The 144,179-nt window shown below is 37.4% G+C and overlaps 6 protein-coding genes and 1 long non-coding RNA gene across 8 annotated transcripts in view; 6 read left to right on the forward strand and 1 right to left on the reverse strand.

The window, feature by feature from the left end:
- Nucleotides 1–15,018: 15,018 nt before the first annotated feature.
- Nucleotides 15,019–23,335, reverse strand: slc46a3 (solute carrier family 46 member 3). 2 transcript variants are annotated; one of them, XM_051686158.1, is made up of 6 exons: nt 23,217–23,335; nt 22,504–22,709; nt 20,682–21,546; nt 18,853–18,936; nt 18,441–18,597; nt 15,019–17,825 (listed from the first exon to the last, which is right to left on the reverse strand). In XM_051686158.1, exons 2-6 carry the CDS (start codon nt 22,690–22,692, stop codon nt 17,729–17,731), a joined length of 1,392 nt encoding a protein of 463 aa, XP_051542118.1. In that variant the 5' UTR covers nt 22,693–22,709; nt 23,217–23,335; the 3' UTR covers nt 15,019–17,728. The 2 variants fall into 2 exon arrangements, with proteins under 2 accessions (XP_051542118.1, XP_051542119.1); XM_051686159.1 differs by having other exon boundaries at nt 22,504–22,614; nt 23,217–23,309.
- A 1,184-nt stretch (nt 23,336–24,519) lies between these two features.
- On the forward strand, nt 24,520–65,077 carry LOC127433723 (synaptojanin-1-like). The gene is given in 34 exon segments (XM_051685879.1): nt 24,520–24,641; nt 25,832–25,979; nt 26,287–26,373; nt 27,687–27,954; nt 29,648–29,873; nt 30,173–30,256; nt 34,871–34,932; nt 38,104–38,200; nt 38,368–38,543; nt 38,896–38,977; nt 39,078–39,230; nt 41,323–41,479; nt 41,986–42,009; nt 43,247–43,438; nt 48,345–48,429; nt 48,615–48,755; nt 48,962–49,154; nt 49,225–49,383; nt 49,479–49,635; nt 49,846–49,963; nt 51,685–51,897; nt 52,011–52,089; nt 52,243–52,405; nt 53,399–53,584; nt 54,875–54,913; nt 55,065–55,196; nt 55,430–55,468; nt 55,813–55,860; nt 56,336–56,371; nt 57,727–57,773; nt 57,908–58,094; nt 58,291–58,472; nt 58,475–58,609; nt 61,488–65,077. Coding segments are annotated over 33 exon segments (4,851 nt in total). The 5' UTR covers nt 24,520–24,641; nt 25,832–25,855; the 3' UTR covers nt 62,268–65,077.
- Nucleotides 65,078–70,080: 5,003 nt separating this feature from the next.
- On the forward strand, nt 70,081–82,305 carry slc9a6b (solute carrier family 9 member 6b). Its single transcript, XM_051685894.1, has 16 exons — nt 70,081–70,622; nt 71,066–71,265; nt 72,425–72,502; nt 72,664–72,740; nt 72,840–72,952; nt 73,058–73,163; nt 73,495–73,636; nt 74,049–74,154; nt 74,361–74,449; nt 75,056–75,169; nt 75,311–75,422; nt 76,888–77,041; nt 77,144–77,174; nt 77,338–77,423; nt 77,783–77,888; nt 81,635–82,305. Exons 1-16 carry the CDS (start codon nt 70,352–70,354, stop codon nt 81,923–81,925), a joined length of 2,076 nt encoding a protein of 691 aa, XP_051541854.1. The 5' UTR covers nt 70,081–70,351; the 3' UTR covers nt 81,926–82,305.
- Nucleotides 82,306–84,967: 2,662 nt separating this feature from the next.
- On the forward strand, nt 84,968–104,770 carry LOC127433738 (four and a half LIM domains protein 1-like). The gene is made up of 6 exons (XM_051685906.1): nt 84,968–85,074; nt 96,319–96,499; nt 97,324–97,498; nt 98,092–98,261; nt 103,742–103,928; nt 104,043–104,770. The coding sequence occupies exons 2-6, from the start codon at nt 96,344–96,346 to the stop codon at nt 104,195–104,197; spliced, it is 843 nt and encodes a 280-aa protein (XP_051541866.1). The 5' UTR covers nt 84,968–85,074; nt 96,319–96,343; the 3' UTR covers nt 104,198–104,770.
- A 10,092-nt stretch (nt 104,771–114,862) lies between these two features.
- LOC127433750 (uncharacterized) lies at nt 114,863–115,178 on the forward strand. The gene is made up of 3 exons (XR_007895919.1): nt 114,863–114,905; nt 115,015–115,045; nt 115,136–115,178. It is a non-coding gene; the product is annotated as an uncharacterized LOC127433750 (long non-coding RNA).
- Nucleotides 115,179–116,283: 1,105 nt separating this feature from the next.
- Nucleotides 116,284–132,242, forward strand: LOC127433726 (adhesion G-protein coupled receptor G4). The gene is made up of 25 exons (XM_051685887.1): nt 116,284–116,364; nt 116,569–116,739; nt 118,852–118,950; nt 119,065–119,169; nt 119,278–119,418; nt 120,139–120,215; nt 120,316–120,398; nt 120,511–120,547; nt 120,652–120,674; nt 120,821–120,969; nt 121,150–121,279; nt 122,570–122,679; nt 125,032–125,236; nt 125,421–125,589; nt 125,896–126,042; nt 126,129–126,248; nt 126,327–126,372; nt 129,010–129,113; nt 129,388–129,509; nt 129,749–130,017; nt 130,113–130,215; nt 130,351–130,631; nt 130,723–130,824; nt 131,470–131,634; nt 131,736–132,242. The coding sequence occupies exons 1-25, from the start codon at nt 116,295–116,297 to the stop codon at nt 131,816–131,818; spliced, it is 3,111 nt and encodes a 1,036-aa protein (XP_051541847.1). The 5' UTR covers nt 116,284–116,294; the 3' UTR covers nt 131,819–132,242.
- A 1,590-nt stretch (nt 132,243–133,832) lies between these two features.
- The window catches only part of htatsf1 (HIV-1 Tat specific factor 1), an 11,014-nt gene continuing 667 nt past the window's right edge, over nt 133,833–144,179 (forward strand). The window contains exons 1-9 of the mRNA XM_051685902.1: nt 133,833–133,920; nt 136,211–136,375; nt 136,453–136,687; nt 136,795–136,842; nt 137,035–137,189; nt 139,673–139,836; nt 139,988–140,084; nt 141,303–141,392; nt 142,238–142,375. Coding sequence (XP_051541862.1) covers nt 136,211–136,375; nt 136,453–136,687; nt 136,795–136,842; nt 137,035–137,189; nt 139,673–139,836; nt 139,988–140,084; nt 141,303–141,392; nt 142,238–142,375 — 1,092 coding nt within the window. The 5' untranslated portion in view covers nt 133,833–133,920. The remainder of the gene's footprint in view (nt 133,921–136,210; nt 136,376–136,452; nt 136,688–136,794; nt 136,843–137,034; nt 137,190–139,672; nt 139,837–139,987; nt 140,085–141,302; nt 141,393–142,237; nt 142,376–144,179) is intronic.

Raw genomic sequence — 144,179 nt, forward strand, 5'->3', positions numbered from 1 at the left:
GTTTATGGTTCTGACTCAATGCAATGCAATGGCTTGAGGCTGTCTACACGAACTTTCTTAACCGTTTATTTGTGTTGTTGGCAGCAGTAGCACCAGAGCATGCAGCCCAAAATGGAACGGGACACCCGTTTACTGTTGGCGCAACGCAACGTGCCACAGCGGACACTTCAATGGTAGATATCATCTTTGATTATAATGGGTTCTATTGCTTTTGACAGGGTGCAGGTGTTAACAATTGTGCTTGAGATGAACAGTTTCATATATTCGGATGCAATGTGTTGGATGTGTGTTATGTGTAACCCCTGAAATTCAGTTTTATAATGTTGAGGAGCTTGTTCATTGTCTTCAGATTGAGTTTCAGATATGGATAAATTTGAGGGGAATTTGCACGATGTTATCCAATCAGAACAGTGGGCATTTACATTGAAGTTTTAAGAAGAAGCTTATGCCAAAACCGAGACTTTCAGACAGAGGGCCAGAGACAGGGTGGAAAATGATCATATATTACTAAATTACTGTTTTAATGCAAAAAAAAAAAAAAAAAAAAAACGTTACTAATATTTTCAGTGGACCTCAGGGAAGATGATAAAACTATAAAATAAAAAAAAGAGCATTTCATGACCCCTTTAACGCATTAATTAAGTGTGATTAATTGTATAACGCAATTTGTCATGCCCTATGTAAATTCTGTAATAAAACTATGTATTTTCCTACCATCAGAGTAATTCAAGCTTGAAGTATATGTAACTTTGTATTTTTATGAACCACGTCAGCTGAGGGCAGTCAGCACGCCTCAACAAACCTCATAAGCAGTGCAGCCACAGACTGAGAGCTGGTCAGACGACATATGGACAAAGTACAACAGAATTCAGGGATCGCGAGACGCGATTGTCAGCGTTTTTAACTACATTTAACTTGACACTGCATCCTAAAAACCTGCCGTTTATGATGCTGAAGACCAGTGAGATGTTCCAAAAGCATCCATCTGATGCATATGTACATAGACTGACAATTCAAAATAATGCAGACTGAATGCAAGAACGCATCCTGTGAGAGCAGGACAGATTGATGAACTCAATTGCAAAATGGATTGCTGTTGACTGTAGGATTATGTTTAGTTTTTGTGATTAACATTTTTATAGATTTTTTCAGAGCGAACAAAACAAACAAATCATATATACAATAAATCAACATTAACTCCCACTACTACCCCTCCCCAATCAAGAACCCCACCCGACCCCAAACAAACATCCCAGTGGTCTTGCCTACGTACACACTTATACAGAGAATAAAATAATAATAATAATAATGAATAAATAAAAAAATATATATATATATATATATATATATATATATATATATATATATATATATATATATATATATATATATATATACACATACATATATATATACATACACATATGTATATACACATGCACACATATACATACACATTTTCATACACATATAATAAACATACAACTCTAAACTATATTCCTCTCTTCACAGACCTACTCCGAGAGCCCCCCAAAAACATCAAATATTTACCCCATTTCCCATTAAAAGAATCCCATATCCCCAGCCTTCTACATATGACCTCTTCGAAGGCTGCCACCCTTCCCTTCTCCTCGCACTACTCCCGAATTGAGGGTGCTCCCACCGACTTCCAACCCCTTAAACAAATCTGCCTGCCTATCATCACACTGGTGAGGACCCAATCTTTTATGTATTTATTGCTTACGTTGATGACTGCCTGTAGAGCCGAGGAGGGCGGGCCGGGCTGGAATGACACACGCCCGGTCCCCAGTCAGCCTGATGGGGCGTGCGAGGGATAAAGGGGCCGGGGACGACAGTTCGAGAGAGAGAGAATTACAGGCAGCTGTACTGTGTGTTTATGGTTGTGTGTTTTTGTTTAAATTGTTTATTAATTGATTATTTAAGTTGTCAAGTCGGTTCTCGCCTCCTCCTTTCCACTGAACCCCCTTACACTGCCCCACCATCCAAGACACAGAGTCTGGGGCAACATGAAATCCGAATGCCCAACACGTCACATACAAAACTCTCTACCTTCAACCAAAATTCCTGAACCTCAGCGCGCCACCAAAAAACATGGGCCATGTCTCCATCCTCCAACTGGCAACACCAGCAGGTGGGTGTGTCTTTAAGACCAAGCCTATACAATCTAGAGGTGGTCCAATAGAACCAATGTAAAATCTTGAATTGTATAAGTTGCACCCTTGCATCTCTAGATGCAGTCTTGACGTTTTTTAGAATCCCAGCCCACACTCCATCCTCCAGTACCAAATTAAACTTTTTCTCCCATAATCTCTTGATAGAGATTAAAGCTCTGTCCCCCAGACTCTGAACTAGCAGGGAATAATACACTGATGCCTCATGACCTTTTCCAAAAGCAGTAATCACCTCTCCCAAAGTATTTGCCACTTTAGGGGGGTGTATGCTACTCCCAAAAATAGAACAGAGTCAACAGTGCAGGTGGTACAACTGTAAATACCTAAAAAACTGAGATCTGGGAATCCCAAAATGTTGAGCCAAATTATCAAAGGATCTCAACACTCCACTCTCATATAGGTCACCGAGTGTATTAACCCCCCTCGCAATCCACTCTGACCAGCAGAAGGGGGACTTATCAGTACATCATTTGGGTTTAGCCATATGATCGAGGCAGCATTCAGATAAATGTCTGAATTAAACTCTCTCTCTTCTAGAAAAACTCTCTCTGTTTTATATATCTAGCCAAAAGCTTCCCTGCTTTGTCCCCTGACTCAAAGTATGACTGTCTTGCCCTGAATAGCCAAAACTCCACTTTCTGCGATAAAATAGTATTATATCTGTATTTCAATCGGGTCAGTTCTCTGAGGCCATCAGACGACATTCTGCACTTCAGTTCTGCCTCTGCACTTTTCTGGAGTTCTCGTGCTTTGGATTTTTTGGTGAATGAGGCATACTGTATGATCTGACCGCCTTAAGTGCCTCCCAAGCCACGCCCACAGAGGATACTGAGGACCAGTTGGTCTCCATATAGACATTGATTTCAGTCTTTAACATTTGTTGGAAATCAGGATTTTGCAAAAGGGATACATTAAAGCGCCAACTATATTATTTATTTTTCTCTATATGTGGCAACACCTCTAAACTCACCAGGGCGTGATACAGTGCCCCAACCCATTCACATTCCATGTGGAGAGAGATAACCTACTCATAATAACATTTGACATTTTGATATAATAGAAACAATAAACTGTTTCAAAAATAAGATTATACAGACCACATTCCTTATTAATCAAACCCCGAACAACACACACAGAAAAAAGAAAAACGTGTGCATTAACCCCGCGCACGACAGCGCCAACCGGCGTCAATCCCTCTAAACTCAAAAGGTCCATGTACGCCTACGAGAGTCCCCGCGACAACATTGCCATCAGATTTCTCAAGTCCGGTGCTTCTGCACAAATTTTGTGAGGCAAAATTACATAACAGAAAATATTTTGTAAAACAGACCCCAGCCAACAGGCAGTGTAAACTCAAAGAAAGTGTAGATTCATTCACAGAACTGTCTCAAAGGTGTGTTCCTTCACAAAACAAACTCCAGCTGATATAAAGCCATTCAGTTTCCTCAGACGGACAGACAATTGTTCAGTGAGCCGGCCGTCATGAGTGCAGCAGATGACGAAATCATTCCAATGTCTCGCGAAAATACTCCACAAAAACAAACTCCAGCCAACAGGACGCATAAGCACAAAGACCGAACAGATTCATCCACAACTGTCCCGAAGGAGTGTTATTCCACAAAACAAACTCCAGCCACTAGGCGGAACCAATACAAAAAGAAACAAAATAGGCATCCCGGTTCCTCAGATGATCAAGAATCAAATTCACTCGGAGGCCGCGTAGAAAAAAACCCACCATGACTTACTCAGTCCATCAACTTTATAAAAACGTCCTTTATGTGAGCATGTAGATATTTTGCGGTCATCCATAGAGACCATTCTCAATCTGGCCGGAAACTTCAGAGTAAAAGCGATCTTCCGTCAATGCAAAAGTTTCTTGAAGGAGTCATGCCACAAAACAAACTCCAGCCGCTAGTCGGAGCCAATGCAAAAAGAAACAAAAATGGTGCCCAGCTTCCTTAGACAGTCGAGTTATATACAGCGAGTCAGTCCACTCACATAAATAACATGCAATGGTTTACTCGCCCATAGTTTCTATGTAGGCCAGTGCCTTTTTGGGGCAAAAAATACTTTGCTGGCGTCCTTGGTGTCTATTCTCAGTTTTGCCGGAAACATCAGTGCAAAAGCAATCTTCCGTTGATGTAAGAGTTTCTTACATTCCTTGAACCGATTGCGTTTCTCTCGTGTTGAATTCGCAAAGTCCGAGAACATGAAAATATTGTGATTCTTCCAAGAAAGCTTTCCTTTGCTCCTCGCCTGGTGCAACACGAGATTTTTATCGGATGATCTGAGAAATCTGGCCAGAATTGATCGGGGCCTGTCTCCCTCAGCAGATTCACCAGCAGGGACTCTGTGAGCTCGCTCGATTTCCATCTTATGTCCTGTTATGTCGAGCAGACTCGGGAAGAGCTCGTCTAGGAATTTCACCATATCTCTGTCTTCTTCATGCTCTAGAATTCCAACAATCCTTATGTTATTCCTTCGGCTCATATTTTTGAGATATTCCAGTTTTTCCAAAATGTGTTGCAGGTCTATTTTGGACGCGGGCGGATTAGCGGATGATTCCCTTTCAGATGATTCCAAATAATCAATCCGTTTTTCAACTTCTGCCACTCTTGTGACCAACTCAGAAAATTTTGTTTCCATCGCCGTAATCGATCGATGAATTACAGCGAGATCCTCCAAGTCAGCAAGAACCTTCATCAGCATCACCGAGATGTTGGACAGTTGATGCTGAATTTCTTCTCCAGCTGAGCTTTCCAAATCGAGTCCCCGGTCTGCAGGCCCGTCAGAGGTTTCAGCTAGAGCACGTAAGTGTCTTTTAATGTCTCCAGAGTCTGTGGAATTTTGACTTCTTTGCCATGTTTACCTCAAAGAGCAAATATGTAACTGGGTGTATCGAATCTCACCAGATTATAACATGAAAATAATAAAACTATTTGCAAAGTGCGCAGAGCTTGTCGCTCACACGTCTGCCTCTTGCATGGTGTCACATGACCTCCTAGGATTATGTTTAGTGATATGGGAATAAAATAAACAATATATTGACTTCTAAAGCCACTTTTGTATTGTCTAGTCAATGCTTTACTTGTCTGACACAATATATGAATATCTGAATTGTTGTATTTATTATATAAAGGATTATATATAGGATTGGAAAAAAAATTAATCAATTGACATTCCTAAGTCCTCAGAAGCAATATACACTCACTGAGCACTTTATTAGGAACACTATGGTCCTAATAAAGTGCCCGACGTGGTCTTCTGCTGTTCGACATGTTATGCATCCTGGCTTTTATGATATTTGATGGTGAAAATCCCAGGAGATCAGCAGTTACAGAAATACTCAAACCAGCCCGTCTGGCACCAACAATCATGTCATGGTCGAAATCACTGAGATCACATTTTTTCCCCATTCTGATGGTGGATTTAAACATTAACTGAAGCTCCTGATCCGTATCTGCTTGATTTTATGCACTGCACTGCTGCCACATGATTGGCTGATTAGATAATCCCATGAATAAGTGGGCAATTCAGGTGTTCCTAATAAAGTGCTTAGTGAGTGTAGTAGCTTTGTATGAGGAACAGATTGAAATTTTAATTTTTACTCACTGTTAATTTTCCCCTATGCTGAAGCTCTGAAATGGACTACAAAAGTTATATGGATGACAAAAAGTAGCATCATCGCCATTTAACACCAAACACATTGGTTCTCCCATGTCTCATAAACCAAACATCATTGACGTCATACCTGACCAAGTATGCACTGACTTACATTCCAGACCATTCTTCTCACAATGATATTGTATGTGTTCAAAAGACTTGAAATAAAGCACACAAGACATTTAAACCGCTTTTATGATATTTGATGGTGCATTTTGGAGCTTGACAGTTCAAGCCCCATCATATTCTTCAGCATTTCTCATTTTTTGTTCCACTGAAGATAGAAAGGCATGTGTCTGTGGAACAATATGAGGGTGATTCAGTTCTGGCAGAATTTTTGAGTCATGTAAAAACTAGAAAGTTTTCGTATCCCTGTTTATGGATTATCCTTGATGCCCACTAATAACTTAATCATTATATATGAAATTACAGTATTTTGCAACTAATGTTTGGTAACAAATAACAACCAATGACATATAGCCATAGAGAAAATTGCTAGCTACAATTTAACAGATGGTTACAAGTAGCACACAATTATTAGACAGATGTAGTATCTCTCTCTATCTCTCTCACTCTCTCTCTTTGCACAGTGACAGTGAGTTCAGTGGCATTGCCTGCTGCAAGTGATGCTAACCCTCCCAAAGAGCAAAGCTGCAGGCCATTGAAACACTGTAATTATGGGTGAGGCACAAAGCATTCACCCACTGGCAGAGCATCAGCTAAATACAAACAAGCCTGTAAGAAATTACATGGATAGAGCAATCAGTAAATAGCAACAAAAGAACAGAAAACACAACAAAGTTTTGACCTTTCAAGGAAAATAATAGGAAAATGATAATGATGCAAATACAGAGGTGGCACTAGGGAGGGGCTAGTATGTGCTTCAGCCTCCCCAAGTCCGTAGCACCCCAGCAAATGTTTGTAACAGCCAGCAGATTATCCTCTGTATGAAGATTGTGTGAAGAAACATTTTCCTTGACAAAATTTGAGCAATCATGTTGTGTGTTCCATATTTCTGTCGCCTGTTTAGAATCAGAACTAGTGATTTACGAATGAATTACTCATTTCAGTTGATTCCTTCAAAGAATAAGTCAAGCGTTTTAGCAAAATGGTCCAAATCGTTCAGGCAGCTCACGCACTGTATCGTTTGAAGTGCTTCTCACTCCATAAAACAGAAATGAAATAAATAGAACAGAAAACAATCAAGTGTAATATTTACTGTCATGATTCACAGAGCAGATGAGGAGGTAAACTTAACTGTTGAAACTTTATTAAGCGCACTCCAAATGCAAGTCTCACAACAACTCTCTCTCAGTACTGGTGGAATAGCCTCCTTAACCTAGCAACCCCAGAACCTGCTTTGTAACAACCAGAGCCCTTCTGCCAAGGTGAGCCTGCAAAGTTTGCAAAAAAAGCATAACGCAGCGGTCCCAGTTCACTGGCGAGAAGACAAGAGACAAGAATAATAAATTGCTTTTGTGAGGAAACAGTGCATAACTTAATGAATAGCCATCTGTCCACTAATCTTCAACATGTTTTAAACTCAACAATCCTATTGGAGTGAACAATGTGTGGAGTTTACTATGATACAAATTGCTGTTTTTTAAGAGAAGTCACGGATGATTTTGCAACATGTAGGCGTCAGTTTACGGGCTCTCCCCATTCATACGGTGACTGTGATATTTTGAATCAAAACATGCAAGTGCATCCTTCGTTTGACAGCGATGAATAATATCTTTATTGAATTCAACACCTGCATGTGCAGCTTTTGAACAACTTAAGGTAAAGTCATTTTTCCAACCAAACAGGTATCAAAAAGTATCATTGCCTGTTTTTTTACATGTACATTGGAGCAGGGCTGTAGCAAGGTAATCTGGGCCCCCTGACTGTATATTGCTCTGAGCCCCTTTCCTATAAAAAAAAATACAGTTAAGAATTTGTTGTGGGGCCCCCTGGACCTTTGGGCCCCTAGAATCATTACCACCTTTCACCCCACTAGCTACGGCCCTACATTGGAGTGCTATGTAAATACCATGGTGTACATCAGTACACCACAGGACTGCCATATGATGCCATCACAATAACATGGTCCTGCCACAGCAGGCTATTTTAAAAATTTTTTAAAGGTAGCTGATTTTGAGAAACTTTAACTAGTACTGGATGTGCTGTGTGAATAAGTCTTTTATCAATACTTGGTAGCTTGTAGTTACATTAATTGCTACACAAGATATATACTTGTGAAAAGGCAAAAATACTGCTCCTAAAGTCACCAGAATTAGATGCTTTAGTTCCGCTTTTGCAAAAAGTTTCTCCTGAGGGAGCATGTCCCCAGACCCCCAATAAGGGTACACTGTTTTGCTGGACCTGTGCTTCAGGCAGTACTGCAAAAAGCTGAAAACACCCCTGAAAGTGTGTTGCCTGTATATTGAGTCTGCAGCATAGAGATTTCACTACTGTTGTCACCACATGCAAATTGATATTAATAAAATCGCTTGGCCATGCCGGGTTTTGCACATATTTGGTGACGAAAGCTCAGCTCCCCGTCAATGATTTAGCACCTCTTAAGCACCAGCAATCGAAATTCGCTGGCGCCGCCCCCGTGCAAATGGGACAATTTATGGAAAAACAGTTGCTGCATTGCAAGAATTCAACATCAGTGTAAAGTGTACAGAAGGGTGCCAATCATAACTCATTATCTGGTCACCATCTGCACTAATTTACTGACAATTTTATATTAATGTCATTGCATTAAATATCAAAATATCAAATAAAATGCCATTTATTTTAAAGGAAGATAGCATAAGCACACTAAAAATGAACAAAAGACAAGTATTTGGACAATATTTTCAAACTTAGTGGGACGTTTCCATATTTAATGTGATGAATTACACCTGTGGTAACACCTGCAAGGAAAACTGTGCAAAACTGTTCCATACATCCAGTGAATGACATTCGGACAAGTGTAGGGTAAGATGGGGGAATTTTCCTCTTGTCCACAAATGGCGCCAAAACTTACTTTACCATATTTATAAATTGCATGTTTACTACTTCATGTTGATATTTTATGAAGGTAAAATAGTGCCTAAATATTTTGCATGTGCAGAGTAAAACTTATAAAAGCGTAAATGAAGTTACAAGCGTGACAGAAAAATTGGCATGCACAGAGTAAGATTTGTGAAAGCGTAAATCAAATTGCATGCGCACAGACCATTTTGTAAAGCCGTAAATCAAGTTGCAAGCGTAAAAAAAAATATTAGCAATACTAATATTAATATTTAAGCCAAATTTACTTTGTGTTAATACTCAATTCACAACACATGAATTACACTTATGCAAAGCATTAAAGTATTGCTAATATTTTTTTTCTTATGCTTGCAACTTGATTTACACCTTTACAAAACATTCTGTGCTCATGCAATTTATTTTTAAGATAAAGAGTTAAAGAGTGAGTAAGAGTGAACTGGGAGTGTTAGCTTTAGCTTAGCTACCTCAGGATTAAATATTTAAAATACTTAAAATACTATGAGGAAGAGGATAAAATGAGAGAGTGTGAATTTGAGTGCACACTATATAAAACTGTATGGGGGATAGGGTGTGTGTGTGTGTGTTGAGTGTTGTGTGTGGTGGGGGGCAGGAGGGGGTGACAGAGATTTGACTGCACAAAATGTGTATGAATGTCACATACTGTTTATAATTCCATAGCTTGATATCAATCTATTTTAAACTTCATATGCAATTAAATGAATATACTTTTAAGTAGGGCTTAAGTGTGCATATCATTTTTGGGACCACCGTATACAGAATAATTATTTTCATACATGGCTTTTCTCATTTCAACAGACACATAGTGTCTGGGTGTACCAGAGTCCCTAAATTCAAGCAGCTGGCTATCGCTCAAACCAAAGGGGTTTTCAATGCATTCTTCTCGTATTAGTCTCTGACAGCAGGGGATATTTTCACCATGGATTGCGCTGGCACCTTCTCAATGATCCAAGACAACACTCTCCATACCTGTTCTTTTTCTGATCTAGATGTAGTAGATGAGGCCAACCAATAGCAGCATTTAAACCATCATACTAAAACACTGCAAACATGCTAAAGCAGTTATCTTGTCATTACTCAAAATATGAATTTACACTTAATCCTTTGGCCAGCAGAGCATGTGGACTGTTCAAGACAGATTCGACTGCCAGAATCCAACAGCTTCTCAGATGCACTATTCTAGAATAACGGTCTATGAAATCTGGGTGATATGAGTTTCTGATAGTTTCATGGCTTTTTCTTCAACTGAATTGTGCCATCTCAACCTCAAACAGTTTTAGTTTATTACATTGTGCAATGTTGGTCTTGCAGATCTTGCAAACAAGGTTTAAAGTGGTTATGTCAGTGGTTCTCAACTGGTTTTGCAGTAGAATCCAGTTTTTACATTAAGTGGTGACCTACATAGCACAGTGCCAACAGGGTTTATCATACAAAAGTAGACAAATATAGTAGAAAAGTAGAAATATCCTCAAAATGCTTTCAAAAACATTAAAATAAATGAATTAAATGCTCATGGCAGCCAACAGACTAATTAACCATAAAAAAAAAAAACACATTGGGACCTTTGTTAAGAGAGCTAGCGCTAAGCGCAATGCTATGCCATAAGTCACAAGCACAAAGTCAATGGGCAGGGCCATGAAGTTTTGGTATTTTCATGCAAGCATGCGCTAAGTCTAGGTGCAACTGGGTTTGGCAAAATCGCGTGCGCAGGGTGCTAATGGGCTGAGTCAAGTGCAATTTAAGTGCAAGGTTCTTCACTGTCTGCATCCTATTATATAGTCCATTCCCTCAAGCACCAATGATATAAACAAAGACAGCACATTCATAAGAAAGTTGGTAGTGTAAATGGACTTTATGAAATTAATTAGAACACTAAAAATATAGACTTACATTATTTTGTGCATTAACTTTGTCTTTGTTAAATGGGACACGCTCCTTTTTACACGCATGGAAAATGTGGTTCAGGATTTGGATTTACGCTTTGTTAAAATATAGAGAATGTAAATATTATTAATCATTTCCATCTACTGACCCACAAATCATGGCTAGCATTAACAGTGATTGTATCAGCACGTACTTCACTTCTACTGTTCGATTATGAAAAAACAAAAACAAAACAATTAAACCAAAAATATTTCTAAACACAAATGTTGTAAATATAAACATAATAATCATTTAAAAATAAACCACGAGCTATAGATAGTTTAACACAAGTCTCATAAATATTTGTTTCATAAAACAGCTACAACAGTAATCGTCATGGACTTTGATGTTCTGTATTTTCAGAGTTTGGACATTAACTTTATTACCACTTGCTGTTGGAATCTCCAAACTGCAAATGCAGGAACTGAGCTTGGACTCTGCACTGAAAACAGATGTGGTATTGAAACGACCTATTTGTCAGGAAAATAGCAAATTGCACTTTGCGTCAGTTCATAAAAAAATTAAGTGGTGCAATTGCTCGTTGAATTGCTCTCACAAAAATTGGATAAGATGTAGCGCATGGTCGTAACGTGTAGCACTGCGCTTAGCATGCTTACGAAAATAGAGACCATTGTGTTACCACAAACCGTGTTTATCCTCATTGCATGTCAACTTGTATTTAATGTAGTCTGGTTTGTTCTTTCCTTACCATGGATCATTTTGAACACTGTGAATTCGGCAACAGTATGTCGAAAGTTATGCTGCTAAAATCGGTCTATGCTTACAGAAATTCAAATCACTGCCCCCAGTGCCCGAAGCTGAAAGTGTTGTTGAACTTATGGACTTGTGTGAGTTCCAGTTTCTGGGTGTGTCTCAAGAACACGTCTTGAGGTTTGCTCGAGGAAACAGTTACGCCTGTATTTATGCTTGAATTGATGCAAAATTTCTGATGAAGGATGGTGCTTGTCAATAATTTGGCTGAATGGGGTTGATTTCAGGGTACATGAACTTTTGGAAGCACCATGTCGATTTCCAATGTGATCATCCCATGTGATTTTGAAGTATGAAGGCATGTCATTGCAACCTGTTCATGTTGCCCATCTGCCTAATTTAGCGACTTTCTACTAACTGATAGATTCATTTTGGCCAAAATACAGTTGTTTGACTGGATGCACAGCCTTTGAAGTTAACATCAAAAGATATGGGATGCATTTTCACCTCCCTTTTAAACTTAAACTAAGCCTATTTATTTTGCCATCCTACCTATGCATGATTAAATGGTTAGTCATGGGCTATTTTATTACTCGCATTCAGCATTGTTGTCCACGACCCTATCAGAACATTTTGCATGGGGCTAGGGTGTTGTGACATCTGAGCTTGCAGAGACATCTGTGTCCAACCAGTCCCAGATGTGTCCATTGGGAGAAGGGTCCAACTGTTTGTTTGGAGCGTGGATGCGTTTCATCCCTGAGGGTGGCGTGTGGGTGTGAGTGTTATCTGGCTTAGCCAACCGCAAGCAGTTGTGAATTAGGGTAGCATGCCTGAAGTGTGTGTGTGTATGTGTGTGCCATCTGAATAAAGATTAAATTAAATAGAATGTGTGACTATAAGGGGATGGAAAGAAAAAAGAGAGAAATATGGTGTATAGATTAAAAGAGACAAATGAGAGAGAAGGAGATAAACAGAGGGTGTGGGGGAGACAGCCGTCTGTGGTGAGCTAGATCATGTGGAGTCAGCTCTGTGGAGCCTCAGTGTGGAAACCAGAGAAGCCCACCATCCCTCCACTTCAGATTTATCATACTTTAACTCTGCAGACACTCTGGCTGCACAGTTACCATGTGCTGCAGATCTCTAACTTCTCATCATGTCAAAATCAGGGGGGGCTTGGGAATCAAATCCATAGGGAGGTATGACAGGACAGACGTCAGAGGATTTCTACATTTGAACACAGTGGATTTCACTGTTTTACTTTGGCATGGATGTGTTATTTTTTATCACCACAGATCTACCCCCATATCCCAACTAATGTTTTCTCTAACTTTCCATTGTGTATACACACTCTCTCTCCTATTGAATAATATGTCTATTCCACTGACAATGTTATGCACTGGTGTAACTTACTAGAAAGCTAATTTTGGGCAGTACTGGGGAAGCTACTTTGAAGCAGTTGCTTCTAAGCTATTCGTAATTTGAAGTATTAAACTACAATTAAGCCACCATTTAAAAAAAAATAGCTTGCTACATTACATCCGCTAACAAAACTATCTACATTGAAGCTATTTAAGGAAGCACTGTCTTTTTAAAATACTCAACTATCTGCATTAAATTTTCACTAAATACAACAAATAAAACAGAAAACATAATATAACTAGTTAAAGGGATAGTTCACCCAAAAATTATAATTCTCTCATCATTTACTAACCCTCATGGCATCTAAGATGTGTATGACTTTCTTCTGCAGAACACTAACGGAAGATTTTTAGAAAAATATCTCAGCTCTGTAGGTCCATACAATGCAAGTGAATGGAGATCAGGCCTCTGAAGCTCCAAACAGCAGACTCCAGTGGATTAATCAATGTCTTCTGATCCAATCCAGTTGGTTTCAGGTGAGAACAGACAAAAATATAACTCCTTATTAACTCAGCGATCATGATTTCAAGCTCGATTACGCTTCCAATAGTGCCATCTAGCGCTCTGCATGCGTGAAGCACTAGGAAGTGTAATTGAGCTTGAAATCATGATCGTGCATAGAGACTGAAATGGCAAGATGTACAGTGAGTTACATTTTGGTATTTTCTCACACAAAATCAATTGACTTTCTGACTTACTAAATATTGACATTTTCAATTCAGTTTACAGTTTACAGAGGGTAAACACCATGACATTATTTTTATTCATAAAGGTCAACTTGACTGTTGTTCTTTATTTTATTATTTTATTTTGTTTCACGAATGTAGCAAGAGTTGTAACACCATTAAGGTAACCAGTTAACCCTTAAAGAAATAGTTCACCCAAAAATTAAAATTCTCTCATTATTCACTTTCCCTAATGCCATCCCAGATGTGTATGACTTTCTTTCTTCAGCAGAACACAAATTAAGATTTTTAGAAGAAGATAGAGCTCTGTCAGGTCCTTATAACAGAGTACACGGGTGCCAGCACTTTGGCGGTCCAAAAGTCACATTTAGGCAGCAATAAATGTAATCCACATGACTCCAGTCAATCAATGGATGTTCTGAAGCAAATCGATACGTTTGTGTAAAAAATAAATCGATTATTAAAACATTATTAACTTTGAAAAAGTACTTCCTGCCAGAGCTGACACATCACGTCGACATCGCGTGGCGTAAGCGCATCGCGAGTTCATGTGAGAATTCTGAAGCGGCAAAAGAATTTATAACAAAAGAACGTATGTCACGTGAGAGTTCGGCCATTTCAAACCATATCAGAGCCCTGGATGGAAGCGCCGATTTAAAGTTAAAAAAAAATTCATTATTGACTTGTTTCTTACATAAACCTATCGATTCGCTTCAGGAGACATTCACTGGATGAAGGGTTAGGTTGGGGTCATACACATCTGAGATGGCATCAGGGTAAGTTAATAATGAGAGAATTTTCATTTTTGGGTGAATTATTCCTTTAAATGCATGGGAATTTCACCAAATGCTCTTACATATTCGGGTCTTTAGAGACCCGGCACGTTTATTTATCACAAATGGATCTACAAAATGGCCAGAAAGTGTAGAATTTTCCAAATATTTTCAAGACAGTTTTTATTTTTTAAAAAGTTTTATTTTTCACCATCAAAATAATGCAACAAATCTAGAACAGGATTCAATACTTTCACACTGAAATATCATGATAGACACACAATTTATAATTTCAGTAGTACACCCAAATGACAATAGTGAACTCATATTGTTCAAGTGTTGTACTTGCTATAGTTTACTTCCATGTTGTTTCTTCATCAAATAGCAATATCAAATGTAAATCAAATCAATCACTGAAACAACAGCACCACCTCGAGTATGAAATAGCATGTATAACATGTATGTATATATATGTATATATATATATATATATATATATATATATATATATATATATATATATATATATATATATATATATATATATATATATATATATATATATATATATATATATATATATATATATATATATATATATATATATATATATATGTATATATGTATATATATATATATATATATATATATATATATATATGGGATACTGATAATTCACCATTGTTGCAATTAAAATCAACATGATATAGTATTTATTTGTATGAATATAGTACTCATTTATCTTGTGATAAACAGACATAGATATCCTGTGAGTGTGATGGTAAACTTATATAGATATGAAATAATCATAAAAATAAAATTTATGGAAGTGAAAAGAAAAACAAAACATGACTCTCTTACATACCTAGGGTCTCTAATGACCCTATACACTTTTGGTACTTAAACCTTTAATTACTTTATTTAAAGAAATCATTTTTTTCTTTTTTTTTTTTACACTATAAGACAAAGACTGAGGAATATTAAAAAGGTGTGAGCACAATGAAGTCCCGGGACACTAAAGACCCAAGGTATGCATTTAAAGGTTAAATTGTAAATTAATAACTGCACATTTGAAAAGCCTCTTCTTCCTCTGAACTTTGACCTTGGATGTTCTTTTCCATAACCTTTTGTATTTTCAAAATACACATTTTTAACACTGAAAACACGAATGACATGAAATCAAGTGACAAACATTCTTCTTAAATTATTATGACTTGTTTTGTATAGCTTGTTAGGCCATGCACTAATGCTTGACATGAGAAAACTAAAAGTGTAAAAATTAAACACTTAAATAACTGTAAACGTCATAGAAGTACAACCAGATGAAGGGGACAAGTGTGTTTTTAGGCAATTGATAAATTCAAATATATATTTTCAAAAAAATATGTAAAAACAATATAAAGTCAAACCATTTCATATTATTTAACAAAAGGTTAGGTTATAGAATGATGCCTTTTAAATGGGGTCTCTTGAGTATTTGAAATCTTTTTCACGACTGAAAAGTCAAGGGACATGTTTGTCCCCGTATTTTGATAATGAGCCAATGGCCGTTATAAGAACTGTCAATGTAAAGTTAGTACCGTCGTTACTTTTAGTAGTACAGAAAAAGTGCAGATTGTGAATGGTAGAGTTGTGGCTTTGTTCTACATGAATTAATTAATTCGTTTTTAGTCATAGAACAGCTATGAAATATGTCACATTGTTCACAATTTAAACACAAAAATCAAACTGTACCGAACGTTTTCTCACCATTACATTTAGTTAAGAATCTGAGAACATAAGGTTAAAATTATCTAAAAATAATGACTGATATTTCACCAACCAATGTTAAAACCCTCCCTCCACAATAAAATCAAAACCCTCCTAAGGTAAAAAAGATCTATACTGCAACCTGCTGGCCACTTTGATGAACTGATGAACAGTTTAGAGTGGAAGGACTCTAAAACATTATCAGTGGCTTTTAAACTCTGTAAAAGCTGACAGACCATCTAAAAAGTGCAGCAGCTATTTTTATTATCTATATAACAACTCAATTTGACAAAGATATTGATATCAAATTGTGGTGATGTGGCCGTGGCCGAGTGACGTCTGTGAAGAGCAAAGCCGGGAGAACAGTAAGGATTGACACCTGTGGGAAATTCTCTCAAATAGCTGTTCTGTGTTTCAGTGAGAGCTGGAGGGGGATAAAAAGGGTGTCCAGACTGCTGGAGGGGAGATAGAATCACACTCCGTCAGCATCGTGCGTCGCTCTCTCGCCCCTTCCGCAGTCTGGACACCCTTTTTATCCCCCTCCAGCTCTTACTGAAACACAGAACAGCTGTTAGAAATACTTTTCCACAGGTGTCAATCCTTACCGTTCTTCCTCTCCCAGCCTTGCTCTCCACAGACGTCACTTGACTACGCCCAAATCACCACACAAATATATTAATATTTGATTAAAGGAAGAGATATTAAAAAAGTACTAAACCACCACAGTTAGTATTCAGAAACTAATTTTCTCAAAACAAAATAGGCCATCATAATCATACACAGGTAAACAGAGAGGTTGGTTTGTGGCAGGCACTTACAAAGATTAATTCACTGCACTGACCCTTTCTTGAAAATCAATCATTTATGCTCGGATCCCGGTCTTTTAAACAAAGTTTGTGAAAAAAGCTAAGGACAGATAGGTAACAACAGTCCATTCAAATTTTAGACATAATCTAAAGGTCTAGAAAATTGGAACAGCAGGTCACAGCTTAGTGGCTGAATTGCTCATGACTTGGATTTGTGCAAATATGAGATAATGAAAACTTGCCACACTCTGGGAAGCAAAGATACCTTTTCAACATCGAGTATGAACCTGAGTTAACAAATCAAAAGTCTTTTGTGGTTCTTTTAAAGTGAAATGCATCTTAAATGTTATGCTTAATTATTCAAAAATACAATTATAAAATCTAATTGTAATCTTATACAAAACAACTTATTGCACATCAGCCCAAACTTCAGATCATTTTTCCTAAAATTATTATTAATATTTTAAATGGTCTTCACTCTATTACAAAATTTCCCTTTAGAAATATAATGTTATGCTGTGGTTCATCCTTTCTATACTGAATACATACTGAATATACTTCATTTTAGTAAAAACTCACACACTTCATGACAGTCACTCAAAAAACTCTAAAGCTTTGGCTTGAAGAAAGTAGCCACATGTGCACATTTCTATCCAGTTCTTTGTTTATCTGCTGTGTGAATCATACCTACACAAAGTATTTGAGTAAAGAATCACACAGGGGAATTGAAGTGAATAACTGAGGTATCTGAACTCTCTTTGTTTTTAAGCCACAGGTGCATCATCTGAGTTTTCAGTCTCATCGTCTGATAAGAGTGCTTCAGTCTCATTGGAATCCACTGGATGAAAACATCTAAGGATGCTGGAGAGGGACACAGAGTCAGAGTGAGTCAGCATTCTTGGACACTCATGGACATGTGCATCTTTGCAGAAACACAAACACAAATGTATGCAAAAAGTAAAAAAATTAAATGTAAGCCTGGCATTTTGCAAAGAGGAACTACAGCCTATTTACCTAAATAAACCATGGGCTGTGGTCTTAGTTCAAAGTACCAGTTATGACAGATGAATAAAGAAGCTCAGAAAACCTGTTGTGAATAATCACTAATCATCTACAGTATGATAAACTGGTCAAACAAGGTGCATTCCAGACAAAAGGTCAAGCCATACCAAACAATACTGTGCAGGAACTTCATACTTTTAAATGAACGAGTTAACTGTGTTGTGGTGAGTCATATTATCAAAATTACCAGACTTGATTTTATGAACCAAAATATAACTGACTTAAGGAGATCTGGCATCTGCCTGCACAAAGGTATGCTAATAGACTTATCACAAAAGACCTGTGGTAGAGCATGGCACAAGCAACACCAAGGTCACCCCAGGAACACACATACAGTAATGATAAATGTATACCTTTAAGGTGCCTCTCTAAAACACATTGATGTAATACACTTGTAATGTAATATTCTCTTACCCTAGTAGACTAACAGGAATGAGGCAGAGTCCAGCACCCAATAGGAAAACAAATCCAGGGCACCATGCCACAGTAGCTGCATAAATGCTGCTAAAAACTGCAGAGGCCACGTAACCACTCAGGTTTTCGGTAAAAGCCACACAGGCAAAAAGGGCTCCTAAGAAAACAACAAACGACAATAGAGAAAATACTAATTATACAGTATATACAAATATTTCCTTGTTCGCATACAAGGTATCAGAGGTCAATCTGTAATTTGAAAGTTGGGCTGTAAGGGGATTTAGATTTGACAACACAGAACACTGAAATGAACCTCTTGTTTAAGGAGCATAGTCTCTTTAACTCTTAGGAGTGGCATCTTGCTGAGTGAGGAGTTTTGCATTGGAACAGGGATTTTCAGAGAGCCACTCACCCTGCTCAGACTTTGAGATGACCTTTGACATCATTGAACGCAGAACGGGGAACGGCATGATCGCAAACATTGTAGGAATCCTCACTGTAAGCAAACATATCAGTATTCGTATTAACTGAACAAACAACTCCATTAGAACTGCAGTAAATTTTGACCTAGCTGGTTACATTAAGAAAATGTAGGGCACAAATTAACTTTCCAAACTGGTTGTTCTGGACTAATATATGTGAGAACTAGTTTACAAAAAATGAATAGAGAGTTTTGATCATATTTTAAACAGCACAGTTACCAGTGTAATTGTATAAAGTCATCTAAATGAACAAACCTTGGCTCAGTAATTACATATAATAAGTACATAAAATGTGATAAGCCATGTGTTGTTGCTGTAATCCAGTGGCAGCTGTTGTTTGTTCTTTTAATTAGTGTTATAATGTCTTATCTTAAAAGAACATAACCAAGAGTTATTTAAAGTAAAACTGAGCTAATCTCAGATCTGGAAACCTTTCTCTGCTTATTTAGATGGTGGGATAAACATTGTATTTTTGGGGTAAACTTTGTACACTAAAGAGTGCAGTAATGGTAATGCTGAATTTATATCAAAAGGTAAACATGAAATTTCACAGTGCTGTATTATAATAATTATAATAATAATAATAATAATTAAATTATTTAAAATGTTATTAAAATAATATATAGTTTATATAATAAATTATGAATATTAATAAATATGATTATTATTATTACTTTAATATAATTAATACATTATATATTAATAATAATACATTATGAATATATTAATAATTGTTTATAATAATTAGTAATAATAATAATTATCACATTTGTCTTTTTTTGTTGTATAATGTGACAATTCCTTAAATAATATATACATTTTAATTTATATCAAAAGGTTAACCTGTCATTTCCCAGTGCTGCATTATAATAATATAATGATTATTATAATTAATTATAATAATACAAATAATTATTTATTATTATTAATCATAATAATAACTATACCTTCTTTAAAATATTAATTATACACCATAAATAATAAATCGTTTATATAATAAATTATAAATATTAATAAAAAATGAATATTATGAATTTAATAATATATTAATCACTTTTATTATTACTAAATATTTTATAATAACATATTAATAATTTATTATTATTAATAGATGTTAATAATTTTTATAATAATAAGTAATCATAATAATAATAATAATAATAATGTTTGTGTTTTTGTTGTCAAATGTGAAATTGCCTTAAATAGTATATACATTTAAATTGATATCAATTTATATCAAAAGGTAACCTGTAATTTCACAGTGCTGAATTATAATAATAATTATTATTATTATTAATTATAAAATAATAATTTATCATCATAATAACTATTCCTTATTAAAATATTAATAATATATTATAAATAATATATAGTTTATATAATAAATTATAAATATTAATACTATTTGTAATGATTAATATTATTAATTAAATAATATATTGAATAATTTTATTATTATTCAATATTTCATAATAAATTATCTATTCATAATAATAAATTATGAATATGCAAATAATTGTTCATAATAATTAGTGATCATAATAATAATAATGTTTGTCTATTTTAGTTGTAAAATGTGAAAATGCCTTAAATAATATATTTTTTAATTCTGCTCTTCCTTCGTTGCTGAACATTTGAGCATCCTTTCTTTTACTTATTGCTCTTAAAACTCATCGTTATTTCAGAATGGTCTTAAAGCAAAAACAAACCCAGAGCCACTACAAAAGCCTTTTCAAAACCAGAATTTGGACATGCTCACCAAGGAACATCATGACTGTGGTCTTTGCGAAGGATACCATCACCATGCCTATAAAGACCGACAGCATTCCTATGAAGGCGATGGCTATGTCAGGCAGACAGCGGGAAAACACATACACACCAACAAAACTGGTGATGAAGACGGTGAGCGAAGCCGCGGAGCCGTAGCCAACGAGTATCTCACTCCAACAAAGCGGTTCATTGAGTTCATAGAGTGTCATCACGGACAAACCCCCAGTATTGGCAAAAGAAATAGAAGAAAATATGACAATCATCAGCACAAGAATCCAGCTTCTTTTCCTGTTTCCTCCAACAAACAGGTAATAGATCCCTGATAAAAGTTTCTGCAAAGTCCGGCAACAAGCCACAGTCTCGGACCGGTCAATCACCTTGGTTTCTTCCAGAATGAAGATGGCGTACAGCAAGTTAACCACCTGAAACATGGCTGATGTGAAGAAAGGCCAGTTGAATCCAGACGCTCGCAGAAAGTAGCCAGTGGAGATCGATGCCACGCCCGCCAACAAGCCGATCACCATGTCCACCACAGCCATACGAAGGGTTTTCTGCTTGCCGTCCTCACACAAATCAGCCACGTAGGAGAAGCAGCCACCCAGCATGGTGCCAATACCACCAAAGAGGGCACTTACAAAGGAGGCAGCTATTAGGAGGTAGAGGTTTAGTTCAAAGAAGGAGACGGCCAGGAGGGAAAGCGTGTAGATCAGGGACCCGATGAGGGGCATAATAATGGTGAACTTACGCCCACGCTGATCACTGTATGCCACCAGGAGAAGAGTCACCAAGAGACTGGGGATCATGGAACACAAATCACTGTACATGGAAAACAGGGAAGCTGCTTTCTGCACCTCCTGAAAATAGAGAAAATATGAATAAGACAGATGTGCATACATAACACTGTCACAAAAATGTCCAAACAACAGCTGTGAAATGAGAAAACAAAGACGAAATGAAACAGATGTGCTTAAATATTAGTGATAACCAAAACTATATGAGACTGTTCTCTGTAAGTTACACAATATGTGCAATAAAATCAATATAACACATTCAGACTAGTTCAAGTCTGAATATGATTTTCAAAACAATAGATTTTATAAAACAATACACATACTTAGTGGAATATGTCAATTAGCGATGAAAAGCACACCACCGGTTACTCTTTTAGGGGAACCTGTGTGAACTTGAGAGGTACTGATCTCTTGCATTCACTAAAAATGACCTTGGGACCAGGGTCAGAAATTAAGGGGGGCTAAGGGCAAAAATGCCACCAAAGGTGCCCCTGAAATTCAAAATGTGTGGGCAAAAAATTATGATTTTTTTTTCTGATTTTGATCATACAATGATTTGATGTTAATTTAATTTGTAGGTAGGAGGAAATATATTCTCAGTCTTATTATTTAGATTGAGAACTTATGTAAATGAATTGATTAAACTGAAATATAAAACAATGACAGGTATACTTTTTATAGGTTTAGAAAAAAAACATGCCTTCATAAATGTAAAAAATGCCCTTGAAGACCAAATCCAGGGGGCGATTTTTGCACCTTTATGGAAAAGTTCATTTTTAACTCTACTTGGGACCTATTTGTTACAAGTAAATGCAAAAATGGGTAAGAAAAAGTTAGTTATGGGAACAGTCTTGCAAAAGCCATTTGGTCTACTATTTTGTTATCTAATGTAATGACATATATTTTAAGTAGAGTTTAAGAGACCAAATAACTTTGGGGCCACTGTATATGATGTAAAAAATATTTCGGTGTTATGTATATTCATGTGACATTTGCATGATGCAGTGCTGGAATACTCACATCTTGCTGGCTGGTGTGGTTGCTGCTGGTGCTGGCACATCGGGAAGTGTTGTCGGACACGGGATAAGATGAGTTTGTGATCTCCAGCCACAGTCTGCGATACACATACTGCTGTACCAGAGGGTAAATCATAAAGCTGGCAAACGAGTATATCGCGACGATCGGCTCGACTAAGTACAGTCCCTTCATACTGTCGAGGAAGTGCGCTGTAAAGCCAAGTGGAAATATACACAAGGAGATAAGTCCACGTGATCTGACTAATTGGAGACCTACATAACTAGTTAAAGTAATTTATAGGACTGACCCAGCAAACACAGAACGTTCCCCTAACGTTGGCGAATGGTTTCCGTTTGGTTATTTTAAAAGAACGTTCTAGGAATGTTCTTTTTAGGTTCCCAGAACGTTCCCAGAAAGCTCTGGGAACCAACACCCATAACATCCTGAAACTGACCTCTCAAAGAGTAAAGATATTACAATGTGTACATAGCGATTTGAAACATGCATACAATTCTTTATTGGCTTGGACACATGAACAAACATCAAGGTAATTATATGAGTTAAGTCCGTGCTAAATCATATCCTTTAGTCGACCTAAAACAGTTCCATCAAGGTGATACGTTGCAAATATGACAGATAATTCAGCCCAAAAGTCCTGTCTGAATGCTTGCAGTAGTAGCCTATTTACGAACAATGCCAACAGATTCAAGACTTACTTCTTCATTAAAGTACATGCAGCAGAAGTTCCTCACTCTTCAGGGACTGGGTTCTATACTTTGTTTATGAAACCACGATGACAGATCGCAACCACTTATGAAATGTTGGTTTCTTGAACCTAATAATCTAATTGGACACTTGTATTTAATGACTCCAGGTCATTGGTTGGTGAGACTGCCAATCATCGGAAGTGGGCGGGTTAGAGGAGGGAAAATGAGTGAGGGGCAATGTAATATCAGGGCTTCCAAAATGTGGACCCCGTGTGCTGTTTTTGGTAAATATAATTTCAAGGTCAGTAAAACAATTGAAATGCCCATTTTAGTCACGATACAATAATTGCTGTGCGATTAAAATTGCATATTCATAATTAGAGAAATTATGTTCAATTGTTTAGTTCAATAGCAATGTTTTTGAAAATGAATTCTAATTTACCATTCACGTATTTAACAGTTTAGACTGTTCTTTGTTGCAGGGGCTTGATGTTCTTCCTTGATTACACATGCTTAATTTGACAGAACATTTATTGAAACCTGAGGTGTTTTTTTGGTCCTCGTTCTCGTATTCCTGCCAGTTTATTGGGAGTTTCTCACTCTAAACTTTAACACAAGCGAATATTGGTTTGTATATACTGTAGTTCAGAGAGCGGATCAAAAAGAAAATAAATAAAATAATTATTATTTATTATATAATTAATATTTTTATTATTATTATTATTATAAATATTATTAATAATTTTATTATTTTATATGATTATTAATATTTACTTTTTAAGCACTCTCAATTCTCAAAAGTGATAACTGTTGTTATTAAATGAGTGTTCACTTAATCTATTAAGACATAAAATAATCTTTACTAATTTGTATTCACCTATTGTTGATTATTATTTATTTTCTAAATAAGTGTCTTAAAGACGATACTGACATTTAAAGTGTCGTAATATATATTCGCCACATATCTAAGTGTTACGGTAACATTGAATAGGCGTGTGGGAGGGGCCTGGATGACTGAACTGCACAAAAACTAGACACGATAAAGTAAATACATGCTTTTGCCATACACCAATTCTGCCAGAGGGGGCGCATCACGGCCTAAAATGCACAATTCTTTGTATTTAGGTGGAATTAAAGATACTACATGATTTTCTTTTACTCAGGGGGGATATTTAAGCAGCACAGAACGAGTATAAAGTTACTTTATACGGTGTGGTTTGCTCGTGACTCGCTATCTTAAATCACATGACACAAATTTGACCAATCAGTGGTTAGCATCAGTGCGCGGAAACTGTCAGGGGTGTAACCAGAGTTTATCTCCTGCTGTCATTTCTGGGTTCCATCTGTCGTTGAACTACCTGCCCCGCGAATCATTTTGTTACTGTTAGCCATATACGCTTTTCAACCGGTGGAAGACTGACACAGCTCTGACAGGTACACAAGGCAATACATTTCTATACCAAGCATTAGCATACATAAATAATAAGAGCGGAGGCATTGCATTTGTACCTTTAAACATATAAATGTACATAATCCGCCGCTAAAAATGTCATTTGTTTATATGGTTCAGGAAGGCGATGGTGAGCTAGCCGGCTAACGTTAGCCCCTAGTGTTGAGTTAACCTGCTAAAGGATTTTTCGCGCTGTCAGTCTGTCTTAACTCTTGCTTTTGACAGATCAAGTGCCATCAGTGCCTGATCATCTGTATACTAGTTTTCATAGATGATTACTGTTATGTTACGAACTAACCTTCAGCCACACACTGAGACAGTGGCCCAAGGTTAGACACAGGATGAAGCTGATGATGTGTCTTGTATCTTCATTATCTGTAAGCATCTTTATATGTTTGGGTTGCAGATCTGTCAGTTTGTGGTCTGGGATATAGATCGTGCTTGTGATGAGCCCCTGTCATCCTCAGTTTCGGCACGATTTGATAAGAGTCGGACATTTAAATGTGTTGCAGCTCGTTGCTTCGGCTTTGCTGGGATTTGGGTGCATCCTTCTTCTCTTGATTGGTGTTTGACCTGAGATAAGCGGGATTCTAGCCGTTCGTCATCAGTATAAGGAGTCGTTAACACCGAACTCGTTTTTGCGCCCGTCTGCGCTGTTTTTTAATTGTTTTTCTATGTAACAGACGCCGTTTTTTTGAAACGCCATGTCAGGTTTTTTAAAAAAACGCCAAATTCTTTCAAAACGCGTCTTTAGAGACATCTGCGTTTAGTTATAGTCGCTGCGTCTAGACGCGTTCGGTCTGAACGGCCCCTAATAACCGCTTTTATCGCCAGTATTCTTTCATATATTGTTATGATCATGCGATGTGATCTCTGCTGCAACCTAACGAGTGAATTCAAGGAGAGCTTGTATTTACAACAGCAAGAACAGTGCAAACATCTCATTGTATTCCCGTCCTTTTATGTCTATGGTAGTGTTTAGACTGCATTTCGCCATGCTGCATTTGATGCACCTGTTCATCTGAATCTGCAGGCCGATTGGGGTTTTTAATGTTTTTATCAGCAACTTAAAAACATTTCAACATATTAAACATTGAGGTTTTATCAGACGGACTTTGAAGTATGTTTGTGTGTTTGACATTTGAATTGAATTTGCTATTATTTCTCATTTTAGGATTGAAACGGGTTGTGTCGAGCCATGGCATTCAGCAAAGGTTATCGTATTTATCATAAACTGGATCCACCTCCATACAGTGTGATTGTGGAGACGAGGAACAGAGATGAATGCCTGATGTTCGAGTCTGGAGCTGTTGCCGTACTGTGTAAGATCATCCAAAGACACCTTTGTGCACCTCAAATCGATACCTGTCAATCTTTAATAGTCCTTGTTTTTTTATTTATCCTAAATCTGATCATTTATTGACACATTGCAGACTTTTCCCATTGGAATAGATGAAATCCTGCTTGCAATAGATGAAATTTAATCCCATGTCCTCAACAAAGAGATGCAAAGTGGCTTTTTTTTTTTTTTTGTCATTTATATGTGAAACTATGGAGTTTTCAAGTCTATAAATCATGACAAAAATATGCTATGTGGCTTTCAAGTGAATGTTTCGTTGTCGTCCATAGCGGCAGCAGAGAAGGAGACCATCAAAACAGCATACACCAAGATGCTGGATGCTTATGGTATCCTGGGAGTTCTTCGTCTTAACCTTGGTGCGTTTCTCCTTTCTTATGATTTGGCTCTTTGTGTTTTTGTTGTTCTCAAATCAAGTACAAGTTCCCTTTGACATCTGATTAAAGAAAAATCCCTACAGTAATTATTTTAATGATAAGTTGACATGAAATCTCTCCAGAACACTGGCTAAAAATCATAGCACAATAAAAATTTGTGGGAGGTAAACCGTTATTAAACAGTTATTATGTGCACTTAGTGCATTATTACAGCATTGTAAACAGTGCTGTAACCCTATCTCAAACATTTACATTTATTAATTTAGCAGAAGCTTTTATCCAAAGTGACTTACAAAATGAGGAAGAATACAATATAAGCGATTCATCCTAAGGAGACACGAAAACTAACACGAAAAGTGCTGCAATGCAAAGTTTGTATTAGTGATTGTATTAGAAAATTACTAGCCAAGACAGAGATTAGAGTGCAATTAGAGTATTAATCTAAATATGTTATGAGTGTAGGGTCAAGTGCTAATGAAAAAGTTGTGTCTTTAGACGTTTTTTGAAGACAGAGAGGGACTCTGCTTCACGGATGGAGTTGGGGTTCCACCATCGAGGTACAGTGAAGCCGAAAGTCTGGGAAAGTGATTAGATTCCTCTTTGTGTCGGTACCACAAGGTGCTGCTCATTTACAGACTGCAGCCTTCTGTAAGGAACTTAGCCCTGCAGGAATAATTTTAGGTAAACTGGCACAGAACCAGTGACTATTCTGTATGCCAGCATTAGAGCTTTGAACTTGATACGTGCAGCAACCGCCAGCCAGTGTAGAGAGACGAGGAGGTGCGTAACATACGCTCTCTTGGGTTCATTGAAGACCAGACATGCTGCTGCATTCTGGATCATTTACAGAGGCATAATTGTGCATGCAGGAAGGCCGACTAAAAGAGCATTGCAGTAGTCCAGTCTAGATATGACAATAGATTGAACAAGGAGTTGTGTGGCATCAAACATATGTACAGTAACTACACTGCCATCTATTATTTGAGCTTAAAATATTTGAAGGTAGACCTTTAATCAATCCATAACAATAAATAAAGGCACATTTACAAAAAAACTCTCTTCTCTAACTCTCTATTTTCTGGATTTACACTTCCACTCTAGCTTCAGTACTGCTCTGCTTTACAAATTTGGTATAAATGGCCTGTATTTTTCCTTTGAATAAAAGTGTCTGCTAAATGATTAAATGCAAATGTACATATATGGAATATACTTTTAGTGTAATTTCCTTTTTATAGGAGATTTCCTAAAGATTACAGACTGCAGGGGCTGAATTCTGTGGCACTCTTCTTTCATAGGGGATTCTATGCTACACAGCCTAGTGGTCGCAACAGGATGCAGTTCAGTTGGCAAAGTCCAGGATTCCGAAGTCTTTCGGGTAACTGGTACAGACTTTGTGTCTCTGAACAACGACCCCTCGGATGAGGACCGGATCGCTGATGTGAGGAAAGTCTTAAACTCTGGGAACTTCTATTTTGCCTGGTCCTCCACTGGAGTGAGTCTGGACCTCAGCTTGAATGCACACCGTAGAATTAGAGAAGACATATCGGACAATCGATTTTTCTGGTGGGTATTTTTTCAACTCAGAGGTCCTTTTTTTATTTAACGTTAGGACTTGTATTTATCTTTTGTAGTTACACATTGATCCAAAGCATATTTCAAGACCACTAGGTGGAATCCACATCAAATTCCATGTGGAGTAGCATAATTAACAAATTATGTGCGACCCACGCCCTTCTGCGCGGACATCATGTTTCGGCTTTGCTATAAGCAACGCAAAATTTGTATTCATTTAAACCGACTGATCTCAGTTTAGGAGACTCTGTGTTGTCATTAAAGGGTTTAACTTTCGAGTCATGTGACAAAACAGCATGGCGCCGATCACAGCAGAGTTAGTCTTTAGGAGAAACGCTCAAAAAAAAAAACAACTACATTTGGTAAGAAACCTAATTAAGATTTTATATTAATCCTGTTTGAGTCAAAAGATTGAGTCTCTAGTTTCATCTGATGTGCCATTTTTTTTAAATTTGAGCAATTTATTGCGAAACAGCATGCTGTTAAACACAATTATCACTATAGTGGACAATGGCACTAGTTTTTCATTAGAAACCCTATATTTACTGTGCATTTTCACATTGAGAAAAATATTTGCTTTCAGTGGCTTTATATGAAGTTAGGATGAAAATAAGGTGTATTTCGAACTGTTCTGAGACCAGTGCAGACAGACAGCACACTGGAGGTTAAGTCATTCACTAAATATGCAAGGGAGCATCCTATAGCTTTCTATGCAAGTCCATTCACTCCTAACATTCGGTCAAAAGTTCAGTTTCAGGCTGCAGATGATGTTTGGACCACTAAACATATTTGGCAGACATGGGACAATGGTAATCAGTACATAGATTCAGAATTTATAATGTATATTTTTATTTTAATATGGTTGGCAGTGATTGGATGATGCTAGACATTACTTTGAATCAGAATGATTTATGCTACTTTCTGATTGGTAAAATGCTTCAGCACAGGCTATCACTTGTTTGTTTGTTAGTGCAAGATTGAGATTTTGTTGCCAAAGTAGGAAGAAAACATTGTAACATAAGTCAAATTAAGTCAAATTAAATTTTTTACTTGTATAGTTTTTTCATTTGTGCTTTTCCCAATACACATTGTTCCAAAGCAGCTTTACAGAAAATCAGCTGTAATGTCTGTAACGTCTCAAAAACATGAATAACCAACACTCCTGGAAACAGGATGAACGATTGATAAAAAATAAAATTAAAATAAAAACTCTGTATTCTATTGCTTGGATTATTTAAAATTTCACAGCTTAGCGCCACTGTCCAAATTTACGGACATCCATTTTTAGGAAAGCTATTTGCTCTAGAATTTGTTGTTTTTTTGCATGCTTATTTGGTGCTGCTAGTTACAAATCAAAAAAGGAAATGGAAAATGCACATAGCAGTCATGCTTGGGTCTTACTGTATGGTCGCGACCCCTTCAGTCTTCACTCTATTCACAATATAGCATGGCCTTGAAAGCCTTATTGATTTTATAAAATGGTTACTACATAAAAATTTTATTGGGCATGCACATTTTCAGTAAAACAATATTTTAGTAGGCAATCTCATAAATTCCCTCTGGTAAAAGATAAAATCCCTAAATAACAGAACATTGGTATGAAATAAAATAATATTATGGATATATATATATATATATATATATATATATATATATATAATTACTGTATATAATTGGTTCACAGGAATCAGTCCTTGCATCTTCATCTCAAGCATTACGGGGTGAACTGTGATGATTGGCTGCTGAGATTGATGTGTGGTGGAGTGGAGATCCGCACCATCTACGCTGGACACAAGCAAGCCAAAGCTTGTGTGATCTCGCGGCTCAGCTCGGAGAGGGCAGGCACACGTTTCAATGTCCGGGGCACGAATGATGACGGGCAGGTGGCCAACTTTGTGGAGACTGAGCAGGTATGCCAACAGTATGAGTCACATTTGATCTCACTTCCTTGAAGAGATAGTTCACCCAAACATAAAACATTTACTCACCTCAATATTGTTTAAAAAACATATGACTTGCGTCCTAAAATCTCCTTTTGTATTGCTTATTAAAGTAATACAGGAACAGCATGAGAGTAAGTAAATGACAGAATTTTCATTTTTGTGTGGACTATCCCTTTAATTGCACCTTATGTGGAATACTAATGCGAAGATTTTACAATGCAGTGCAGATTCACTTTATGACGTGTTTTTATTTGTGTTACTTGCAGGTTATTTTTCTTGACGACAAAGTGTCCTCCTTCATTCAGATCCGAGGCTCAATACCTCTATTCTGGGAGCAGCCGGGTATTCAGGTATGGTAAAGCCCTGAATCAATAAAACACCTATATGCATTTAAATCAGATTGTGGAAAAATATTTGCATTTTCCTTTAGCAAACTTTAACTCAGCTTGTCGGTGATCCAAGCCTCTGCTGAGTAATCATTCTGTTGTTTCCACTTCGTCATTCATGGCCAGTGCTGACCCCTTCTATTCATATTATCAGAAACACTTGTTACAGGGGATTTTCTTGCAGCTGAATCAAAGTCGACACTCAGACCCAAAAGGACAGCATGGAAACGAACAGCTTTTATTTCAAAGGCTTAGTTCTATCTGGTGGTTGATCTGTTGTATGCTGCAAAGACTTTATGCAATGTTAGTTGGCGAAAGCTGCATATAAATTGGCTTTGGTCCAGATTCTGATAAGTTTATTGCCTTCTTGCGAAATCAAATTAAGATGCCAGGAAGCAGGTCTTGAAATGCCTCTGTCTTTCCCCTGACATTGCATAGACGTTATCATTGCTGCTTTTATTGGGAAGCTGGTAAGGGGATCTATCTTCGGCTGATTTCTTCAAAGCTGATGAAATTGAAATGCAAAACCTATAGATGCTATGGATTAACAGGTGTTCTTTGTCATTTTAGACCACAATGGAATTGGTTAAGAGATTGTTATATCCTTGGTTTTGTTTAAGTTATTGGTTTGTTCCAGTGCAGTTGTTGTGTGCATCAAAGCAAAGGGCAAAAATAAGGATAGTAAAATTGCCATCCCTTTTCTCTGTTCCCAGAAAGCTCAGGGTAATGTGAGCTTGTCTCTGTTGCCATTAGAATGTATGAAATATTAATTGCAGGGACCTGCAGAGGCAAGAAACAGAATTGGGTGGGACTTTGACGGACAGGCACAGTCAAAATAGAGCCTAAGAATCAAACAGAAAATATCCAGTGGTACTAGTTCCAGACCTGTAACAGAGAATCCAGACCAAGATGTCTTGGGTGAAAATAAATGGGTGATTCTTAGGAAACCAGTCAAGAAAATTTCCTATTTTACTTCAAAAGGAAAATAAACAAATTAGAAATTGTAATTTGCATTTAGAAAATGAAGACCGCAATGTAAAAAAAAAGTATATATTATTTAACAGGGTCATGTCATGAGGAATCGCATTTTTCTTGATATTTTGACATTTAAGAGGTCTTTCTACTATTAAAACATACTGTAAATTTCAGAACTCAAAACTTAATCTCCAAAGCAATAGATATAAGCATTTATTGAAACCAAGATGCAAAATGCATCATTCTCTACTTCCGTGACTTCCCTACATCATTTAGGGGCTCATTAATTCATGACTACCTCTACAGCTCAAAAACATTAACGCCTACTTAAAATCATCGCACCCTTGGCCCTGCCATATGGTGCTTCAGTTCATAAACTGAGAGTGAAGGACAAACAAGGCCTACTGTGACCTAACTATTCCTGAACACCAAAGGGGACCCATCTGGATTATTTTTAATTATTTTTGTATATAAACATTCACAGACAGACTTTTAAAAGACGCTGTGTCAGGTTACAACTCTGAAGAGGAGAATCCATTCCTTGTCATTCAGCTGCTCTGCCTCTTGCTGTTTGAGCACAAATGCATCATGGACATGTTCTTTCGCCTATCTGCGCTATTTTTAATTGTTGGTGTATGAAAACATGCGCTGGATGGACATCTTTCACCATTTAGATGTGTTTCCGGCAATGTGCATTTCAGTGCAGGATGAAACTGGATGTATGTACGTAGTTTACGCTGTGCTTTGGACTATGTATGTGCGTCATGTGGATGTGTCTTCAGCGTATTTCAACATGGATTGCTTGTGAACAGTCATAAAGCGATTCAAGCTTTGCAAAGGAACTGTTATTGAAGGATGGGGCAGTTAAAAACTCCCGATGCAAAACAGTAAGTAAACAGTTCCATTCATGAATATTTCAAATGTTTTGACTGTTTGATAGTTTATGGTGCTGACACTCTCTTTACACCGGGCGCGTCCGTTGACGCGATGCAACGGTTTGAGGCTGTAGGGTTGCACGGTATACCTGTGCTACAGTAGTATCGTGATACTAAAGCTTCAAAATGCCACAGTATATTTTTAAACAGTAGTACCATCTATATGGTAGTACCATAAGTTATGTTGTATGTGCGGAAATAAATATTCTTTTTGCTAAAACCTTCATTTGAAGTAACACCTTCACCTTCATGTCTGCAGTAACATTAAAAATGTAGTCTTTTCGAGTGGCGTCCCCTTCACGCAGTGCCCTTTAAGAGTGCAAAATGCTGTTTAGAATTTGCCCCTTATATGGTATTATTTATTTTTCAATGTGGGGTTTTCCCATGCTTCAAACACACACACGTCTGAATCCCAGCGTCTTAATTTGGAGGTCGTGTCTCCTAATGGATATTATGGATTTAAATAAAACTTTGGAGAGTGAGAAGCTTTTTAAAACACAATTCATGTAACGAGATTTGGAATTATTTTGGATTTTGCCTGATGAGACCGGGAAAACCCATCTGCCGTGAATATCGACAGATATTTAAAGTCAAAGGAGGAAACACCAGAAACCTTATTAAACACCTTCGGACACATCCCACTGCTTCTGCAGTATACACACCAGTTAGAGCCACTTCATTTAACCTTTATGCTTTATCTTAACATTTACAGATTTACCATTTCTCTGAAAAATCTAATGTTGCACTCGTTTAATTTTTTCCAATTACAAATGCATGGTGGCGATAACATCGCACTTATGATAAGATCGATTTGATCACGTCCCTGAGCTGTGTGATCAAACCGGTGTGTGTGTGTAATCTGCATTCGCGTTGCTGTTTAGCAGGAGAGTGGGCCGGAAGCGGTTGTAATAATGAAAAAGCTGAACAGTCTTTTCAGTGTTACAGTATCTTTATTTATGTGTTACCAACATTCAGATAATCACAGAAAAAATGGAACAAAAGTTCCATTGCCATTTGAACTGGCTGTTTTTTTTTTTTTTTTGTGGTTTTTTTTACAACAAACTAAGAATGTATTAGGTAACAAGTTAATCCATCAGTTATTTTCACCACTTCCGGAGCAACAAGTGGAATGGCTAGTTTCTAAGAACCACCTTTGCTATGACAAACTTTAACGCAGTTTAATGAACATTGAATGAACATTGTGTGGTATCGTGATACTACTGGGTATCGTGATACTTTTGCTGGTATAGTATCATAAGATATGATTATGGTATCGTGACATCTCTAGTATACACCTGGTGCGTCAACACAAACTTTCTAACTGTTTATTTGTGTTGTTGGCAGTAGTAGTACCAGCGCATGCAGCGCAAAATGGAACGGGGCATTTGTTTTATGTCGGTGCAACCCTATACGCCACAAAGGACGCTTCCATGGTAGACAGCATCATTGGTTATAATGGGTTATATTGCTTTTGACATGACACAACTCTCACGTCCGGTGTAAACAGGGTTTAATATATTCAGATGGAATGTGTTGGATGTGCGTTATGTGTAACCCCTGAAATTTAGTTGTTGTGGAGCTTGTTCATTATCTTCAGATTGAGTTTAAAAAATGGCTGAATTTGAGGGGCTGCACGATGTTAGCCAATCAGAACAGTGGGCGTTTACGTTGAAGTTTTTAGGAGGCGCTTATGCCAAAACCGAGCATTTCAGACAGAGGGCCAGAGACAGGGTGGAAAATGATCATATGTTATTACATTATGACTGTTTTAATGCAGTAAAAATACTAACATTATCAATGGATTTCAGGGAAGTTAATAAAACTATATAAAAAAGACTCCTTTAAATTGCAAAGTATTTATACATCTTACTCTCCTGGTACTGCCTTTTATTGTCGCTGATATTAATTAAAGAAAAATGACACTGAAAGGTGCAATCTCTGATCTGTAATGTGTTTAGGCTGTGTGTACCTTTTAAAAGGGCCAGGACCTCAAGACTTTGTGGCTCTAGTGAGAAGACATGATGAACCATTGTATTATTGCAGGAAAATGGAACTGATTGTGACAGTTGCAAAGGTGTAACCCTTTCAGTGACTTTGTTGTGAGATGAGGAAGAAATGAGAGTGGCCAGTCATATCCAAAATGTCTTCTATATAGCCTACCTTTTATGGTTCTGGGTGTGAACATAATACAAGAAGGATGTTTGAAAAGACCATTATTTCGGAACAGATCTTGCTTCCATTATTAACAGCTTCAGATAACATGTGCCAGTTTTACCTTGTTATACAGTAATTGTCCAAGGCAGCTTAATTGTGATTGCAATAACTGTTGTCTTGTATGACCAGTATAGCTCTTCTCCAATTTTAGAACCTCAGACTTTAATCTAAAGAACAAATCATGACTGCCTATCTCTTTAAAGATCTTCAAAGTGAGTTATTACCGATGGTTCCGCTGTCTTATCCTGCCCAAATATTTCTCAAATCTTCAAGTGCAACTCAATTCAGCTGGCAAGCCAGGCCTACATTGTCTTTGAGACATGGCTCTCTTTCTCTGTGTGTCTTTCACATCTTATTTCCTTATGTATGGTACTTAATTTCCTCTTGTCTTACTCTCAAATAATAAAGAACTCATACAATACCTTCTTTGTGCTTTTTGTGTCTTTCTTAAAAGGTTGGTTCCCATCGTGTAAAGCTGTCCCGTGGTTTTGAAGCAAATGCACCGGCTTTTGAGAGGTAATTAACATTTTTCTGCATTCTGATGGAGATGGATCTGGCTCAGGTGTTCTGATTCAATAGACATTGTGGAGTGTATGCAGCCCTGCTTCAATCAGTCCTGCCTTTATAACAGTGTCTGGAGGGGCAGTCTGTGTCCTACAAATACAAACACAAGTCAAAATACAGTACATGATCTATAGCAAATCTCAGATTCAAGCTTTGATAAAAAAATAAAGGTGCTCAGCCTTTGTGAGACTGTTTTAAAGCATTTGTAAGTACACTAAACACATCCTACATCAGTACTCTATGAAAAAAATTCAGGGGCGAATTCCCGAAACAGTTGTGCCACTTTCGCACATGGCATTTTAGTGCAAAAATTTGCGTCTTATTTAAGAAAACACCCGGAATTCAGTTTAACCAGGCGCTATCTGCAAGGGTATAGCGCTGCACCATGCATATTTAAAGTACGTCATTGTCATTCTTTTCAATGCAAACATGCCTCATTTCAATGTAAATGAGGCTTAATAATATAAATTGTGCCTTATTCCCAAAAGTCAGTACTATTTCCCTGACTCAGTTAACGTTGCACTTCTACCACCTGCAGATTCTAAAGGGAATTTTGTTGAGATCATTAGCAGAAGTAATTAATAAAATAATGATCAAATAATGGAAAAGAGTGTTGTAGAGCTCAATGTCAGCACTAATTTTATGGCAGTGTTTGCACCGTTACCTGGTTTGCATAATGGCTTTAGTTAATCAGGTGCTAAAACAGCACAATACGTCATGCGCATTATCTTGAGGGAGCCTGCCTTGTCTTGATGGAGCAGCTAAATGACATCCTTGCTTCGGGGAGAGTTGTATTAGCAGGATCGGAGCAATTGTATCATGTTTTATTAAATGCTACCGGGAAACACCACAGAATAAGTGTAATATCTGATATAATGAGGGCTGAAATGGATGCGATGCCCATAAGCTGCCAGCCTCCATATACATGGGAACGCCCATGCTCAAAATTGTTGTGGTGGATTGTGAGGACCCACTTTAAAGACCAGCTTGTGGGTTAAACTTCCGAATGTCAATCGCTATGCATGAAGAATTGTGTGCCGAGGTCAGACCTTTCATTGGGCCAGTCACATCAAATGGTCAAATGGTCAAAAGTAAAACACGTTGCAGTTTTGCGAATAAACTGTTTCCATCACCTTAATGTGCATTTTAACTAATACAAAACTCTAGAAAATCCACCTCTTCAAAGTGCATTACATTTTATGTGAATCTTGAGAGTTTATTCACATATCAAGCATCTCCATTTAGGATTTCTTGTGTGCAAATTTGAAAATACGCATTAAAATTGTTGGATGGAAACACAGCTAGTGGGTGCAATTCATTCTTAGTGAATTTAAGTTGCAAGGTTGCCATTTATAAGTGATCTGAGACCAGTTTTGCATTTCTAACATACACATTAGCATAGCCTTATCTTGTATATAATATGTGAGAGTCACTTAAAGGGATAGTGAAAAAATGAAAATTCTCTCATCATTTACTTACTTTCATGCCATCCCAGATGTGTATGACTTTCTGTCTTCTGTAGAACACAAACGAAGATTTTTAGAAAAATATTTCAGCTCTGTAGGTCCTTACAATGTAAGTAAATGATGACCAGACCTTTCAAGCTCTAAAATCACATAAAGGTAGCATAAAAGTAATCCATACAACTCCAATAGTTAAATACATGTCTTCTAAAGTGATATAACATGTGTGTGTGAGAAACAGATCAATATTTAAGTCCTTTTTTTTTTTTTACCATAAATCTCCTTCACATTCTGAAAGTGAAAGTTAAAGTGGAGATTTATAGTAAAAACGCAATGAAATATTTATCTTTTTCTCACCCAAAGTGATTGCATTGCTTCAGAAGACATATATTAAACCACTGGAGCCATATGGATTACTTTTACTCGCCCTTTATGTGATTTTTAGAACTTGATTTTTAGGTCTGGTCACCATTCACTTGCATTGTATGGACCTACAGAGCTGAAACATTCTTCAAAAAATCTTGGTTTGTGTTCAGCCGAAGAAAGAAAGTCATACACATCTGGGACGGCATAAAAGTGAGTAAATGATGAGAGGATTTTAATTTTTGGGTGAAATATCCCTTTAAATACAGCAGTGATACGATTTGTTATTAGCCAGCCCTGGCTTCTTCCGCTTTGTTCCTCATGCTGGGCATGATGGACATTCTGTATTTATCATGAGTCACTGCTCAGTTCCCTGGAGTGCTGAGTCATGTCGTGATTAAAGGGGAAGTAGATGCAGTCTACAGTCCCCAAGCTTTTATTTCTCCTTCCTTAATGATCTATTGATCCATTCATCTGCGTCTTTGTAGCTTCCTTTGTTTAAAAAAAGCCCCTTACATCTAGACAGGCGAGCTATATACCGATCAGCCACAACATTAAAACCACCTGCCTAATATTGTATAGGTCCCCCTCGTGCCACCAAAACAGCGCCAATTTCTCACCACAATTGTACAGAGCGGTTATCTGAGTTACCGTAGACTTTGTCAGTTCAAACCAGTCTGGCCATTCTCTGTTGACCTCTCTCATCAACAAGGCATTTCCTTGTTGGACCTACACAATATTAGGAAGGTGGTTTTAATGTTGTGGCTGATTGGTGTATACAGTATGTAAGGGATAATGGACAGCCAGTCAGTCATTATTGCAAAATACATGCCAAAGAAGTGATCTGTTGGGTCTGCAATCCGTTACTTTTTCCATGGACTTGTTAGCTAACATATGTAGCTACAATGCAGAATGTTTTGCTCTCTTATCCAGCTCTTAACAGTTTCTTGTTCTTCTGAGAATTTTCTTGCATTAACTCCTGGGGACTCCTGAGCTTTAAACAATCTATAAGTTTTATGCTTACCATATATATTAAAATTAATACTGAAGTCCTCTAAGGCCATTTTTACTACGGTCAGCTAACTTTGTGTCGCAAGACGGCACCTATTAGCTATTCTGACCTGCATTGGTATATAAAGAGAGACTGATACGAGAAATGTGAAAATAGCACATGTATTGTATGTTGCAAAGGAAAATATACATATCTCATTTACTTTGCTTCTGTTCTTTTTGAAAATGCTTAATTAGTTTGTATATGAGTAATAACCTGTTCACCAATGTGACGTTCCCTGTCCAGACACTTTAGTGCTCTGAGGAGGCTGTATGGCAAACAGGTGATCATCAACCTGCTGGGTATGAAGGAGGGTGAGAACATGCTCAGCAAAGCATTCCAGGTGACTGTTATTTTGAACATTGAAAATTGTTCCAGTTGGTCGAAAAACAATGTATTACTTTAGGCATCTATAAATAACCAGTGTATGCCTAAACCTTAGATTAGTTTGTACACTTGATTGTTCTACTTCCTTTACTATGTAAAGACAGTCTTGTTCTTCACCCACAGAGTCACCTGAAAGCTTCGGAACATGCAAACGCTGTGAAAATGTTGAACTTTGACTATCATCAGATGGTTAGAGGTGGGAAGACTGACAAGCTCAGCACTGTTCTAAAACCTCAGATCAGCAAGTTTCTGGAGGAATGTAGTTTCTTCTACTACTCCGGGGAGGCTGGCATTCAGAGGTGCGGTCATATAATGCTCCAACACAACTCTACTGAACTGGTTGTTGAAGAATAGCTAGTGACTTGTGACTTCCAATCCTTTTTTGCATTTATGTATTTGTTATAGCCATTGGAAGTTTTAAAGCACAATAGTGAATTTAACTGACCATAAAAATTATCTTTTGTACATTCTAAAGACTTAATTGTAATCGGCCAAGTGGGATTGGTTATCGACTCATAATCGAAAAACATATCTACACAAGATTCATAAATATTTGACTGGTTATGCTGATCATTTCAAACTGCCAAAAGTCAGCTGATCCAGTATATCGGTCTACCACTAATTAACATTCTGTCCTTTTTTCCACCACAGGTGTCAGTCAGGGACCATTCGTTCCAATTGTCTGGACTGCTTGGACAGGACAAACAGCGTCCAGGCCTTCATTGCACTTGAGGTGGGTTTCTGTTTACAAAGTCTAACTTTAAAATATTTCTTTTTTCTATCGCTCTTGATTTGTCTCTTATTTATTATGTATTATGTCTCTTTTTGTTCAGATGCTTCCAAAACAGTTGGAGGACATGGGTCTGACTGAGAAGCCTCAGCTGGTAGCACGCTTTCAGGAGGTCTTCCGCTCCATGTGGTCCACCAATGGAGACTCAGTCAGCAAGATCTACGCAGGCACTGGTGCTCTGGATGGCAAGGCTAAGGTATGTGCCATAGTCTAGTGGGCAAAGATATGGGCTAGTAACCGAAAGTTTGTAGGTTTGAACCCACCAAGGGGTAATCCATGAACTATCACCATTGTGCCCTTGAGCAAGACCACACAAAGGCCGTTCATTTCGCACTGACAGTAGTTTGCAGCAAAACAATTACCAGAAGTCATTTGTTTCAATAAGAGTTGGTGACATCAGAGAGAGTTGGAGTTGGCGACATGAGACAAACCATTGGAGATGTGACAAAGTTGCACAGAGTTAATTTTTTGGAAATGAGCTGCGATATGGCAACATCAAATGGGAATGCAGACAGTGAAGCTCATATAATCCAAGTCCTTACACAGTTACATCAAGTACGAGCATGTATCAGCATCCAGCAGTTCATTAACTTGCCGACCTCTAGCGATTCAATTGCTGTCAGTGTGAACGCATCTTGAATTGCTTTGGATAAATATTTTGGGTAAATGATACATTTTGTAATGGTTTAGTTCAAGCATAAAGATAACAGTGGGGTGCCAGTTTAGAGATGAAAATGGTTGTGTCTGTGCCATTTTCACCTTATAAGACTGTTTGTTTTGGTCTTTAAACTCATGTATTTGCTATTTTTCCTTGCTTTCCTCTGGATGTTCCTCTTCCCATGTGGTAAGTTACCAGTAGCTAGTTGTGTGGATTTGAGTTGTGATACTGTATTTATCTTGTCTGCTCCCTTTTTGTGTCTGTTCTATTTCATGAGGAGACAGAAAGAGATTACTGCAGCTGGCAGTGCTGTCATCTTTAATTAGGCCTTACAAAAGCTTGTAAACCTCTCTTAGCTTAGCCTTAAACCTCAAGCTTTATGCAGCTAGCTACAAAGATGGGTAGTTGACATATAAGATTGTCAAAGATGTTTTTTTATTGTTCAACATCTGGATTTTAGGTTAAAATGTCTATATATATATATATATATATATATATATATATATATATATATATATATATATATATATATATATATATTAAAAACTGTTTATCCTTTTCTTTGTAGTTTCCACCCCCTTTAATCACTTTTTTAACCTTCACTAGTTCATTTTAAATTGTTCTGTGGTATGTCAAATACATTTTTAAAGTTGTAAATATTTCACTTAGTCTTGCAGTTAATATAAGGTCATAAAAATTCCATGAAGAGGTTGACAGATAGTGGATTTTTCCGATACCGATAACTAAGGTGGTGGGAAAGGCCGATAACAGATTAATCGGCCAATAGATTTTAAAATTGGTTTATAGAAATTTATAAACAAAAAACAAAATTATAATTATTTTCTCTGGATGTTTTTACTATGACAGGCACAGACATAAAGGCTACAAGATTAATAAAATCCCAGATCCAGTTTATTGTTCAACAAAAATCCCAATAATAACCAGAAAAAAGTGATTTGGTGCATAACACAGGATTTTTAAATATAAAGAAGCCTGAAACACACCGGAGGCTCTTATTTTGAAATGAGACTTAGACCATTACAGTGCTCTAGCCTATGTTAAGTATTAACCAAATTAAGCTTTTTATAGCCTTATATTCACCGGATGAAAGGTTTTATACAGTATTCACTGATGAGCCAAAACATTATGACCACCTGTCTAATATGCTGTTGATCCTCCACGTGCTGTCAAAACAGTGACGACTCGTGTGTGTGTGTGTGTGTATATATATATATATATATATATAAAAAAAATCAGATGAGGAATAATGTTTATTATTATTCACAAGACACAATGTATGTGCTGAAAAGCAACTATTGGCACCGATTAATTGGTAAAACCGATATATCAGTCTACCTCTATTGTATAATAATTATAGAAGAATTGGAAAAAGGTTTGTTTAAAATAGTTTTTGTTGAATTATAGCATGTCACACTGCAGGACACTGCTGAAACCACTCAAATTTATGAGCATGAGTGTATGAAATATGAGCATGAATGTGCTATTAAATGGATCTATTATAGGTTTTGCATTTTTGTTTCTTTTTGGTTGACCGGTTTGGTTAATTCAATTCCAACCCTTCTGAACTGAATATTATTTGTTGGGTTCTCTTCATCTATAGGGTGGAAAGCTGAAAGATGGAGCTCGCTCAGTCACCAGAACCATCCAGAACAACTTCTTTGACAGCTCAAAACAGGAAGCCATTGACATCCTGAGGCTGGGCAGCACTCTGAATAGTGACCTAGCAGATAAAGCACGAGCCCTCCTCACCACCAGCAGTCTGTATGGTACGATTTACGACACCACAGTCTCATTTCAACAAAGAAAATCTTAATATGCATTGAAATAATTAAGTGAACTGTAATAGAAAATAAATTAAAAGTGAATAATAAAATAATTGAATTGAATTTTAATAAAATTTTCTAACAGCCATTTTTACAGTGTGTTTTTTGTTCTCCAAGAAAAAATAGATTCTATATTAGACTTTCTATAGTACGACAGAGGTGATTTTAATCTCCTAGCCTCTTTCCCTTTTGGTCTGATTGAGTTTCTGTTCGTGGATTATGGGATAAGTCTGCACTTGTGGACTTATTCTGTTTTGTGCATCTGGATAAAAAAATGACTTTCTTCATGCTATTTTCCTAATCTGCAGCTCCAGGCTGTTTTGGGTGTGAGATCAGAGTGAGGATTAATGCTGTTACCTGTCTAACGGCTGTCTGTCTAACTGTTAACTTCTCTCTCTCTCTTCACCCTCTCCCTTTCTTTTTTCTCTCCTTATTGCTTGCAATGTTAGTCACTGAGCCCATTTTACAGTCAGGTACAGTATACACACACACCAGTCATAAATCCATTACTGTTTATGGCTTTTGTGCTATGATGTCGTTTTGCAATGTTTATTTTGGCACTTCTGACATTGAGTGTTTTTTTTTCCATTTTTATCACCCTCATATCGTAATTTGTTATAAAGTTTTGTATTGAATAAGTCATATCTTTTGTCCAACATTCAGAGACAGAATTAAAGACCCTCATGTCTGTTAAGTTTGAAGCCATTTACATGCTAGTGTATGCTTAAAAGACTTGGATATATACGCATTTAAAAATTGCAGTCTGTTTCTTCCCAGAAAACAGACAAAATTATGGATCACTCATTATGCATTTACGGCATATACACATTTTTGTCCAATAAACTGCTCTCTAAAATGAGAATGTCCCCTACCCCTAAAACCATTTGCCACCAATTAGCCACCATTATTCACACAAAGTAAAGAGTTAGGGTTCATGTCTGTAACAGAACTAAATGCTTTTGGCTATATAAAAAGGGACAAGCCTGACCAAACTTCTTTTTTCAAATGAAAATACATCTCCACATGAAAGCCATTTTATGGTGTCTTTTTTTTGGGGGGGGGGGGGCGGGATTTTTCCCCTTTTTCTCCCAATTTGGAATGCCCAATTCCCAATGTGCTCTAAGTCCTCGTGGTTGCATAGTGATTCGCCTCAGTCTGGGTGGTGGAGGACGAATCCCAGTTGCCTCCGCGTCTGAGACAGTCAGCCCGCGCATCTTATCACGTGGCTTGTTGAGCGCGTTGCCACGGAGACATAGCGCGTGTGGAGGCTTCACGCCATCCACCGCGGCAACCATGCTCAATTCACCATGCGCCCCACCGAGAACAAACCACATTATAGGGACCACGAGGAGGTTACCCCATGTGACTCTACCCTCCCTAGCAACAGGGCCAATTAGGAGACCTGGCCGGAGTCACTCAGCACGCCCTGGGATTCGAACTAGCGAACTAGTGAACTCCAGGGGTGGTAGCCAGCGTATTTTACCACTGAGGTACCCAGGCCCCCATTTTATGGTGTCTTTAAATCCGTCTTGTGTGTCTCAAATTAGTTTGGTCAATGTCACATTCTCAATAGTTTGGTAAATTTGTGTATTTTCTCTGTGGCTATTAGTGTCATGATTAAGATATTGTTTCAGTTTAATTATACACTCATAAAGCCGTTTATTGTTGGTCTTTGATAAGAAGTTGCCAGTTTTGTCTCTTTGTTTTTAGCATCTCCCAGAGTCCTGCTTGGTATGTGTCAGAACCATTACAAGTACACACGTCCCAAGAAGATCAGAGTGTGTGTGGGGACTTGGAACGTGAATGGGGGCAAGCAGTTCCGTAGCATTGCATTTCGTAACCACACACTCAATGACTGGCTACTGGATGCACCTAAGAAGGCCGGGCACCCAGAATTCCAAGGTATGTGCTGATGCAGATTTTATTAAATTAGGAAAGAGTTTTATTGGCAAAGTGTGTCATGCACACAAGGAATTTGGCTTTGTTAACAGAAGCTTCTAGTACTCATAGAAATACAACAGCTAGAAAAATTCAAATATATATATAAACATTACACATATTACTTGTGTTACACTTTAAAACCAAAATGTAACAAAGGATGCGGGGAGACTGGTGTAAGGAGAAATAGGCATATTTTATTGACAACGCTGTATTTAGAAGAACAACGAACTCTGGAGTTTTAAGATCAATATCCACAAACTCCCCACTCCAACTGCAGTGGAGAACCCAGGAGAAGAGTCAACACGCCCGAAAACCCGTGAGCAAGGTAGCACAGCTCAAAACTGCTCATCACTCAGCATCCTTCAACCAGGAAACCTCCATCTTATATAGCCGAAGAACACACTGCACGCTGGTGTGCCCCATTGGCAATTAGCTCATCCGGATGCGCACACCTGAGGGCAACGAGAGAAAGAGGGAGAGAGAGAAACTGAGAAAGGACATACAACACACCACAAAACTACACACCCAAACCATACGGCTCCAGCCGTCACACCCTCCCCCTTAAAACAATCCAACGGGTTACTCAGATCAACTTGGTGAGGCATGGTCATCTTATTAAACAGGTATGCAATCTAGTCTGGCACCATGGGCCCCTGGCAACAAAAGAGAACAGCAGATTAATAAAAACAGAAAGAAATTAACACTTAATTTTCTTTTGGGACTGACACAAATTTTCTTTGGCCAGTCTTCCAGCCTCATAAAGTCGACGTTTAAACCCACACACATACTCATTTAAAGATTCAGGAGGATCGTTTTGAGACCAGTTATCATGCAGGCTAATGGGCCTATTACTGTATGTCCAAAAAACAAGTTTGTTCAGGCTAAAACCAGTACTCTCCTGAACAACTTCTCTAGCGGCTAATAGTAACCAGGGCAACCCCTCTTCCCAGTCACGTGACAACTCCACACAAAACGCTCGCAATAGGGACTTCAGAGTTTGGTGGAATCGTTCCAAAGCCCCCTCACTTTGTGCATGATAAGCGGAAGACGTATTACGTTTAATATGTTGCTGATGCAAGACCTTTGTGAAAAGGCACGGGGTAAAATTAGTGCCCTGGTCAGTTTGAATGATTTTCGGAATACCGAAAAATGAAATAAACTGAGAGAGAGCCTTCATGATCGATTTAGCTGTAATGGACCTAAGCGGATAGACAGTAGGATACCGAGTAGCTTGGCACGTTACAGTCTGGATTTAGACCAAGGCAGAGGACCCACGCAATCCAAAATGAAATACTCAAATGGCTTTGCATCGACTTCAGTGTATTGTGAAATGTCTCTCTTGAGATGTGGCCAAAACAAATACAGTAACACAATCTTAAGTTTTTTTTTTTTTTTTTAACACCCACATGGCCAGCAACATCATCATGAGCGATTCTCATTACAACCAAGCACAGCGGAGCAGGAACCAAAATCTGAGTTACGCAATCATTCAACGAATTCTTTGGGAGCCACTTCCTCAAAAGAACGTAGTCTTGAAAAAGGTAGCCCTGCACTGCACCTTCATCATTGTGAACACGTTCAAACAAAGGCTTTAAAGTCTTCACCAGATCCTCTCGTGAGACATCCAGCGGAAAAGCATTAAGCTTAAGAGATTCCCTCTCACCAGAGCCTTCCTCCTTACTTTTAGCACGTGCTGCAGCATGTGTCACCACACAAGCCGTAAAAACATCGGGAAATATTTTTAGTAACACATGTTTAATACAACCTCTTAACTCAAGGCACAACTGAATTGTCGGTTAAGAGTTAATGATTAATCGTTGCAATAATTGCCTGAATAGTCAATAATGGTGCCTAAACGTGCTATCGGAATTATCGTAAAAACGAGTTTCCCTCTCGGAAGTTGCACATGAACTACCCCTAGAGTTGTAATTACAACTGGGAAACTCGGAGACAATTTTGATACCCGAGTTTCCGAGATGGGAGGAGTCCTAAACCTTCAACATGGCAGAGGAGAGTACAGTTTCTGTAGTGAATGACACATTTTATTAATTTTTCTAAATACAGCTAATTGTTAACACTTGCAGTTTCGGTAATATTCATTTATGTATAGCTGCAACCATTTGATGCATTTTGTACATTTTTACACCATGAAAATACAGGTGCATCTCAATAAATTAGAATGTCGTGGAAAAGTTCATTTATTTCAGTAATTCAACTCAAATTGTGAAACTCGTGTATTAAATAAATTCAGTGCACACAGACTGAAGTAGTTTAAGTCTTTGGTTCTTTTAATTGTGATGCTTTTGGCTCACATTTAACAGAAACCCGCCAATTCACTATCTCAAAAAATTAGAATATGGTGACATGCCAATCAGCTAATCAACTCAAAACACCTGCAAAGGTTTCCTGAGCCTTCAAAATGGTCTCTCAGTTTGGTTCACTAGGCTACACAATCATGGGGAAGACTGCTGATCTGACAGTTGTCCAGAAGACAATCATTGACACCCTTCACAAGGAGGGTAAGCCACAAACATTCATTGCCAAAGAAGCTGGCTGTTCACAGAGTGCTGTATCCAAGCATGTTAATAGAAAGTTGAGTGGAAGGAAAAAGTTTGGAAGAAAAAGATGCACAACCAACCGAGAGAACCGCAGCCTTATGATTGTCAAGCAAAATCGATTCAAGAATTTGGGTGAACTTCACAAGGAATGGACTGAGGCTGGGGTCAAGGCATCAAGAGCCACCACACACAGACATGTCAAGGAATTTGGCTACAGTTGTCGTATTCCTCTTGTTAAGCCACTCCTGAACCACAGACAATGTCAGAGGCGTCTTACCTGGGCTAAGGAGAAGAAGAACTGGACTGTTGCCCAGTGGTCCAAAGTCCTCTTTTCAGATGAGAGCAAGTTTTGTATTTCATTTGGAAACCAAGGTCCTAGAGTCTGGAGGAAGGGTGGAGAAGCTCATAGCCCAAGTTGCTTGAAGTCCAGTGTTAAGTTTCCACAGTCTGTGATGATTTGGGGTGCAATGTCATCTGCTGGTGTTGGTCCATTGTGTTTTTTGAAAACCAAAGTCACTGCACCTGTTTACCAAGAAATTTTGAAGCACTTCATGCTTCCTTCTGCTGACCAGCTTTTTAAAGATGCTGATTTCATTTTCCAGCAGGATTTGGCACTTGCCCACACTGCCAAAAGCACCAAGAGTTGGTTAAATGACCATGGTGTTGGTGTGCTTGACTGGCCAACAAACTCACCAGACCTGAACCCCATAGAGAATCTATGGGGTATTGTCAAGAGGAAAATGAGAAACAAGAGACCAAAAAATGCAGATGAGCTGAAGGCCACTGTCAAAGAAACCTGGGCTTCCATACCACCTCAGCAGTGCCACAAACTGATCACCTCCATGCCACGCTGAATTGAGGCAGTAATTAAAGCAAAAGGAGCACCTACCAAGTATTGAGTACATATACAGTAAATGAACATACTTTCCAGAAGGCCAACAATTCACTAAAAATGTTTTTTTTATTGGTCTTATGATGTATTCTAATTTTTTGAGATAGTGAATTGGTGGGTTTTTGTTAAATGTGAGCCAAAATCATCACAATTAAAAGAACCAAAGACTTAAACTACTTCAGTCTGTGTGCATTGAATTTATTTAATACACGAGTTTCACAATTTGAGTTGAATTACTGAAATAAATGAACTTTTCCACGACATTCTAATTTATTGAGATACACCTGTAGCTTGTATCTGACCAAAATTCCATTATCGTCAGCATGCTGAGTAATATGTATTATGCTGTCAAAGTACACCTTCCTCAAAATATATGTATGTCTGAACCTGCCGTCATCCATGTTTCATGTTCTTTCCGACAATAAAGCACATGAACTTCAAAATTGGGAAGTAGGAATTAGGATAATTCCGAGAGCACATGAAGGCAGCATTAATCGTCCTATTAATTATTAGTTGCAGCCTTACTTGCATCACAAAAGATTTGTCATTTTTGTCTTTTTTTTTCTGAAAGCCATGAAAATTCCCACCATGGTGTCATTTCAATCACATCTCAAATTCTGTTTTGCATCTAATAGAATTCCCTGGTAGAAATGATGGTGTTAAAAATGGGGACTTTTTTTGTTTTTACATCTTGCTCAGGCTAATTTCATAGCTAGCATTTTATTAATCTTAAATACACACAATGAAATATTATTTTAACACTTTTGCCTAATTGGGAAATATTACAGCTTGATTGGAAATTATGCCCAATGAAAATATAAAAATAAGGTATATTTACCTTGATTTTTCTTTGTTTCCTTCAAATGTCACTTTTTTCATATTTCAGCTCAAGCACGCTCTTCACTGACACTTTTGCCAACTTGGATAACAAGTAAACTAATTTTATAAAAAAAACTTTATTAGGGGAAAAATTGGTGTGGTGGAAATGACGGCACAACTATAGGACAGTCATAATTTTCACACAATAAATATTTAAAAGGTTAATGTTTTTTGCATTCTTTGTTTAAATGGTCTTAGTTTTAAACATGGGATAATTTGTATTTTAATAATAGATTTCCATAGTTTAAAATTGAGAGTTTGGGTCTAGGACAAGGCTAAAACTATAGATACATAAAAGGCATTTGAGAAGTACCTATAAAAAAAAGGTTGAAGGGCCTGGTAAAAGTTTCCATTGTGACCCTCATCAAACAAAAAAAGAAAGTTGAACTCAACCCCTGGGACATGAATTTTACCCGAAGTTGAAGAAACACCCATATATCAAAAATATAATTTTTATAAGAATGTTTATTGTTGAAAAAAAACAAAACAAATGACATCATGCTTCATTGTCTCTTTTTGACTGATTTGAATCCTGCAGACAGTAAATCCAATCCTGTGGACATCTTTGCCATTGGCTTTGAGGAAATGGTGGAGCTGAATGCTGGCAATATCGTCAGTGCAAGGTAATAACTGATGTGACGTCAAGAGATTTCACTGGTGGTAATTACACAGTAAGCGGAGGTAAATTCCCCTGTGGTTTTTGGTCTGTGTTTCTTTCCATTAGTATTTAAAGTTAAATATGTATTTGTAACATTTTCTTGCTCTCATTTCTGTAGAGACTATCTAATTTCCTTTTTCTCATTGGCAGCACCACTAATCAGAAGCTGTGGGCTGCAGAGCTGCAGAAGAACATCTCACGAGATCAGAGATATGTGCTATTGGCTTCTGAGCAGCTGGTGGGGGTGTGTCTGTTCGTCTACATACGGCCTCAGCATGCACCTTTCATCAGGTATATTCACACACCTGTGCCATCATTTTACCAATGAACAGTATATGCTTGTTTAAATATGCTCAATGCTTTACAACATTTATTTTTTTTGCAAAACCTATGGAGAAAATGAATGGGAAAAATACTTCCAGAATCAAGCCTGCTAAAAAAGTGGGCAGTCACTGTTACTCTCTATTCTGATATTCTTTGTCATTTTCTTACAATAGGGATGTTGCTGTGGATACTGTAAAGACTGGAATGGGTGGAGCCACTGGCAATAAAGGAGGTGTGGCCATCCGCATGCTCTTCCACACCACCAGTATCTGCTTTGTATGCTCGCACTTTGCCGCAGGCCAATCACAGGTCAAAGAAAGGAATGACGACTACAACGAGATTGCACGCAAACTATCCTTCCCCATGGTAAGCATTGTAATAAATGTCTGTTACTGTTCAGTTTGTTCAGTTTATGACCACCTTATTTCATTATTAGGGTCGTCTGCTGTACTCCCATGATTATGTATTCTGGTGTGGAGATTTTAACTACCGGATAAATCTGCCAAATGAAGAGGTGAAAGAACTGATCAGACAGCAGAACTGGGACGCACTGATTGCTGGAGATCAACTGGTGGAGCAGAAGAATGCTGGACAGGTATATCAGGAAAACCCCAAAATATACACTGTTTTTTTAATTCTCTGCTCTTCTGAACCATTTTGTTTTTCTTTCTTTTTTTATTAATATTTCAGGTTTTCAGGGGCTTTATTGAAGGGAAGCTGGATTTTGCCCCCACCTACAAATATGACCTGTTTTCAGAGGACTACGACACCAGTGAGAAGTGCCGTACACCAGCCTGGACCGATCGTGTGCTCTGGAAGAGACGAAAGTGGAACTTTGATAAAACTGGTGAGGATTATGATGGAATGGCATCTGCATTCATTCAGATGTCAAAACAGATCTTTAAATGCCAACCAACCCTAAAATGTAGTTGTCATGCACTTTTTATATTGGCAATCAAAAAGAAAAAATACATTTATCCTTCAACATGCCTGCACTTTCTTAGACTGTTTAAGTTTAAGAGATGCTTGAGTTTTTTTGCTTGTGTGTGTATTACAGCTGAAGAGTTGGAGTTAAATGTAGTAGGAGCCCAAGTGAATGAGGAAGATCAGTACCCATGGAGCCCTGGAGACCTCAAGTATTATGGCAGAGCAGAACTGAAGACCTCTGATCATAGGTGAGAGATACTGTACTAAATACAGAACACCAACCTTTAAAGTTTACTATACCTGATTTTCTTGGGAAGTGGTTTTCAACCTGATGGGTGTCCTCATAGGTACTGCAGGGGGCCAGAATTAAATTGTTAATTAATTAATTCACAGTAAAAATAAATACATATATACACACACACACATACACACACGTACACTGGCGGCCAAAAGTTTGGAATAATGTACAGATTTTGCTGTTTTGGAAGGAAATTGGTACTTTAATTCACCAAAGTGGCATTCAAAAAAATGTGTCAGTTGATAGAGATTGTGCTCTTTCATGTATTTCATGATATGTAAATTTCTATGTGTGTGGCGTGGGCTACTGGGCTTATCTATCAGTGAGCAGGGTTTCACGTGAGACTGTGAGAATTGAAGAAGCATGGGTTTTTCCGGCAATTAAATGTATTTTTTTTTTTTGCGGCCGCCCAAGCAAATTCAATGACATTTAAAAGCACTAAATATGCTTCTCATCTGATGTGTGTATGTGTGCGTGTGTGTGTGTATATATATATATATATATATATATATATATATATATATATATATATATATATATATATATATATATATACACACACATACATGTATATAGACCATTTCAAAGACTGTTTGTTGGTGATGTCAAGTGACATCATTGTTCCATGAACATTTCCTGCTTGTCAAAACCGAGACTATTTAGCAGAGATAGGCCACTTCTATTAAAATGAATGGGACAAGTTTGAACGCCCAACGGATGTAGAAAGGAAGTCCTGCAGAAATCGCCTGTCAATCAGCGGGAGAATGTGCATGCGCATTAGCTATACAAGACAGCAAATTTTTTTAGCGTAATCTGAGTTAAAGACGCAGTATTTATTATACCAGTTGTGGCAGAACGACACACCCCTCCCGTGGATCATCGCCACCCACAGTGACTTTTTCCCATTTGGCGGCACCTGAACCCAATGAAGAGCCACATCACTGTTGCCTTCAAACACAGAGCGCGCCTCTCCTTGAGAGACCTCGGCGCAAGTTAGATGCGATGCCAAGGATTGGATCACGCGTCGTGGCTGACGGGCCAGGATGCCAGCCCGCTATTCCCCTCAAGTTCTGAAGCACAGGGAAGCTGGCCGCTCGAGTGAAGCCGCCACCCCACGCACCTCGGACCAAGAAAGGGAGCGTGTCACAGCCGCTATGATCCCACCCACTATCACCTGGACCTTTCCCTGTCTTCACTACTCTTCCTTTACGTGGCCCTTACCACCGCGAAGGCCCCAGATTCCCCTTTACTTTGAACATTTTAAATGAATGCCTCTCCGAGGCCTGAAGCCACACCCACTGTGCCCATCTCTTGCTCACCCTGCCACACAGTGTTATCAGAGTTTACTTCTTATTTGAAATAGGTTCTTTTATCGTAATCTTGACTGCACTTTCATGATGCTTGTTTACATAGAAAAATAGCTGCCCAAACTGCCCAAAAGCGTTCCAAAGACAGAAAAAGAGACTTTGTTGAAATGATCCGGAAATACGTTTGGACCATTCTAATTCCTTTGATTTTGTTTACATTCTTGAAATGGTCTATACAGTAGAATTTTTTTTTGTTGCAAGTAATTGTTCTAATATATGAGTATATAGATAATATGTATATTAATTAATATATTTATGGGTGGGAACTTTATGTTCTAGTGCCCTTAACATCCATCTCTTGCAGGCCTGTGGTGGCCATAATTGATGTGGACATACTGGAGGTGGATCCAGAGGCCAGACATCAGGTGTATAAAGATGTGATCGCCATGCAGGGTCCACCTGATGGCACCATCCTCGTCTCTCTCTGCTCGTCTGGTCCCGATGACTTCTTTGATGATGCTTTGATTGACGAACTGCTGGATAAGTTTGCTAACTTTGGCGAGGTTATTCTTATCAGGTATAATTCCATTGTCTGTTGTCATGTCAATACTCTTTCAAGTTTTGTACTTGCATCATTTTTGCATCAAGTACAAATATTTCTCTTTTAAAACTAATTATTTTCCTAAACAGGTTTGTTGAGGAAAAAATGTGGGTGACATTTTTAGAGGGCTACTCAGCTCTGGCTGCTCTCTCCTTGAGTGCCTCCACTGTAAGTTGCAATTAAATTCATGCTTTTAAACAGATTTCTTAGATGCTGATAAGAAAGTTTGTGTTTGAGAACTGGATACTAATTCAAGTTCAGTATCAAGATATTGATGAAAAAAGAGGGCTCATCTATCCTTCCCTTTGTGTCTGAATGCAGGTGAATGGAAAGATCATAGACGTCCGTTTGAGAAGTCCTGGCTGGATAAAGAGTCTAGAAGAGGAAATGAGTGTGGAGAGAATCTGCGGGAGCATCCCAACTTCCACCAGCTCAACTTTGCTGGCAGAGAATTCCGACATGGGAGAAGAGTATGACATGGAAGGTATGTAACCTGTCTTAGTTACTTGGTATCAAAATGTGTTGTCAAATTGTGTAATACTAGTTTATATCATAGCTTAAAGGAATAGTTCACCCAAAAATGAAAATTCTGTCATAATTTACTCTTTCCAAATCTGTATGTCTTTCTTCTGTGGAACACAAAAGGTGGAATTTTAAAGGATGTCTCGTTCTCTGATTTTCATACAATGGCAGTTGATAGTGAATGTTAAAAAACACCCAAAAGTGTCATAAAAATAGTCCATGCGATTTGAGTGCATCCCATTCCAAGTCATCTCAAGACATACAATAGGTTTAGGTGAGAAACAAGCCGAATTTTGACTTATTTTACAGTTAAATCATAAACACTTTACAATAAGGTTCCATTTGTTAATGTGAACTATGGCAATACTTATTAAGCATTTATTAATCTTTGTTAATGTTACTTTCTACATATAGTAATACATTTTTTAAATCAAATGTTGTATTAGTTAACATTAGTTAAGGCACTGTTAACTAACAGAAACTAACAATGAACAATAGTATTTTTATTAACTAAAATAAACAAAGATTAATAAATGATGTAAAAAAAAAATATTGTTAATTGTTCATTACCTAATGCATTAACTAATGTTAACGAATGGAACCTTATTGTAAAGTGTTACCGTTAAATCTTGACTTCTGGCTTGGCTTTCCTTTGCTTGTTCATTAGTGCATGAAACATATGAGATATGATGACTGGAAGTTCATTTGAAGTGAACCATTTCTTTAAATGCTTCTAATTTCAGTTATTAATGTGCTTTATCAGCTCTGCCACTTGAAACCTCATGAATGTCTCTTTTTATTCTTTTACTTATCTCCTAATACTTTACCAATGTGATCTTTACATGAGCCTCTGGGACTTTCACAATATGGAGTTACACTTGTAGAAGAAGATACCAAACAAAAACTAGAAGATTTTGTTGTTAGTACACAGTGTGTTTTATTTCCATGTTGACAGGTGATGTGGACGAGGAGGTTGAGGATATCTTACCCCAGCACCTGCAGCCAGGAGCGGGCATGGATCTTAGTGCATCACCCGCCACTTCCCCTCGCAGCAGCCCCTGCCCCTCTCCTACCCATGGAGAGCCTGCACCCCCCATCCGGCCCAACAGAGCCACTGCACGCACTGCTGGACCACCACAGGGTAGTGCTAGTACTTTACTTGTTATGAGCAAACCCTCATTTAAAAACATGAATATATAAAATTTCTCATCTATAACACAAGGGATTTGTGTTATTTTTTTGCTTTGTTGAAGTCCCCATGAAAACCCCATCAAAATGTATTTTAGTCCTTGTCTGTTTGCTTAAAGGTCATCTATATGCTAGCGTACTCCTAAAAGTGGGTAAAAATACCTTAAAGCAAATATACATTATCCATTTCAAATTAACAGTGACTACGTTTACATGGACACCAGAAAGCCATTTATTGTGAGAAAGCTGCATAAGGCTCAAAATCAGTGAATGCGTTTACGTGGACTTTGTTACCGGCTTTCTCTTTACTCCCGTATTCATGCGGCTCAGTCTTTAAGCAACATTCTACACAGAAATAACAAACATGGCATCCAAGGAAGACTTTGCAATTTTATTCTCCGTTGCTTCGCTTTAATTCCAGGTATTCCAGAGTTGTTGTTTTGTTTGTTTCCTTAACTTTCTATCGCGACCTGCCGCGAAATTGAGCTTCAATAGTGGGGTTTCACTCTTATGTAAAACTCTGGGATTCCCCCAGTGTACGAGCACATATATGCTAACGTGAGGGACAGTTGGTATTTTACATTGCCGTTTATAAATTGGCATAGCATGTAGTGTATGTGCTTTCCTCACTGCACTCCCAGAAATGTTGAATTCTTTCCACTGTGTTGGCTTGTTGTTGGGCTGTCTGTTCACTCACATGCGCACTCCTCGAAAACCTGTAAGAACGCCGCTTATGTGTTTACAGCGTCAAAATGCCACTTATTGCAAAAACCCTGGAATAAAACTGTTTCTCAAGTGCATGTAAACATGGTCATACTTTCTCTTCTAAAAAAAAAAAACTAAACAAAAAAAAAACAGAAAATATAAATGACTCATCTTGCACATGTGGATGTATCAAAAATGTTGTCCAATAAAATGCTCTATAGAGTGGCAATGTCCACTTAATACCTGCATCTGACTAGCAAGTGACATAAACTAAATGTTAGCCGTTGGCTTTAGAACAAACTTCCTGTTTCAGTATGAAATACGTCAACAAAGGGAAGGAAACCGTGCTTGTCAAGCTATTTCATGGGGTCTATAAAAAAAGAAAAGGTTATAACAGCAAAGAAAACAATACTGATTAATTCATTTTCCTTTACGCCTTACTAGGTTTAAAAGGAAGTGTATACAGTTTTTTGTGTTTTTATTTATTTTAGTCAATTTAATTTAATTAATTTTCTTTTTGTTTTCACACTGCAAAAAGGAGGATTAAGTCCAGCGACCAGTAGAAGGGAACTGGCAGGTAAAGAGAGCAGCTTGCAGAGGTGTTGCTGATGTACTTCAGTGGTTACTGAGCCCTTAGAGTGTGTTTGTGTTCTTAAACATCAGTATGGTTTCCAGTGCTGTCCTCTAGTTTGACACATGCGATAATGAGATGTTTTTTTACTCTTCAGGTTCTCCTGTTGATGGTCAGCCAGCCGGAGCTCTCTCATTTCAGGGACTAGAGCCAAAACGCCCCCCTCCACCACGCCCTAATGCACCACCAGCTCGACCTGCACCTCCACAGCGCCCACCACCACCCTCAGGTACAGTTGTAAAGTGTTTGTAAATGCTTACATGAGGGTTACATATTTAACCTAATGGTCTGAACCTAAAAGCCCTCAAGTTTTTCAGGATTAAAATGCACAACCAAATAAGTACTCTTCAAATCTAAATTATTTTTCCATAAGAAACTATACTCCATATTCTGATTTCACTTGTCTTTTTGTTTAATAATAATGCATTTCATTCATTTCATAATTCCCTGCTATTTCTAAAGGAGGGAGAAGTCCTACTCCTGTTAGGAAAGATTCAGCAGGTAATAATGTAAATTCATCAGCAGTGTGTTTTAGCAGCTGAACATTTACTGAACATGAGCTCAGTGGGCTTGATTGCCATCTAATGCACAATGTAGCAGTTTTGTATTGTGTTTGGTACTTTTTATTCATGCTTTATGCTAGCATGTAACGTTGGCCTTTTAAATGAGTAAAAATCAAATTATAGTGTTAAATGTATAGTGCAAGTGCTGCTGTTGTGGCTGTATTTTGCTGTGTGGGTTTCTACAAATTAGAGCGTTCTAGAGCATTTTTTGCATTGTTTTGAGGGTATTGATTTTGATCTTGATGTCATATGTTTTGGAAACTATTCAATTTTCTTTCAAAGGCTTTGCTGAGCCTCTCAATCTAGACTTTGATCTGACTGATTATGAAGGTAATTTCTAAAAAGATTTAGATTTTAGGTTCTTGCAGTGTTTGCTCTTGTGTATAGTGACCTGTCAATTGAGACCTTTTGTGCTTGCTAACAGAATTAAACTAACTTGCTTGTTAAAGCTGAAGTGTGTAGTTTATGGTTGTTAAACTTCTTAATATGCAAAGCCAACAAGAAGTAAGCCATTTGTTGGTTAATTTACTCCCAAAATGTGTCAACTTCAGCACATCAAGTCTCAATTGTTCCACTTATTTGGATTTAGCTTTCCTGTGTGGGTGGGTTGACAGGTGAATTAGCTTTTGTAATTGAATAAGATAGAGATGATCTGTCCTGCAGGTAAGGACTATATAGACAAACCTTCTAATGACTTGTCTTCTGCAAATAGATCAGATGCATTATCTCCCTAGCTGAAGACTGTAATGTGTGCAGCAAAACAGTAAATCATTTTGACTAATTTCTTTCCTCATGCTGACAAAAGGACAAAAAAGCCCAGCATTAGCACGGGCAGATCCTGGTGAGTTCCTACACACTCTGCCTTTCAATCAACCCTCCAAAATAACGTTAAACACCTTTAACAGACATCCGATTTCATTGAGGAACATACAGTATTTAGGCCCCCTCCACTGCCCTACAAAGGCAAAGAAAAATGTAACTACCCCAACACTGAAGCTGATTAAAAAAAAAAGAAGTAGTGAGGATTTTGTAGTTAGTATAATTTTGTAGTCTTGAGATCGATGCCTTTTTCACACATGGATAATCAGAAGATTTTCCTGAAGATCGGCATTTTTTTCATAATAGATATAAATGGGCTGTTCGTTGCACAATAGTTTTTGTATTATTTCTCAACACAACTTTGTTAAAGTGTGAGCGGCAGGGTAAATTAAAGGGGGTCGCACACTGGACGCATCTAGCGGACGACATGGTGCATTCTAAAATTCAAAACAATTATTTTCTACGAAGGTTCAGGATGCCACCGCTCACTGAAATTCTGCAGCACCACAGAGCTCAACTCGCATAATTTTCCATTAAATTCGACCCAAATCATTATCAAAGGACAAATTTTGTTTACTCCAGTCATTACTGGATGGTATATTGTGTATAAGTATCTTTCATAGAGCCTACACAATGTATTTTCAGTTACAAGTATGTCTTTTTGTGGTTTGACAGCTTGAATGAAAGACCTATTTTAGCTACATACAGAGAAATTGCTCAATAAATGTCACCATTTCTAATAATTTAGTTTGCACAGTTACACCAGTTTCATACACTAACTTGCCAACTCATCAAACTCACTTTGTTCATTCTCGAAAAAGTACAAAACCTTCGTAACTTTGGACTGCCATCTGCTACGCCATATCCACACATCCTGCGTGTGATACCTGTGCCTTTTCCTACCCGCGAACGTCTTCAGTAAATGTTATATCACCCTCTTGTGGTCTCCCAACGCTATTGTGTCAGACTGTTAAACAGAGGCCAACTGAGTGAATTGGAAAAAATGCAAATTAGGCTTCTCATTTAAATGTGGGCTAATGTTAATATATCGATGTCTCAAAAATATATTGATAAAATAATGTGCAGATCAAAACTCGATATTTTACTGTATGACATCCCTACAATTTTGCCACTTCGTTTTCTCTGAATCAGAGTATAGGTGAGCTAAACCCGTCTGTAATAGGACAGCTCTTTTTTTTACTAGACCCAATTTCAGAAAATAAGCTTGAAAATAAGCTTATCAGAAAATAAGCTTGATTAACTTGACAAGTATTTCTCCAATCTGAGATTTTAATGGCCTGAAGTTGTCTGAAGTCAGGTGATTTTGAGTTTATATAACTCCCACTGAATGTCTGATTGAAATTGGCTGTTTTTAAGGTCGAGTTCAGGCCAGTGGATCAGCCCCTGGAGGTGCTCCAAGGCCGGTGGGTGGACTAAATAAGATGAATATTATAAAGAAAATTTGTCTATTTGTCTATATTTTATTCTAATGTTGCATGAACGTTCATTTTCATTTTGAAAAACACAGTTTAAAAGGAAGGTGTTTGTTTTGCTTAAGATCCCACCTAGAGCAGGAGTCATCAGCGTCCCTTCTCAAGCCAGACCTCCCCCTCCTGCTCATCTTGGGGCCCCCAGACCCATAGCAGAGGTGCATCCTGGGGCCCCTCGACCCTCACCTGATAATCACCCTGGAGCACCACGACCCATTTCTGAACCCCCAAGCAAACCGTCCGAGCTGCCACTGGGTTCGTTAAATGCCACAAATCTCACAATTCCACATACTAAACACAACAAAAACTCACTGAATCGGTGGCTAAGTTTGACGGAAGTTCCAGAACAGCTAACATGGCTTACAGCATCTTTATACATAATTTATACATATATTTTGCACTTTTAACAATGTGTTTAAACATGTAATTACCCTGTGTGTTTGTCCAACAGGTCCACCTCCCACACTGCCAGGTCCCATGAGACCTCAGATGATATCACCCATGCAGCCCCCAACTGTGTCTACAATACAGCCTCCGGTCCGACTGCAACAGCCCTCACCCATTCAAGCCCAGCTCCCTGCACCAATGCAGCCCACCTTTCCTGCACCTCTGTTGCCTCAGCCGGCCGCCGCGGCCCCCAGGCACCTTTAGCTGGATCTTCTGCCGCCTCTCAGCCCGGACTGGCCTCTCCCAAGCCTCCACCTCGAAGCCGGTCCTCCCATGCACTGCCACCTGAGTCTGCACCTACTACTGCTGCTCCTACATCTCAGGTGAATCCTCTTTTATCCTAATTTCTGGATCACAAGCCCTCAGTTTTTTTCTGACTGTTGAAAAGTGTAAAGTGGAAAAGGTTTATTCAGATCCCAAAGTTCACGATCAATCAATCAGAGTGCTACCAGTCATAAATTTGGACTCCTACTCATTCTTTATTATTACTATTTTCCACATTTTAGAATAACATTAAAGTCATCAAAACTATTAAATAACACAAGTAGTATAGGAATTATGCATTAAAACATTTAAGTACAAGAATTTGATTGTGACTACTGTAGTGTAGTTATGGGCAGGCAGGCACCCATTATGTTCAACTGAAAACCAGTCTCTACCTCCATTTCATTTCCTGGATCAATAAAGTCTATAATAATAATGTTATCTAGCCAATTAATTTCCAGGCTTACTTAGGGGCATCTTCTTTTTCTCTACTCATCATATCTAGTTGATCAGGTGGCTCTCGTAGTCATGTTTCCCACTTTTCTTGATTCATGTGTCTCTCTCTTTCACTAGCAGGAGCAATCCTCAGGTTGACAGGTACTGGATTAAGTAATTTTTAGTCTCCACATTGTCTTCATCGCACCATAGCCTGTAGTCACCATGTATGGGATGCTCATACATTACAGGAACCTCCATGTTATAAATGTTTTTTTTCCCCTCTTGTAATATTTTGTTTGACTGTTTTATTTTCAGTGTCAGAAATATAACTTGAACCCCTTGACATAAATGTGTCACTACTTAGAAAAAAAAAACGTAATTATTTTAGGCGTATGTGGGTAATTAAGTTGAACTGACAGGGGGTTCAAGGAAAATGTCATCTGTATTTGTTTTGGGTATTGTTTGTTTTTGTTTTTAATCAGTGGTATCTGTTATAAGTGTTTTTGATGTTTCATAGAGCTTCTTGGATGAAGAAAAGTAATTATTAGGGCTGGGAAATGTAACGCATTAATTTCTGTGATTAATAGTTGACTGTTTAATGTGTTAAAAATAAATAAATAATGCAATTTAATGCAGTTTTTTGCACTTCCCCACTTCCTGTGGCTAAAATACGCATATATAAATTTCCAGGAGGTATACGCTCAACTCAACTGCACATCCTAGTACAGAAACTGATTGTGTGGAGAAGTGCATGCTTATTCACTACGCATGACGCATGTTCTTTATATACACGGGAGCGGATATACTGTATGGATAATTGAGACTATACACGCAACTGGTGAGCCGGGTGTGGGAGAGATATGGGTCAGCTGCCGCATCTCTTCACATCGCCCGAAAACGCTTACTCACTGTCATCTGAATCAGTGGCAAAAGCGAAACCGTGCAAGAGAGATGCAGCGTGTGTGCGATAGAAACAGAACGGCAACCAGAGAAAATAATGTTTTTCAGGTTATAAACTTCAGCAAATCAAACTTTAGCATTCAATTTTGTTTTACATCTATGTATAGTGTCTTATAATGCATTGGCAATGTACACTTAAGTTAATCTTGCCAATAAAGCTTGATATGAATTGAATCTGCTAATTTGATCCTATAATTAATGTCAAAAAACTGAAAAACGTCAAAAGCTTTTGCAAGTTCTTTGAGACAAAGTATAAAGTAAATATATTTATGATTATATTTTAATAGCGATTAATCACAGAAATCTGTGCGATTTAACCTCTTCAACTCTTCGGGTCCAAAAGGGGGCACTATGTCGCGTAAAACGTTTTCGCTCCGAATAAATAAGTCAGTCATATGTGGTATCGTTTGAAAGCTTAGAATCTGAACTTTTCATAGGTTTTGTATTTGCTATTTAAAATAACAAAAATAAGGCCTGAAAACATTTGCCTCGTAAATCAGCGCCACCTAGAGGACTTGTGGTAGAAATATTAAGATGAATATAACAGTCTTTCAAATAGCACTTATATAGACAAATCATATATCAAATGTAAGCTCTCATTCTCAGGCATTCGACTGTATAGTTTATTTTGTTGCCCTAATACCACAGTTTGAAAGATTTTCAAAAGAAACACAAAGTGTAATATGATATCTGTAAGATATCAAATATGAAGTCCTGAATAGCTAAAAACTTTATAGCTGTTTTCTAAAAAATGAGCCATTTTTTACTTGTCTGTGAGCTTGCTTGTGTGAATAATTCAATGTTATATCTTAGATGTCCAAAACAAAATATGCAGTCCAGCAGGAAAAGCATGCTAAACAAATCATCGGAAACATATTTTATCGACTATAAAATGTTATACATCACCGCAAAGGGGAGGATCTCAGCTTTCTAAGAGCTAGATTGAGCCTTCGAGTCCACTCAGAGGCCGAGATATTCGATGAAACAATGGGGGTGATGTATCAACTGAAAATTACACTGAATGTCTATGGAAGAGCACATCCGTGAGGGCTAAAATGTGTTAGAGCGCCACCTACATTTCAGATCAGCATTTTGTGACAGAAGGCGATTGAAAAAAATTAATTTTCCTTTATTTTCCTCTTGGAGTAAACAGAACCAGAATTGCCTGCTTACAAGTTTTTTTATTTGTTTTTTATTCTATTCATCGTAAGATTATTATAATTATGATATTATTTATGAATAATTGGAGTCTTATGTTGGGGGGTTGTTCTGAAAACAATTGACCAATTTTTGGCAATTAGTCCACAATATGTGTAAATGGTGAGCTTTTAAATTTGAGTGTGAAAAATTGCAGGCAGCACCCCAAAAGAGTTGGTTAATTAGTCAAACAAAAAAATTATAATAATTAATCGATTCACAGCCCTAGTAATTATATCACTGATGAATCATTCAAAATAAAAATAAATAGGGTCAGTTTTGATTTCATGTTGACTTTCAATCTCCATTATATTGTAGCTTATGTGTGTTTTATTTCCCCAGGTCAAGAATGGAGTCCAAAGAGAAGCACAATGGAATCTAGACCCCTTTGACATGCTTAACACCCAGTCCATACTCCAGGACACATCATTCTCCATGTCCCTTCCACACTCCTCCTCTTCCTTCACCCCATCTCCCTACTCTTCCTCTTCTACATTGCCCATCTCCCTCTTCTCCTCCTTGCAAAGCCCTCCTTTAGCTCCAGACACCAGCAGCGCTCCATGTTTTCTGCCTCCACCTGTTCCCTCCCGCAGCAAGTCCCAGGAGACCCTCCGTGCATCCCCCAATCCATTCTTTGCTGAAGCCCAACCCAGACCCAACAGTACCAACCCCTTCACCGGTGGCTTGCTGTCCTCACAGCACCGATCGCTCACACCCGATTTCTGTACCCAAGTGACCAAGCCTGGCCTGAACAGGGCGATGTCTGCTGTGGTTCAGAGTTCTACTCTTCCTCCTTCCTTCTGTAGACAGCAACCCTTAATTCCCGCTGCAGCACCGGCCCCAGCCAATCGGACCCAGAAGTGGGTCACGTTTGACGATGATTCAGACTTTCTCCGGTTAGGAAAGGTTCAATCAGGACCTCCGCTTATACCGGCAGCCTCATCTCTTTCCGTCCCTCAACCCCAGAGCAGCTTCTCCAACTCGGGCTTTGACATAGACAGCAACTGGGCGTCTCTTTCCACCTCCTCATTTCCAACAATCCCCCCTCCGATCTCATCAAGGACTAATACCAGCATTAAAAATGGCCACAATCCTTCCATAAATGAATTCACAGAGAGATGATACAGGGTGGATTAAGGAGCTGAGAGAGTATATTATTGTGTATCTATAATATGTGAATGGTTTGTATAAAAGTGCGAGATATCCGAAGTGTTGACCCGTTTTGACTGAAATGAATTTACCAGGCCCTCTCTTTGCCCAAAGCAGACAGCAAACTAGGGGGATATCAACACAGTTCTTAGTGAATTAGTATATTTTTCATGATATCTGCATATTAACCTGCATATACACACATATGTGTGTACAGTTTTACAGTTTAATGGCCAGATTTAATATATTAAGATTTATTAGTACAAGCTTCATAATTGGGCAATAAAAACTCCACATCTCACTTGCAACAAATCCTAACCCTAATACAAATGAGGAAAACCTAGGCTTTTATATATTTCAGACACACAGATTTAAAGGAATATTCCTGGTTCAATACAAGTTAAGCTCAATCGACAGCATTTGTGGCATAATATTGATAACCACAAAAATATTTTCAAATCGTCCCTCGTTTATTTAAAAAAAAAAAAAAAATAGAATTTACAGTAAGGTGCTAACAATGGAAGTAAATGTGGCCAATCCGTAAATATTCAAAGTACACACTTTTTCAAAAGTATAGCCATCAGATGTAAACATTATGTGTTAACATGATTTTATTGTGATACAATTGCTTCCTAACCTTATCAGTGTAAAGTTATATCCAATTTTACAACTTCGTTGCCATGATGACGCATCGCAAGTAAACCCTATGAGCCATTTTAGCACACTAAAATCATGTTAACACGTATAATGTTTACATCTTGTGGCTATACTTTTGAAACCATGTCTATTTTAATGTTTTTGTGCTGGCCCCATTCACTTACATTGAAAGTGTACAGCAATTTTGTACTTTATTTTTTTTTTTTTTTAAATAAACATGGCGAAAATATTTTCTTTGGTAATCAACATTATGCTACAAATGCTGTTGATTGAGCTTAACTTGTATTGAACCCGGAACATTCCTTTAAAATGCCTGGCTTTCCGACCTGTTCTATGCCATCACGGCAACAGTTAAAGTGGGCTTGACCGTGAGCTGAGGTCAGATATTTTTGTCGTTAATCTTATTATGAATGTATCTTTCACCTGTTTCTATTGCCTATGTTTAGATAGTTGTTCAAACACTCTGTGTGCACAGTACATAGATGTATGTAATGAAAGTTCAATTGTGGGTCTGATTTTTCTGGGTGTTCACAACCCCACCCCAACTGTGCTTGTGCTTGGCTGTCTCAGTTGTAAAAATATATCTTCTATACATATTCATGGTGATTCTATATGTCTTCCTAGTGGGACAAATGTAAACTGGTTATGAATTGTGTCTATATTTGCAGCATATACATGCCATATCTAAAGTGCTCTGAAGAGCTCTGTCTTTTAGGCTTTTAAACAAAGGATGAAGCCAAAGTTTGAGATATTGGGGTTGTGGACAGTGGAGAGCATATCTGTTTCATAAGCATGAGGGCATTAGCTGCCCCTCTTATTTATCAACCCTGATATACATATGTGCTTTCAGTTCATCTGATCCAAAGCTCACAACAGACCTGCTGTATTTAACTAATGTGTTGTGTGTCTTATTTGGTGGGTTCCTCCATTAGGGATCCTGGCTTTCTTTCGTGCAATGGATGTGTACTTATTCGCTCAATTAAATCATACTTTTTAATTTCAATGGACAGGTACTTGATAAATCTATTTATTGTTATGTGGATGAATACTGTGCTGTGTTTTGGAGTGCACTGTCGGTTTACATGTACTAGCTGTCTGTGCGAGTGTGCTTGCGAGTTTGCGTTGTCATGTGGAAGAATTCAAACATGTTTGTTACAAGTCAGCTGACCCCAGAGTCACCATGCTTTTTAAAAGTAACATTCTGTACGGTCCTTTAAAGGTTATAACTTTTAAAGATTTAAAGCGCATTCTGTTGGTGAAAAGTGAGAAGATTCTGAGGCAGTTTATCATGTTCCAGCCTATGTTGATTTTTAGCATACCAGACTGTAATGGTGCATTATGGTTGAACAGCCCTCAGCACTGTTTTTGTGTAACAAGTCATTTTTCTTATGTTCGTCTCGTAGTTTTATGTGCAGGTTGTATCATTGTGCCTCAAGGGCATAATGAAGTCATTTATTCAGGGTAGAAGTGTGGGTGTTTCAGTGGCAAAAGTATTTTACTTGTACTTTTAATCCTTGTTTACATTTAGGTAAAACTTTAACATCAAACGTTGAGTTTTCAAAAGCATTACAGATTTACTGTATCTTTGATTATCACAGCACTAAAAAGACTGAGAACACAGGTCCTCCATTTGGGGTTTTGTTGAGGATGGGGTCAGGAGAATGCCATCCAGTGAGAGAATTAATGCAATGAGTTAACCATTCCAAAATGCATTCCAAAGCACTAACTGTGAACGTCACTTGAATTCAGACAGGTATCTGGCCATGGATGGTATATATTTTTTTCCTTTGATGACTGATCAATGCTATGTAACCACTTCAAATGTAAAGGCATTAAATGTCATTTGTTCAGGTGTTCTGTATAATGAAAGTATCTGATGCCAGTGCTAGTTATTTATGAGAAGCAAGGTTTTATAGGAATTTACTCCTTTTGTTAAGTTAATGTTCCTTTGTAGCTTTAGCCCAGTAGTGAACAGAAGTCTGTGGTATTAACCATATTATATGTATGTATACACAAACCACAAAACTGCAATTCAGTAATTTAAGTGCATACCAAAGGTGCACATTTATGTACGAAGCAATTGATGTTGTATGTATGCAATAATAAATTTAATTCAGTATGGAAAATGTGTCATGTTTTAATGGCTGCTTCAGAACATACTTAAAGCTGATGTAATTTCTGCACCACCAAACGGAATTTTAAAAGTAAACGTTGTTTCAAAACAACTTTCTGATGACCACCCCCCGTCTGTCGTTGGTCAACCAAAGAGATAGTCCCGCCCCCAACTCACACCATTGTTTGAGAAATGTTGTTGAGGCAGGTCTCTCAAAACAAAGAGTCATTTTCATTGCACAACAGAAACAGTGTATACCGTTTCTGAGAAAATGAACATATGAACGGCTCGCTTATAGTTGTCTCTGCATATTAAGCTGGGATAGGAGAAAGTATTTTAACACAGAAAAAGTTACATATTTCAGCTTTAATAAGAGTTTTCAAGTGGTGACAACTTCTCAAAAGCATATGGGTAGTTTGGTTGTGACTGTGAGATGCATACTGTATTTAAAGCTGTTTTTCATCATTCTTCTCATTTTTGTATAATTATTGTAGATGCAGTTGTTATGACCTCATATTACTTGAGCAACAACAGAATATTTGCATTTTTAAAAATGTGTATCACTCTGCAGTTCTATGAAAGTGAATTGCAAAAGCTCTTAAAGGAAATTAACCCTAAATCTGGGTTTGTTTCATGGGGAAACATATTTGAGGGGCTGGGGGAAGGATATTGAGTGTGGGGATCAAATTAGATTAAAGTATTGAAAATATATAGGTCATTTAACTATTTAAAAAAAAACTTTGGCATCCACACACAATCTTTAAATGTAACATGGCAGCATTTTTAGAAGGCAGCTGTAAAATTTAAAATAAAAGTAATATTTAAAAAACATTAACATTTATTTTAATTTATAAACTGAACTGGGGCCAAATTTTTTTATCCTTATTTATCTTACCTAACACTTTTATTGTAACTAACATGTTAACATGTAAAAACAAAACGGTTAATAATGTGTTTATTTACATTAAAATAGTATTCAATTACGTTAAAAGAGGTGTTTAAATAATATTTTCAAAGTCTGGCCGTAAATTCCTTCTTCAGATCAGGCAGATTCTTCAGATTTTTGCTTTTAATGATTATTCTATGGGCAGACATGCAGTAGTCTAACCTAATTTATGTCCTCATTTCCCCAACATTAATTTAAAGTCTATTTAAACAGATGTGTGTATGAATAACGAATGCAGACTCAAAGTTTATGTACTTCATTTATTTTGACAGAGAACAGAGAAAAAAAGAAAAGAAAACGCAACAATAAAATAAACTGAGACTTATTGCCATAACAAATATGACCTTATATCCTCAACTAACAAATAGGTTTTGAGTAGCTTTACTTTGAAAACAAAACATACAACGTAGGGTTTATGTATTGTTTATGAAAACTGAGAAAGAATATTTACATCTGCTGAAGTCTGTATATTTGTCAATATCAACACACATAAGAGAATAATGGCAATCTAATGTACACAAAATAAATGTAGCGTAAAACTGAAAAAGAGCTTTATGTCTGTTTTTCCTTTTTAAAAATTAAAAAAAAAAATTATTATCCACCCATTCAATGAGGGTAAAATTTGCCTTCCTTATCCTTCACACATTCTGTATTCTATATCTATCTATATATATTCATTTTTAATTGGTAACTTTTAACTTTTTGCTAACTGATTAATTTGACATTTTTGCTATAATTTAATATAATTATTTTTTGAAAAAATATGTAGATCTTCTGAAGAGTATATTATAATGAAGTCATTAACCATTTTATATATTTTATATATCCTTAAAATTGCATTAAATGAAATGAATAAATGTAATTCAAGACATTAGGTGTTAAGCTGGTCTAAGTACAAAAGTCATTTAGGCTTGTAATTTCGTTGCAATTCTGTGGCAATAAGTCTCAGTTTATTTTATTATTGCATTTGTTTTTTTTTCCTCTCTCTGTTCTCTGTCAAAATAAATGAAGTACATAAACTTTGAGTCTGCATTCGTTATTCATACACACATCTGTTTAAATAGACTTTAAATTAATGTTGGGGAAATGAGGACATAAATTAGGTTAGACTACTGCATGTCCACCCATAGAATAATCAGTAAAAGCAAAAATTACCAACTGGTTACCAACAAACAACTATTGACAGGGCCACGTTAATGCATGGGCTTAACCTTGGCTTAAGCCCTGGGGCCCATGGCAGCAGGAGGCCCCGAAGTCACAGCACCTTAAATACACACTTGTATTTTGTATTATTATTATTTTAACACAAAATTGTATGTTGAAAAAAGGTTCAGGTCCATGTCATTTGCTATCTAAAAATATTGGCACTCTTGGTAAATATGAGCAAATAAGGCTGTGAAAAAAATCTGCACTGTTTATCCTTTTGATCTTTCATATAAAAAATTCACAAAAATCTAACCTTTAATTGAAGTCAAACAAATGAAAGAGGGGAAATATCTCATTATTAATTAAATATTTTTCTCCAAAACACTTTGGCCACAATTATTGGCACTCCTAGAAATTCCAATAAGTAAAATATATCTAAAGTATATTCCCATTCATATTTTACATTTTTTTAGTGCACCAGGGTGACTAGGAACGTGAAATTGTTCAGCCATGACTTCCTGTTTCACAGGGGTATAAATATGAGGGAACACACAGGCCAAATTCCCTTTATCATCAAGAATATAGTTCTGATGTGTGGAAAAAGGTTGTTGAGCTTTACAAAATGGGAAGTGGCTATAAGAAAATAGCCAAAGCATTGAAAATACCCATTTCCACCATCAGGGCAATAATTAACAAGTTCCAACCAACTGGAGATTTTTAGAATCGGCCTGGAAATGGACGTGTGTCTATATTGTCTCCAAACATGCTGAGGAGGATGGTTCAAGTGGCCAAAGAATCTCCAAGGATCACAGCTGGAGAATTGTAGATATTAGTTGGGTCTTGGGGTTAGAAAGTCTCAAAAAATGTCAGACATCACCTACATCACCACAAGTTGTTTGGGAGGGTTTCAAGAAAAAAAGCTTCTGCTCTCATTCAACAACAAACTCAAGCATCTTCAGTTTGACAGACACTACTGGAACTTCAAATGGGACCGGGTTCTATGGTCAGATGAAACAAAAAAAGAGCTTATTGCATAAAACACCATGGATGGTTTGGTGCACACAGAGATGAAGAAGTACCCTATGCCCGCGGTTAAAAGTGGTGCTGGATCTTTAATGTTGTGGGGCTGTTTTTCTGCCAGAGGCCCTGGACATCTTGTATGGATACATGGCATCATGGACTCTATCAGATACTAACAGATAAAAATTCAAAACCTGGCTGCCTCTGTCAGAAAGCTTATAATGGGCCCTGTTTGGATCTTCCAATCTCTCCATCAAAATCAACACAAAAATGTTTCACTAACCACAAAATCAAGGTTCTGCCATGGCCATCCCAGTCACCTGACCTGAACCCCATAGAAAATTTGTATTTGTAATCTGAAGTGGAGAGTCCACCAACACTGACACCTCTGAATTTGAAAGATCTGGAGAGATTCTGTATGGACGAATGGTCTCAGATCACTTGCCAGGTGTTCTCCAACCTCATTAGGCATTATAAGAGAAGACTCAGAGCTGTTATTTTGGCAAAGGGAGGTTGCAAGAAGTATTGAATAAAAGGGTGCCAATAACTATGACCAATGCGTTTTGGAGAAAAATATTTATTTCATAATGAGATATTTCCCCCGTTTCAATTGTTTTACTTCAATTAAATGTTAGATTTTTTGTGATATGTTTTAATGAAAGATCAAAAGGATAAACGATGTAGATTTTTTTCACAGCCTTTTTTTGCTCATATTTACCAAGGGTGCCAATATTTTTGTCCACCACTGTATATTTCAGTTAAGTTCATCAGATGAACTGATCCAGCGAAATACTTTCTCTGCCAGATCTTTCCTTGCCTGCCAATTATAGCCATGTACGTATATAATTGCATTTATAGCTAATTAATAGTAATAATAAAATATATTGAATTTAAGAAGGAAAAGGATAAGTTTTCATAGACCGTAATATGGCTAATAATAGAAGTTTAAAGGAATATTCCGGGTTCAATACAAATTAAGATCAATCAACTTTTGTGGCATAATTTATTTCCACATCATATAATTTTGACTTGCCCCTCCTTTATTTCAAAAAGAAAGAAAAACAATCGAGGTTCCAGTGAGGCACTTACAACGGAAGTGAATGGGGCCAATTTTATGGAGGGTTTCAAGTCAGAGAATTTTTAAAGAATTTTATAAAAGCACTTACATTAATTCTTCTGTTAAAACGTGTGTATTATTGGAGCTGTAAAGCTGTTTAAATCGTCGGTTTAGGGTTTTACAGCATTGCGCCGCCGTGACAATGAAGTTGTAAAATTGTATCTAACTTTAAAAGTAAGTGATTTTATCGCACTAAAATCATGTTAACACACATATTGTTTATGTCTTGTGGCTATACTTTTGAAACAGTAAGTATTTTAACGTGTACGAATTGGCCCCCATTCACTTCCATTGTTAGTGCCTCACTGGAACCTAGATTTTTGCTTTTTTTAAGAAAAGGGGGGAGAAGTCGAAATACATACTGGTAGTCACAAATGCTGTCGAATGAGCTTTAAAGGTGCACTCAGCGATTCCTGAGAAACACTGTTGGTATTCGAACTCAACTGCCAAAACAAACACACCCCTCCCTTCAGTGCTCCTTTGTAAGCTCTGCCCTCGACATATCATACTCCTCCTTTTTTAGTTTTTATTCGTCTGACCTTTTTCTCTTGGTCTCTTTCTCAGCCATTTGTCCGCCTTGGGAGTTTAGAAAGTTCGCATCAGCCAGATTTGCCATCGCTCTGCCCCCACCCCTATCCTGTGCACGTGCAAGAACCACCCCCTGTTGCTGATTAGCTGGAGTAGTGTTGTGTGGATCGGTCTGATCCACTTTGTTTTTGTCCCAATTACAGAGCCAGGGCTGTGTACAAATACTTGATTTTTTTTTCCAGCCAACCCACAAAACGGGCAGCTAGCAGACTGTGAGGAGATATTTGCAGAATTTGACAAAAAGTGTATTGGATTAGAATTACTGAGTGCACCTTTAGCTTGTTTTAAACCTACATACCGTTCAGTTTGAGGGTCCTTTTATTTGTAATAACCGATTTCCGGTCAAGCAGGGGAAATTCGCTCAAGGTTGTTGCTGCTGTCTTCACAGCGACATGTAGAGGGAAATATATCACCGTGACTCGCATCATCATCTGTACCACAGAGATCATTCTCTCACAGTTACAGTCGAGATGGGGTTTCACAAAAGACGGTCCTCCGTATCGAGGGCTTTTATTCTTCCACGTTTACTCTGCCTCATGTGTTTCGCTGTCATTTGTCTGGCGGAGGACACTGAGATGGTGAATGTGGTGACGGAGAGGAAGGCGGAGGAGAGTCACCGGCAGGACAGTGCCAATCTGCTCATCTTCATCACGTTACTTACACTCACTATTCTAACCATATGGCTCTTTAAACACCGCCGCTTCAGGTTCCTACACGAGACGGGTCTGGCTATGATCTATGGTGAGAACAGGCATACTCATATTCATATACAAATTCAAGTTCACATTCACTGCAATCTTCTGCACGAGCTCACTAATGCTTAACCAATGGGTTTTGTTTATGTGTACACAGGTCTGCCCTTAATTTATACGTGTTAATGATACTCTGAAATTATAAGTATAGGTGGAAACTTATTTTTTAATATGTAATATATATATATATATATAACAACAACAACAAGTATGTCGTTTTATTCATACAAGTTTGATAATGACAAGAAAATTCAATAATTATTATATTATGCAATGCAGCTGCATAGGATACATAGATTATTTTGTATCATCATTAATCAATATTATGACCGTCATTAATTGCAAACAGTATTTGTCTGTGTATTCTTAGTTCAGAAGAACGAGCTTCGGTTCCTTTGAAATAATGTGTTATGTACATGTTATCTTCTCCAGGCTTGTTTGTGGGTGTGATTCTGCGCTTTGGGGTGCATTCACCACAAGACTTAAATGATGTAACATTGAGTTGTGCAGTGAACAGCAGCCCCACCACACTGCTGGTGAACGTGAGCGGCCGTTTCTACGAGTACAGTCTGAAAGGAGAGGTCAGGGACAGCAAAGGCCATGATGTGCCAAATGCAGAGATGCTCAGGAAGGTAATGATGACAGATCATAATCCTCTTCTAAAATATGATCGTCATAATCTGTTGTCAGCCATGCATTCTTATGGGCCGTTCAGACCATACAATTGTTACACACACAAAAAAAAATAAAGACACAACAGAATGCGGGTGTCTCGAGACAAAGTTCTTATTAAACTGACACAGTGTCTAAAAACCAGTCGAACGCAGCACAACAGTCAATGACATCCATCTACAGAAGCAAGAAAAAATATGTGAAATTTTGAAATGACCTGCATTTATGTATCAGTTTGCTGTAAAATGTGGTTTGATCTTCATCTAAGTTACAATAATGAGTACACACAATCTGTTTTAACTAATAACGCACACATTTTTGTATTGTTCTTGTACATATTGAATACATCGTTCAAACATTCACAGTGTAGGTTGGAAAGAAATATGTGAACCTTTAAGCTAATGACATCAACAGAAGATAATTAGAGTCAGGAGTTGGCAAACCTGGCATCCGATTAATGAAACGAGATTGGAGGTGTGGGTTAGAGCTACTTTGACTTATAAAAAGCACTCAAACATTTTGAGTTTGCTTTGCACAGAATGCTCAGTGAGGTAATAAAAAAGAAAGAACTCTAGAGTGACAGCTAAAGACTTGAAGGAATCATTGGAAATGGTTAACATCTCTGTGCATGAGTCTACTATATGCAAATCGTTAAACAGGCATGGTGTTCATGGCAGGACACCATGAAGGAAGCTTCTGCTTTCCCAAAAAACTTTGCTGCACTCCTGAAGTTTGCTAAAGACCACCTTGACACTCCACAACGCTTCTGGGAAACTGTTTTGTGGACCGAAGAAACTAAGGTTGAATTGTTTGGGAAGAACACGCAGCACTACATATGGTGCACCGGTGGATCAACCAGTTATTAAATCTAATGTTTCACTTACTTTTTCCACAGCACTGTGATTGTTTAATGGTATGTGTTCAGTAAAGACAAGAAGTATTGTTAGCTTAAGCACATTGTGTTTGTCTGAACTCGTGACTTTGATGAAGATGAAATCACATTTTATGACCAATTAATGCCAAAAACCAGCTTATTACAAAGGGTTCACATACTTTTTCTTGCCACTGTATAATATTGTGCACAAGATTTTGTTCTCATACCTATAAATCTGCTTCTAGGTTACTTTTGATCCAGAGGTTTTCTTCAACATTTTGCTTCCTCCAATCATCTTTCATGCAGGATACAGCCTCAAACGAGTAGGATGGTGATTTTCTAAAAACTAATGCATATCTTATTAAAAATATGCCACAAAGGCTTGTTTTAATAGATATGATGTCTTATTTCCTCAATGACTGATGTGGCTGAGCTGCGATGTCCTATTTTTGACACTAATATCTTCAATCATTTTAAATATTAGAGGCATTTTTTCAGAAATTTGGGCTCTATCCTCTCCTATGCCTTTGTGGGCACGATGACATCATGCTTAGTTACAGGGTGAGTCTAGAGCAATAGATGTTGTTTCATGGATACAAGAAACACTTGGTTTGAAATGATATTCATCTTGTGTTTGGTCTTCAAATATCATCTATACAGTTTGGTGATGTATGGCTGCGTGGTGATTATGAAATTGATTGGTCAGCTTGGAGGGGATTTTTTCTTCACTGACTGCCTGTTTTTTGGTGCTATTGTATCTGCGACAGACCCAGGTATTGTTACTGTTACTTTTATGGTTTAATAAACTATGCCCTCAATATTACATATATTATAGATTATTTATTTGGTAATGAGTGCCAGTTTGACATATTTCACAGTGACCGTTCTGGCCATTTTCAATGAGCTGAAAGTTGATGTGGATCTCTATGCACTGATGTTTGGAGAGAGCGTTCTCAATGATGCCGTGGCCATCGTCCTGTCATCGTGAGTCATTTTTTGCAAGCACACACATATAAATAAATTTGAAGTCCTCTGGAATATAGATGCCCTGTTATTTCAAAATTGCTCACTAGAGAGGAATCATGTTCAGATCATCTCATACACTGTGAATATGTCATAGATGATATGTTTCTTTGATACAATACATTACTCCAGATTACACAGATATAGGTTAATCACTATTTAATTTTAATTGACTGAGCTTAAATTGAGTGTTTATGTGTGATCTTTTATTACAAGATTATGCATGTAAGCATTTCCAGTCCTTCATGAAATGTCTGATTTCAGTATGGGCTCTTTTCTCTACTGTTTATAGGTCTATAGTGGCATACCAGCCCGAGGGAGACAATCGTCACACGTTTGATGGCAGTGCCTTGCTCAAGTGCCTGGGTGTCTTTCTGGGGGTTTTCAGTGGGTCTTTTGCGATGGGGGCTGCGACTGGAGTCATGACAGCTCTGGTCTCTTTATGTTTTACTTTTAATTTTTACGTTAAAGCAATATTCCAGGTTCATTACAAGTTAAGCTTGATTAAAGGTTAAGCTTATTTGTGGTATCACAAAAAATAACTTCGACTCATCCCTCCTTTTCTTTAAAAATAGCAAAGATCAAGGTTACAGTGAGACACTTACAATGGAAGTGAATGGGGCCAATTTTTGGAGGGTTTAAAGACAGAAATGTGAAGCTTATAATTTTATAAAAGCACTTACATTACTTCTGTCAAAACACATGTATTATTTAAGCGGTAAAGTTGTTTAAATCGTAATTTTACAGTCATTTTAGGGTTTTAGGGTACATCATCATCGCAACAAAGTTGTGAAATTGTCTATAACTTTAAGGTAGTAAGATCTGTTAATGTGTGCTGTTATTCAGGTCACAAAGTTCACCAAACTTAGAGATTTTCCCTTGCTGGAAACAGCCCTGTTCTTCCTCATGTCCTGGAGTACTTTCCTATTGGCTGAGGCCTGTGGCTTCACTGGTAACTATGGCAACACTATGACATAAATTTCTGTTTAGAAACATGCTGTGCATTACATCATGGAAACATTTATACTGTTGGTCTGCTTATAACTTTCATCTAACACAAGTGACTATATTGCTGTATTATAATTCGTCGCTATTTAATTTATACCATCTGCTCTGACCTTTTGCTTTCTTTGCGTGTATGTGTGTGTGTATGTTTAGGTGTGGTGGCTGTGCTCTTCTGTGGCATTACTCAGGCTCACTATACATACAACAACCTTTCTGCTGAATCTAAGTGCAGAACCAAACAGGTAACAAACAACAACATATGATAATAATATAATGTACAGTGTTGGATAGCAAAAGAATACATACAGTATAATCTGGATTATGTAATATGATTACAAAAACTAAGTGCTTACAATTAGATTACAGATGTTTTTTTCCTGGATTACATATTGATTACATTAATTTATTATTGTTGGGTTATAGGTAGTCATTTTAACGGAACTGCAGCAAGACGTTTCAGATGTGACCACATGTAATCTGGATTAGGTTGTTTATAAATAAATTATATAATGGAATATATATTCTTGTTTTGGTACAATATTATTCCACAACTATGATTCTAAGATCGTGACACCAAATGCATAACAGTTAGATTAATAGAAATCCAGAAGTAATCTGATTATATTACACTTTTTAGGTAATCTGAAAGATAATGATACTGTTTACAATTTTAGTCATGTATATTGTAATCAGTACAAGATTACATTTCAGTGGTATTCTACCAAACACTTAAAATTGATATGAAATAATCTCCCATTGTCTATCGTTTATATTTGCTTGGAACATCTCATAGTTGAAGAATTGTCTGTGTGTCATGATTTGTATACTGTTCTGTTTTTCCTCTACAGTTGTTTGAGCTGCTGAATTTCCTGGCTGAAAACTTCATCTTTTCATACATGGGCTTGACACTTTTCTCCTTCCAGCACCATGTCTTTAATCCCTTTTTCATTATAGGTGCTTTTGTATCCTTTTGAAGTATTTTCTGTCTCTGGATGTGTGTAAGTTTGAGGGGACATGCATGTGTATGTGTGTGCTGTACCCATGAATTGTGTATAGACAAAACATTCACTAATGATCCTCCTTGACTATGGTTTTCGTTTTAGCTCGCCATATTTATTGGAAGGGCAGCTAATATCTACCCCTTGTCTTTCCTGATAAACCTGGGCCGCAAGAACAAAATCGCATCCAATTTCCAACATGTCATGATGTTTTCAGGTACATATATACCTACAGAGACCAGAGACACTTAAAAAGTATCCTTACCTCCTGACATAGCAAATTTGTATTCATTTAAACCTTTAAACTTTGAATGTGTTTTTAAAGATTTCCTGTTTCAGTGGCATGCTCAAAATTAAAGGTGTATTTTTTTACCAAAAAACAAAAACAAAAAAAACAAAAACAAAAAAATCACACACCAAAAAAACTTTAGCCATAAATTCACTTTTTTTCTTATTTTTCTGATTTGACATTATAAATCTCAGGGTGTCAATAAGGTAGCTCCGAAACACTGCTTTTGATTTGTTACCAATCATGTTGCCTGTAATTGAGTACATTTTGTGTTGATACAACAAAGCAATAAAAAATTATAGCATTACAAAAATAATTTATCCTAGTGTCCAAAAACGTCTCCTAGTGTCCAAAAGCACCTTCAAACAAATAAAACATAATAATTGTACATAAGAACTAATTACACATGCAAATACAACAATGAAAGTTATGCTCTTTCTCCAAAGCATGCAGACATGAGTAATGAGATCTCATTCAGTTCCATTCTGTGCCTCTTTGAGCCATCATTGAGTCTGTGTCATGTACTTGGCACCATCTTCTGGTGGCCATATGTAATTAGAGTGAATGATCCTCTCTGCCCATATTTGGATGACTTCCACCTCTGGTTGAAGAAGTCTGAATCTTAATACGATTGGTTTAGTGTTCCATGATGCTGGACAATATACTACATCATTTCAAATGAAGTCATCTGATCAAGGAAAGTGTTTTTAGCCAGATAGCACTTTATGTGCTGTGTGCACATTGTGCCTCGTGTGGTTTATCTAATGATCTTTTCATCCAATTACATTGTGTGTGGGCTCGTTGTAACTGGAATCCCCTCTTCTAAGTAATGGTATGTGATATGTTATGTCCAACATTTGTTTACATGTAACATGTATGTCAAAGACATGTACTTAGCTATTACTTACAATTTTTTTTTGTCTGAGTAAAACAAATAGGCTAGTTGTATTCTACTCTTTGAGAGCTTTCCAACAACATATGACACATGGCTATTTGATCAGTGTGATGTTTTTACTGATTACAATCCGGGCCAATCCAATTTTGTCAATCCTCATATTTTTTGAAAGACTTTATGCAATATTTGTACTTTAAAAAATTTATTTGTCACACCACATAACCATTTAAAATGATTCTGTTGATTAAGAATGGCGAAGAACTTAAAAAATATATAAATAACCACTTATAGCATCTAAAATATACACTTTGCCATATACATTAATACATTTTTACTTAAAATCTTGATATTAATACAAAATATATTTATGCGTTATTTATGTATCCTATATACTGTACATATACATTACAATTCAAATCAGCAAAATTCTGCATACTAGATCTCTAACCTACACAGAACGTTACGTTTCCTGTCATTTATGTCATTCTGACCTCATAGGGCTTCGAGGAGCCATGACCTTTGCCCTCTCAATCAGGGACACTGCGACATATGCCAGGCAGATGATGTTCTCCACCACTCTTCTCATCGTTTTCTCCACTGTGTGGGTGTGTGGAGGCGGGACCACCCCCATGCTGTCACTCATGCAGATCCGGTGAGCTCTGCCATGATCAGTAATTGTTGAGTATTGATTCACACCTAAAAGATTAAATCATTCCTTGTATACAAATTATGTTATATAATTTTATGTCAACAGAGTGGAAGTGGACACAGATCAAGAGAATGCAGTAAGTACTAATCATGCCAACTGTGTTTACAGCAGCTAATATTTAATTTACCAAATATTTTGTATACAAATCTTAAGCATAATGCTACATCTTAAGCATAACAGACATCTACACTACATGAACTGACTTTATTTTTCTTTTTTTTTTTCCTTTACTCATTTAGGTCACAGGACCGGATGGAATGGCACACAGAAGCACCAAGCATGAAAGTGCCTGGCCATTCAGACTGTGGTACACATTTGACCACAAGTATCCTTCATTCATTCTGCCTAGCTGTGTCACTGTCACATTTGTTTTCCCTTTAAATATTATTTTTATTTATTTGCAAATCAGAATGCTTGTTGGCCTGTTAATTTTATTTAATCTTAGACAACCAAAATATTTCTAATTTCTCAATGTCTACTAAATGTTAAACAGCAGAGGGCGCACATGATCAGCTGTACAAATTACACAAGGCTTTGATTTCCAACATGGATCAGCTAGCATTCTGGAAAACCACATTTTAGCTTCTTTTTTCTTTTTTTTTATTTGACAAACCTGACAAATTATTCTAAATCAGCTGCAAAATTAGTTGTGATTAAATAATGTTCCTTAACAAACTGGTTCAGTTATTTGAAACCCTTCCTCACTCACAGTGGGCCTCCACTCACTACCACTCTGCCAGCCTGCTGTGGTCCAATAGCACGCTGTCTGACCAGCTCACAGGCCTATGAGGTATTTCATCAACACACACACAGTAATACATTATTTGTTGATAGATTATCAGAATAGCTGGTTTAAATTGACATATGAATTGTCTTATATTTTTATATTTGCTCCTTGTATGATTAAATTCAGATAGATGCATAATTCATTGGGGTTTATTGAGTTATACATTTTGAAATTGATGCTTTCAATTTTCATTGTCAGATCTATGCATTTTACAATCCAAATAATAAAGGTTAGTATCAGGCATTATTGTTAAAATAGTTGTAACTACTTCTACAGCATAGTAAAGTTATATGTACAAAGTCATATGGACACGTGATTATAATAGTTATAAGTTTAATGGTTATATGAGTGTTTCTTCCTCTTTGGGCAACTTCATGTTCCAGGGTTTGATTTTTATTAAAAAATAACAGATACAAAACAATCAAGATAAATCTTTAATTTGTGTACTTTTGGTACAATTTGGTAAAAATGCCTTTTATGTGCAGATTTGACTGTTTAAGCCTTGTCTCAGACCCAGACTTTCAGTATTAAACTATGTCAATCTATTATAAAAATGTAAATTATATGTTTAAAATGCTGATAATCTAAACACAGTGAAATAAACAAACCATTTCAGTATTTATAGTGTGAAAATGATTTCCATATTTTTATTGGACATCATTTCCATTCAAGATGCAGTTTTGCCAAATTATGCAAAAATTTTGAAAAATATTATTTCATTGTGCGTATTTATGATACAATAAAATTATCCTTAAGTAGACAAACTCAGAAGCCAGGCATTTAATTTAAGTTAAAATGTAATTTCCACAGCAGAATTCTATTAAACACAAAACAGAATTTGAGATGTGACACTGTGGTGCTTTTTCGAAGAAAACTGACATAAATCCTCTGATGCATGTACAGTACATACACTTTTGGACATTGTTAGGAGACAACAACAACAACAAAAAATAGTGAGAGTGAAAAAATGTTTTAACAAGACTTTAATTTCCAAGAAATTCAAACTCTATGGACCTGCCGGCAGGTACAAAGGGGGGGCGCTATATTGCGGAAATGTTTAAACTTAAAATGTTAAAGTCCCCTTATAAAAAGTCAGGCACATGAGCACATTTGAAAGCTTAGAATCTGAACTTCTGCATTTTTGAACATATAATAACAAAATAAGGGCTAAAAACATTCTCGTCAAATTAGCGCCCCCTAGAGGTAATGGGGTAGAAATATTAATATGAATATAATAGTCTTTCACATAGCACCTAAATGGACAAGTCATATATCAAATGAAAGCTCTCAGGAATGTGACTGTACAGTTAATTTTGTTGCCCTAATACCACAGTTTGAAAGATTTTTAAAAGAATCACAAAGTGTAACATGATATCTGTAAGTCAAACACAATCGTCTCTTTTAATGCGCCGTTCACTGCTGCTGTAAGCCCCGAATAGCTAAAAACATTATATCTGCTTTTACCTTAGGCAGTTTCCTAAACAATGAGCCATTTTTTACTTGTCTGTGAGCTTGTTTGTGTAAATAATCCAATGTTATATCTTAGATGTCCAGAACAAAATATGCTATCCAGCAGGAAATGCATGCAAAACAAATTATCAGAAGATATGTATATTATCTGTATTATGTATCATCACAAAGGGGATTTGAAGATTGAGCTTCTAGTCCACTCAGAGGCCGAGCTATTCTGTGAAATAAGAAGGGTGGTGCATGAACTGAAAATTAGGCTATGGACGAGCACATCTGTGAGGGCTAAAATAAAAAAGTGCCACCTACGTTTCAGATCTGTATATTGTGATGGAATGTAATAGAGCGGGGGTGTCCAAACTTTTTCGGTTGGGGGCCAAATCCAGAAAAAAATACTGTGCTGCGGGCCGCATCGCTGTAATAATTAAAAAAATGTCTAGAAGCTACTAGATTGCCACTATGCATAATCTTTAAATTGTACGCTTAATATTATGCAAGCTTTAATCATAATTTGTGTTCTATGGTATGCTTGTGTAGGCCCTACATGTAAATAAAGTATAGGCTATTTCACTCACAAAGAACTCTTATAATGGAGCAGTGATGCGTTTTATACAAAATACTATACTCATTCACATTTTTATCTTATTGACGTCCATTCAGTGGCACTGCAAAGAACACATAGATCTGCTAGAGTGTTGGGTGTGATCCATCACAGTAGTCAGAATCAGATTACATTTGATCACTTTATGAAGTGATGCAAGGAATTACTTTTTATAGCTATACAATTATAACTTCTGTTCTGTTGTTACTTGCGTTACAAATACGATTTTAATTTGATAAAAATTATCATGCTTCATTTTATTTTGTAGATGTGCATGTGCAAGCTGAGTGCGTGCATCAGACACATATGTGCAAGTGCTTTAAGCGCTCTCTTCTACAGTATGTCCTCACTCAAATGGTGCTGGGAAGCCTGTGAATAATTTTTCTTGTTTCAACAAAATATCAGAACGAACCAATTAATTACAGTATAATTGCCAGTGCTACAGAGGACGTTCTGGAAGAGTATGCTCGGTTCATACGTCTCTGGGCGCGCTCAATAAACTCTGCTCAGCCGCTCGCACAACAGCAGCTCTACTCAGTTGTATGATCTAAAGTATCGGGACATTTTAACAAGAACAAGTACATGAGTAAAGTATATAACCTGATGTCAGTCCTTTAATAAATGCATCATTCTTTCTGCGGGGCGCTTCATCCTTGGAAATAAGGAATATTCCAAACTCCTGTTGAACTCTGCCAGTGGATGAAGCTGGTGATGACAGCACAGAACGCACTAGCGGAGACAATGCACTGTGAATAGTGGCTGCACATGATAGCGACATCCAGTGTCCAGAATATGAATGTCATATAATTTCTCCATAGCGGGCCTAATTCTGTTCTGTTTCCGCATCGGAGCAGTCGGAGGGCCGCAGATGGCCCACGGGCCGGACTTTGGACACCCCTATTATAGAGAAAAAATAAAATTATATTGCTTGCTACTATCTAGTGGAATGAAATAAGACTTTTCAAAGTGAGGTACAGTGAACAGAACCAAAATTACAAGATTTTTTATTTTTTTTAAACTGTTTATTTTAAGATTATAAACACATTTTTATTAATGAAAATTTGAAGTCTTTTTTTTTTGGGTGGATTTCTGAAAAATGAGACCAATTGTTTGCAGTTAGTTCACAGTATGTGTGAATGGTGAGCATTTAAATTTTAGTGTGGGGCCTGGGTAGCTCAGTGGGAAAAGACACTGGCTACCACCCCTGGAGTTTGCTAGTTCGCTAGTTTGAATCCCAGGGCGTGCTAAGTGACTCCAGCCAGGTCTCCTAAGCAACCAAATTGGCCCGGTTGCTAGGGTTTGTTCTCAGTGAGGCGCGTGGTGAGTTGAGCGCAGTCTCCGTGGCAACACGCTCAACAAGCCACGTGATAAGATGCGCGGGTTGATGGTCTCATGATGGAACTGGGATTCGTCCTCCGCCACCCAGATTGAGGTGAATTACTACACGATCACGAGGACTTAAAAGCACTGGGAATTGGGCATTCCAAATTGGGTGAAAAAGGGGAAACCCCCCCCCCCAAAAAAAATATACATTTGAGTATATTTGAGTATACATTTGAGCCCAAAAATGCACCAAAGTTTAAGGTGTTAAAGAAGTTGCAGAAACACCCATATATGATGGTTAATCCAGCCAGAAATGCACTGAACATATTTAAATCATGAATGATCTTTTTCTCCTCAGTCAGGTCAGCTGCATGACGAGGACACAGAGCTGATTTTGAATGATGGAGGTGGTTTGATGTATGGTGACATGACGGTCAGCACGGATGCCTATGGCAGGCCCACCACCTCCACAACCCAGACTGGTCTCTACTCACTAGCAGGAACCTCAGACGATCCTCTCGACCAGGAGCTTGCGTTTGGAGGCACTCGCCTGGTCCTCCCCACAGATGAGCCTCTGGACCCCCTGATATCTTTCCCTCCTCCTCCGCCATCCCCACCACTGTCTGACCCTCTACGCCACAGAGTCTGAGCCTGTACCTGCCGAACAACAGCTAACCTCCTGCCCTCCGTGTGGCACTTTCTTCCACAAATGTTAAGCTATTTATGCTTTTATTGGTTTATTTATTGTTTTGTGGCATATTTATTTGTCTGGTGGTCACTGGATACTCTACCATAGTTGTGGTGGCTAATCCTTCCTGTTCTCTCCCTAATTTCTAAAAGAAAAAAAAAACGAATCGTTCAAATGTGCCACAAAAGATTCCAAAAGAATTTTGAGTAGTGTGTTGGAGTAGATCAGACTGAAGCTCTGCGTCTTGTTGTAAATGCATTGATGTGAATGCATTGATGTCTGGTTTGACATTGTAAAATAATACCTAACTTGTGAACCTCTATAAATAAGTGCCTAATGTCCAGTTCCCTGGTGTTTGTATTGTGCTGTGTGACTAATCATTGCCTCATTAATATTAATATTTGTTTATGAAAAAGAGATTAACTATTTGAAATTGTTTTCTTACTGTTCCACATCCATGAACTTTTATTAAATAAGATTTGATGTACTTTAACCAGTGTTGTAAATTATTTTACAACCCCAATTCTGAAAAAGTTGGGACAGTATGAAGAATGCTAATAAAAACAAAAAAAAAAGAGTGATTTGTAAATTATATTCACCATTTGCTATATTGAAAGCACTACAACTACACATTATATGATGTTTTACAGTAATTTCAAATCAGATGATTGCAACACACTCTAAAAAAGTTTAAGACAGTGGAGTGTTTACCACTGTGAAACATCACCATTTCTTCTAATAACACTTAGAAGGGGATAGTGTGGGCACTGAAGACACAAGTTTGTTACATTTAGAAAGTGGAATTTCCTACCATTCATCCATTATATAGGTCTTTAGCTGCACAATTGTACGGGGTCTTCGTTGCCATCTAATGCGCTTCATGCACCACACATTCTCAATTGGAGATGGTCAGGACTGCAGGTAGGCCAATCTAGCACCCACACTCTCTGCTTTCACAGCCATGCACTTGAAATCTGGGCAGTATGTGGTTTGAAGTTGTCCTGCTGGAAAATGCAGGGACGTCCCTGGAAAATACGGTGCTGGATGGCAGTATATGCTGCTCCAAAATTTTTACATATCTGTCTGCATTCATGGTGTTCTCACAGATGTGCGAGTTACCCATGCCATGGGCACTGACACACCCCTGACCCATACAAACACTGGCTTTTGGACCTGACACTAGCTACTAACGTCCAACAGCTTGGATGGCCCTTTTCCTCTTTGCCCCGGATAACACGACGGCTGTGTTTTTCAAAAACTTTTTGAAATGTGGACTTCAGACCGAAAAACACAGTTCCACTGTCCTACTTTCCATCTAAGATGAGACCGAAATCAGAGAAGTCGGCAGCGCTTCTGGACAGTGTTGATGTACGGCTTCTGCTTTGCATAGTAAAGTCTTAACTTGCATCTGTGGATGCAGCGGCAAGCGGTGTTGACTAACAAAGGTTTACTAAAGTTATCCCAAACCCATGTTCCTGATATTCATTACAGATGAATGCCGCTTTTTAAGACAGTGATGTCTGATGGATCAGAGATCATGCGGATTCAGAAGTGGTTTTCGTCTTGCCCTTTACACACCGAGATTTTACCATATCCCTTGAATCTTTTAACTATATTATGCAATGTAGGGGGTGAAATGCCCAATATCCTTCCAATTTGTCTTTGGGGAACATTGTTCTCAAAGTGCCAGATTATTTGATGAAGCATCTCTTGGCAAATTGACAAGTCTTGAATGATCCTTGCTCTTGAAGTACTAGGCTGTTTTTGGAGGCTCCATTATGACACAAGTGCCTCACCTGTTTAACATCTCCTGATTCACATTGCTGTGTTATTTCAACTCGTCAAATTGTTATTAATCTTAAATTGCCCGTCTCAACTTTTTTGGAGCATGTTGCAATCATCTGATTTGAAATGACTGTACATTTTCAAAAAACAATTAAATTCACAAGGTAATACATCATATAATGTGTAGTTGTAGTGCTTTCAATATAGCAAAGGGTGAATCTAATTTACAAATCACTCATTTTTGTTTTTATTAGTATTTTTCTACTGTCCCAACTTTTTTGGAATTGGAGTTGTATGTAAAAATACAAATTTATCTTCTAGGACATACTATACCATCCATTTCGCCTTTTTACAGGTGTATAGGAACACTTTTATTTCGAGTCGTAACATAAAGAGACATTTCTCCACTAAAAGGAGAAATCTGGATATGGGTTAATAAAATGTTTTTTTTTTTTTTTTTTTTTTTTTTTGTCCGGATCTATTAAGTTATTTGAAATTACATTAAAAATGCAATTCACAATTACTAGAATACACCTTACTATAATGTTCAAAATTTTTATATTTTTTTCTGGGGCTTGGAGGTGGCGGAGATGGTAAAAAGAAAGAAATAAAAATCTTACTAAAAACTGTAATTCTTGAAAAAAAAAAAATTTTAAACAATATAAATTTTTTTTGGGTAAAGGCACTTTTTGTTGAGGTCATATGGAGTAATCCTAAGAAAACTTCTTGATATCCGTGACTCAAAATTCATTTAATACCTTTTACTTGATGCTTACGCAACTTGACGTTTTTAAGGCTATTATTTATATTATTATATTTTTTAGAATATGCTATAGCCTAAATGCTTTTTTCAAAAATGTCTACAAACTTGTATTAAACTAGATTTTTAAAAGATTTCTAAGTTTTATTATCTCAAACTTATTTGACAATGACTCATATAATATTCATGACTCCATCTTGAAATACTGAAAAACGCATCCATCCCTCTCGAAATTTAATTGATTCGAATTTCGAATCTTATTATGGTGAAAATTCTTAATATTCATGAGCCAAGCAATTGCTATTGGGATCTAACAACTCAACACCAGCGTTACCTAATTAATATTAACAAGCAGGTTTTCGCCATTGGTCGTTTTCTACAGACCGTTAGCATGACCTAATTTATATTTATTAGCTAAGCCTTCGCCATAGTAGGAGGGATAATTTCGCGTTCTGGAATTGAAGGAGACTGTTCACCGCTGCAGAAACGAACCAAGTGCAAAGCAGATACAGTCTGCTGGCGCGTCAGCGGACAAGATTTTGAGCATCGTGTCCAACAAAAAGAGGTAAGTTCAACTTTTCCTGCTGTACAAGTCTGCGCCAGACAACTCCATTAGAAAAATATTTATAAAGACATCAGTAAAGCTAATTTAACTGGACTCATTTATAAAAAATAGTTGTGCGCAATTGCGCAACACCTATGAATCACAGGTAGCCTACGTCCGCTGCTTTTTTTTAATTTTTATTATGAAGTTTAGCTGTTTATTACTAAATCTGTCCAATACAAATTCTACCTTTTGCATATGCTGCCTTGAAACCTTTATTATCTATAACTGTGACTCTCAATATAAAGTGCACTGATGTAAGTACAATAAGTTTAAGATGGGGCGTTGGCTACAGGAATTTTCTGCATGCTTTAGATCTAATGGGTTTCAGCCTCTGAAATATGTTTCTTATTAAAGATTTGCACTCCGGAGAGCACCGTGTCCAAGGCATGGGCTGATGGGGTGAGAAGCTCTGTCTAAATCATGTACAGAATGGAATTCACCCCTTGAGATGATATCGAGTTTCTGAGATCTGTCTTTGATATCCATAACTCAATGTCATTAAGTTTTGCATATTTTGATGAAGAAAGCACACAGGAAACCCATTGTACCATCTCTGGCATGCTTTTTAAATTGTGTACACATTCTCCCATTTGGACACTTGTTTATTAGCAGAAGTCAATTTGCTTTTTTGATACTAAAGTCAATGGTTTTAAAATCCCGATAAAGGTGAATATATACAGTGGCCCTAAAAAGTAATTGGACACTTTAGCTTACATTTTTGAATGTAACTATTCTGATTCTGATTTATTAGTGAAATACAGTTACTTATATTTTGTATTAGTATATAAGTAATTAGTAAATAAGTATTCCCGTTACATGTATTCCATTACTTTCCAACCATGGATGTAAATAACACCAAGCATAGCTTGGGCGTAAATCACTATCAAAACAGGAACTGAAAACCCTGCACATATAGTTTTCCCAAGACAAGTATTGTATTGTATCAAGGGTGCATGAACAATCTCATGTGTTTGAGTCACAGCCTCGGGACTCAGGACTGATTCTGAGTCAGGACTTTATCAGAACCTCCTCTTTATTACTTCTGAACAAGAATAAAAGCAATCTATTTCTCACGTATAATCCATGCCCTTCCAGTTGTGTGTCCAAGTAATTATCCACTGTTCTCCTGGTTCCAAGAGCAGTTATGTAGGGACCTGTAAAGCCTTTGCCATTCCCTTAATGTCAGATAAAAAGTGGTTAATTTCCTCCACTTTTTTGCTTGTTGGGACCTTTTTAAAAGCATATGTGAAAACATTCAGGTAAGGACTCAGGGGATTCATACTCTCTGTTATTCATAGCCCACTGTTCTGTGTATATGACTATGTATGTATGTAACAGCAGACGGGTATCAGTGGCTGCCATAACTTTCTTGTCTCTTCAACATGTACAAATCTTGACGGTTACAAACTGTTTGTGAAGGTTGCTAAGGGAGATGTTTGCACAATAGGCAATAGTTATAAGTAAAAGCTTTGAGATATTCCTGAGAATTAGAGCCTCTCTGTCTTTATGTTGGCTAAAGGGTCATTATTAAGAATTAAGAATTAAGATATTTAGTCAGCCGGTCATTAATGCAAAATAAATAATGACCGGCTGATCAGGACTATGACACGAAGCGGTAGCCAAATAAAAAAGTGGACATGAAATATTGATATCAATGGACATCATTTCATTATGTGAACAACATGACCTTAGGGAAATCGACATGCTACTTCAGAATGTTCATGTACCTTGAAATCGGCCCCATTCTGCCGAATTAATGACAAGCGCCATTCCCCATCAGACATTTGCATCAATTCAAGTGTTTTCACCTTTCCAGAGCAGTCTTCGAGACATGGGTTCTTGTCCCATGGAAACCAGGAAGTAGTAGTCACATTTTAGTTCTGAAATTAAATTTTTAGTCCTCTGACGGTTAGGTTTAGGGTTGGGGTTTGGTTTAGGGAGTAAGGTTAATAAAATATGCATTTCTGATGTGTATTATGTAATTTACAACTAAAAAAACAACTGTTTTTGGCGCCACCCTGTGGACATTTCACCTCAACGTTACTTCCATGTTCGGCCACTGGGGGCAGTGAATTGAATTTCGCAGCCTCACAGAATGAACATTACTATAACTACATGTTTGCAAACTAAGTTTTACGTGACACTTTCATATTTTGCTGCAGATTCATATGAAATTAACACTAGTGCAACAACTGCATTTTATTCAATTTCACACAAATCACAGATAATATGTCAGTTTATGACTTTATAAACAAATTTTCTGGTCTGATATTGAATTTTTTTTTTTTACTCAATGCATAATTTGAAAAACTATATATTTTAACACTTGTAATACAGACTCACCTACATTTACATACTTATTCAAGTGTGATTAACTTCTGGGGTAGCTAACCTGATAGAATGTTAGACTCTGGACTCAGAGACCGAGCCTCAAGCCCAGCCAATTATGCTGGAGTAAGTGCCATAGAAGTGACACAATATGATGTGGTTGCTTCAGTAAATGTGCTTTTGATGTCGAATTCTATCAGTTATGTTTAAGTGTTGATTTGGGGTAAGGATGTCTGTTTTGTTCACCTCTAATTACATTTTTTGCAACACTATTGGTAAGGTTTATGTTAATGTTTTAGGTTAGGGAGGTATGTTTACTTATTAAAACATCCATCTAATATTCACCTTTAAAACCTCATCTGATTACAACATAATTTCACTCAATTTTGGCACCCCCTGCTGGACAGTTCACTGGGAAACTGCAGCCAAACAAGGAATGAAAAATGGTTGTTTACATACTGTACATTTTTTTTAGATCAGGCTGGAATTTCGGTAAGCACAGACCGATTTCAGCAGAACATTCGACCTACTGTCGCCAAATTCACAGTGTGTTCAGTTTGATGTAAAAAGAAAAAGACCATGGAGTTATCTTAGAGAAATGAAACTAGTAACGGTCAATTGTACAGTCATTATACAAAAAATGTTTGACTGCGGAATGCTGCGAATGACCAATCGGATCAAATGTTTCAGAGAGACATGTAATAAGTAACCTATTGTTAGTACAAGGCCACTTAAAGAGGAACACTAAACTAATTATGATATTTTTTTTACAGTGCATTGGAATCATTGTATGGTAGTTGAAATGTGACCCCTAATTAACCTCAGTGGCCCAAAGAGTGACGGTAATCTTGTTTAAGCTTCCTCTTATTTGTGAAAGTCTATTTAGAAGTGCAGATCAAGAGCACTAGGGTTACACCGCTGGCCAGCCGTCTCGCCGGTTCTCCTTACCACTGTTTCACAGGCTTCCTGTTTCCAAGATTTCACCACATTCTTTAGCAAGTAGATCATGCCAACACAACACATTTCCAAGACCCCTTCAATTTTCCCAGCTGTGTAATGAAGCTGATTCCATTACCAAACACAATTCAGATGACTTAAATTACTTGTAGCTAACATATAAAAACACAACCCAACATATGTCTCTCTGTTCCATTTAGAGCATATTGAGAATGTTACATGTGTCTGCTGTTAAAGCGTGCTAATACTATGTGTGTGGTTTTCGGAGACTGCAGTAATTATTGTGAAAGTGATCTTTCAAGCTAACCAGCAGGTGACGTCATAGTCTTGCTCCCTTCATTGTAAGTAACAGCATGGCACAGCGGCACACTCTTTTACGAGTCTACAAAGAAAATAAATAAATCCAGACCAGAAGAGGAAAACACGTTAAGTGCACGCAACAGTATAGAAGTGAAAAAAACTTGGTCAGTAACACGGTATTTTTTTCTCAGCTGAAATCTTACAGGCGAGTTCTCAAGTGCTCTCATATCAGCCAATGGTTCATGAGAAGTGTGACTCTTCCAATTCCCCTCGTTTGCTTTGGCTGCTATGCTTGCCCAGCTGTGATCCAGATGCTGGTGCATGAGGTCATCCTGAAACCGGATTAATGTTTCCCTGGAGATCATATTAAATATCTGACTAAAACAGGGCTCTGTAGTCTGCTAGCCATTACATCACCGGCTGTAAAAATGACCTCTTTCACTCTTATCTGTGGTCCATTTAGCGGGTTTCCTTAAACAGGGTAACTTGAAGGCAAAGACATTTATTTTAATGAAAGTATTTGTTTGCTATGAATTAGGAGCTATTAATTAGCGTGTATGCTCCATCATATTAAATTCCCATGAAATCAAAATAGCAGTTTTGTGGCTTTTAGTTTGTCTGTTAGCTTTGAAGCCATCTATATGCTAATGTATGTCTCAATATATTCCTCTTTCCCCCAGAAAAATGGACCAAATATGTTGATGACTCATCTTGCACTATCCAGATTTGTGTCCAATCAAATGCTCTCAACAATGAGAGTGTCCCTCCCCCAATACCACCTTCAACCAACTACCAAGTAGCAAATCATGGTGCATGATTGCAACTGATTAAAGCCTATTGCTTGTTTTGTTTTTTGTTTTGCTTTATTTGTTTTGTTTTTTGTTTGTTTTATTTTATATATTCATACATTCCACTAGATGGCAGCAAGTACTAGGATTTTTTTTTTCTCATCTATCACCTTCTGTCACAAAATTTCAATCTGAAATGTAGGTGGCGCTCTAGCGCATTTTACCCCTCACAGATGTGCTCGTCCATAGATGCCCACACCCATTGTTTCATTGAATATTTCGGCCTCTGAGTGGACTTGAAGCTCAAACTAGGTGTCATTAGAAAGCTCCTAGATAACATTTTATCATCAGTAGTCGATAACATATATTTCCGATGATTCGTTTAGCATGCTTTTCCTGCTGTACTGCATATTTTGTTCAAGACATCTTAAATAGAACATCGGATTATTCAAATAAGAAATCTCACAGACAAGTAAATGTCTACTTTTTTTTTTAGAAAACTGCCTGGGTAGAGAGGGAGGGGGCCTGGGTAGCTTGGCGAGTATTGACGCTGACTACCACCCCTGGAGTCGCGAGTTCAAATCCAGGGTGTGCTGAGTGATTCCAGCCAGGTCTCCTATGCAACCAAATTGGCCCGGTTGCTAGGGAGGGTAGAGTCACATGGGGTAACCTCCTCGTGGTCGCGATTAGTGGTTCTTGCTCTCAATGGGGCACGTGGTAAGTTGTGCATAGATCGTGGAGAGTAGCATGAGCCTCCACGTGCAGAGTCTCCGCGGTGTCATGCACAATGAGCCATGTGATAAAATGCGCAGATTGACTGTCTCAGAAGCGAAGGCAACTGAGACTTGTCCTCCTCCACCCGGACTGAGGCAAGTAACCGCACCACCATGAGGACCTACGAAGTAGTGGAAATTAGGCATTCCAAATTGGGAGAAAAGGGGATAAAAAAAAAAAAAAAAGAAAACTGCCTAATGTTTTAGGTTAGGGAGGTATGTTTACTTATTAAAACATCCATCTAATATTCACCTTTAAAACCTCATCTGATTACAACATAATTTCACTCAATTTTGGCACCCCCTGCTGGACAGTTCACTGGGAAACTGCAGCCAAACAAGGAATGAAAAATGGTTGTTTACATACTGTACATTTTTTTTAGATCAGGCTGGAATTTCGGTAAGCACAGACCGATTTCAGCAGAACATTCGACCTACTGTCGCCAAATTCACAGTGTGTTCAGTTTGATGTAAAAAGAAAAAGACCATGGAGTTATCTTAGAGAAATGAAACTAGTAACGGTCAATTGTACAGTCATTATACAAAAAATGTTTGACTGCGGAATGCTGCGAATGACCAATCGGATCAAATGTTTCAGAGAGACATGTAATAAGTAACCTATTGTTAGTACAAGGCCACTTAAAGAGGAACACTAAACTAATTATGATATTTTTTTTACAGTGCATTGGAATCATTGTATGGTAGTTGAAATGTGACCCCTAATTAACCTCAGTGGCCCAAAGAGTGACGGTAATCTTGTTTAAGCTTCCTCTTATTTGTGAAAGTCTATTTAGAAGTGCAGATCAAGAGCACTAGGGTTACACCGCTGGCCAGCCGTCTCGCCGGTTCTCCTTACCACTGTTTCACAGGCTTCCTGTTTCCAAGATTTCACCACATTCTTTAGCAAGTAGATCATGCCAACACAACACATTTCCAAGACCCCTTCAATTTTCCCAGCTGTGTAATGAAGCTGATTCCATTACCAAACACAATTCAGATGACTTAAATTACTTGTAGCTAACATATAAAAACACAACCCAACATATGTCTCTCTGTTCCATTTAGAGCATATTGAGAATGTTACATGTGTCTGCTGTTAAAGCGTGCTAATACTATGTGTGTGGTTTTCGGAGACTGCAGTAATTATTGTGAAAGTGATCTTTCAAGCTAACCAGCAGGTGACGTCATAGTCTTGCTCCCTTCATTGTAAGTAACAGCATGGCACAGCGGCACACTCTTTTACGAGTCTACAAAGAAAATAAATAAATCCAGACCAGAAGAGGAAAACACGTTAAGTGCACGCAACAGTATAGAAGTGAAAAAAACTTGGTCAGTAACACGGTATTTTTTTCTCAGCTGAAATCTTACAGGCGAGTTCTCAAGTGCTCTCATATCAGCCAATGGTTCATGAGAAGTGTGACTCTTCCAATTCCCCTCGTTTGCTTTGGCTGCTATGCTTGCCCAGCTGTGATCCAGATGCTGGTGCATGAGGTCATCCTGAAACCGGATTAATGTTTCCCTGGAGATCATATTAAATATCTGACTAAAACAGGGCTCTGTAGTCTGCTAGCCATTACATCACCGGCTGTAAAAATGACCTCTTTCACTCTTATCTGTGGTCCATTTAGCGGGTTTCCTTAAACAGGGTAACTTGAAGGCAAAGACATTTATTTTAATGAAAGTATTTGTTTGCTATGAATTAGGAGCTATTAATTAGCGTGTATGCTCCATCATATTAAATTCCCATGAAATCAAAATAGCAGTTTTGTGGCTTTTAGTTTGTCTGTTAGCTTTGAAGCCATCTATATGCTAATGTATGTCTCAATATATTCCTCTTTCCCCCAGAAAAATGGACCAAATATGTTGATGACTCATCTTGCACTATCCAGATTTGTGTCCATAGATGCCCACACCCATTGTTTCATTGAATATTTCGGCCTCTGAGTGGACTTGAAGCTCAAACTAGGTGTCATTAGAAAGCTCCTAGATAACATTTTATCATCAGTAGTCGATAACATATATTTCCGATGATTCGTTTAGCATGCTTTTCCTGCTGTACTGCATATTTTGTTCAAGACATCTTAAATAGAACATCGGATTATTCAAATAAGAAATCTCACAGACAAGTAAATGTCTACTTTTTTTTTTAGAAAACTGCCTGGGTAGAGAGGGAGGGGGCCTGGGTAGCTTGGCGAGTATTGACGCTGACTACCACCCCTGGAGTCGCGAGTTCAAATCCAGGGTGTGCTGAGTGATTCCAGCCAGGTCTCCTATGCAACCAAATTGGCCCGGTTGCTAGGGAGGGTAGAGTCACATGGGGTAACCTCCTCGTGGTCACGATTAGTGGTTCTTGCTCTCAATGGGGCACGTGGTAAGTTGTGCATAGATCGTGGAGAGTAGCATGAGCCTCCACGTGCAGAGTCTCCGCGGTGTCATGCACAATGAGCCATGTGATAAAATGCGCAGATTGACTGTCTCAGAAGCGAAGGCAACTGAGACTTGTCCTCCTCCACCCGGACTGAGGCAAGTAACCGCACCACCATGAGGACCTACGAAGTAGTGGAAATTAGGCATTCCAAATTGGGAGAAAAGGGGATAAAAAAAAAAAAAAAAGAAAACTGCCTAAGGTAAAAGCAGATATTAAATTTTTAGCTATTTGGGGCTTACAGCAGCAGTGATCGGCACATAAGAGACGTTTGCATTTGATGTCTTACAAATATCATATTACATTTCGTGATTCTTTTGAAAATCTTTCAAACTGTGGTATTAGGGCAACAAAATAAACTATAGTCACATTCCTAAGAATGAGAGCTTTCATTTGGTATATGATCTGTCTATTTAAGTGCTATTTGAAAGACTGTTATATTTCTATTAAAGGAGACCTATTATTGCCCTTTTTACAAGATGTAATATAAGTCTCAGGTGTCCCCAGAATGTGTCTGAAGTTTAAGCTCAAAATACCCCACAGATCATTTATTATACCATGTTGTAAATGCCTCTTTTTGGGTGGAATCAAAAACACGCTGTTTTCGTGTGTCTCTCTTTAAATGCATATGAGCTGCTGCTCCCCGCCCTCTTTCCGGAAGAGGGCTGTGCCTTTACAGCTCGTGCTTCGGATACTACAGCAACAACAAATCAGAACCACTCATTCCACTTTTAGTACAACTCTCTTATGTTCACAGAAAACATACATAGTTTTCAAAAAGACAAACACCTTACTGTACTGTGCATACTAAAAGTGTGGTTATGAATTATACAGACAGTAAGCGTAAAAATAATGACATAGCTCTGTTCTCTGTGAATACAATCAGAGACAATGGTAACTTTAGCTGCATTAGCCGTGGAATCAGCTAACAAGCACATTCGGAAAGGCGATTTGCAAACATTTACAAAATATAAAGTGCGATACTTACATCTTCAGGATATAAAGCTGGAACACGAACAGTTGGTACTGATCCATGCTTGAGTCAAATTTTTGAAGATCCTGCTTTATATTGACCCTCATTCACAAAGCAGTCCGGTGTAAAATGATTTGCACAAACATACACGAATTTTGGTATGTTTTGGGGCACATTTTCTTCAAAAACAAAACTTGTCCACTGCGTCTTCAGTGGCTCTGATGCCGGGAGTACATGAAGACTCTTATGTTCACTTTTACAGCCAACAACAGAACACTTATGACGCTTACGAAGCTGAGACATTATTCTTCTCACCGTAGATGCTCCAGTGCAGAAAAAAATGGTGGACTGTGTGTAGATCACTCAGGGGAGGATCTATGATAATAGGGTGGAGTCCGTCACCAGTCGTGGGCGTGGCTTGCTCTAAAGTGACGTCACGTTAGAGCAGAAATGAAGACCAATCACTCTGAGACATTGTTTTAGATTATTAGAAATATAAGAAAGAGGAGTGGGTGGACTTTTAACATTGTAGGGTGGTTGTGTACACACACTGCCGACTCACATTCATGTTCAAACACCATGTAAAAGTGAATTTTGCATAATAGGTCCCCTTTAATATTTCAACCACATGAACTTTAGGTGTCGCTGATTTGCAACACGACATTTTTCAGGCCTTATTTTGTTATTTTATGTCAAATAGATGAAGAAATGATTACCTAGGTAAAGTTCAGATTCTAAGCTTTCCAACGATACCACATATGCCTGACTTGCGTAAGCGGAGACTTTTTAAGCTTATCTTTTTTCGTGACATAGCGCCCCCTTTTGGACCAGCAGAGTTGGATAGGTTAAGCTATGCTACTCGTATGCTGGCGACGGTAGTTTGAATCTGACACATATCCCGATCTCATTTATCCCAGCCCCATACTGCCCTTTGCATAATGAAAGGCCATAAAATACAACATAAAAAAATACGAGCCAGTAATTTTTGTGCCTTGGAGAGTGGAGGCTGTTGGCTGGACCTGACTCGACACACTGTTGAGAATGAGCTAAAATGTGATCTCTAAATGTCTCTCTGGTCTGTCATTAAAGTGACTGACCAGGAAACACAAAACTGAAAAAGTTAGGTTCACTGAGAATCCTGAACAGTATGTTTCAGAAGTCTTCGAACTTTTGGGAAAAACAAGACTACGTTTGCCAAATCCTGTAAGAGTAGCCAGTATACTGTATTTGAAATCTACCACTATTCAAATACTTCTGTCCCCGTTTTAAACAAATAAAAGTAAATAGTTTTGCATGAGTAGACTAAGCTACCAGACATGATCTAGTGGTTTGTATTTTGATACTGTTTTATAGGATAAAATGGTTGATGCTGGGAACGCAAAGCATGCAATACACCGAAAAATCAAAGTCTGTAAGAGAGAAAATGGGAGTTTTGGCAGTGATGTTTAACATTTCATTTATGGACTGTACAGGCCAACTTGCTCATTTGAAACATTGGGAACTACCAGTTTCCTGCTCATAAAGAATGTTGGTTAAGAGCTCAGATTCACAAAAAAAGCATGAAGAAGGTAAATGTTTTTTTTTTTTCTTCAGCCATTAGGACTTTGGTGTGCATCAGCAAAATATGTTCTAGATTTCATTAGTTTCAACTGTATACTGAACTGAATAACAGACAGGTCAAACTTCAGCTGGAATGTGTTCAGATCTGCACTTAAAATAATTAACCAGTCATGTAAGCTCGTTATAAAGTGCTCAATTGTCTTAGAGTGAGCGCTTCCCTCTTTAAACATGGTCAAAGAACTGTTAACATTCCAGATCTCATCACATGAATACCAGACATACTAATGTATGAATACAGCCAACCGACCCAATCAAATATGTGCTTGCATAGAAAACACGCACACATATTCGCTTTAAGCCTAAATTTATTTATGTAAAATACTAGTATTTCATTCCTAGTTAGTGATTGGGAACGGGAACCTGCCCTCATGTTGTTTTAAATGACGTTACTACGTGGGAAAGTTCCTGTATAATACATTTTTCTTCCAATGCTGATTTGTTGTGGTGAGTTAAACAATGTTTATTGTTTCAGTGTGATCTAATATCTCGTTATAAATTCAGTTTCCTTGTCTGTATTTCTTGAGAATTTGATATAGCCATGAATGTTTTTAATTAATGTGCTTATTTATTAAATTGGAACTATGTTATTACTGATTAGATTTATCATCTGACTGAAAGAGTGATCTTATTTCTTACTTTCATCCTCTCCGCCACTGACATAACCTGGTTTACAGATAAACTGTACCCGGTATCAGATCAAGATAAGACAGGAGTACAATAAAAAACATGTGCTGTAGTGTGTACCTGCTGTTGCCTATGGTTGCATAGCAATTTGGACTGCTATTGTATCTTTCCTTAGGTGAAACGGAACAAATATGCTCTTATCATTAAATTACCTCACATAGTTGTTTCCTGGGGAAACTCTGACCAAACTAAGATCTACATGTGTGTGTGAGGGAGAGAGCTTTGGTGTGTGTGAGACGTGTTGAAACAATTCCCATGAAAAGATCTATTACTTTTTATTCATTATAGGTTATGATCTAATTTTAGGACCTCTTTTTATGAGCAGAATGCGGTAATCCATGTTACTTTTTACAGTTTTTTACAGTTTTATTGGGTGACCATGGCAGACCGTTCCAACTGCTTTTACTGTCGTGAGGACCTCGGAGGAAAGAAGTTTGTGAGGAAGGACGAGAAGCAAGTCTGCGTGCGATGCTTCGATAAGTTCTGCGCCAACACCTGCACTGAATGTCGACGCTCAATCAGCACTGACTCTAAGGCACAGTGTCATATCTCTATCTGTCAGTTTAGGTTTTTTCCCATGCGGTGGTTCTGCAGTTAATGCCATGTCATGCCTGGTCTTATGTCTTATTTCTGACAATCCCTCCACAACCTCAAATCCACCACTTTATCTATTCACTTCTATTTTGCATCAAATACTTAGATACAAAACAGTATTATATTATATTAAAATATATTAGATTATATTTTATTATAGATTATCCCCCTTCTTATGCAATATGATCATGGGGTGAGAGACGCTGATTGCTGTGCGCTGACTCAATTCACGTCAAACTTAACTGGCTCATAACACATAATTGTCTTTTGTTGCCACCAGCTGTCTAAAATCTTTAACGTCTCAGGGAAAAATGAAAAGACATACAATTAGCTCTTTTACACATCTGCTCTGCTCTTGCACTTTAATTCAGAATGCCACAAACATAAGCGAAGTGATAGAAAAAGTGAAGCGTCCAAATGCTGATGGTGCGAGACATCTACTCATGGAACGTCTCTCGTCAAATCCGATTGAGGACTGGAACTAACTGTTGTATATTATATTATAATACATTATATTTAGGGTTTAAGGGATATTATGTTCAGGGATATTAACTTTTTGGCTCATCGGCCACTGTGGCTAGTTGTGTTACAAGGTCACCACAAAAACTGATAAAGGTAACTGCACACATACATCATTCCAGATGTCTATTTGATGTGTATGTTTATATCTGGAAGACGTATTTTTAACATAGTTTGCTCATCTGCAATACGTCTACGTGTATTATATTATAATTTATTTTACAGTCTTGGGTAATCTCTTAATAGGAGGTCCACCATAAGGGGCAGTACTGGCACTCGGATTGTTTCCGATGTGCCAAATGCTATAAGAACCTGGCTAAGGAGTCCTTCAGCACCAAGGATGACAGGATTCTGTGTGGAAAGTGTAGCTCACGTGAGGATGCCCCTCGCTGCCACGGCTGCTACAAGCCCATACTGGCAGGTACATGACAAATAGTTTCCACACCTTTGACTTTGGGAGCTCGAAGCAATGATTAAGGCTTGTTCTCTCTATGATGCAAGTCAGAGCCACTATAGATGTTCTTTTTGCTGGTACTGGCTGAGCTTTGTGGATGAGAACATTTTGGCGAAGCAATTCAAACTCTTCAGTCCTACACAAGACATAACTTGCCTTTAAGAAATTATCTGTTAAGACATCACTCTCAATATCTTGTGCTAGAATGTCTGTCTGAAACTCATTTTACTTGTAATGATTTCTGGATTTCCACCATAATGAATATTAAAAGCCAATTGAACATCATAAATGAGGAAGAACATTTTAGAGCATTTTGAAAGTCTCGGGCACAGCAAACCAATCTCCAATTTGAACTTGGGGTCTGAAGGATTTATTATGTCCAAAGGCATGAAATATAACTTATACTGTATATGGACCTGATTTGTGAGGCATTATGAAAAGGATTGTTTTCATTGGGGCGAAATGAAGAGAGTTTCTATAGGTGAAATTTAATTTTAGCACCTAATTTATGGGTAATATATTAATGTGTTTTTTATTCTTTCCTCACGTGTTTGATAAAGGGACTGAGAATGTGGAATACAAAGGCAACTCGTGGCATGATGAGTGTTTCACCTGCTATCAGTGTAAAAAGCCAATCGGCTCCAAAAGTTTCCTTACAAAAAATGACAACATCTACTGCAGCCCTTGCCACGAGAAGAAATTTGCCAAGCAGTGTGCTTGCTGCAAAAAGGTGAGAGACAGAAGGAAAGTTTTGTGTTAAGCATTTGTTTTAAAGTCATAGGTTAGTGCAGATTCTGTGAATGGGTAGTGGATGCATATCATGTCCATTAACTTTTTTCAATCAATGTTTTGTAAAGAAAAAAAATTTAATATACGAAGTACTTTTAGTGCCTTCACGATTTAGTTCTAAATGTCTACTGTGTGACAAATACATTTATTCCATGTAGTACAAATACTTCATGTAGTTTCTCAATTAACATTGTATTAAAAATGGCATGCATTATAATTAAGAATTAGTAAAATGCTGTTTAAAATGGAGATGTCATGTCAACTACTCGAATACAAAACAAGAGCTTTTCTCTGTTCTTTTGTAATGTCTTAATTTACAGGAATATTCCAGGTTCAATACAAGTTAAGCTCAATCAACAGCATTTGTGGCATGATGTTGCCACAAAAAATCATTTAGACTAGTCTCGTTTCATTAAAGCAAAAATCGTGGCTTTAGTGAGGCGCCTACAAGGGAAGTGAATGGGGCCAATTTTTGGAGGGTATATTAGTAAAGACAACATTTTACAGCTATTTTCCCCAGCAATAACAATTTGCCAGTGCTTATCTCCTATTTTTTATTTATTTTTTATCAGACTATTCGAATTGATCAGATACTGTCATTATATTAGTAAAGATTGAACATAAGAACAACAACAAAAAAATATGTATAAACTTAGCAATCTTGAGTGGAGTCTGATGGCTCTTCATCTGGTAGCTCTACAAGTATGTCTGGCTCGTTGTCGCTGGAATCAATGTTTTCCTCATCTCTACTGTTATCAAGCTCTTCTAAAACTTCCAGAACTGAATAATACTTTTTTGGCCTCACTGGATCCATGTCCTGATGGTAGCAAAAAGCGATTTCTGCTGCTTGGCAAAGTATGTGTGCTCCAGGGGCCTAATGTATAAAACTCTGCTTAGATTTCTTCCTAAATGTGTGCGTAAGCACAAAAGTCAGATTTTGCATACGCACAAAAAAATTCAGATTTATAAAACCATACGTACGCCAGAACCTGCGCATAGTTCCCTTAATAAATCCCAGCTAGCGGAAGATTGTGTGTACATGCACGTGATTCATTCCCCACCCGTCTCCTCCCCAAAATAAACATATATGGAGTGTACAATGCCTGTTTTTACTATGCATATCCTCATCTGCATACAATTACCATATGCATTTCACCATCCAGACACATGATTACTAGGGGTGTAAATCAGACATTTCATCACGATTCAATCTTGAATCGTTTCTCTTGACCTGCGATCCAATATTTGCCGATACTTCAAAGTCTGCCGCAATACGATTTCGATTTGATTCGATTCAGGGCCCTGTGATCGATATTCCGATATTATGTGTCTATTTTACAAAATTAAATTATTCTATTTTTTTTGCCCTCAAATGCAACCAAAATATAATTTGATTATTTTATTCAGCTCTCAGCAGGGTTGGGAGGATTACTTTTGAAATGTATTCCACTACAGATTACAGAATACATGCTGTAGAATGTCATTTGTAACGTATTCCGTAGATTACTCAAAGTCAGTAACGTATTCTAAATACTTTGGATTACTTCAGCACTGGTGGATTTTTTCACTTGTTTTGACTATAAAAACTCTGGCAGTACATTCAGACAAAATACACGTTAAAAATACATTCTCTGAAAAACCTAAATATCTTATGCAGTGTTGTTTCTAAAACAAGATCAATCAAATTGATCTTGTTTTAAGGATTTTTAGATATTTTTACAGGAAAACCAAAAAAAATTATCATCAAGAATATGATTTTTGCCCTAATATCAAAGGTCTTACTAGAAAAAAAGAAATTATGATCTAACGTGAATTTTCTTGATAAAAAAATATGAATGTGCCTGGTAACGTGCATGTAAAATGGCTAGAAATAGCATTTTATCTTAGCGTAAAGCTGACAATTTACACAAGGATTATTTCTATTTCTTCTGCTCCAAACTTACTTCAAACTTACTTCTCTGTCTGCTCGTATGAATGTAACACATCATAAGAAAGTGTTTCACCACTGTTCAAATGCACTTTGGATCGCATCATTTATATGTATAAATGTTTTCCATCTGAAAGGACTAAATATGAAATGAAACAAATGACAATAAAATGCAAAGTAATCTCTTCAGTAATCAAAATACTTTTTGAATGTAACTGTATTCTAATGACCAATGATTTAAATTGTAACTGTAGTGGAATACAGTTACTTATATTTTGTATTTTAAATACTTAATCCCGTTACGTGTATTCCGTTACTCCCCAATCCTGGCTCTCAGTATCCACAATGGGACACCCACAACAAAATAAGTTACTTCAGATGTTGAAAAAAAATTATACAGATAATAATATAAAAAAATAACGTCACACACACAAGTGATCATCAGTTGTTTGATTACAGCTTATTTTTCAGTTTAGTCCAATTCAAAGTACTTTCATACCCATGACTTGTTTCCAACTATCCGTGCTATCCACGGTTTTCTTGGCTACAACTTCCACAGTTGTAATGAAAAATTCTGTTACAGTTAACTGGGATAAATGTTAGTAAGGGTGAAGATGTGTAAAGTCTTATAACTGATTCTAGTGTTGGGTAGCAGGTGATTTCTCTTTCCCTCCTTAGTGCTGTTCAGAATGTCAGCGTCGTCAAGACATTTCACATGATGGTTGAACTGATCCATGGTACTTTTAAATAGCAAATTCTCATGTAAATTTCAAATGGGTCGCATGCGCAATGATATCGATGGAAGCCCAAATTAATCGCACATGTGAGCCGCTCTGCATTTGTCACGAGAGCTCGCATTTTAAGGAGAGCCCGGTTGATGCGCTCACACAGATCCTGTCAGTGGAGCTGGCATTTCGTGTATATTTGGCATATTTAGCACTTATAAAGTCAAATGAATGTAGTAAGGTTGCTTCATTGCCTGACGGAAATGTGTACGGACGTGGTTGACATGAGTATTAAAATAAAGGTACATCTTAAAAATTCTATATCTATAACACTGGATCGTTGGTCATTGGATCGATGAATCGTAACACCCCTAATGATTACTGCGTTTAACAGTACGAGAAACTGTATTATAAGAGATCATATACTGTAAATGTCACGTGCCCAAAGGTTAGATACTGCACCATGAAGAAACATTAATTATTAAGATATGAACTTGTTTTCAAAGAATATATCTTGAAAATCCCTTGGCAAAATGTTTTTATCTTTGCAGATGTAACGGTAGCCAGCTGGTAGGTAGCTGTGCAGTGTGTAAACCTCATTCCCCTGGCCTCAAGAGGCGCACTAGCGACTGACGCTAGAGGCTGTAGCCTCCCACACCGGAGACACCAGTTCAAAACCCGTTCGGAGCAAATCGAGCAGGACCGAGCAGACATAAATCTAAACTAAGCAATTTTGCTTCTCAGAAAACCTTTTAAATTGTTTTAAGGGTGTTTTTATTGAGAAGTTAAATATTTAGTACTTAAAACAAAAATTATAACAATTCTTTGTGCAGCATTGTCCGATATCATCGGATTACTAAGATTTTATATTTGACTGGTATTTATATTCAAAAAACAGCTAAATGGCAAATGTAATTTTCATAATGTTTTTATTAGACTAGAATGGGGGTTTCATTGCGATGAGGGTCAGGATGAAGTGGAGCAGGCAGCACATTTGATGCGCATTTTATGTGCTTTGCTGTACCTGTTTGTACAGTAGCGGATTTAGGCATGGGCGACATGGGCAGTTGCCCAGGGCGGCATCTTGTGGGGGGTGGTGCACAAGATGCCGCCCTGGGCAACTGCCCATGTCCCCCCCCCAGTCAACAACTTCGGGGGCGTTCTCATTTACAATCACCCCCCACCCCCATCAACAACTTCCAGGGGCGTGTTGAAGCGGGTTTCGCCTAGCGCGCCATACAAGCTAGAACCACTACTGAGCTGTACAATACTGTTTCTGATGAGACATGTCTCTTCAATGGTCCGTTTGACTACTGAATGTGGCCAGCAGTGCCTGTCTTATAGCTACTGTCCATTTTACCAAGCCATTTCACATCAGAGTCAAGTGCACATCGCATTACAGATAATCTTTATTCAAAGGCTGTACTTATCTCAGTACATGATTGTAATAGAACAGAAAATATCTCAAACTAAGAAATCTTCGCTCTCATTTTTATTTACTGTATGTTCCTTCTGTATGATGGCATGGGAAAGTTCTCCAAACGTAGCGCATCCCAAACCAATATTTCCCTTTTACAGCTTATATTTGAATGCCTTTTCAATTAGTTACATAAAAATAATATAGCCTACTATTGGCTTGATAACAATTACTTCTGTTTCAAGTGCTTAACTGCATACATTTTTATTCTAAATGTGAATTAAATGAAAATCAGAGTTTATAATCAGTCTGTTCATTTCATTATTTGTCCAGCTGGAGTCACCAGTTCACACACAGCAGTAAAAGAGTGCGTACGCACAGTCAAGAGTGTCCGGACGGTGCGCACATTTATGGCAAGTTTATTTTTTATAAATCCCGATGCGTTCCTGGGAAATTGCTTGCACATTTCAATGCCCAATTTGTGCATGCGCAACATTTATACATTAGGCCCCTGATGCGCAAACGGATTACGCACGACAGCTGAATGCATCAAAGGATCTATTACACAAGGTTTTCTTTCAAAATTTCTTCAGGTGGAGCATATGATTTTTTCAACAGCCTGCAAACAACTGAAATGAAACGTCTTTCATTGGCTGTATATTTTCAAAAAGGCAAGATTGCGATTGGTGACAACACAGGAAAGGGCTTTCCAAACTGCCCTAAACTCATTGGCTTTTCTGAAAGACACGCTTACCATCATTGGACAAAACGTTTTGAGGAGGGCTGTCCCTGTTCAGTAACTACAAAAACCTTGTTCAAAAGACTACAAACATGTCACTGGGCTGTTATACAATGGACACACAGCAAAGAACATTTGAACATGCATCATATTGCTCTTTGCAAACATGATACATCAGCCATGTTTTTTTTTTTTTATCCCCTTTTCTCTCAATTTGGAATGCCCAAGTGCAGTTATTTACCTCAATCCAGGAAACGGAGGACAAGTCTCAGTTATCTCCGCTTCTGAGACAGAAAAGGTAAATAAGTGATTTTATCACACTAAAATCATGTGAACACGCATATTGTTTACGTCTTGTGGCTATACTTTTGAAACAGTGAATATTTGAACATTTACGGATTAGCCCCCATTCACTTCCATTGTAAGTGCCTCACTGTAACCCAGATTGTTGTTGGGTTTTTTTTTAAAGAAAAGGAGCGTTGCATCAAAATTATTTTTTGTGGTAATCAACATTATGCCACAAATGCTGTCGATTGAGCTTAACTTGTATTGAAGCCGGAATATTCCTTTAAAAGGTCAAAGGTTTGCGAGTGCATTGCTGTTCTTTCTCCAGTCCATTACCACAGGAGGTGTGAATTACCAGGACCAGCCATGGCACTCTGAGTGCTTTGTGTGTTCCTCCTGCCGAAAGCCTCTGGCTGGCACCAGTTTCACCTCCCACGAGGAAAAGGTCTTTTGTGTGGACTGCTACAAAAGCACTGTGGCCAAGAAGTGCACTGGCTGCAATAACCCCATAACAGGTTTGAATTCACACACTAGTATACACAAGCTTCAGCTTTGGTCACTGACATACATTATTCTTTCATTTTCAAACTCGAGTGACAAAAAAAAATCTACTTTTTCTCAATCCACAGGATTTGGCAAGGCTACGAATGTCGTGAACTACCAGGATGGCTCTTGGCACGACTACTGTTTTAACTGTAAGAAGTGCTCCCTCAACCTGGCAGACAAGCGCTTTGTATCTCACAATGGAGAAATATACTGCTCTGAATGCTCCAAGAAACTGTAAGACAAGAAAAATATCAACATTCATTCAAATTTATAACAAAATCCCACATAAATATCTTGAAGTATTGACTAGGGCTTCTGTTATGTTGGTTCTGGCTTCTTTATGAGGGGAGTGTGATATTTCCTGTGACTAATGTAAAGTTTGCTTAGAGGCTTTGGTGGGAAAACTTCATCCTCTCTCTTTCCAAAAGAAAGATTGTGACAGGTTAACAGATAGGTGAAGGAAAGTGTTCATCAGGAGGGTGAAGTCTGTTCTTTGGAATTTCCTTGTTGTTATTATTACAGAAATATTTCTAGTGCATCTGTTTTTCAAAATTTCATTGTAGCTTAGTGCTGATAAGTTTTGAACTTGTAATGACTTGTAATCATGGCGGCTGTACATTTTCAGTAGCCTGCTACTAAACCTGTACTGGGGAAAAAAAAAAAAAACTTGTTGTTGTTGTTGTTTGTCCTCTTAAGCAAATTACACGTTGTCATTAACGTGAAAACTGTTGTTTTGGTTACCTTTGTATAATCTCAAAAGAAAGCAATAAAAAAAAAATAAAGTTTGGGTTCTGAAAAAAAGGAAAATAAACGTCTAATTGTGTTTGATAAACCTGTTTGTGTAACTGTCATATGCATTTACCAGACAACAGCGACATCTGCCGGTCAGTGAAGATTTGCACTAAATAATACATTAGATTTCAGTTTGTTTCTCACCAAATCTTATCGTATGCTTTCATAACAATCATGGAATAATCCTTTAACACACATTCTGCAATTTTTCTAGCATTCTAAATGGGATATTTTTAAGGAAATAGTTACAGATGGCAAATATGAGTAATTTGAAGACCTCTATTTATAAATTACAGTCTGTATTATGCTAGAAATGCGTATCTGGAGAGAATATTAATAAAAAAAATACATAGAATATGTTTAGGGCTAAACTTGGAAAAAGTAGCAACCATAAAATAAAAATAAAATAAATTTAAAAAATAACAAGTGTTGCGTTTTTAGAGATAGACCTTTTTCACAGTAGCGTCGTATTTTTGACGCTGTAATGGATAGAATTAAGCTCCAAGGTTACATATAATTTTCCACAACTTCTGTTTTCTGTAGTTTTTGTTTACTGCAGTTTCTTGGAAAAATGTTTTTTCGTCAGTAGAACAATCCAAAAGATCCGTTTATCACTTAAGTGCCCAAAATGTCACTGTCCCACTATAACATCAAACTGAGGCCATCAGATTTTTAAATCAAATTTGCATTAAGAACATACACAAGAATTAAGAACATATCAATAAAATATAGTGGGGGGAGTAGTGATTTATCGATATATGACTGTATCAACAAAAAGCAACAGTGAAAATAAGTGAACCCTTACAATAACTAACAGGATACAACTAAAATTATTTCAAATACCCAAGGGTTTCACATCTTGTAGATAAGTTGAGCAAAATAAAGCACTTTTCCAAATAAAACTATAAGAGGATTCCTTACCTTGATCAGAAAATATAGCAATTAAATTCGCAGTCAGACTTGCGTTGTCCATTGCAGAGCGGGAAAAACTGGATTCAACAAAAGGCGCGTATAGACCGGAAATGCTTTTGAATTTAAAACTAATTACTTGCCTTAAAGCTTATATATATATATATATATATATATATATATATAAAATATTAAGAGAGTGCAACAAAAATCCATCTTCCAAACTATGTATTTATTTTTCCCAAATACACGTTGATAAACCTATAATAATGATTTATATTTTAGAGCTGTCGGGACAGATTTCGTGGGAAATTGCATACATACGTCATTCGCCCATGCCTGTTGACGTCATATCCGTACACAGAGAAAATAAGCTCCGGCTACTGTAGCACATGTGTGGGAGTAGCTGAAGCTGAAAGTTTGTCACAACGAACGAGAAAAATTGACCATGGATCATTCAAAATGGCAAACCTCCAGGGAATCACTGGTTGTAAAAACAAAGAAACCCCGAACAGAGCAGAGTCTACAAGCAAAAATGGAAAGTGACAGAGTTCGTAATAAAACCTGAATCAACATCGACTTGGCTTTTCAGAGGTGGCAACAGCTCCGAGATCTGAAAGGATTTAAAAGCGACCCAGAGATGGCTTTATTCTTACTCAACAGGTAAGATATTTTATTAATATGGTTTATGTATAATTGTGTAACCACACAAGTCTGTGTGTGTGTAGTGAAATACAATAATTATACTATTATCAGTGCAGAACATTTCACTTGCTAGCACATGTGTGTATTTTTCTTTATAACAGCAATAATTTATATAAATAACTCCTTTAGTCCTAGGCTTGCCATTTGAGTCTTGAAATGATGTTGACCACTGGTTGGTAACAATGACAATCTATAAATTAGTTACTACCGTGGTCTATCCAGAATATCCTGCAGTTATAAAAACTTTACAACGTTTGACCTTATCAGACTAGCAATCATTATGTCTAATGTTAACAAACATTGCCTAACTTTTGTAATGTCATTTCTTTCTAAACATCAATGTTTCCAATAAGTCAAAACAACAGCATAAGATATGGCACTTACCTGCTTAGATGACATGTTTTCAGATATCCGCCTTTTCCTTTATTTTGTTATTTATTTGTCCATTCGCTCTGATAAGATGTCCTGTATCCATGTGTACAGCGGTGTCTCGAACCACATTCATCCGCACAGAGGAGCAGAGCTGAACCACAATCAAAACTATGTTCTTCTGCAAGACGCATGCAGTTTTATTTTTTAACCGCTAGAGGACCAAAAGTTACATAGTGTAGCTTTAAAGGTGCTGTAAGTGATTTTTCATGGAAAAGTATGGAGAAAATTTTCCTACTCCTTGAAATATATCAGTGAAATAAGTGTTATGAGATTTCTCACCAGTCTCTGTGACAGCACTAGACTTTGTAAACAGCAAATAAAAATGTGACCGCGGTCTCTGACGCTTTATGGCAGTCAATAATTTTGCGTGTTCTCATAGTATTGTTGTTGCGGGGAATTATTGAGGCGTAATGCCATTTATAATTTGTCAGTTGAGGGTGCTATTTCGCTACTGTTGTGTTTGACAACCGTGGGAACATGCTTTGTGTCATTTCAACGATATCGGTGTGGTGTTTTGGATATGGGGGCGTGGCTAAATCAACAGCTCAGTCTCGTGGAAGTTAGAACAACTAAAATCACTTACTACACCTCAATCATCAATATCTTTATTTGCAATTTGATTAAAACTACCTATTTGCATTAAATAAAACAAACTTAATATTTTCATTTAAATTTAATCAAACTAATTGTTTATACTCTTAACAACAACATTTTTTAGATTTTATTCCAAAGATTTTTTTAATATTTTAACTAAAATTTTGGTAAAATATATATTAAATAAATAAAAATAAATAAATAAAAAACAAGAATATAATTTAATTCATTATAATTTACTCATTCCATTTTCAATAAACCTAATGCTCAGAATAATTTTTTTACAGTGGGTACCACTATAACATTAATTTGGTGCCATGAGTTTTGGAAATCAAAAAAGAAAAGTCTGGCATTCCCCTTCTCCAAATTGTTAGAAGTTAGACAGAGTGTCAAAAAGAATGTTACAGATCATGCTAAATATATTTTTCATCATGAATTAAGGTCAAATATTATCTTTGATGCATAATCATGAACAATGAGCGATAACAATTAATTCAACAGGCTGTACATTATCTAAAAGTTCTGCTATGGGGCCTTGCATTTACTCATCTTTTTATTTTCCTCAGTTACCTATGGTTTATGAGATCAAAACACACAAATGCACAAATTTTAGTGTTAAAAGCAGGTGAGTAGTAAATGCATTTCAGCACCATGGACAATTCCCCTCTCCCCTCTCAAATTTTAACATTTTCATAGTATACAGGTGCATCTCAATAAATTAGAATGTCGTGGAAAAGTTCATTTATTTCAGTAATTCAACTCAAATTGTGAAACTCATGTATTAAATAAATTCAATGCACACAGACCGAAGTAGTTTAAGTCTTTGGTTCTTTTAATTGTGATGATTTTGGCTCACATTTAACAAAAACCCACCAATTCACTATCTCAAAAAATTAGAATACATCATAAGACCAATAAAAAAAACATTTTTAGTGAATTGTTGGCCTTCTGGAAAGTATGTTCATTTACTGTATATGTACTCAATACTTGGTAGGGGCTCCTTTTGCTTTAATTACTGCCTCAATTCGGCGTGGCATGGAGGTGATCAGTTTGTGGCACTGCTGAGGTGGTATGGAAGCCCAGGTTTCTTTGACAGTGGCCTTCAGCTCATTTGCATTTTTTGGTCTCTTGTTTCTCATTTTCCTCTTGACAATACCCCATAGATTCTCTATGGGGTTCAGGTCTGGTGAGTTTGCTGGCCAGTCAAGCACACCAACACCATGGTCATTTAACCAACTTTTGGTGCTTTTGGCAGTGTGGGCAGGTGCCAAATCCTGCTGGAAAATGAAATCAGCATCTTTAAAAAGCTGGTCAGCAGAAGGAAGCATGAAGTGCTCCAAAATGCTTGGTAAACGGGTGCAGTGACTTTGGTTTTCAAAAAACACAATGGACCAACACCAGCAGATGACATTGCACCCCAAATCATCACAGACTGTGGAAACTTAACACTGGACTTCAAGCAACTTGGGCTATGAGCTTCTCCACCCTTCCTCCAGACTCTAGGACCTTGGTTTCCAAATGAAATACAAAACTTGCTCTCATCTGAAAAGAGGACTTTGGACCACTGGGCAACAGTCCAGTTCTTCTTCTCCTTAGCCCAGGTAAGACGCCTCTGACATTGTCTGTGGTTCAGGAGTGGCTTAACAAGAGGAATACGACAACTGTAGCCAAATTCCTTGACATGTCTGTGTGTGGTGGCTCTTGATGCCTTGACCCCAGCCTCAGTCCATTCCTTGTGAAGTTCACCCAAATTCTTGAATCGATTTTGCTTGACAATCATAAGGCTGCGGTTCTCTCGGTTGGTTGTGCATCTTTTTCTTCCAAACTTTTTCCTTCCACTCAACTTTCTATTAACATGCTTGGATACAGCACTCTGTGAACAGCCAGCTTCTTTGGCAATGAATGTTTGTGGCTTACCCTCCTTGTGAAGGGTGTCAATGATTGTCTTCTGGACAACTGTCAGATCAGCAGTCTTCCCCATGATTGTGTAGCCTAGTGAACCAAACTGAGAGACCATTTTGAAGGCTCAGGAAACCTTTGCAGGTGTTTTGAGTTGATTAGCTGATTGGCATGTCACTATATTCTAATTTGTTGAGATAGTGAATTGGTGGGTTTTTGTTAAATGTGAGCCAAAATCATCACAATTAAAAGAACCAAAGACTTAAACTACTTCAGTCTGTGTGCACTGAATTTATTTAATACACGAGTTTCACAATTTGAGTTGAATTACTGAAATAAATGAACTTTTCCACGACATTCTAATTTATTGAGATGCACCTGTATATGTCTATTTCAGTAATCTGGTCAACAAAATAGCAACTTGATAATTCTGTATGATTATGTCGGTAACACTTTACAATAAAGTTCCATTCGTTAACATTAGTTAATGCATTAGGTATCATGAACAAACAATAACCAAAATATTTTTTTACAGCATTTATTAATCTTTGTTAATTTTAGTTAATAAAAATACTATTGTTCATTGTTAGTTCATGATAGTGCATGAACTAACGTTAACTAATACAACTTTTGATTTTAAAAATGTATTAATATATGTTGAAATTAACATTAACCAAGATCAATAAGTGCTGTAAAAGTGTTGTTCAATGTTAGTTCATGTTAACTAATGTTGTTAACTAATATTAATAAATGGAACTTTATTGTAAAGTGTTACCATTATGTATACTGTATGTCTCCAGTATGAAGCTTTCCAAGTTTGCAAAGATGAGAGAGAAATTGTAAAAACTGTCATCTCAAAGTTGTTTCACAGCCAGACAATTTCCTATGCACCTGCTGTTTGCTTAGAATTTAACTATACTGAGTGATCGCATACAGCTGAACTTCACTTAAAATGTTTAGTTTATGAAAAGAACACTGTATGGTATTGTATGTTCAATAATAATGCATCTTACACACATACACTGTAAAGTAATTAATTGTATTGAGTAGGGAAAAATGAAATCATTCAAATTAGTTCAAATAAATTAATCTTGATGAGTATTTAGAACTTTCTCTTTCTTTTGAGTTCACGAAACTGACACCTTTTAAGTAACCCAAACTGTTTTATTGTTTTGAGTTTAATGAACTTAAAAAAAAAAATTTGGTTTGGTAAACTCAGATTGGGCAGGGGATTTCTTGTTCCCAGCACACTTAGCATGGGACTCGATAGGGAAAGTAAATGAACCATTGAAACATGAACGCAAAGGGGGAAACTTGTTAGTGTTTATTGTTTTGTTCTGTTGACATTTAGAAGAGTTTATGTTGGAGTTTTGGGGATTACCATAATGGTGAAGATTTGAGCTTGAGCTAATGTTGAGGACCGATACCCAAGTGTGTATCTTACTTATTGCTTTATCCATTATTAAGCAAGTCACTAGTCTGACTTCACTTGGGTGAATAAAGTGATGGAAATAACTGATTTGTGTTGCACAAAAAACAAAAAAAAACAAAAAAAAAAAACAATCTGGTGGGTCACTCAATGTTTAAAGTTAGGTGCCATCAAAATGTATTAGTTAACTTATTACATTTTTCAAGTTAAGAGCAATTAGCATGCATAAGTAGTACAAAAATCAACCGAACAGTTCCACACTCAAATTTTGAATTTTTTAACTTAAAAAATTTTATGTAACTGATTACCTTGTATGATATTATGCTTGCAATCAATTATAACCTGCTATTAAAGGTGGAGTAAGTCATTTTAATCCAATACACTTTGTGTCAAATTTCTCTTCACAGTCCACTAGCTGTCCGTTCTGTGTGTGCGCTGAAAAAAAAAAATCCGGTGTTTGAACACAGCCCTGGCTCTGTAAATGAGAAAATAAACAAAGTGGATCAGACAGATCCACACAACACTATTGCCTGTGCATGAATTTGGGGGGGGGGGGGAGGAGAGAGAGAGAGAGAGAGAGAGACTACCTGTCTGTTACCAGAGAAAGAGTGTTTTTGATTTAAGCTGGAAAGCAGACTTTTGGTTGAGTGCAAGCTGAAAAGTGATTTCTGTTTTATTTGCTAATAAAGACTGACCATGGAAACCGGATACCGCTTCCTCCTTAACTGTCTAACCTTTAAGCAATATTCATATATCCATTCTTTATATATTCATTTATGCAGTCATGTCATCAATATACTTGATAATACTCTAAATGTATGCAGGGATATTAAGTATTTCTTATTCAATGTTCAGTGACTGTTTTGTTACTCATGACACCTAAGTGCTTTGAATTAGTTATGGTTATTATAAAAACAGTTATGTCTTAAATAATACTGCTTATGCAGTTTTAGGCCTTGAATGTCGTCGAGACCCATGCTGAATGTGTTGTTTTCTCTGTCAGAACAAAAACATTGAGATAAACCAAGCTCGCACACAGATTTGCATTATATGTTCGGACAAATATCTTTTCAGTTCTTCTCTCCTCGCTCTCTGCAAAGACTACATATCTGAGGCCTCAGTCTATCTTAATCCTTTATTTTACTTAGTTAATTAGATGAGACAACATAATATAGACTTAGTTTAGGGGTTTTATCTTCAAGACCTGTTTACTCAATATTAAAAAAAAAAGTCTTAATTGTTTTGCATTTATTCAGTATTTATTATAATTGAATTTATTTAATTAAATTTTACCAATTAAAATTATTATTCCTTCTACACATCTTCTGAGTTATTGGAGTTATTTTCCGTCTGCTGGATCAGCCTGCACCAGTAAACACTTGTCATGTTTAATCTGAATATGGGGATGATTGATGAGCTTAATGAATAACTCAAAAGGGCAACAGGGGGAGGTTTTAAATTGAGCACTATATTGGTGTCATGGTCATGCCTTTCACATCAATTTTTATGTTCACTCAAAAAGTTACTTTCTTGACTGAAGAAATGAGCTACATGGACAGCTGACACCAACAGATGTTGACTGTGGTGAGTAACTTTTACTGATACGCTTTAATTTGTTTTGTCTTTTCAACAAATTGTTGACTTCACCATCTCTATCTATCTATCTGTCTGTCTGTCTGTCTGTCAGGTTTTTTTATATCTTAAAATGCATTGTAAATCAGAATGCACTTAACTCTGACAAAACAAAAAAAAAACCTAAATCATTTTTGCTTCCACTTTTTCACATTTTACAGTGTGCAATATGTCAATACACAGCTTTCAGACCAAGTTCAGTAATATAATTTTACTACAATATCTTTTGTCAGGTGAAGAATGGAAAAACACAATAAAGAGTTAGAGGCCTTAGTCATCTTCTTCATTCTGGGTATAATAATATCAAAGGATAAAGGTATTATTGCTGTACAAACATCATTTGTAACATTCACAATTTGTAACATTCATTCTTTATATACTCCTTAAATTTAGTTAAAGATGTATAAAAAATGAAATATGTTCGTTGTAACATTGATGCATAGATAGACCTTAGTTTGTTTTGATATTAAATTAACTCATTTTATACACAGCAAAGTTAAGCATATTTAAAAGAAAAAATAACTCATTTAAACCATTTGTTTCAATCTTACTTTTACCAGAAATAACTGAGTGTATTAAGAGCCTGAATTTCAGCACATACAGTATGTGTTTGTGTGCTAAAAATCTACTTTTTCACATCTAGGTTCTGTAAGTGCTTTGAGTCTGTGGGGAAAGGAGGTGGATTTCATGCAGAAAGACTGTGGCTACTGGCTGATTAAACCAGATCACTCCATTCCTGCCCTGGACGAGTTCACCGTATGTGTCAACATAAAGCGACAGATCAGTAACTCGCACTGGACCGCGTTCATGTATCTGCACCCTGATAATAAACAGATAGAGCTAGGGCTGAAGGGTCATGGATTAGATCTCTATACCTTGATGTTTGGGAAGGTCTGGTCCACACCTTCTGTGGTATCCTTGCATTACTGGCACTCAGTCTGCATGGCCTGGTCCAGATCCATGATTGAACCTAAAGTCTATGTCAATGGGACCAGGGTGGCCTTAAGACCAGAGAACAAAGGAAAGTCTTGGTTCCCTTACAGCTGTAGTTTGGCCCCAGGTGGCACTCTGACTTTAGGTGTGGCACACTATTTTGTGGAGGGAAAGATGGTGTTTGAGTCAGGCACTGAACTGAAGGGTAGTTTAAGTGTGTTCAGGGTTTGGGGAAGAGCACGCAGCGCTCAGGACATATCAGCGATGGCTTGTACCGATGGGGATGTGCTGCACTGGGAGGCCCGAATTTGGGACAAAGGCCAAGACTGTCAGCCTGTACCAGACAATATGCTACGGTGTGGTAAGGGATGCAAACAGACACAGCACAGAAAGAGCACATACATACTTCATGCTGGATATGTGAAAAAATCGTTACGTAATGATGGTTTTGTAAGGTACAATGGGGCCAAGGTATCGCTTTTTTAAAAAACTTGTACGACCACGTAGTATTATTGAATCAAGCCCAATTTGTATTAATTTTTTTATGTTCAGAAGGCAAATGGAGGAAAAATCACCAAGTCTTGTACTGCTCAGATAAAGGAAACCATTTTTATAAAATTTTACAAAATGTATTTCGGTCAGAAATGACCGAATACCATAGGAGGGTTAAATGTTATATGAAATTACAATAAATGTTTATTACATTAAATAAACAATATTATTTTACAGCATTTATTAATCTTGGTTAATGTTAATTTATTAAAAAATATTGTTCATTGTTCAACTATGTTAGTTCATAATGGATTAACTAATGTTAATGTATACAACTTTTAATTTTAAAATTATTAGTATATGCTGAAATTAACATTAACCAAGATTAATAAGTGCTGTTTAAGTGTAATACTATTTCAAATGTTGCTGATTTAATCCCTGAAGCTATCACATATATTTTCAGACAAAATACCTGTTTATGATTTTTGATTTTGCTCAAATGTATTAAATCAATTGTTTTTCAGGAACTGTCGAATAAGTGAACAAATAGCATTTGGGGTATTTCTGTTTACCCACAGTAATTTAAATCAAAAGAAACTTCTTGCACTATTTATTTTAACACAAATTATATTGCAACATCAGTATATTCATATATATTCATAAAAATATTGTCATTTATTTTGAGATCACAAAAGTTTGAATTTTCCTATAGCACAGCTTTTAGCTCTGTTCGTCACGAAGTAAATTTTGTAATTTTTTATTGTGCAATTCATTTTTGCTTAATTAAATAATTTCAGGACACATAATACTGTATGCATGTGTCTACCCTTTATTGGCGTCTTTTATATATGATACAATATCCTCATGTTCCAGACTGGCCTTTTTATGAAGTTAAAGTTGTGTTTATCATCCTTCGCAATGACGGAAACAAAACAAACGTTTACGACGCTCGAGATATTGCACATCAGTGGGTGAGCTACAGGACACACAAAACACTGTATTGCTGCTACCACAAAGACTAAATGTAAATTAAATAAAGTATATGTGCATGTTTTCCCCTCTCCAAGTTGAGAAAGGTGTTGCCAACAGAAATGAATTTGCATAAAGTCTCAGTGTCTCCTTTAGGAGGGTAAGATCTTGTTTTTGGTTCTAGCACAAAATCATCTTGTTTGAAATGCATGGAGTAGAATTGTTTTTGAGGCAAGAATCTAAGCTTTACTGTCATTCTGTTTCAACAGCTCTCTTATGCGCTCCAGTGGAACTGCAGAGGTGTGTTAAGACTAACTCTATTTTCTATGCAAGTTGAACAAAAAAATTAAATGCTCAATAACTAACCAGATCAATTTCTCATTTCACCAGGACACTATAAAACTGAGGGCCACCTCCCCTGGAGTCAGCCAGTGAGAATCTCTTCTAAATTTCTTGTTTCTCTTACCCAAGAAATTTAAGTACCAACTAATTTAATAATTAAAAGCTAAATCATCAAAAATGCTTGTAATACCTTTCATGCTTGACAAAGCCATCATACTGTTATTCTACAGACTTTTCGTTTTTTTTTTTCTTTTTTTTTTTCCGTTTTTCTAAATCCCTAAAACAAGAACAAAATTATCAATTACTACAGTCCTACTAGAGCTTTTAAGCTACATCCACCAAACTTGGCACAGACCTTCAGACTGTTGTGGGTTGTGTTGCTATATCTTTTCTAACTGATCTGAACAACTGTTTTCGCACATTGGACCATCAGATATCCTAAACATCCCATATGCATTGACAGAATCTTCAAATGGACCAGTGGAATTCTCGTTTATTCAAAATCCATCTGTCAAAAAATTCAAATGTAAACAGTCATACACAATGCCTGCCATATCATTGGTTTTAACCAAAGTCTTTCTAGCAAGTCAGTCCACTGGCGACCATCTTTTGAACACTCTGGGGCAGCTATTTGTCTGTGTAAACAAGCGGCATGCAAGTGCAGCTCCTATCTACTTTAATGGGGAACGGTTGGTCGGTTGGTCAAGATTATGATCAAAGAACATTTCAAATCAGCAGTAAAATCTTACAGCACTGTTATCATAAATTACCATCATAATTCTTTACCTCAGATTATGCAAAAAAAAAAAAAAAAAGGGTTGTATAGCTAATGCGCATGCGCATTCTCGAGTTGATTGACAAATGATGTCTGTATTTAAAAGGCAATTGGCTCTTTTGCCTGTAAAGCGGGACTTCCTCTCTACATATGCTGACCTTTCTAATTTCTCCAATTTATTTTAATAGAAGTGGCCCATCTCTGCTAAGTAGTCTCTGCTTTCATTTACAATACAAAGTCTATCTTTCTTTCTGAAGGTCAACTTTCAGAAAAGGCTTTGTCTAGACAACAATAAAGTTTGTCTTGACAAACTTCACCTATCTAGTTTGTTAATGTCATCCTTCTCTTTACAGGTTTGACTGCTTGGCTCACCTGAATGTGATTCCTACTGATGATGTAGGAAAAGTGCAGGATGTTCTCTCTAAGATCCTGATGACGGGTGACACTTTAAACTGCTGCAAGCTGATTACAAATCCTGACTTTATCTTCATATACCCTCTTGGTAATAAATTGGTCGACATTTCTATTTCAAGCTGATTTGGGAACACTTCACAAAAACTTCAACAATTATAAGAGGCACTTCCCAAACTGTAAACATATAATGTCCATCAGCAAAGACGAGCATGCATTTTATGTGGCTAACAAATATAAATCCATACATATGTCTGTTTTAAATTCACAGATTTTGTTCTTTTCACTTTATTAGAGGATCTCTTGCCTGTCCCACACACAACAGTAACTGGGACTTTGCCACATACGACTAAGAGACCAACGACTACAACTCTTCAGCCGATGTCTACAACTACAGAGATTGTTACGACTCTAAAACCAATATCCACAACTAAGGAAGCACTTCTTTCATCCTCAACTGCAACAAGTCTGTACAAGAACTGTGTATCTATATTTGTCTTATGGATTGTAATATGCACAGAATCTTAGCAAATTGCTGTTCTACATTCACACACAAAGTTCTTTAAATGTATTTTTGTTAATTGTTTTTTAAACAATCCCAACCCCAGCAAGTCCTTTGACAATTAAAGAAGCATCTTCGGGGGACTGGGTAGCTCAGTGGTAAAGACGCTGGCTACCACCCCTGGAGTTCGCTAGTTCGAATCCCAGGGCATGCTGAGTGACTCCAGCCAGGTCTCCTAAGCAACCAAATTGGCCCGGTTGCTAGGGAGGGTAGAGTCATATGGGGTAACCTCCTCGTGGTCAATATAATGTGGTTCATTCTCAGTGGGGCACGTGGTGAGTTGAGCGTGGATGCTGGGGTGGATGACGTGAAGCCTCCACATGCGCTATGTCTCTGTGGCAACGCGCTCAACAAGCCATGTGATAAGATGCGCGGGTTGACGGTCTCAGACTTGGAGGCAGCTGGGATTCATCCTCCGCCACCTGGATTGAGGTGAATCACTACGCAACCACGAGGACTTAAAAGCACATTGGGAATTGGGCATTCCAAATAAAAATAAAAAAAGAAGCATCTTCAACAGCAACAACATCAAGTCTGTAAAGATGTACTATCCATACCTCGTCACATGAGAATTCATCACAATAATACGAACAAGCATTCAGAACATGGAAGTGGCTTAATTCTGTATTACAAAACAGGGCACGAGGGATGCTCCTCTCATTTGTGGGTGTATAACTCGTACGATTTCATTTGAATGAACTTACACGAATGGTACGAATTCACCACCTCATAGTATTGTGACTAATTCTCATGAGATCGGGCTGATAGATTCATACAGTGACAAGAAAGTGTGTGTTAACACTTTGGAATTACCTTCATTTAAGTATAAATCTGTCTTAAAATCTGGTTTGATCTTCATTTAAGTTACAATAATGAACAAACACAATCAGTTTTAACTAATAACACACACATTTTTGTATTGTCCTTGTTCAGTACATATTGAATACATCATTCAAACATTCACAGTGTAGGCTGGAAAAAGTATGGGAACCCCTAGGCTAATGACGTCAAAAAAGTAATTAGAGTCAGGAGTTGGCAAACCTGCCATCCAAATCGTGAAAAGAGATTAGAGGTGTGGGCTAGAGCTATTTTGACTTCAAATATTTTGAGTTTGCTATTCACCAGAAGCATCTGCTGACGTGGACCATGCCTCGTAACAAAGAGATCTCAGAAGACCTACGATCAAGAATTGTTGCTTTGCATAAAGCTGGAAAGGGTTACAAATTTATCTCAAAGAGCTTAAATATTCATCTGTCCACAGTTAGACAAATTGTTTATAAATGGAGACGATTTAGTACTGTGGCTACTCTCCCTAGAAGTGGCCGTCCAGCCAAGATGACTCAAAGGGCACACCGCAGAATGCTCGTTGAGGTTAAAAAGAACCCTAGAGTGACAGCTAAAGATCACCTTTACACTCCATAACATTACTAGTAAAATGTTTTGTGGACTGATGAAACTAAGTTGTTTGGAAAGAACATGCATCACTATGTATGGCGTTAAAAGTGCACAGCATACCAACTGAAGCTCAGTAGAAGTTGGGTGATGCAGCAGGACAATGACCCTAAACATCGAAGTAAATCCACTACAGAATGGCACCTTTTGGAGTGGCCCAGTCAGAGCCCAGACCTTAACCCAATAGAGATGCTGTGGAATGACCTCAAGAGAGCCGTTCACACCAGACATCCTAAGAATATGGCTGAGCTGAAGCATTTCTGAAAGAATGGTCCAAATTTCCTTCTATATACGTTGTGCAGGTCTAATCCGCAGCTACCAGAAACACTTGGTTGAGGTTATTGCTGCCAAAGGAGGATCGACCAGTTATTAAATTCAAAGGTTAACTTACTTTTTCCACAGCACTGTGAATGTTTAATGGGATGTGTTCAGTAAAGACATGAAAGATTATAATTGTTTGTGTGCTGTTAGCTTAAGCACATTGTGTTTGTCTAGACTTGTGACTTTGATGCTGAGGTATATGCAATTATATATACACACCCAAAGTTCTCTTCATCTTTTCAGCAGTCTTTACCACCAAACCACCCTTGAAAACAAGTTCAACATCATCTTCTTTGACTGAAAAAGAAATTGTTTCATCTTCAACAGCAACAAGTTCACACAGTATGTGCAAACATATCTCTCTTATGAGCTGTAATATGCATAAAAACTGAGCAAGATTCAATTATATATTCACTCAAAGTTCTCTTAATGGCTCTTTCTTCATCTTTTCAACAGTCAGTACCTCCATACCAATGGAAACAACCCGAACAGAAAGTTCATCGACAATTAAAGAAATAATTCTTTCATCCTCAACAGCAACAACAACATTAAGTCCATACAGTATGTGTTTCCGTATCTCTATCATAGATTTCAATAAATATACAAATAAATACAAGTATAAAGGTATCAAAATGCTCTGAACGTAACTCTCTATCTCTTCACTAACAGTCACTACCTTCATACCATTCATGGAAACAACCCTAACAGAAATTTCCTCAACATTTAAAGAAGCTATTGTTTCATCTTCAACAGAAAGTCTCTTCTTAACAAAGACAACCACATGCCCTTCTCCTGATGGCTCAATATCAGGTCACAAATTTGTTCTTAATTCTTGAGACACTGTGTACAGTAACAAGGTTTACAGATTTTCATTGTGCTATATAATATTTTTTTCTCAGACATACACTCACTGAACACTTAATTAGGAACACCTGAACACCTACTTATTCATACTATTGTCTAATCAGTCAATTGTGTGGCAGCAGTGCACAACATAAAATCATGCAGATACGGGTCAGGAGCTTCAGTTAATGTTCACATCAACCGTCAGAATAGGGAAAAATGTGATCTCAGTGATTTCGACCTTGGCATGATTGTTGGTTCCAGACAGGCTGGTTTGAATATTTCTGTAACTGTTGATCTCCTGGGATTTTCACGCACAACAGTCTCTAGAGGTTACTCAGAATGGTGCCAAAAACTAAAAACATCCAGTGAGCGGCAGTTCGGTGGATGGAAACACCTTGTTGATAATGGCCAGTCTGGTTCAAGTTGACTGAAAGGCTACAGTAACTCAGATAACCACTCTGTACAATTGTAGTGAGCAGAATAGCATCTTAGAATGCACAACACGTTGAACCTTGAAGCGGATGGTCTACAACAGCAGAAGACCACATTGGGCAATTTATAAAGACCATAGTATTCCTAATAAAGTGCTCAGTGAGTGTATATTAAATAAAATCAATCTCATCTTTACCAAAGGTTTACTTACCACAGTGCCCATATTTAACAATATATCTTCTCACAAAATAGACAGCTTTTTTAAGGTCAACCTCACTGTGACTATAGAGGGCCCAGATAATAATCCCGAGAGCATAATTAAAACCTGGGTAAGATATAAAAAAGTAAAATATATCCTTTATTGAAATATCTTTAAAGCAAGTTATCTTTCTAAGTATCACGTTTGATTTGTTTTTATCGTGTCTACAGCTTTACAAAACTCTCTCTAGTGAAGAAATATTTGTGTTGAACTTCAAACTCTTGACCCCCTTGACACATGGAAGAAAGCGGCGGTCGGTCTTTTTATTTTATTAGCGTTGTTATTATATATATACTGTATATAGAGAGAGAACAGACAAACTAGAGAAATTTTCTTAAACCTGCATTTCTACTCTGTTTTTGCAGCGCAGACAAACATACACCATCCAAAGCAGTAGAAAAGGTTTGTGCTTTTCAATCAAATGTTGTCTATCTCACCACCTCATTTTTTGTAATCTCCTCATGTGTGATCTTCTGATCTTTTGGTCTCATTCATTTGTCTTACAGCATTCCCTGCTCTTAATAACAAGGTGAGAATTTCAGTACAAGACATAGCTCAGCAAAGACTTTAAACATGAGTTAACAACAGAACTGTAGTGAAAGCACTAGATGATGCTGTCAGGAATTGTTCACAATTAATGTGGTTATCTGATGTAGAAATCTTCTTTGTTCCCAGCCATAGCTGTGTCTTTCAAGCTAAGGTTAAAACTTCCTCAAACATTGAAGAGACACAGCAACAGATTCATGCATTTCTGGACAAACCTTACACCAGTGGAGCAATCAGCTTGGATGCCCAGCCCGAGGACATTTTGATTTCTCATATAGGTATGTACGGTATCTGAAGGGAAGGGAAATATATACATAGCTATTCAAGTATCCATTTTCAAGTGTATTTTTATTACAGTCTCATAGAAAGATTGTAGTATAGACAGAGACATGAGCAAAGATAGATGTAAATTATCTATTCATGTACAGAGTTCTTTGAATGTAATTCTTAATTTCCAGAACCAGGTTCATGCACTGAGTACAATCATCAGACCAGAATGGGGCTTTTCCACTGGTCCCAAACTGAGGTTGAACGCGTCGCCTGGCATTCCTGTGAGGGGAACCCAGAAAATACAGCAAATAGGAAATGGTAAGAGTCTTTCTCCTAAATGGTAGATACTAATTGATGCAACATACCTATTACAACCCAAATCCAATTGGTCGGCCAAACAGATAGTACCATCCCAAACATGCCATTGGTTGAGTCAATGTTGCTGTGTCAGGCTGCTAAAAAAAAAGTAGACTTATCGGAGCCAACCAATAAATTACTTACTTATTTTTTACTGCATATTAAGCTAGAATATACAGTACTGTGCAGAAGTTTTAGGCACTTGTGAAAAACTTTCAAAGCGAGGATTTCTTAAAATAATAATTACATAAATAGTTTTCATTAATCAATTAACGTCATACAAAGTCTAGTAAACAGAAAAAGAGCTAAATCAATATTTGGTGTGAACACTTTTTCCTTCAAAACAGCACCAATTCTCCTACTTACACCTGGACAGTTTTTCTTGGTTGTTGGCAGATAGGATGTTCCAAGTTTCTTTGAGTATTCACCACAGTTCTTTTATTTATTTAGGCTGTCTCAATTACTTCTGTCTCTTCGTGTAATCCCAGACTGACCCGATGTTCAGTGGGGGGGGGGGGGGGGGGGGCTCTGTGAGGGCCATGCCATCTGTTGCAGGGATCCCTGTTCTTCTATTCTATTATATTTGCAAAAGTAATGTTTGGGAATATAAAATGTATATTTCCTATTGACACACTAAAGTAGCAGATATAAATAACCATCTTAAGACAAATGTTTTTGGAAAGCATCTTATGTGCCTAAGACTGCACAGTACTGTTTGTAAGTATTTTAACATTGAAAAATTACACACTTTAGCTTAAAAAACAAACAAAAAACATTTCCAGTTCATCAGTTGCCTGCCGCTTCCTTAGTGATATCTGAATTCAGCAGCTTAATGAGATATTGATGACAGAATATAATCATTGAACACTCCACTGTCAGGGTTATTGCCCCTACTCACTAACTCTAAAAAAAGGAAGCTATCTAATTTGAGGGGTTGTTGTAAATCAATTAGTCATGTGTATGTTGCAGATAGTAGCATATATTACAGCAGAAGTGTTTGTAGGATCAATTTCATTGCAGAGGTTAAGCAATCATTGTGTGATTTCACATTGTACCAGTCATTCCAGGTTTATTTACAACCATAAAATTGATGTACAGGTTCTATGAAAACCCTACAGAGAGTATTATATAACATTGTGTATTTTGGAGCGAAGCAGTACCGAACAGTTTGCAAGAAATTGGAGAAATGTATCCAAATTATTCAAGGTTTGATAAGTTTATCGACTGATGGTCACCACTTCTTCCACACAGTTCACTGGGGGCTGACTCTAACAAAGCTCACTGGATCGCTCCAGACTTGGGACGATGCCAGGTTGTGGTCAAGAGTCTGAAAGACCTGGAAGACATTACAGTTACTAATGGTGAACCTCTCTCAGTATTCACTTTAGATACACAAGCATTCTCTTCAAATCTAGCTCTTTATGTTTTCCAGCATTTGAACTGCAGTATACATAAATACGTCTTGAAATGGATCTCAATCACATTAAAGATTTGTAATTAGCGATAATTTACATAATCTGCGTAAACATATACCTTTACCACAGTCATATTATGCTGCATCTCAGAAACTAACTGTGAAAGTGTCATAAAAACAAATGTGAGATGAAAAACAGATTAGGTTTGCTGTGATGCTCTGTTGAGTTTAAAATCAATGAAAGCTACCTACCTATCCTAAACCTTAAAACTAATCCTAATCGATAGTGTCATAAAAGCAAATGTGAGATAAAAAACATAATTGCTGTAGCAACCCCATCATTTTGTGGTGCTTCTATGACACTGTCGGCTCACGTGTCAACTCACATGCTCTTCAGGACTGCTAACCCGGTCATTCGTATCACATGTGCAATGATCTATTAGTTGAGCAACTGCACAATTTGATTACATTCAAACAAGTTTGTAAATGTAGTTGATTATGTAATGCAAACATGAAAATGTATTGCCTTATAAGTCATGTGCTGTAGTAAAAGTGTTTAGATGTCATAAGATAGCGTTGTGTGAGAAAAAGGGTGATAAGTGTTTATGAACTGATCTGTCCTTGAAAATAAATAAAAGTTGTAGTTGTAGCGCCTTTAAAGTTTATTTCACCAAAAAACCGCCGCAGTATGTACAACAACAAGGAGCCACGTAAAAATATTTAGCAAAAATGTAGTTTGACAGAATGACATGCCCCTCCCTTGGATCATCGTCATCCTACTGACTCTTCCACGTTTGGAAGTGCTTAAAGAATAGCGTCCCTTTGGGTTAAAAAATCTGACTTATCATCACTCACTCACTCATCTCACTGAACATGTCGTTTTTATGGAAGGCCAAAGAGACAAAAATGTCTTTAGGCGTAAAGTGCATATAAGGCGATTTTCGTTTAATGACGACATAACATGTGTACGCATTATTGCGTCTAAACAGGCAATTACATCTCCAGACACCCTTGAGATTTTAGCCGTTCTGGAAAGCAGTTGTCTGATGTGTGGCTTGTGTGATTGCTTAAAGGTGCTGTAAGCAATTTTAGCCATTCTAGAATTTCCACAAAATGAGCTGGTGGATTAGGCATGGTAAAACCCCGCACTCCAAAAATACCAAATGAACTTTATTAAGACCGACAACAAGCAGAAGCGATTGTCAAAAACCACAGCAGCAAAATAGCACCCTCAACTGGCAACTGTTATGAACAACATGGCACAAAAATGGCATTAAGCCTCAATAAATGAGAATTTTTTGCTGCAACTGCAAATAAAATCGTCATTGGCTGCTGCCCGCAGACACATTTTTGTTTGCTATTAACAGAGTCTAGTGCTGCCACAGATAGTGAGATATCGCACAACTTATTTTATTAATATCTTTTAGGGAGTAAGAACTTTTTTTGCATAACCTTCCTTTCCATGAAAAAATCACTTACAGCACCTTTAATGCAGCTGATCAAGCATAGTGAATTTACTGATGGCTGACTGACTACAAAATCACTCAGGAAATTATGATCATTTAGCTGCAGTCATTTTTATAATCTTTTTGTCATTTGAATTAGCGCTGGTAAGTTTTCAGTAATGTGTAGTTGTTTAGTGGGCGAGAAATAAAGTCATATCAAGCGGAATCGATTCCAAGCTTTGGAGTCGATTCTCGATTCCCAGTGCCTCAGAATCGAAGAATACATTATTTTTGGAATTGATTACCAGCGCTTATTATACCTGGCCCTCACCCTCTCATCACAGTCCTTCTTTCACATAGCCCCTTTCACGGCGAGGACGGCAGATTCCCCTTTTTCTTTTTTCCGCTACCTACTTATAAGTGCACTTCATGATGATGAAAATCCCTTTGAGTGTGCGTCACATCAAGCTACAACTCTCCCCCCTGTAGTTACATACTTCCTTCCCTCTCAGGCCACAAGGGGGCCCGCATTAACTGTCTAATTGAGCCATAACAGCTGCCTGTGTCTTACTGGCAGCTTTTAGTATATTTAAAATAAATAAATAAAATGTAAAAAACACCTTGCTTTGCCGGGGTCCCCTGGTGGCTCGGGGGCCCTAAGCGGCCGCTTATAGCTAGAAACGACCCTGTTTATTATTTCAAATAAACGCCTCACCGAGGCCTGATGCCACACCCACTGTGTCTGTCTCTTGCTCACCCCACCACAGTAGGCAAAATAACACAACACGCCAGCCAGTAAATGATCAAAAAAATTAATCCTTCTTAAAAAAACATCATATGTTCTCCCCCCATAGAAAATGCAGTTGATATTCTGATCATGATAGAGGACTTGATACATGAGAAAAGAGTTCTGGATGAGTACGAGCTTTCAACGGTGCTGGATAAACTGGCCGAAGTGATAAACGTTAGTGTGATCACGCCAAAAGTAGGAGAGGCCATCATCAACATCACCTCTGACATCCTGGAGTCTGACAGCAACCTGCAGCCTTTCACTAATTGGTGTGTATGTCACCATAATGCAGAGTGTCCAATCTGTATGTGTCATTTAGTCTAATTGATGTGGTTACCGTAAATATACAGCACTAGCGGTTAACTGTTTTTACCAATGTAATATATTGTGTGTACATATACAATACATTATTAGATCTGATGTTATATGTATTCAATCCCTGTTTGTGTACAGCATTCTAAACATCACAGAGGCCATCGGAGACAAGATGTCAGGTTTCACTGGCGAGTCAGTCAATTTAGTAGCTCCAGCCATTGCAATATCAGTGGTCAATATTGACCCAGGAAATTTCCATAACCTCACCTTTGGAGTCTCATCTGCTAACAAAGACTCTTACCTTGAGGTGAGCACACCTACACAGCACCTTGATGAAACTAGGTGAACTTTATATGCACATGTACTGTACATCATGTACACACTCATAAAATCACATATAAGTTTTTTATACATAGAACTTGCTGTGTGTATCCCTCTCTCTATTGTATAATTTTATCTTTCTCTATATAATATAATATACATGTAAATTATAATGACCATCTGACTGTACATAATCACTCTTAAATAAATTAAATAAAACTGCATAATAAAATATAATATGTAATTTCACAGGTCACACAATCGCTGATCTATCATTGTTCTTATGCTGTAGATTTATATCAACCAAGAGCCTTTTAATGGTACAGTGGCCTTCATCTCCCTGCCCTCAATAATACAAGAAAGCTTCCCCATCCTCAATGACACCATCCCTCGTATTCAGTTTCAGTTTTATGGAGTTCCATCTCTTTTTCAAACAAAGGTAACCAAGTGTAACGATCTGTCCGTTTGTCTGATCACTTTGTGTAATATTATTTTTAACATGCAACTTGTGTGATTTTGTCTCAGGAAGAAATGAAAAAATTGAACACTTATGTGGTGTCTGCCAGTGTGACTAATGCCACAGGTCCCATTAAAAACTTAAAGGAGTATATTGTAATCACTCTGCACCATCTCAAGGCCAAGAGAGTAAGTACAGCTCTTATATGGCCATGACTAAAAAAATAAAATAAAAAATAATAATAAAACTGTCTTTGTTGTTGACAGCATGACCAGGATGTCCAGTGTGTTTTCTGGGATTTTAATAAGAATGGTAGGTCACTTCCTTTAACCACCTGAGACCCGAGCGTGGCTGCTGTGTGCATTTTCCACATACAGTATGTAGACAGCAGGACTCAGTTGTGAAATTTTAAATGTTAAAATTGTTATGGATAATATTCGTTACGAGGTAGAAGATATATGCAGATCGTGATGTCAGATCATTCACCTGGCCTGGTGTTCTGTCTATCAGTGCAGCACAACAATCACCAAAGGAAGCAGGAAAACTGTAATATCTGCTTGTTTAGGGTGACAATGCGTCCTTACCCAGAAGGGACTTTAAAAAAGTCAGACCGGGATTTCTAAATCGCCTTAAATGCCCAGGATTTGCTTGTTTTCACACTGAAGTGCTCTCTGTAGTCAGTTTAATTCTTTGTCCTCAAGTCGAACCCGTATCAGTTTAATTTTAACCTGCTTTGCTTTGCTTGTCTCACCCAATCTCAGCGCCCGCTGCACGTGTGATAGAGGGAGAGAGAGCGCACGCTCTTATTCAGCATGCGCTCTCTCTCTCTCTCTCTCTCTCTATATATATATATATCAGTGATAATCAGGGTTGGATAAGTTACTCTAAAAAAGTAATTAATTACTAACTACTAATCACTATTGTTTTATACAGAATTGTTCTATAGTCTATACAGTATTTAACACAATTACATCAGAAGTAACTGTAATTAAATTACTGAAATTAAGAGTAATCCCTTACTTTATTTTTTTCAATGAAAAAGTTATTAATTACTTATTAATGCATTACACCCAACACTGGTGATAATACCAAGTAATGGCCAGCATCGTCCAATCACTGCCAACCATGTTAAAATAAAATTATACATTATAAATTCTGAATCTACAGTGTGTACTGATTACTATTGTACCATGTCTTTCAAATATGTTGAGTGGTCCAAACATCATCTGCAGCCTGAAATGTAACTTTTGATAGGAAGTTAGGACTGATTGCACTTAGAGCTGCATAGAGCTGAATCCTAGCTATAGGATGCTCCCTTGCTCCCTGTTTAGTGAATGACTTAACCTCCAGTGTGCTGTCTATCTGCACTGGTCTCAGAACAGTTTGGAAAAAAAAATGTATTTCCATCCTAACTCCATATAAAGCCTCTGAAAGCAAAATTTTTCAGTGTACAAATGCACAGTAAATATAGGTGTGACAAGGTTAAGATGGGCAAGGAGGAGGCGGGAACCAGCTGAACAGTCAAAGTAATATTTAATTAAACAAAAAGACACAAAACACACACACGGCAGCTGCTTGTGGCTCTCTCTCTCAAACTGCTGCATCCAGCTCGGCCTTATCCCTCTCCTCGGCTGAATAGCCTGATTGGGGGCCGGCCGTGCGGACTCATGGCCCGGACCCGCCCTCCTCTTCATCACACTCCTCCCTCCTTTGCCTCAGGCTGGGGGAACCCCCGGCATGACGTACATCCCCAACCCCCCCTTCCGGCCACGCTTCCCCACCTTTCGAGACCTGGGAGGAAGATAAGGGGAGGGAAAAGAGGAGAGGGAAGGGGCAAGGTGGAGCGACAGTGAGAGAGAGAGAGGAGAGAAGAGAGAGGAGAGAAAAAAATTTGCTCTCCGGTTCCCCAACACACCGTCGACTGGTCCTCGACCACTCCTCCACCCTCTGGCGGACAACAGCTGCTCCTCTCCGGGCGGACCGGAACGAGTCCTCTGACCCCTGGCGGATGGAACACCCCTCCGCGTTCTGGCGGCCGGTAGCGAGCCCCTCCGCCCCTGGCAGCGGCTCCACGCTCCAAGCGGCCGGCAGCGAGCCCCTCCTCCCCTCACGGACGGTGGACGTTCCTCCGTGTCCAGGCGGCCAGCAGCGACTCCTCCATTCCCCGGCTGAGGCCCGTGCTGCTCCTTTGGGTGGACGGCAGTTGCAAGGACTCCACGACAGCGCATTCCTCCTCCTTCCCGGGTTTCGGCACCAATGTAACAGGGTTAGAATGGGCAAGGAGGAGGTGGGAACCGTCTGAACAGTCAAAGTAATATTTAATGAAAACTTAAAAATACACAAGCATAAACACACACACACACGGCATCTGAGTGTGGCTCTCTCTCTCGAACTGCCACATCCGGCTGCATTTATCCCTCTCCTCGGCTGATTAGCCCGATTGGGGGCGGGTGTGCCCGTCCCCGCCCTCCTCCTCGTCACAATATTTCTAATGAAAACTGTGCTATTGTACACATTAGTGCACATTGTGTTTAGCAGCGTTGCGCTTCGTGATAAATCGCTCAAATTAGCAAAAAAATAGCATATCGCATGAAACTAGAGACTATAATCTTTTGACTCTTAATTAGGTTTCTTACCAGATGTAGTTCTGTTGGCGTTTCTTCCAAAGACAAACTCCGCTGTGATCGGTGCCATGTTGTTTTGTCACATGACTCCATTCGTCGAAAGTTTAACCCTTTACTGACAGCCCAGAGTCTCCTGAACTGAGATCAATCAGTTTAAATTAAGTTAAATTATGCGTTGTGTATAGCGAAGCAACATCCACATATGTGTACGTGGGATCGCGCGAGGATTAGCAAACTTTTTAAAACACATGAAGACAAAAGTATTCTTTTCTACATTAGGTGCTTTATATGATCTAGTTTTTTATATGTGTGTTTGTGCATGTAGATGGCTATGGAGGATGGAACCCAAATGGGTGCTGGACATACAATGTCAGCAATGATTACACCACCTGTCTGTGTGACCATCTCACCCATTTTGGGGTTCTGCTGGTATGGTAGCATTTTGTGTTTAATAATTCATTTGCAGTTTAGCCTAATACAAACTGTCATTTGCTTAATATAGCAATATAAATATTATATAAATATCCAAATTAACTTGATCATTTAGCACTTTGGCCCTTAATAATCAACTTCAATACTTAACTACCTGCTAAGCAATCTTCACACACAAATATATTCCATTTCTTTTGAGAAACTGTCTGACAAAAACATAGAAGCACATGTCTAATATGTCCACTAAACCATGAATTTCTTTGAATTATAGGATGTATCCAGAACTCCTATTGATGCAAAGAATGAGAAAATCCTCACTCTTATCACATACATGGGCTGTGGTGTCTCTTCCTGCTTTCTTGGGATCACAGTGCTAACATACACTCTCTTAGAGTAAGAGCTCTAAAGCCATAACACATCAACTGTTATTATGATCAAATTATTTGAACAAAAACACCTACCACCATTTTGCAATTGCTAAACAGAAATGTCTTTGATGTACTGTATATAAATACAATATACCTGTCAATCCCAATGTTTTACTATGATAATGGAAACGCCATATCATTTTTGTATTAGCAGTTTGTAATTATAATGCTATTGTAATTATTTTTGCATGGAAAAATGAGCAGGAAGCTGAGAAGAGACTACCCGTCCAAAATTCTATTAAACCTGTCCCTCGCTTTACTGGGACTCAACCTGACATTTCTGATAAACTCCTGGATCTCTTCTTTCGGGATCTATGGCCTATGTATTGCTGTGGCAACAGCCTTACACTATTTCCTATTGACTTCCTTTACATGGATGGGCCTGGGAGCTGTGAATATGTACTTTGCTTTGGTCAAAGTTTTCAATGTGTATGTGCCCTCATACATCTTGAAATTCTGTCTGCTTGGCTGGGGTGAGACATTTGTTTAGCCTGTTTAAACATCTAAAGACATATTTATCTCTTTACTTTATTTATTTTTATTTACAAACTATACTGTTTTTACACAGGGATTCCACTTATAATATGTGGCTTTGTGCTGGCCATAAAGAGAGATGCATATGGCATGATCATGAGTGATTCCCAGATGACTTTGGATGATTCAGATATGTTGTAAGTGATGTTCAACATTTACATGTTTGTTTTTACATTTTTTAATTGTAAGCATGAAATACTGTATGTTCCAGCAATGTTACACAATTCCAAATCTAGTCATTTGTCAAATAGATGTGGTCTTTTCTTTCTCAGCTGCTGGGTGCAAGATGATGTGGTTTTCTATGTGTCAGTGGTGAGCTACATAGCTCTCATACTGCTCTGCAATGGCTCCATATTCTTAGTGGTTCTCATCCAGATACGAAACATGCAAGTCAATCAGCCAGCAGGCACTCGTAGTGACCTCTTGAAAGACCTGCGGGCTGTGGCGAGCCTTACCTTCCTATTGGGTCTCACCTGGGCTGTGGCTTTTCTTGCCTGGGGTCCAGTCAAAGTGTTTCTCCTCTACCTGTTCTCCATACTCAACAGCCTGCAAGGTAGGAGAGAGTATCACTTAAAATGACTTTAAGGACAGTTTTGTGATCCATTCCGGTTGTCATTAACACTGAATATTATGATTTGTTTCAGGTTTCTTTATTTTTGTCTTCCACTGTCTCATGAAGGAAAATGTACGCAAGCAATGGAGAGTACATTTATGCTGTGGAGTTTTCAAGCTGCAAGAGTATTCAGGTAAAGCACAACTTTCTTAACCTTCCTCGGCTGTTCGGTCATTTTTAACCATTTGCAGATTTGTTTTTTCCTAGACATGCAATCTAAACATATGAAAAAAAAAAAAAAAAACATGCACTTGATTCGATGAGTCCAAGTCGTCATAAAAAAAGCAACACCTTATTTTTTCACCAGATGTCAGCAATCTGTCCCCAATATGACACATTCTTACATTTTCTTCATGTTTCAACTTATAGAGTTTAACTGAAGTGAAGTTAATATAAATTTGCTTATTTGCATATGCAAATGAATGATGTAATTGAGACATTAACAGGTAAGTAAGATCTAAATAGCATAAAATCCCAAGAGAAGTGCATAATTTTATTGTTATTACTTCAGGGAAGAAGAATTGTTATCTTTTTTTCCCAATAATTTAAAGTTACAACTGTACTGTTTAAAAAAAATGACCCGTGTCAACCTTTATTGAACAGCCTAGGAGGATTAATCATTCAGTAATATAACACACACATGCAGAAATAAAAAGTACTTTTAAAAAATATGTTTAAAATGTCCAAGATGACTGCCATATCAGCCAGCTTAACATAAAAACATATCGAATGCACCTTTAGCGCAACAAACAAGCACTAACTTCTTGATTGTTTTCAGAGTGGAGCCAAACTGCAACTGTCGGTCCCAAACCCAAACCCAATCCACCAAATAAGTTTCCCTTAATAGCATCTGTGAGATCCATCAAGTCTAATTCAACCCAGAGCTCATCAGTTTCCTCAGAATGCAGCCAATGGCAAGTGTCTATTACAAGACCTGACCTGGGTAAGAAACTATGACAGTAGCATAACCAATATAATATACTCTAATTCCATACATTTTAACATAATCTTCCATTTTCTTGTACTTACTTTTGCCCATGACAGGTTGTGTATATGAAAACAGTTTGGTAATCCCAAGAGCCAGGGCAGGACTGTCAGCGCCCTCAGTCACAGGAAGTGGACATTAGTTTCTCTCAAGACAGTGAAAGAACTGAACATTCACAGACATTTAGCAAAAATAAATGAGACCATTTTTTTTGTTTCTCATAACAGTTTTGTGGCACATCCTATATGGAAACGTTCAGTTTTAAAAATTACACTTGGTTCCTCTGGTAGAAAAGTAAACCATGTTGTAGAAGATAAACCTTTCATAGATCCTCAGATTATATCCTACATTATAATCTTAGGCTTTGTTGTTGCATGATATAACAGTAAAGTTGTAAACAGTAGACAAACATGTTGTTGTATCTTAAGCAAAAACAAATTTAAATTGTCAAGCTTGATTGGGATTGATTCATTGTACTAAGAAAAAAAAATTACCTGTCAAATCAAATTATATTTCAATATAATATCAAATGCAAACCCCATTATATTAAATAATGTTTAATCCTCCTATGGTATCATGTAATTTTTTTTTACCTTAATACAGTATTAAAATGTAATGGAAAAAGGTTTCCTTTATCTGAGCAGTACAATAATTGGTGACTTTTCCTCCATTTGCCATCTGAACATGGCATAATTCTAAGTGGCCTAAAAAAAAAGTGACACCTTTGGTATTCACGGTCAAAATTGACCGACCACTGAAAATAATTGGGAGAGACAAATACAATCAATAAATCAGAATCAGAATTAGCTTTATTGCAAAGTATGCAGATACAGAAATTACAGGGTGAGACTCTAAAACATCCTCAGTGCAAAACATACACACCCACTCACATACACAAACACACTTGCACACAAGAATCAACTGGTGAGACTTTAACACAACACTTTTTTTTTTTTTTTTACATTTGTCAAATAAAACCAATAAATCAGCGACAATGCTAAGCATACACACTCAGAAATGAAGGATTGAGAAGATAACACTCATAATGCAGAACACACACACAGAGAGAGAGAGAGAGCGAACCAGGGCATAAATAAGTAGAGCTCTACAGCCATCTTTTGATCGATGTTGGCATTACAAGTCATCTGTTTTCCAGGTGATGACAGCAATCTGATACACTCACATACACACACATGTTTGCAAGATACATTTTTAGTATAGAAAGTTTGTAATTGCAAAATGTTTACTCCGATTCTTCTGTATTATACTCTAACTGGATATTCAGAATTTTGCAGTTCATTCCTGTTTTTTATGTTAATTTTTTGACATTATTATGCATTTACTTTGAGTTATTACATTTTTATGTTTGAAATAAATGATTGGTAGAAAAATGCTTATTCTGTGTCTTCTCTTTGTAACACCATGGTCAGGTCTGATGACAAGCATAATGACATTAACTGTGAAAACGGACACTTCAAATCAATTTTAAAATGCTAAACTTTGACAAATAATAGTTTGATGATGTCTAAATATATATCCAAATGCATATCTTGTGATAAAACATAAAATTAGGTTACAACAAGCCATCAGACTTCACAGTAGGTGGCCACAGCCATCTACTGGCTGTTACTGGAATGACATGGTTTTCAAGTCATGTTATTTATATTTTGTTCACCAGGTGGCAGCAATCTGCCTCCAATATATGTCACATTCTCATATTTTCTTCATGTTTCAACATCTAGAAGTGTATGTTCTGAATTTTTTATTTTATTATTATTATTATTTTCAAAAATGTGCTTATTTGGGATGCAAATTAATGGTAACATTTAGAAATGTACATATAAGATCAAAATAGCATTAAACCCCAAAAGAAATTCCTAATTGTATTGTTCTTCAGGGAAGAAACTTTTTTATCATTATCATAAAAAGTGTTACACATCTAAACCTTCAGGTCAAAGATGACCGTGAATGCCAAAGGAAGGTGCCATTTTTGAATAACATAGAAGGGTTAAAACTTACCTCTGGAAAAAAATAAACAATAAACAAATGCATTATTTGCATTGTGAAAATGTGTCATTTGTTTTGTGAAAATGGTACATTTTTGAAAGCGGAACGTTAGAGCGGAACTAAACATGTTTGTGCAATAGTTGCATTCCGGAAGATTTAACACGGTGCATTTGTGCGCTGCCTTCAGAACAAAAAAGCAACTTTCAGGCATTTTTGGGTGCTCTGTGCTGAATAAAGGTGGGCTCTCTTTTAGTTTTCCTCAATGTAAAAACGTCAAAGCTATATATATTATTACAGTTCATCCTTCGTGTCAAAGCTAGACAGTGCGGTGCCATTGTCTCTCAATGTAGCCGATAGAAAAGCGCGTAAACACCCGCCGATCAGCATAAACGGATTGATATGTGTCTCATTATCAAGCAGACGTGTTGTAACTAAAGATAACTATCCTGGACTTAAAACAAATGAGTTTGCCAGATTTAATCAAAATCTTAATTCATAATGTATTATAACGGGATGTGGGTGTGTTGTAGCACAGAGCACATTGGAAGCCTCAAAACATACCGAACGGCCACAGGTCATTTTTGGTCATTTTCAAAAAATGTTTACATTATCGACTTACAAAGTACTGACATTTTAATCTCAGTTTAGTTCAGTTTTAGCCCATAAGAGCTGAGGGTAAATGTTTATTAACATATCGTCATTTTTTTTATTCATAAAGGACAACTTGACTGTTGTTGTTCTTTATTTTATTATTTTATTTAGTTTGACGAATGAAGCAAGGATTGTAACACCAGTGACAAACTCTCCTAAAAGTTGAATTTTCCAAGATGTTGTCAATTGCATCACAAAACAAACACCACTGATTAGACTAAAATTAATAAATCATACCATTAAATGCATGTTTTTTTTTTTTTTTCAATAAAAATCTTTCAAATGATCACTAAACAATGTAACACCAATGACATATTTAAATGAACCATGTGGGGAAAAATTACAGTTAAGATGTAAATTAATAACCTTTTCAACATTTGAGCAGTCTCTTCTTCCTCTGAACTTTGACATTGTAAGTTATTTTCTGAAATGTTTTTTTTTTTTTTATAAATGTTTTTAACATGGAAAACACCACTTAAAGGAATAGTTCACCCAAAAATGAAAATTAGCTGATAATTTACTCACCCTCAGGCCATCCAAGATGTATCTGAGTTTCTTTCTTCATCAAAACAGAATTTAAGACTTTTAGGATTTCATTTCAGGCCTCCTCCTCTAAACAATGCAAGTGAATGTCCTCCATTTTTTGACGGTCCAAAATGCATATTTAGAGTGCATCAAAATAATCCACACGACTCCAGTCGACAAATAAAGTTCTTCTGAACGTAAACGATTGATTATTTTTAGAAACAAAACAATACTTATATACTTTTTAACTACAAATGTTCACTTCCGTACATCTCTGTGACGCGCGCTCATGAGAGGGATGACGTAAGCTTGTTGGTAATGTTACGCGTCACGTGGAGGAGGAGGCAGGAAGCGCGTCATTGTTTACAAGTGAAACTTGTGCCGTTCACAAACCAAAACAGTCCAAAACAATATAAAATAAATCATTTCCAAATAATAATAATTAAAAAAAACCAATGTAAACGATGATGCGCTTCCTGCCTCCTCCACGTGACGCGTAACATTACCAACGAGCTTATGTCATCCCTCTCATGAGTGAGCGTCACAGAGATGTACGGAAGTGAACATTTGTAGTTAAAAAGTATATATGTAGTGTTTTTTTTCTAAAAATAATCAATCGTTTGTGTTCAGAAGAACTTTATTTGTCGACTGGAGTCGTGTGGATTATTTTGATGCACTCTAAATATGCATTTTGGACCGTCAAAAAATGGAGGACATTCACTTGCATTGTTTAGAGGAGGAGGCCTGAAATGAAATCCTAAAAGTCTTAAATTCTGTTTTGATGAAGAAAGAAACTCAGATACATCTTGGATGGCCTTACGGTGAGTAAATTATCAGCTAATTTTCATTTTTGGGTGAACTATTCCTTTAAATTAAACAAAGGGATAAACATTCCTTTTAAATTATTTAAATGATTAATTACTTATTTTGTTTTGCTTTTTTGCACACTTGTTAAGCCTTGCACTAATGCTTGACCTGAGAAAAGAAAATGAGTAAAAAATAAACACAAATAACTGTAAATGTCATAAAAGTGGTGTACCAGATAAAGGGAACAAGGGTTCAGGCAATTGCCAGATCTAAATATATTTTCAAATTTTTAAAAAATAAAAATATAGAGTCAAACCGTTTCGTTTTGTTTAATAAAGGATTAGGTTATAGAATGATGTGTTTTAAATTGGGTTTTTTGACTCTTGAAATATTTTTAATGACTGAAAAGACATGTTTGCCATCATATTTTGATAATATTAGTTCCCTCTGTTTTCTTTCTCTTTTATCCCTTAATTTATTTTTCTCTAAAAGCATATTATGATATTATCTAGCCCAGTAACTATTTTACATTTCTGTTCTGTAGATGAGCGGGGACTCAGATGGTAATAAAGAGTTCCATGAACAGCTTCGTTTGCAGCAGCTGTATGGCCAGAGGGAAGAGAGTGGAGATGATCCATACACGTATGTCGATCCAGAGGATGGCACTGTGTATGACTGGGACCATGAAAAGAGGGCATGGTTTCCAAAGGTAAAGTATTAATTTTTCCATGTGGATCAGTGTTTTCTATTGAAGTTCACCGGTTAAACTGATTTATTTCTTTGTAGATAAATGATGATTTCATCGCAGCATATCAAGCAAACTATGGCTTCAATGAGGAGGGGGACCCTGATCCAGCTGCTGCAGCGCCTCCTGCCGAATCTCTCCCTGCACAGCCAGAGGCAGCCAAGAAGCCAGGGGAACCCAAACAAACAGAGAAACCCAAGAAACCTGAGGAGAGCTCTGACCAAGACAAAGCTGAAGAGGGAACGCAGAAAGGAGAGAAGAGGAAAGCAGATCCAGGTATGCCTAGGCGAGTTTTTCATAATCATTAATCTGATAAATGAATACAGATGATTATACTTGTTAACAATAATATTAAATTAAATGATGTATCTTGGGATTTACAGGCTGGTTTGAAGTTGAAAAGGATAAAAACACAAATGTTTATGTGACAGGTAAACACTTTTCCGACTTTTATATTATATCATATTATATTTGTCTTCAATGTTGATCACAAGTTAGTATCTGTGGTTTAGCCTTAGGACTCCCCCTAGTGGCCATCACGGCTTTCAAATCCTTTTTTTACTTTCAGTGTTTGCTGGTTTAAATGGAAAATCAAATATTTATTTGTATTTTATTTCTGCCAGGTCTTCCTCCAGACATAACTCCTGATGAGTTTGTAGATGTTATGTCCAAATGTGGAATTATCATGCGTGATCCTATCACAGAGGAATATAAAATTAAACTCTACAAGGACAAGGATGGGAACCAAAAAGGAGACGGACTTTGCTGCTACCTCAAGGTTGGCCGTTATAACAGCTTAAAGGGATAGTTCACCCAAAAATGAAAATTCTCTCATCATTCACTCACCCTCATGCCATCCCTGATGTGTATGACTTTCTTTCTTCTGCAGAACACAAAGATTTTAAGAAGAATATCTCAGCTCTTTTGATACATACAATGCAAGTAATGGTGACCAACACATTCTGAAGCTCCAAAAAGTACATAAATGTTGCATAAAAGTAATCCATAAAACTCCACTGGTTTAATCGATGTCTTCTGAATGATCCTAGTAGTTTTGGGTGAGAACAGACCTAACAGACCTTTTTCCACTAGAAACAATATTTCACTCATTTTCAAGCTCAACTACGTTTCTTAGCCCCTGACACATGCGCAGAGCGCTAGGAAGTGTAATCACTTGAAAAGGAGTTAAATTGTATTTCTAGTTAAAAAAGAAGTTATATTTTGGTATTTTGGATTGCTTCAGAAATCATGGATTAAACCACTGGAGTCACATTTATGCTGCTTTTATGTGCTTTATGGAGCTTCAGAATGTGTTGGTCACATTCACTTGCATTGTGAGGACTTTCAGAGCTGAGATATTCTTTTAAAAATCTTTGTTTATGTTCAGAGAAGAAAATAAGTCATACACATCTGTGATGGCATGAGGGTGAGTAAATGATGAGAGAATTTTCATTTTTTTGGTGAACTATCCCTTTAATAGTATTTGAGTGAATAAAATAGAACTAAAATTATATTTCAAACTTCTACATATACATTCACATAGTTTTATAAATATACTGTATATATTAATATATATGCTTTCACATATACAGTAGTACACATGTATATATACAGGTGCATCTCAATAAATTAGAATGTCGTGGAAAAGTTCATTTATTTCAGTAATTCAACTCAAATTGTGAAACTCGTGTATTAAATAAATTCAATGCACACAGACTGAAGTAGTTTAAGTCTTTGGTTCTTTTAATTGTGATGATTTTGGCTCACATTTAACAAAAACCCACCAATTCACTATCTCAAAAAATGAGAATACATCATAAGACCAATAAAAAAAACATTTTTAGTGAATTGTTGGCCTTCTGGAAAGTATGTTCATTTACTGTATACGTACTCAATACTTGGTAGGGGCTCCTTTTGCTTTAATTACTGCCTCAATTCAGCGTGGCATGGGGGTGATCAGTTTGTGGCACTGCTGAGGTGGTATGGAAGCCCAGGTTTCTTTGACAGTGGCCTTCAGCTCATCTGCATTTTGTGGTCTCTCGTTTCTCATTTTCCTCTTGACAATACCCCATAGAGAATCTGGTGAGTTTGCTGGCCAGTCAAGCACACCAACACCATGGTCATTTAACCAACTTTTGGTGCTTTTGGCAGTGTGGGCAGGTGCCAAATCCTGCTGGAAAATGAAATCAGCATCTTTAAAAAGCTGGTCAGCAGAAGGAAGCATGAAGTGCTCCAAAATTTCTTGGTAAACGGGTGCAGTGACTTTGGTTTTCAAAAAACACAATGGACCAGCACCAGCAGATGACATTGCACCCCAAATCATCACAGACTGTGGAAACTTAACACTGGACTTCAAGCAACTTGGGCTATGAGCTTCTCCACCTTTCCTCCAGACTCTAAGACCTTGGTTTCCAAATGAAATACAAAACTTGCTCTCATCTGAAAAGAAGACTTTGGACCACTGGGCAACAGTCCAGTTCTTCTTCTCCTTAGCCCAGCTAAGACGCCTCTGACGTTGTCTGTGGTTCAGGAGTGGCTTAACAAGAGGAATACAACAACTGTAGCCAAATTCCTTGACATGCCTGTGTGTGGTGGCTCTTGATACCTTGACCCCAACCTCAGTCCATTCCTTGTGAAGTTCACCCAAATTCTTGAATCGATTTTGCTGGACAATCATAAGGCTGCGGTTCTCTCGGTTGGTTGTGCATCTTTTTCTTCCACACTTTTTCCTTCCACTCAACTTTCTATTAACATGCTTGGATACAGCACTCTGTGAACAGCCAGCTTCTTTGGCAATGAATGTTTGTGGCTTACCCTCCTTGTGAAGGGTGTCAACGATTGTCTTCTGGACAACTGTCAGATCAGCAGTCTTCCCCATGATTGTGTAGCCTAGTGAACCAAACTGAGAGACCATTTTGAAGGCTCAGGAAACCTTTGCAGGTGTTTTGAGTTGATTAGCTGATTGGCATGTCACCATATTCTAATTTTTTGAGATAGTGAATTGGTGGGTTTTTGTTAAATGTGAGCCAAAATCATCACAATTAAAAGAACCAAAGACTTAAACTACTTCAGTCTGTGTGCACTGAATTTATTTAATACACGAGTTTCACAATTTGAGTTGAATTACTGAAATAAATGAACTTTTCCACAACATTCTAATTTATTGAGATGCACCTGTAGTTTCACATTTACAATAGTATTCTGATAATTAGTAGTAGATCATATTGAAGGGCTCCATTTGGTTGCGCCTGTCACCTGCAGAAAGAGTCTGTAGCCCTCGCCGAGCGCCTTTTGGATGAGAATGAGATTCGGGGCTACCGACTGCATGTGGAGGCAGCACGATTTGAACTCAAAGGTTCATACGATGCCAGCAAGAAGAAGAAAAAGAGCAAAGAGTATCGCAAGAAGCTTCAGCAACAACAAAAGTAAGAACCTGTTTGAATTTAAAGGCTCTGCTGAATTTTGTAGACAATTGTGGCACGAGGTGCAACAATCCTCTGCTTAATCTATCAACAGATTTTTAAAATTGCTATATATGTGACTAAGATTACTTTTATGTAACGATTATAATGATAGACAGCTGGACTGGAGGCCAGAGAAGGCCGGGGATGTTCGCAAAAGGCATCAAAAAGTTGTCATCATCCAAAACATGTTTCATCCCAGCGACTTTGAGGCAAGAGACAACCTCAAAACACACAGACGCACCCACAAACACACAACGAACTGCACATAATGTTGGTTAATGTAATTATTATTATTTTTATTTTTTTTGGCATCACTTTGCATTATGTGCCAAAAGACATTCTCTGGTATTGGACATGTATAAAGTTGATTACAGTTATGCATATGACTAGTAACATGATTACCAGTTTAAGAGCTACAGCATTGTTTAACTAATCTGTAACAGTGAAAAGTCTGTCTGTGTCAGAGAACACAGCAGGTCTGTCTGCATTCCTAATGTAGGTGCAACTGAAAGGCTCAAATGTGAGCAGGAATGCAGGTGTGGATCTGCAGTTCAAGGATCATCACAGTCTCTTTAATCAGCTTTAATGAATGAGGCTGATGCTTGTGACTAATTCTTCACCCCTTAATTTGTTAAAAACATATGCCTAATATAAGTAGACATAAACTACATAAAAAAGAATATACACTCACTGAGCACTTTATAAGGAACACTATGGTCCTAATAAAGTGCCCAACGTGGTCTTCTGCTGTTGTAGCCCAACCGCCTCAAGTTTTGACATGTTGTGCATTCTGAGATGTTATTCTCTCACTAGAGTTGTACAGAGCGGATATCTGAGTTACTGTAGCCTTTCTATCAGCTCAAACCAGTCTGGCCATTCTCCATTGACCGCTCTATTCAACAAGGTGTTTCTGTCCACAGAACTGCCGCTCACTGGATGTTTTTGGTTTTTGGCACCATTCTGAGTAAACTAGAGACTGCTGTGTGTGAAAATTCCAGGAGATACAGGTGTTTCTAATAAAGTGCTCAGTGAGTGTATATACACTACCAGTCAATAGTTTGGGCACACACCTATTCATTCTTTAATAATTCTGGTTTACACATTTTAGAATATTAAAGTATAAATATTAGCTTCTTCAAAGATTACAGCTCTGCAAACTCCGGTCATTCTCTCAACAAACTTCAGAACGTGAAATTATCTGGAATTTTTTTAAACCGTATTTATGGAGTTCCCATGTATGCTGAGCACTTATTTGCTGCTTTTCCTTCACTGTCTGGTCCAGATTTGTTTTAATTAAAATGTTTCTTATTAATGCAAACATTAGCTATTCATATTTGTTTACAGGTCAGAAGGTTTAAGATCAGGTAACAGACTGGTAGTGTATTCTGGTTTATGAGTAAAATAGCTGCATAATATGTGTTACGCAGGAGGATCCACTGGTGCTGAATGAGTACAGAGATGACCTGCGGACAGAATGTGAGAAATTCGGGCAGGTGAAGAAGGTCATCATCTTTGATGTAAGTCTGAATACTTCTCCTTCATAGCAGTACTATTATGTATGCAGCTTTTTTATAGAAACATTTTTCTAGAAACTTAAATTATATATTTACTAGTGCTGTCAGTTGATTAAAATATGTAATCGCATATTTTCATAATCACGATTAATCGCAGAGTTTGAAAGTGCTAAAATTTGACTCTATATATACTTATTTTCTCTTCAAAATGCATTTAGTTCCTCTTTAGAAAAGAAAACAATATAATATGTCATAATGTTTTATTAACTTTTTCCAAACAAAGCCTTCTACCGTATAACGATAGAAATGCATTAAAATATCACCAGTTCAAGTACTTTTAAAAACTTCTAAAACAAAAAAGTCTAAGTAGGAGGTTGACAAATGGAAAGAACTAGTCTCCATAGGTTGCATGTTCATTGCAATGGGTATTTAATTTCTTAAACCCTCATCCTCCACATCGGCTGGCAGGCTGTGGCAACAATTGTGAAGCCGCATTCACATGATTCAAACTTGGAACTCCACATGAAAAGAGCTGCAGCTGAAGAGAATGTTTTTTATTTTCTTTGAGCGCTGATACTGCCCACGTAATGGCACTGCCCAATGCGTCACCATGGAAAAACGCTGTTGCTTCACTCCTGCTTGTCATGTAAATGCGGCTTTAGTTTGTTGCGTGTCTTTGGCTTTTGGTGGATAGTTAAGACATGACTTGCTTCTTTGGTAATTAAATTAAGAGGTCCTTTCTCCATCACTTGATAATTTACACAGAATTAAACATGAACCAATGTCAAAATGGTAAATGTGTTCATCAAATTAACCGCATGCTTTTTGTGTCTTATCATGGGAATCAGAGGCACCCAGATGGAGTGGCATCCGTAGCTTTTAAGGAACCTGAAGAAGCAGATATGTGTCTGGCAGCTCTGAATGGACGCTGGTTTGGAGGGAGGCAACTATCAGCACAACTGTGGGACGGTGTAACTGACTACCAGGTAAAATACTTGGTCTTTTTAAAGCGGTCATATCATGAGGGAGTTTAGTGTACTATGACAACATTGTCATTTTCAGAACTCAGCTTTCAAAAACAGAAATCCGAAACAGTTTGACCACCAGGATCTTAAATTAACTTTTCCTTTAACCTCCTGAGACCTGAGTGTGATTGCTGTGTGCATTTTTTTATTTCCCTTTTTGATTTGTAACTAGTGGCACCTAATAAACAAGAAAAACCAAACATTTCTAGAGCAAATAGTTTTCCTAAATATTTATGTCCACATATGTGGACAGTGGGACTAAGTTGAAATTTTAAATAATACCAAGCTATAGAAAGTTTTTTATTACATTTTTTTATTATGTTTCCAGGAGTGTTGGTTATTCATGTTTTTGAGACGTTACAGAGATTACAGCTTATTTTCTGTTAATCTGAATAAATAATTCTGATTCAAAGGAATGGCCAGCATCATCTAATCACTCCAAACCATGTTAAAATAAAATGATACATTATAAATTCTGAATCTATGTACTGATTACCATTGTCCCATGTCCGACACTCTTTTAGTATGGTCAATGGCCAGAATATACGCAGACAACGTGCACAGATGAGGACCGTGTGCATGAGTCAAGAAAATCTAGGCGGCTGTGCTAATGACGCAGTTTGCGTCACACATACTGTGCAATCAGCAACATGGACGCATGAAATATACTTTGGCCTTTAACCTCCAGTGTGCTGTCTGTCTACACTGGTCTCAGAACAGTTTGAGATGCACCTTATACATGCTTTTTCAACTTTTGAGGGAATAATGTCCCAAAATCCACGTATGTGGACATCATGTTTATCAGGGCGCTGACGCGCGATAAATGAAAGGTTTTTTTAAAGCAGTATATCTAACAAAACTAGAGACACTACTCTTTAAATCCCAAACAGGTTTCAACGAAAAAAACATAAAGAGGTTTCTTACCAGAGGCACTTTCATTGGCTCTGTTCCCGTAGAAGTGCTTTACAGAAATCAACGTCATGTCGGTGAGCCAGTAGTTTAATCCTTAAATGACAGTCTAGAGTCTTGTGAACAATATTCAGTCGGTTGAAACTAATATAAATTATGCATTGTGTATAGCGAAGCCAAAATACAACTTCCACGCATGTGGACAGGGAGGCGCACGAAGGGGGCATTTTTATCTAACCATATAAAAAATATAAGGTGTCATCCCTTTTTTGTCATATATTCAATTGATTTACTCGATTCATATAAATTCTCAATTTGCATAATTGAAAATGTATTACAGTTTACACATAAAATTCAATCAACATCAACTCATACTTTACACAAAAATATGTATAATAATTCTGCATAAATAAAGGAATTCATTATGGAGCATTTTTCGTCCCTCTATTTAGAAATTTGGGGGCATTTTTGCCCTGAAGCCCCCTTAATTTCTGACCCTGATGACAACCCGAATTTGCACATAAATGATGCCAATTCTGTGTTCAGAAACTTGGCCCGCCCAGTCAAAGAGAGGTAGTACAAGTAGGATAGATGCTATTATTCCTAAACATCAGAAGATTTAACGATAAGTTTAAAATACGAGGAAGTTTGCCAAATCTTGTGCTGTTCCTGGCTGCATATCTTAAAGCCACAGCAGCAAAAAACAAACCGTTTAATGTTAAGTGTTTGAGAGAGTGTAGAAAATGGTCATCAAGTACTAAATTATGACTATATTTTGATGCAAAAAAATTGACTAACTTTTTAAGTGGAGCTTGGGGAAAAATTATGATATGTCCCCTTTGAGATGCAAAACTTA

The sequence above is a fragment of the Myxocyprinus asiaticus genome, chromosome 43 (genome assembly GCF_019703515.2).
Source record: "Myxocyprinus asiaticus isolate MX2 ecotype Aquarium Trade chromosome 43, UBuf_Myxa_2, whole genome shotgun sequence".
Lineage (NCBI taxonomy): Eukaryota > Metazoa > Chordata > Actinopteri > Cypriniformes > Catostomidae > Myxocyprinus > Myxocyprinus asiaticus.

What these genes read in the sequence shown, in the direction of transcription:
- slc46a3 (XM_051686158.1), bottom strand. Translation starts at nt 22,692, where the DNA reads ATGAAGGGACTGTACTTAGTCGAGCCGATCGTCGCGATATACTCGTTT. An exon ending in ACCACACCAGCCAGCAAGAT is followed by an intron (nt 21,547 to 22,503) that starts GTGAGTATTCCA and finishes CTCTATTTTCAG; the next exon opens with GAGGTGCAGAAAGCAGCTTC. An exon ending in CATCTCAAAGTCTGAGCAGG is followed by an intron (nt 18,598 to 18,852) that starts GTGAGTGGCTCT and finishes TTGTTTTCTTAG; the next exon opens with GAGCCCTTTTTGCCTGTGTG.
- slc9a6b (XM_051685894.1), top strand. Translation starts at nt 70,352, where the DNA reads ATGGGGTTTCACAAAAGACGGTCCTCCGTATCGAGGGCTTTTATTCTT. An exon ending in GGGTCTGGCTATGATCTATG is followed by an intron (nt 70,623 to 71,065) that starts GTGAGAACAGGC and finishes TATCTTCTCCAG; the next exon opens with GCTTGTTTGTGGGTGTGATT. An exon ending in ATGCAGAGATGCTCAGGAAG is followed by an intron (nt 71,266 to 72,424) that starts GTAATGATGACA and finishes ATCTGCTTCTAG; the next exon opens with GTTACTTTTGATCCAGAGGT.
- LOC127433738 (XM_051685906.1), top strand. Translation starts at nt 96,344, where the DNA reads ATGGCAGACCGTTCCAACTGCTTTTACTGTCGTGAGGACCTCGGAGGA. An exon ending in AGTGTGCTTGCTGCAAAAAG is followed by an intron (nt 98,262 to 103,741) that starts GTGAGAGACAGA and finishes TTCTTTCTCCAG; the next exon opens with TCCATTACCACAGGAGGTGT. An exon ending in CTGCAATAACCCCATAACAG is followed by an intron (nt 103,929 to 104,042) that starts GTTTGAATTCAC and finishes CTCAATCCACAG; the next exon opens with GATTTGGCAAGGCTACGAAT.
- LOC127433726 (XM_051685887.1), top strand. Translation starts at nt 116,295, where the DNA reads ATGACGGGTGACACTTTAAACTGCTGCAAGCTGATTACAAATCCTGAC. An exon ending in ACACATGGAAGAAAGCGGCG is followed by an intron (nt 120,399 to 120,510) that starts GTCGGTCTTTTT and finishes CTGTTTTTGCAG; the next exon opens with CGCAGACAAACATACACCAT. An exon ending in CATCCAAAGCAGTAGAAAAG is followed by an intron (nt 120,548 to 120,651) that starts GTTTGTGCTTTT and finishes TTTGTCTTACAG; the next exon opens with CATTCCCTGCTCTTAATAAC.